Source organism: Suillus bovinus (assembly GCF_016758785.1).
Source record: "Suillus bovinus strain UH-Sbo-P2 chromosome Unknown EDB93scaffold_27, whole genome shotgun sequence".
Taxonomy (NCBI): Eukaryota; Fungi; Basidiomycota; class Agaricomycetes; order Boletales; family Suillaceae; genus Suillus; species Suillus bovinus.
In genome coordinates this window covers 236,165-365,722 of record NW_024542083.1, presented here as the reverse complement: position 1 = coordinate 365,722, position 129,558 = coordinate 236,165, and the positions used below count along the sequence as shown (strand labels likewise).

General features: G+C 46.9%; 46 protein-coding genes across 46 annotated transcripts; 23 read left to right on the top strand and 23 right to left on the bottom strand.

The window, feature by feature from the left end:
* Positions 1-34: 34 nt before the first annotated feature.
* EDB93DRAFT_395336 (uncharacterized protein) lies at positions 35-1,092 on the top strand. The gene is made up of 6 exons (XM_041456256.1): positions 35-83; positions 151-406; positions 466-621; positions 668-772; positions 828-978; positions 1,034-1,092. Exons 2-5 carry the CDS (start codon positions 218-220, stop codon positions 888-890), a joined length of 513 nt encoding a protein of 170 aa, XP_041307806.1. The 5' UTR covers positions 35-83; positions 151-217; the 3' UTR covers positions 891-978; positions 1,034-1,092.
* On the top strand, positions 1,010-1,900 carry EDB93DRAFT_395340 (uncharacterized protein). The gene is made up of 4 exons (XM_041456257.1): positions 1,010-1,196; positions 1,251-1,447; positions 1,551-1,643; positions 1,691-1,900. The coding sequence occupies exons 1-3, from the start codon at positions 1,064-1,066 to the stop codon at positions 1,602-1,604; spliced, it is 384 nt and encodes a 127-aa protein (XP_041307805.1). The 5' UTR covers positions 1,010-1,063; the 3' UTR covers positions 1,605-1,643; positions 1,691-1,900.
* A 35-nt stretch (positions 1,901-1,935) lies between these two features.
* EDB93DRAFT_1146147 (uncharacterized protein) lies at positions 1,936-3,477 on the top strand (the record flags this gene model as incomplete). The annotated part of the gene is made up of 1 exon (XM_041449490.1): positions 1,936-3,477. A coding segment is annotated over exon 1 (1,168 nt), but the record flags the coding sequence as incomplete, so codon positions are not given.
* An 18-nt stretch (positions 3,478-3,495) lies between these two features.
* EDB93DRAFT_1281165 (peptidase S28) lies at positions 3,496-5,721 on the bottom strand (the record flags this gene model as incomplete). Its single annotated transcript, XM_041454448.1, has 10 exons — positions 3,496-4,014; positions 4,065-4,152; positions 4,200-4,286; positions 4,336-4,357; positions 4,408-4,590; positions 4,671-4,855; positions 4,914-4,978; positions 5,025-5,317; positions 5,380-5,424; positions 5,475-5,721. The coding sequence occupies 10 exons, from the start codon at positions 5,719-5,721 to the stop codon at positions 3,682-3,684; spliced, it is 1,548 nt and encodes a 515-aa protein (XP_041307803.1). The 3' UTR covers positions 3,496-3,681.
* Positions 5,722-6,083: 362 nt separating this feature from the next.
* EDB93DRAFT_1103981 (uncharacterized protein) lies at positions 6,084-7,422 on the top strand (the record flags this gene model as incomplete). Its single annotated transcript, XM_041447369.1, has 8 exons — positions 6,084-6,119; positions 6,330-6,561; positions 6,609-6,658; positions 6,683-6,717; positions 6,949-6,958; positions 7,117-7,223; positions 7,264-7,348; positions 7,375-7,422. 8 exons carry the CDS (start codon positions 6,084-6,086, stop codon positions 7,420-7,422), a joined length of 603 nt encoding a protein of 200 aa, XP_041307802.1.
* A 1,027-nt stretch (positions 7,423-8,449) lies between these two features.
* EDB93DRAFT_1146134 (ubiquitin-conjugating enzyme/RWD-like protein) lies at positions 8,450-9,532 on the bottom strand. Its single transcript, XM_041449489.1, has 4 exons — positions 9,442-9,532; positions 9,259-9,398; positions 8,869-9,074; positions 8,450-8,809 (listed from the first exon to the last, which is right to left on the bottom strand). Exons 1-4 carry the CDS (start codon positions 9,452-9,454, stop codon positions 8,749-8,751), a joined length of 420 nt encoding a protein of 139 aa, XP_041307801.1. The 5' UTR covers positions 9,455-9,532; the 3' UTR covers positions 8,450-8,748.
* A 105-nt stretch (positions 9,533-9,637) lies between these two features.
* Positions 9,638-11,532, top strand: EDB93DRAFT_1085243 (uncharacterized protein; the record flags this gene model as incomplete). Its single annotated transcript, XM_041445897.1, has 7 exons — positions 9,638-9,680; positions 9,746-9,833; positions 9,919-10,093; positions 10,183-10,303; positions 10,409-10,917; positions 11,036-11,264; positions 11,318-11,532. The coding sequence occupies 7 exons, from the start codon at positions 9,638-9,640 to the stop codon at positions 11,530-11,532; spliced, it is 1,380 nt and encodes a 459-aa protein (XP_041307800.1).
* Positions 11,533-11,618: 86 nt separating this feature from the next.
* EDB93DRAFT_395074 (uncharacterized protein) lies at positions 11,619-13,066 on the top strand. The gene is made up of 2 exons (XM_041456255.1): positions 11,619-12,582; positions 12,631-13,066. The coding sequence occupies exons 1-2, from the start codon at positions 12,030-12,032 to the stop codon at positions 12,840-12,842; spliced, it is 765 nt and encodes a 254-aa protein (XP_041307799.1). The 5' UTR covers positions 11,619-12,029; the 3' UTR covers positions 12,843-13,066.
* A 303-nt stretch (positions 13,067-13,369) lies between these two features.
* EDB93DRAFT_1146116 (MFS general substrate transporter) lies at positions 13,370-15,738 on the bottom strand. The gene is given in 12 exon segments (XM_041449487.1): positions 13,370-13,504; positions 13,515-13,836; positions 13,886-14,026; positions 14,077-14,193; positions 14,242-14,607; positions 14,666-14,800; positions 14,849-14,935; positions 14,982-14,994; positions 15,046-15,131; positions 15,181-15,288; positions 15,349-15,368; positions 15,419-15,738. The coding sequence occupies 11 exon segments, from the start codon at positions 15,608-15,610 to the stop codon at positions 13,653-13,655; spliced, it is 1,449 nt and encodes a 482-aa protein (XP_041307798.1). The 5' UTR covers positions 15,611-15,738; the 3' UTR covers positions 13,370-13,504; positions 13,515-13,652.
* A 4,294-nt stretch (positions 15,739-20,032) lies between these two features.
* On the top strand, positions 20,033-20,487 carry EDB93DRAFT_1103977 (uncharacterized protein; the record flags this gene model as incomplete). The annotated part of the gene is made up of 3 exons (XM_041447368.1): positions 20,033-20,161; positions 20,207-20,325; positions 20,376-20,487. The coding sequence occupies 3 exons, from the start codon at positions 20,033-20,035 to the stop codon at positions 20,485-20,487; spliced, it is 360 nt and encodes a 119-aa protein (XP_041307797.1).
* A 1,802-nt stretch (positions 20,488-22,289) lies between these two features.
* EDB93DRAFT_1085188 (uncharacterized protein) lies at positions 22,290-22,999 on the bottom strand (the record flags this gene model as incomplete). The annotated part of the gene is made up of 2 exons (XM_041445889.1): positions 22,290-22,419; positions 22,470-22,999. Coding segments are annotated over 2 exons (660 nt in total), but the record flags the coding sequence as incomplete, so codon positions are not given.
* Positions 23,000-25,309: 2,310 nt separating this feature from the next.
* Positions 25,310-25,606, bottom strand: EDB93DRAFT_1085187 (uncharacterized protein; the record flags this gene model as incomplete). The annotated part of the gene is made up of 1 exon (XM_041445888.1): positions 25,310-25,606. The coding sequence occupies one exon, from the start codon at positions 25,604-25,606 to the stop codon at positions 25,310-25,312; it is 297 nt and encodes a 98-aa protein (XP_041307795.1).
* A 1,576-nt stretch (positions 25,607-27,182) lies between these two features.
* On the bottom strand, positions 27,183-29,500 carry EDB93DRAFT_1240576 (uncharacterized protein; the record flags this gene model as incomplete). The annotated part of the gene is made up of 5 exons (XM_041451778.1): positions 27,183-27,236; positions 28,263-28,621; positions 28,670-28,898; positions 29,021-29,237; positions 29,319-29,500. 5 exons carry the CDS (start codon positions 29,498-29,500, stop codon positions 27,183-27,185), a joined length of 1,041 nt encoding a protein of 346 aa, XP_041307794.1.
* An 828-nt stretch (positions 29,501-30,328) lies between these two features.
* EDB93DRAFT_1103974 (uncharacterized protein) lies at positions 30,329-33,969 on the bottom strand (the record flags this gene model as incomplete). The annotated part of the gene is made up of 12 exons (XM_041447367.1): positions 30,329-30,959; positions 30,993-31,150; positions 31,198-31,739; positions 31,794-31,992; positions 32,114-32,129; positions 32,370-32,524; positions 32,589-32,760; positions 32,802-32,837; positions 32,883-32,957; positions 33,198-33,476; positions 33,558-33,907; positions 33,955-33,969. The coding sequence occupies 12 exons, from the start codon at positions 33,967-33,969 to the stop codon at positions 30,329-30,331; spliced, it is 2,628 nt and encodes an 875-aa protein (XP_041307793.1).
* Positions 33,970-37,607: 3,638 nt separating this feature from the next.
* On the top strand, positions 37,608-38,543 carry EDB93DRAFT_1103973 (uncharacterized protein; the record flags this gene model as incomplete). The annotated part of the gene is made up of 6 exons (XM_041447366.1): positions 37,608-37,688; positions 37,792-37,814; positions 37,913-37,927; positions 37,979-38,312; positions 38,360-38,388; positions 38,483-38,543. The coding sequence occupies 6 exons, from the start codon at positions 37,608-37,610 to the stop codon at positions 38,541-38,543; spliced, it is 543 nt and encodes a 180-aa protein (XP_041307792.1).
* A 2,113-nt stretch (positions 38,544-40,656) lies between these two features.
* On the top strand, positions 40,657-40,896 carry EDB93DRAFT_1059891 (uncharacterized protein; the record flags this gene model as incomplete). Its single annotated transcript, XM_041444806.1, has 1 exon — positions 40,657-40,896. A coding segment is annotated over one exon (240 nt), but the record flags the coding sequence as incomplete, so codon positions are not given.
* Positions 40,897-42,703: 1,807 nt separating this feature from the next.
* EDB93DRAFT_1057763 (uncharacterized protein) lies at positions 42,704-44,677 on the top strand (the record flags this gene model as incomplete). Its single annotated transcript, XM_041444773.1, has 5 exons — positions 42,704-42,764; positions 43,221-43,310; positions 44,082-44,165; positions 44,223-44,334; positions 44,386-44,677. Coding segments are annotated over 5 exons (639 nt in total), but the record flags the coding sequence as incomplete, so codon positions are not given.
* Positions 44,678-46,478: 1,801 nt separating this feature from the next.
* On the bottom strand, positions 46,479-46,923 carry EDB93DRAFT_1059045 (uncharacterized protein; the record flags this gene model as incomplete). Its single annotated transcript, XM_041444794.1, has 2 exons — positions 46,479-46,643; positions 46,669-46,923. Coding segments are annotated over 2 exons (420 nt in total), but the record flags the coding sequence as incomplete, so codon positions are not given.
* Positions 46,924-48,414: 1,491 nt separating this feature from the next.
* EDB93DRAFT_1103970 (uncharacterized protein) lies at positions 48,415-49,083 on the top strand (the record flags this gene model as incomplete). Its single annotated transcript, XM_041447365.1, has 3 exons — positions 48,415-48,558; positions 48,613-48,738; positions 48,820-49,083. The coding sequence occupies 3 exons, from the start codon at positions 48,415-48,417 to the stop codon at positions 49,081-49,083; spliced, it is 534 nt and encodes a 177-aa protein (XP_041307788.1).
* A 2,008-nt stretch (positions 49,084-51,091) lies between these two features.
* EDB93DRAFT_1085241 (uncharacterized protein) lies at positions 51,092-51,620 on the bottom strand (the record flags this gene model as incomplete). The annotated part of the gene is made up of 4 exons (XM_041445896.1): positions 51,092-51,269; positions 51,325-51,404; positions 51,454-51,504; positions 51,552-51,620. The coding sequence occupies 4 exons, from the start codon at positions 51,618-51,620 to the stop codon at positions 51,092-51,094; spliced, it is 378 nt and encodes a 125-aa protein (XP_041307787.1).
* Positions 51,621-51,631: 11 nt separating this feature from the next.
* EDB93DRAFT_1146091 (cyclophilin-like domain-containing protein) lies at positions 51,632-53,985 on the top strand. Its single transcript, XM_041449486.1, has 13 exons — positions 51,632-51,824; positions 51,877-51,922; positions 51,977-52,004; positions 52,062-52,135; positions 52,188-52,301; positions 52,359-52,424; positions 52,477-52,500; positions 52,556-52,583; positions 52,648-52,800; positions 52,848-52,936; positions 52,992-53,104; positions 53,150-53,250; positions 53,305-53,985. Exons 1-13 carry the CDS (start codon positions 51,750-51,752, stop codon positions 53,837-53,839), a joined length of 1,446 nt encoding a protein of 481 aa, XP_041307786.1. The 5' UTR covers positions 51,632-51,749; the 3' UTR covers positions 53,840-53,985.
* A 463-nt stretch (positions 53,986-54,448) lies between these two features.
* Positions 54,449-55,386, top strand: EDB93DRAFT_1146090 (uncharacterized protein). The gene is made up of 6 exons (XM_041449485.1): positions 54,449-54,529; positions 54,580-54,600; positions 54,652-54,864; positions 54,925-55,067; positions 55,120-55,134; positions 55,188-55,386. Exons 1-4 carry the CDS (start codon positions 54,527-54,529, stop codon positions 54,970-54,972), a joined length of 285 nt encoding a protein of 94 aa, XP_041307785.1. The 5' UTR covers positions 54,449-54,526; the 3' UTR covers positions 54,973-55,067; positions 55,120-55,134; positions 55,188-55,386.
* A 450-nt stretch (positions 55,387-55,836) lies between these two features.
* Positions 55,837-59,726, bottom strand: EDB93DRAFT_394463 (CHAT domain-containing protein). The gene is made up of 6 exons (XM_041456254.1): positions 59,299-59,726; positions 59,232-59,246; positions 59,100-59,176; positions 58,900-59,050; positions 58,709-58,848; positions 55,837-58,654 (listed from the first exon to the last, which is right to left on the bottom strand). Exons 1-6 carry the CDS (start codon positions 59,376-59,378, stop codon positions 55,860-55,862), a joined length of 3,258 nt encoding a protein of 1,085 aa, XP_041307784.1. The 5' UTR covers positions 59,379-59,726; the 3' UTR covers positions 55,837-55,859.
* A 150-nt stretch (positions 59,727-59,876) lies between these two features.
* EDB93DRAFT_1085216 (thymidylate kinase-domain-containing protein) lies at positions 59,877-60,673 on the top strand (the record flags this gene model as incomplete). The annotated part of the gene is made up of 3 exons (XM_041445892.1): positions 59,877-60,021; positions 60,074-60,182; positions 60,244-60,673. The coding sequence occupies 3 exons, from the start codon at positions 59,877-59,879 to the stop codon at positions 60,671-60,673; spliced, it is 684 nt and encodes a 227-aa protein (XP_041307783.1).
* Positions 60,674-60,933: 260 nt separating this feature from the next.
* Positions 60,934-62,467, bottom strand: EDB93DRAFT_1281153 (UBC-like protein; the record flags this gene model as incomplete). Its single annotated transcript, XM_041454447.1, has 8 exons — positions 62,333-62,467; positions 62,200-62,281; positions 62,133-62,146; positions 61,983-62,075; positions 61,853-61,927; positions 61,776-61,804; positions 61,470-61,614; positions 60,934-61,302 (listed from the first exon to the last, which is right to left on the bottom strand). The coding sequence occupies exons 1-8, from the start codon at positions 62,357-62,359 to the stop codon at positions 60,934-60,936; spliced, it is 834 nt and encodes a 277-aa protein (XP_041307782.1). The 5' UTR covers positions 62,360-62,467.
* A 16-nt stretch (positions 62,468-62,483) lies between these two features.
* On the top strand, positions 62,484-63,465 carry EDB93DRAFT_1146027 (uncharacterized protein). The gene is made up of 3 exons (XM_041449484.1): positions 62,484-63,234; positions 63,287-63,348; positions 63,399-63,465. Exon 1 carries the CDS (start codon positions 62,546-62,548, stop codon positions 63,182-63,184), a length of 639 nt encoding a protein of 212 aa, XP_041307781.1. The 5' UTR covers positions 62,484-62,545; the 3' UTR covers positions 63,185-63,234; positions 63,287-63,348; positions 63,399-63,465.
* A 1,211-nt stretch (positions 63,466-64,676) lies between these two features.
* Positions 64,677-67,016, bottom strand: EDB93DRAFT_1250391 (uncharacterized protein; the record flags this gene model as incomplete). Its single annotated transcript, XM_041453010.1, has 8 exons — positions 64,677-65,099; positions 65,149-65,187; positions 65,237-65,526; positions 65,577-65,705; positions 65,753-66,058; positions 66,109-66,240; positions 66,306-66,936; positions 66,990-67,016. The coding sequence occupies 8 exons, from the start codon at positions 67,014-67,016 to the stop codon at positions 64,677-64,679; spliced, it is 1,977 nt and encodes a 658-aa protein (XP_041307780.1).
* Positions 67,017-68,826: 1,810 nt separating this feature from the next.
* EDB93DRAFT_1085231 (uncharacterized protein) lies at positions 68,827-69,252 on the bottom strand (the record flags this gene model as incomplete). The annotated part of the gene is made up of 1 exon (XM_041445894.1): positions 68,827-69,252. The coding sequence occupies one exon, from the start codon at positions 69,250-69,252 to the stop codon at positions 68,827-68,829; it is 426 nt and encodes a 141-aa protein (XP_041307779.1).
* A 1,916-nt stretch (positions 69,253-71,168) lies between these two features.
* EDB93DRAFT_394003 (Rho family DH domain-containing guanine nucleotide exchange factor) lies at positions 71,169-72,751 on the bottom strand. Its single transcript, XM_041456253.1, has 2 exons — positions 72,075-72,751; positions 71,169-72,018 (listed from the first exon to the last, which is right to left on the bottom strand). The coding sequence occupies exons 1-2, from the start codon at positions 72,408-72,410 to the stop codon at positions 71,491-71,493; spliced, it is 864 nt and encodes a 287-aa protein (XP_041307778.1). The 5' UTR covers positions 72,411-72,751; the 3' UTR covers positions 71,169-71,490.
* Positions 72,752-73,058: 307 nt separating this feature from the next.
* On the top strand, positions 73,059-74,069 carry EDB93DRAFT_1250389 (glycoside hydrolase family 12 protein; the record flags this gene model as incomplete). The annotated part of the gene is made up of 5 exons (XM_041453009.1): positions 73,059-73,400; positions 73,457-73,665; positions 73,723-73,831; positions 73,893-73,987; positions 74,042-74,069. The coding sequence occupies 5 exons, from the start codon at positions 73,059-73,061 to the stop codon at positions 74,067-74,069; spliced, it is 783 nt and encodes a 260-aa protein (XP_041307777.1).
* Positions 74,070-74,562: 493 nt separating this feature from the next.
* Positions 74,563-75,825, bottom strand: EDB93DRAFT_393940 (uncharacterized protein). The gene is made up of 2 exons (XM_041456252.1): positions 75,470-75,825; positions 74,563-75,412 (listed from the first exon to the last, which is right to left on the bottom strand). Exons 1-2 carry the CDS (start codon positions 75,547-75,549, stop codon positions 74,725-74,727), a joined length of 768 nt encoding a protein of 255 aa, XP_041307776.1. The 5' UTR covers positions 75,550-75,825; the 3' UTR covers positions 74,563-74,724.
* Positions 75,826-76,360: 535 nt separating this feature from the next.
* EDB93DRAFT_1145970 (uncharacterized protein) lies at positions 76,361-77,095 on the bottom strand (the record flags this gene model as incomplete). Its single annotated transcript, XM_041449483.1, has 2 exons — positions 76,361-76,653; positions 76,708-77,095. The coding sequence occupies 2 exons, from the start codon at positions 77,090-77,092 to the stop codon at positions 76,487-76,489; spliced, it is 552 nt and encodes a 183-aa protein (XP_041307775.1). The 3' UTR covers positions 76,361-76,486.
* Positions 77,096-79,670: 2,575 nt separating this feature from the next.
* EDB93DRAFT_1240570 (glycoside hydrolase family 12 protein) lies at positions 79,671-80,663 on the top strand (the record flags this gene model as incomplete). Its single annotated transcript, XM_041451777.1, has 5 exons — positions 79,671-80,003; positions 80,055-80,266; positions 80,317-80,419; positions 80,485-80,579; positions 80,636-80,663. The coding sequence occupies 5 exons, from the start codon at positions 79,671-79,673 to the stop codon at positions 80,661-80,663; spliced, it is 771 nt and encodes a 256-aa protein (XP_041307774.1).
* Positions 80,664-81,340: 677 nt separating this feature from the next.
* Positions 81,341-83,338, bottom strand: EDB93DRAFT_393397 (uncharacterized protein). The gene is made up of 13 exons (XM_041456251.1): positions 83,152-83,338; positions 83,052-83,084; positions 82,982-83,001; positions 82,915-82,929; positions 82,825-82,863; positions 82,747-82,775; positions 82,675-82,688; positions 82,584-82,619; positions 82,351-82,410; positions 82,158-82,292; positions 81,870-82,101; positions 81,756-81,813; positions 81,341-81,702 (listed from the first exon to the last, which is right to left on the bottom strand). Exons 1-13 carry the CDS (start codon positions 83,222-83,224, stop codon positions 81,499-81,501), a joined length of 948 nt encoding a protein of 315 aa, XP_041307773.1. The 5' UTR covers positions 83,225-83,338; the 3' UTR covers positions 81,341-81,498.
* A 1,760-nt stretch (positions 83,339-85,098) lies between these two features.
* On the bottom strand, positions 85,099-87,277 carry EDB93DRAFT_393137 (uncharacterized protein). The gene is made up of 14 exons (XM_041456249.1): positions 87,056-87,277; positions 86,863-86,997; positions 86,765-86,797; positions 86,691-86,710; positions 86,624-86,638; positions 86,532-86,570; positions 86,448-86,476; positions 86,370-86,389; positions 86,271-86,306; positions 86,038-86,097; positions 85,845-85,979; positions 85,561-85,792; positions 85,447-85,504; positions 85,099-85,392 (listed from the first exon to the last, which is right to left on the bottom strand). Coding segments are annotated over exons 1-14 (1,017 nt in total). The 5' UTR covers positions 87,057-87,277; the 3' UTR covers positions 85,099-85,188.
* A 1-nt stretch (position 87,278) lies between these two features.
* EDB93DRAFT_393223 (WD40-repeat-containing domain protein) lies at positions 87,279-89,518 on the top strand. Its single transcript, XM_041456250.1, has 10 exons — positions 87,279-87,551; positions 87,601-87,823; positions 87,881-88,181; positions 88,234-88,441; positions 88,494-88,620; positions 88,681-88,941; positions 89,006-89,127; positions 89,181-89,302; positions 89,357-89,379; positions 89,431-89,518. Exons 1-9 carry the CDS (start codon positions 87,345-87,347, stop codon positions 89,367-89,369), a joined length of 1,584 nt encoding a protein of 527 aa, XP_041307771.1. The 5' UTR covers positions 87,279-87,344; the 3' UTR covers positions 89,370-89,379; positions 89,431-89,518.
* A 987-nt stretch (positions 89,519-90,505) lies between these two features.
* Positions 90,506-90,762, top strand: EDB93DRAFT_1250382 (uncharacterized protein; the record flags this gene model as incomplete). Its single annotated transcript, XM_041453008.1, has 2 exons — positions 90,506-90,566; positions 90,623-90,762. 2 exons carry the CDS (start codon positions 90,506-90,508, stop codon positions 90,760-90,762), a joined length of 201 nt encoding a protein of 66 aa, XP_041307770.1.
* A 533-nt stretch (positions 90,763-91,295) lies between these two features.
* Positions 91,296-92,056, top strand: EDB93DRAFT_1145931 (uncharacterized protein). The gene is made up of 2 exons (XM_041449482.1): positions 91,296-91,835; positions 91,894-92,056. Exon 1 carries the CDS (start codon positions 91,389-91,391, stop codon positions 91,815-91,817), a length of 429 nt encoding a protein of 142 aa, XP_041307769.1. The 5' UTR covers positions 91,296-91,388; the 3' UTR covers positions 91,818-91,835; positions 91,894-92,056.
* A 154-nt stretch (positions 92,057-92,210) lies between these two features.
* EDB93DRAFT_392848 (WD40-repeat-containing domain protein) lies at positions 92,211-94,691 on the bottom strand. The gene is made up of 7 exons (XM_041456248.1): positions 94,557-94,691; positions 93,547-94,485; positions 93,470-93,493; positions 93,311-93,421; positions 93,006-93,254; positions 92,638-92,946; positions 92,211-92,582 (listed from the first exon to the last, which is right to left on the bottom strand). Exons 2-7 carry the CDS (start codon positions 94,453-94,455, stop codon positions 92,550-92,552), a joined length of 1,635 nt encoding a protein of 544 aa, XP_041307768.1. The 5' UTR covers positions 94,456-94,485; positions 94,557-94,691; the 3' UTR covers positions 92,211-92,549.
* Positions 94,692-96,949: 2,258 nt separating this feature from the next.
* On the top strand, positions 96,950-97,797 carry EDB93DRAFT_1145917 (uncharacterized protein; the record flags this gene model as incomplete). The annotated part of the gene is made up of 3 exons (XM_041449481.1): positions 96,950-97,131; positions 97,439-97,682; positions 97,738-97,797. Coding segments are annotated over 2 exons (351 nt in total), but the record flags the coding sequence as incomplete, so codon positions are not given.
* A 453-nt stretch (positions 97,798-98,250) lies between these two features.
* EDB93DRAFT_1250379 (CHAT domain-containing protein) lies at positions 98,251-104,090 on the bottom strand (the record flags this gene model as incomplete). Its single annotated transcript, XM_041453007.1, has 9 exons — positions 98,251-100,445; positions 100,500-101,883; positions 102,171-103,082; positions 103,135-103,253; positions 103,305-103,444; positions 103,495-103,645; positions 103,695-103,771; positions 103,827-103,841; positions 103,894-104,090. The coding sequence occupies 9 exons, from the start codon at positions 104,088-104,090 to the stop codon at positions 98,251-98,253; spliced, it is 5,190 nt and encodes a 1,729-aa protein (XP_041307766.1).
* A 567-nt stretch (positions 104,091-104,657) lies between these two features.
* Positions 104,658-105,946, bottom strand: EDB93DRAFT_1226391 (uncharacterized protein; the record flags this gene model as incomplete). Its single annotated transcript, XM_041451221.1, has 4 exons — positions 105,697-105,946; positions 105,557-105,648; positions 105,352-105,489; positions 104,658-105,297 (listed from the first exon to the last, which is right to left on the bottom strand). Exons 1-4 carry the CDS (start codon positions 105,883-105,885, stop codon positions 104,658-104,660), a joined length of 1,059 nt encoding a protein of 352 aa, XP_041307765.1. The 5' UTR covers positions 105,886-105,946.
* A 2,433-nt stretch (positions 105,947-108,379) lies between these two features.
* On the bottom strand, positions 108,380-109,277 carry EDB93DRAFT_1145841 (uncharacterized protein). The gene is made up of 5 exons (XM_041449480.1): positions 108,945-109,277; positions 108,866-108,894; positions 108,766-108,815; positions 108,684-108,709; positions 108,380-108,627 (listed from the first exon to the last, which is right to left on the bottom strand). Exons 1-5 carry the CDS (start codon positions 109,247-109,249, stop codon positions 108,423-108,425), a joined length of 615 nt encoding a protein of 204 aa, XP_041307764.1. The 5' UTR covers positions 109,250-109,277; the 3' UTR covers positions 108,380-108,422.
* A 2,165-nt stretch (positions 109,278-111,442) lies between these two features.
* Positions 111,443-113,502, bottom strand: EDB93DRAFT_1281071 (MFS general substrate transporter; the record flags this gene model as incomplete). Its single annotated transcript, XM_041454446.1, has 11 exons — positions 111,443-111,725; positions 111,775-111,915; positions 111,967-112,083; positions 112,132-112,500; positions 112,559-112,693; positions 112,742-112,828; positions 112,875-112,887; positions 112,939-113,024; positions 113,073-113,180; positions 113,248-113,267; positions 113,317-113,502. The coding sequence occupies 11 exons, from the start codon at positions 113,500-113,502 to the stop codon at positions 111,542-111,544; spliced, it is 1,446 nt and encodes a 481-aa protein (XP_041307763.1). The 3' UTR covers positions 111,443-111,541.
* Positions 113,503-116,148: 2,646 nt separating this feature from the next.
* Positions 116,149-117,894, top strand: EDB93DRAFT_1240565 (uncharacterized protein; the record flags this gene model as incomplete). The annotated part of the gene is made up of 2 exons (XM_041451776.1): positions 116,149-116,164; positions 116,318-117,894. The coding sequence occupies 2 exons, from the start codon at positions 116,149-116,151 to the stop codon at positions 117,892-117,894; spliced, it is 1,593 nt and encodes a 530-aa protein (XP_041307762.1).
* Positions 117,895-121,632: 3,738 nt separating this feature from the next.
* On the top strand, positions 121,633-122,436 carry EDB93DRAFT_1337269 (uncharacterized protein; the record flags this gene model as incomplete). The annotated part of the gene is made up of 5 exons (XM_041455358.1): positions 121,633-121,680; positions 121,843-121,870; positions 121,928-122,053; positions 122,164-122,297; positions 122,401-122,436. The coding sequence occupies 5 exons, from the start codon at positions 121,633-121,635 to the stop codon at positions 122,434-122,436; spliced, it is 372 nt and encodes a 123-aa protein (XP_041307761.1).
* Between the last annotated feature and the right edge of the window lie 7,122 nt (positions 122,437-129,558).

The following is a 129,558-nucleotide window of genomic DNA, read 5'->3' as shown; positions in this document are numbered from 1 at the left end:
ACATCCTCGATGATGATATTGATACGATGACAATACCCAAGGATGCTTTACCAGAGGAAGCTATCAATCCACCGACATCAAAGGTATTTATTTTCCTGATGTTTGCTCGTCCATGCCCTATCTCATATCTCGTCTTTTTTTAATTCGAAGGTTCAAGACTCCAATTCAAGGGCACGTCTAAGTGTTTTACTCTGAAAACGCAATTTGAGCATGATTCATGCCGCAGATTCTCGCCATCGACACGCCCGCCCGCAATGCATGCATCGCGGGGGACTTGTCTACTGCTGAAAAAATCCTCACACAAGAGATCAATGCTGATACCAACAAGTACGCCCCGTATGCTAATCGCTCATTTGTTATGGCACGTAAGCACCACTGGGACCGCGCACTCCAGGATGCGATCAAGGTAAGATATATTGACCCACCACAGACCATTATGAGAAGCTAACTCTCATCATGATATAGTCCATCAGCATTCAGCCCTCCTTGACAGGTTGTATCTCCAAGGGCATCGCCCTCAGCGGAAAAGGGAACTTTCGGGATTCAATGCAAGCATTTGATCTCGCATTCACGTTCGCAAACGAAGATTCAAAGATCATTGTTTTCCTTCTCTTGATCAAGGCACGTTGAATTTTTTCTGACATGCTCCTTTCTTCATCGTGTTCAGGCTATCGCCATCTTCAATGCCGGTCGGCATGAGGAAGCAATTATACGTGTGCAAGAGCTCGCTGCCACTTGCCAGAATGATATCCTTACATGTCGTGTCGTAGAAGTGAGACTCGATAATGCCTAGGCTCATGTATTGATACTGATTTTCTGCACTCCGGATTTTAGGCATACTTACGGGTCTAACTGGTAATCATTGCCTTAGATGGAGGGCGCCACAATGAAGCTGCTGACCACTTCACCGCAGCTGTCGAGATGAACATTTTATCATCTCGATCAGCCATTCATTCTAGATACGACGACTTTGTAGTGGTACGTTGTATGTAACCGAAAATATTTTCATGCTCAACTGGGTGTTTCATTGCAGCTGTTCGGGTGGGACCTTGCATCGTTGTGGATGACTGCAAACCAGAAACGTTGTCATGCACTCATTCGGGGAGGAACACTTTGGGAAGCTATCAAATCGTACCAGCATATGATGGATGTAGATGACATAACTACGAAGACTAACTCCCTTGGTTGGTCTAACAGCAAGTCTTCAGTCATGTCACCCATATTACAATCCTGACCTGTATTTTATCCAGTTTTCAAGCAAGAATGCAGCGCGCTCTGTACTGCCAACGGAGATGCTGCCTTTGTTGCAAACAATTATGAGAGGGCTATCGACCTGTACTCAGCAGCGATTGAGTTGTGTTCTGCATCTGATGTCATCTTTGCAAAGCGCTGTAAGGCCAAGTTGGGAAAAATGTTATGGATCGAAGCACTTCATGATGCGCAAAAGGTGTGATGATATTTTATCATGTCGTAATCAATGCTTATTTGGTGGTACTAGGTCATCGAACTCAATCCTTCATCATATCTTGGTTATAATTTGAAGCACACAGCGCTTCATGGTGCACAACGTTATGATGAAGCAATCCAGGTCTTCCAAATTATGATGACCAAATTGGACGATGCCACTGACGTTCCGACTCAAAGTAAGCTCCCAATAATGCAAGTGTTGACATGCTCAACTCTTTTGCAGAGCTGCGCCAGCAGTATCTTAGTCCATCCGAAGCAACATATGACATTCAAAAGGTCACTGATGCTCAATTAGAAGACGCTCCATTTCGTGTACTCGACACCACCACCGGGCTTTTATGCGACCGAGAGGCGCAGATAAGCGCCTTCGAAACGAGTGTAGAGTACAAGGAGCTTGTGTCATCAACAATCGCGCATCCAGACTCCAGAATGAAACCTATCAAAGAAATCGTCGCGACGTACTTTGGTTATGCCATGCTGTCACACAGGTGGGAAGGGAAGGAGCCATCGCTGCAGGATATCCAAGACAAGGTCTTGTACGAGCTGGATCCAGTTGGCGGCATGGTGAAGTTTGCAATCATTCTGCAAAATTGCTCGCCGCGCGGGGTATCGCTGGGCGTGGAGCGATACATGCTGCATCGACAAGAGCGACAGTGTCGAGCACCAAAAAACAATCAACTCCATGTTTGCTTTATATCAACACTCAGCGCTCACCATCATCTACCTTTCAGATGTCCCACCCTCATCAAAGTCCGGCGCATTGGCAAATAGCGCTTGGAATACACGCGGATGGACAGCTCAAGAACTCCTCGCTTCTAAAGTCATTCTCTTTTTTCAGAAGGATTGGAGTCTATACCTCGACGATCATTCTCCCAACCACAAGGAGTCCATTGCGGTCATGCAGGAGTTGGAGTATGCGACGGGCATAGACCGACAGGCCATTTTAGCCTTCCGTCCCGGGATGAAATGTGCCAGAGAGATATTCCAATGGGCTTCGATACGTGTCACAACATTGCAGGAAGACACCGCTTACTCACTATCCGGCGTCTTCGGCGTCCGCCTACGTGTGGATTATGGTGAAAAGAAGCAGTGCGCGCTTGGGCGGCTTCTGCGGAAGGTCATAACTCAGTCGGGCGATATCACCGCCCTAGACTGGGTTGGGAAACCATCAGAGTTCAATAGCTGTCTACCAGCCGATATCCTTTCGTACAAAGCTCCTCCATGCAAGCTGCCATTTCTATCAGAAGAAGACATTCAGTCATCGGTCTCTTCACTGCGGGGTGCAGTGTCTCTAGAGTCGGCTTCGAGGTTGTATCATACACTTGACTGCCTGAGCGCTCCACGATTCGTGCACCGCCGGTTGAATCTGCCTTACATTGTGTTCCCTGTCACAGAAGTCAGGTGTAAGCCTGGCCAAAACAAGGAGATTCATTTCACGTACGCAGTCAAGGCAGATGAGCTTCATGACCTGGACATAATCACGGAAAACAAGCTGCCTCAATTCTCCCGAGCAACGCCGCTGCCAGCTTGGCGGACGTTCTTGCTTGTGCGCACATGGACCCGTCATCTCCTTGAGCTTCCTGACCCCGCGGACGATACAGAGAGCGTGGAAGATTGGTCCGTGTCCGAATCTACGCTACTTCCTTCGGAAAATGAGCCCGTTGATTCGGAGTCTCACTCCCGAGCATTGCGATTGATGGTTCGCCTTGGACAGCCGTTTGGTGCATTTTTGCTTGCGCGGCAGCGCGACAGAGCATACAAGAGAATCGCGTCAGATCGTAATATAATCGCTCACGTCAAAGACATGGCGGCCGTTGACGGTATGATGGACATCAAGACGCTAGAGATAATGTAACTGCACGTATTAATTTTAATTTGACAGAAATCTTCGAGAAACAGTACCTGTATACATAAATCCTTCATACTATTTGCATTGCACATTAACTCACAACAGAACCACCCAAAATCTGTATCCCCTAACCGATAAATTTTAGTTTGTTTTGCGACATACGGAGCAGTCTGTTCGTTCACCGCGTTCGCGTCGCTGCCATTCACCGTCGAATCCAAACTCAAGTCAGCAGATATCTCTGCAGTTGGGCGCAGAACTCAGGCCTCCCAGTCGCTCCCACTTCTCTCTAGAGGCGCATATATATGTTGCACAGAAAATAAATACTGAACCAATTAATTGAAGCTCTTCGATGTAAAAGTGATCCATCAAGCAGAAGGCTTCCACTCAGCAAGCCACTCCTTCATGTACATCAATCCTGCTTCCTGCACGGCCGCAACTGTCGCGTCTACAATGCCGTTCTGTACCACCAAGTCTGTGCAGTGGAATCCATCGCCCACGTGGATCGGCATGCTGGGAGTACTGGGCTTATTCAGCCCATCAGCAGAGACAGTTGCCTCGCGCCAAGGGTCACGCAGGCCATTTGCGAAGAAGAGCCGCGGGATGCTCACGTCCCAACCATCGTAATTTGCGTTCGTTTCTTCCGTAGTAGGCTCAGGTGGATAGGCGAATGCTTCAGGGAACATGTTGACGCATTGACGCTGAAGATGATATCGATGAATGGTCATCTTTGAAATCATATTCTACATACCTGTTGATAAAGGGGTTGAAGGATGCGGCTCACGATGGCAGGCTCGCAATCCGGAGGGCCAACCTGATACCATCCGACTTGGTTACACCTAGAATGATGGTCAGCATGGACACTGAAGCGAATGAAAACACCTACACGATCCAAAACCATGACCTGTTTGCATTATTCACGGTGGCATTAGTCCAGTAGGGCTGACTCGTATCATACGTCCCAAGACAGGTTCTATCTTGACAGTCAGCCAATCCGAACGACTACGCCCAAGGATACGTACTCGGCATCCTCAGATCCACAAACTTTACTATCAAATTTAGCCACGTCAATCAGAATCAAGGGGACTGCCTACCATAGTTGTAGTATGTGGTATTCCAGAAGTTTCCCCAAGAATAGATGGCGTTTTCAAGTCCCCATCCTTCAGGTCCGGCACTGACACCGTTCTTGACCTCGAGTGCATCACAGAACTGGAAGAACATTGCTCCTGGACCGACAGTAGGCTGCAGAGATTGCCAATCGAATAGGTTATCTTGAACTGTTGATCCGAACAGGGTCAGTAAGGACAACAAAGTGATAAACCCGTATTCTCTGACATAGACAACGAGGACAACTCACGTGCGGTGGCGAAATCTCCTATGTGTACAACGTCGCCGAGGCCAAATGCCTCCTTGAGCGTCTGGATTCCAGCAGTGTCACCAACTGTGTACATGTAATCCAGGTAGTTGATCACTGCTTCTACGTCAGCAGAACAGTTCTGTGGCATATATTCGCGAATCGGGGTGAAATAGTCATAATAGTCACTGAATTGGTCAGAGTCATCAACAAGAAATGAGCAGTGATTGCATACAAGCGACGTACGTAATTGCCTCAACAACACCGGAAGATGAATATCCAGCCCAGAAGATTCCCGGTTTGCTTTGTGTCTATCACTATACTGAAATAATAGAGTTACTTCTTAGCTCACTTGACCATCGTCCAACTCGTGAGGGCTCCTGAATAGCTTCCTCCGATCAGTATCCACGGTGCCTGACCTGGTTTGACAGCATCACCCCCAGGCATGGGAAGGTCAGCTGTGGTCGCAAAGTATACGAGATCATCAATGGCCTGTTGGATGGTGAGGAGCGCGAGAGACTGTGACGTGAGGTTGTCGTATGGATTGGAATAACCAAAGAAACGGTGTTCGATGACGATAGCTGCACCACCATTCTGTTGTTGAGCAATGAGACCGTTGACGGTTTCATTTGTAGTGTAGCCTTCGAAGCCTGATGAAAATCGAGTATTTCAGAGAAAGGCGTAAATTGACTTGGAGTAACACGGCACTCACCATCTGCGTTGGATTCTCCGGGTGTCATCAAGATAATGGGGCCACCTTCAATGCATTTCATTAACACCGACTGCACTTCGATCCTTGCCACATACCAGGCTCATAAAACTCCCAGTTCATCCAGTATCGCTGTTTAAAGGTTCCGAGGTCTGGATTGTTGTGGTCTATAAGCTGGTCAAAATGATAAACGGTCGTAATGGGTGGGAGCGCTGTGCCATTCGATGAAGTGAGGAAACGTTCAGGCACCGTGATTTTTGGGAGAGAATGCATGCCACGAAGCATAGCATTAGGGATAGCTGCTCGGGCGACAACTGCAAGTAGGAGCGACGTAAGAGCCCACATGATGTCGAACCTCGATCGCAGGGATGGGATTAAACAACACCGTCGAGCAAAGTCTTTTTATAGTCATGGGAGGATGCATAAGTAGGTGCGTGTGCTGTTCCTCGACGCGTAAGAAAAGCTGGGAAGGATATAATTGGACGCAGCTGCAAGTTTGTCAGTCGGGCTCGGTTAATCCCAAAAGAATCCGATGATGGATTGACACCTAGGCAGCATTTTTTCACAGTCTTTCAGATCAAGTTTCTTTACATGCGCTAACCTGTCTCCCTCCTCAGAGAAGCTCCAGCCCATTTTCTCAAGTTTCTCGTCAGGTTCTTCTCCAGCTACGTGGCCGCCCTTAGTGAGAGTCGAAGAAGAGTTCTGTAATGCTCACTCCTCACCCCACAAGTCCACTGGGAGGAGTAAGTCGCGAGGAACGTTTCGAGATGTTCTGGAAGAAAATTTCGAGGAATGGTCTTCGTAGATCAGTCAAATTATACGAACGTCCGGCGTATGTCACCACGTTGCCTATATACCAAATGTGCATTGTGCCATTCTTTCCTTCGCACGTCAATATCCAAGTGTTTGGACCTAAGGAAAGCGTGACTGCTGTGGAAAGACCTGAAATTTAGCTGGTGGTTGCTGGACAATGTGGTGGTCGGAACGGGAGGGGAAAAGGTGACTCAGTGGGAAAGTATTATCCTGCAGAAGAAGCTAGATATGACGCGCCAGAAACACCATGGGAACAACTCATGCTGCAAAGCCTGGCTCCAACTCTGACAATCCCTTCCCCAAAACCCCCGGTTGTAGCTCTAACACTAGATTTTTTCGGATTAGGCCTAGAAAACCCCGCTTGTGGTCGAAGTGAATACGCTGGTGGATAACTGCTCTATTGGATTAGATTCCGGTAGATCTACAAGAAAGTGAGAAATGGGGTCTATACCGCAGTAAAGTTATGCATGTGAGACTGACCTCCGTAAATTAGGAATTAGGGATTCCGCGTCTACTTGCAACATCCAGGTAAGCCCATTCTTGACCGATATGCTAAACGTTGGGATAGTCTCCACGTCTAATCGTAGAAAGAAGTTGGAGGTTAAAGAGCATGAGCTCGCAGACTGACAATCGGGTAGAAGATGGATGTGGAACAAGTGAATATCCAGGCAGTTCAGCTTTGGAATACCATGAAGTCCAACATACTTGCAAGTAAATGTGACTCACCTCTTAACTATGACGCCCTGATAAATACCGCAGGCACTCGTCAGTGAGCATGTTACTTACTGTATTACATTGGCAATGTTTGGCTCCGTTGAGCAGGGGAAACTACATATCATGTACCCAAAGGATAATATCAATCTCAGAATCTGCCCAAAAAAATGCTGGGGAAAAGCATGAAACGAAACACCATACTTCCACCTGCAGGACCGAGGGAGGCGGAACCAAGCACAGGCCCTGTGCATGAGCATTGTCCATCTGATATCACCCAAATATGCGGTCAGAACATGTATCTTTGAAGTAAAGCAAAGAAAGTAAGTGCATAATCAAAGGTGGCGAGGCACGTCATAACAGCCAACTATCTGTGCAGATGTACCTTGAAGTCTCTCGGAATGCAGTGACGGCAGCTACTAGGGCCACTATCCATGACCATGCCTCGGTGAGTAACGAAATGATGGATGACAGGGGAAGGACAAGGCTAGTGCACCTGCCCAGCAGAATCCCGTTATTTAAGTAGGCCTGCTCAAAACCTTACGATGCGAAAGGCAGCGGCCCATGAAGGAGTTGTCAAAAAGGGTTGTAATCCGTGCGGCTCGTAACTGCTTTGCAAATGTCAATGAGTCTGGACCTGGTGATGTTCAACATAATAGTCAGACTCAAGTGGCGTGCCAGCAGGTGAAGAGAGGAGTTTAAAATTGGGGCTGTGTTGGCCGCCAATTTTCAACCTGCATTTCGTTCGTCTATGGTACTGGTACTGAGGAATATAAAAATATCAAGATATCGACCGTCGCGATATACCGAGCAAGTAAGTACCTCCCGCATGGGTCACCGGCACCTGCTAAATTAAATTTGATAGTCCAGCAACCAGAAACGGATTCCTTCCTCCACCCAGTGCACAGCAAAAATTTGGTTTCTCTGGGCTCGTCATCGTGATCTACCCAGCTTCGGTCGACTATTTCTTGGAACCTCGTTTTTTCTCGCTCACGGACGAGCATTTGCACGCTCGCTTCTCTGCCAATTGACTTGAATTCAAATGTCCTGCTGCAACACCGCTTGGCGCACTTACGCCTAAAGTCCAAGTCCTCAATTCTTTCTCTGTGTTCAATGTTGGGAGGCGTATGGAATGGACTAATTCTGATTGGTCCTGCTTTGACGCTCTGCCACCACTGACGGTGGTAAGCAGAGTTGGTCCGTGCCGGAGTTTTCACGCGATCCGCTCAGCGTCTCCCGGAAAAACAGAGTCAGTCGATTCCAACTCACACGATACATCGTTCGCCTTGGACATGTCCATATAGAATACAAGATAATTGCGTCAGATTGGAATGTCGATGCGCAAGGGCTCCTGATGCAAGAGTTCAATTTGATGGCAGAGGTCACTCACGATACACTGCAGCTAACGTTTTTGTTGGGGGAAGAACGGATATATCTAAGGGTGGTTCGTGACGTATTTGACAGGGTATTTCCAACACCCTCCTGTATTCGGTGAACCCTGGTAGACCAGCATGTACGCAGACTGAAATCTATCTCATTGCTTTTTGCCTGAATAGTGAGAATACTAGCAACTTTTGCGTACTCTTTCTTGACATCCTATGAGTGGGAACGGGTGAACTTTAAATTGAAGATAAATACCTATACTTTCATAGCAACCAGTGAAGGCACTGGCAGCGGCGTATGAAAGTGTGAGAGGGTTCGACAAATTTAGATCTGATAAATCATATATCGCCCCGTCAGTAGATATCAATGCCTCGTCATTGAGGTCCACTGCATTCGTCTTGTATAATTCGTGTTGTACATTGCAAGCCACCAGTCGATAGTCCATCTTCTAATTATAAAATGACTCTAGAAGGTGCTCCCCTCTGGAGGCTGGGGAAGCTTCCTATTATTGGCTGTCGCCATCTCCCTGCGCAGGCAGGACATCAGTAACATGACCACAAGTTCTCGATAAGGGTTCATCCATACCTTCTGATACCAACGAGGATAGTCTCGATACTACTATCCCGTCCCCACTGAGAGAGCACATTGAGCCTCAAAGGATCAATCTTGCCGTCGATCGGAGATACAAAAGGAAGGTTTACACGAGAGAGGAAGTGAACGGTGGGTGGCTTTTCGGGGTAATCGTCACCACAATGGATCTTCAAACTGTAGATACGATTTTCGTGAACAGTCTGTGACGTGTTATGCAGATAAATCAACGTATTTTGCAAGGGAGGATGTTAAAGGCAGGAGAGCGTCCCACAAGTGATCCAAAGAAGCGTTAAGAGAAGACACGCGATACAGTGTGCAGATCGAAGGATCCAGTATCATGTGTATCGATCAGCAAGCGATATGATATTCATTGAAAGCACATACGTGTCCTGGACCAAGAATTGTTCCATTCCAGTTGCTCATCATTATGTCGTCGCTATCCATAAGACCATACGAACAACTGCCATCACCTATGCCTTTCTCTCCTTTCTCCAGCTCTTCCAGAAGACGGAAGTTGCGGGGAACTATAGGAAATCAGTTAAAGTAAACTTATATTATCAGACTTACCTCTGGCCGCCATTCTCCTTTGTAAAATGGAAAATGAGTGATTGTACACGATAAGTATGACTTTGGACTAAGATAGCGTTTGGGAGTAACGGGTATTTGCGGCACTGCACTGCCTCAGCGGCGCAGCATAACACTCACCGCTAGCAATCAATCACATTCATCATCTTGTTCAACGACCAGGTAGCTTAAAGTAGCCATGTTCAGAGCAAATCAAGCAAACCCTTATGATGATGTAGTAGGTGCGTACGCGCGATGTTCACCGTCTCAACCATTGTATCCTGATACAATGTCTTGAATCCCTCAGCCAAGGCTACCGATGAGAATTTGACAGGCGAGAATTGGGAAGTCATTCTCAATTTATGTGATAAAGTGCAGGAAGAGGGTGAACAAGGGTGAGCGTTTTACTGTATTACGATCTTAAACCAGTCATGTTATTGGTACTCAATAACCGATTTTGACGGGAATTGCGTTTGGTAGTGCCCGTAACGTGATCGCATCACTCTTGAAGCGTCTGGCTCATCGTAGCCCCAATGTGCAACTCTACGCACTTTCTCTGGGAGAGTCTCTCTCAAAAAACTGTGGTATCGACCTTCATCGCGAGCTTGCGAGCCGAGCATTTACTGGGGCATTGGAGAAGCTTATCGTTGATCGGGTGCGTGCATCCTCCTGCTTTTAGATCGAGTCCCATTTGTCACTACGTCATGTTATGCTCCTGACTCAACTGACTTGAATGCATGACAGACAACACATGAAAAAGTTCGTCGGAGGGCACTCGGCCTCATCGCGATGTGGACAGCAGAGTTTGAACACGACCCTACTCTAGGAATCATGGAGGACTGCTACAATAGTCTGAAAGCAAAGAGTACGTTCGCCCTGACCCGTCCCCTTCTAAACCAACCCTGATTCCCATTGTTCTCTCCTTTTACGCATCACCCTATGGTACCCCTACTCACCAATTGGCTCACAGACTATCAATTTGAAGCCCCATTTGAGCCAGCCCCTCCTAGCGTAGACGACGAGGCACGGCGACGTGAGGAGGAGGAACTACAGCGGGCCCTCGAAATCAGCATGCGTGACAAAGGCGGGCGATCTACTTATGCACCTGCTGGTTCAGCTGGTTCCTCTGGTGCAGTTGCAAAGCATGCATCTGGGTATGTCCCAGCGCAGTCGCCGAGTCCAAAGGATCCCGCGTATGCAACAAATAGTCAACATCCAAATGCCAGGACAACGTCGGGAAATTCTGCCGCAAGTGGTGGAGTTTCAGCCATGGCCGCCTCTTCGACATCGTCGTTGCCATCCCAAGTCTCTATACCAGTAGTCACTCGTGTTCGCGCTCTGCACACCTTTGAGCCTACGGAACCGGGCGAACTCGCCTTTGAAAAAGGTGACGTGATCAAGGTTGTGGATCGAGGCTACAAAGACTGGTGGCGAGGGCAATTAAAGGGACGCACGGGAATATTCCCTGTGAATTATGTTGTACGTCTCTTTCCTCCCACTTAGTCATGGCCGTCGGCTCACATGTTCTCAAACATTGCTGTTTCGCCCGTTCTGGTCCATGCGTTTGTCATTCCATTATTGATTCTGCCATGTCTAGGAACCTCTTCCTGAGCCAACTGCTGCTGAGATTGCGCGTGAGGCAGAGCAAGAAGCAGCTGTCTTCGCTCAAGCTGTGAATGTTGATCGACTATTGACAATGCTGAGGAATCTGGATGCTTCAAGAGAGAACCTAGCGGATAACGAGGAGATTCAGGAATTATACCGCTCATGCATGGCCCTCCGTCCCAAGATTGTCAAGCTCATTGACAAGTACAACCAGAAGCGGGGTGCGGTTTCTTTCCCTTGTCTGTTACTCAGATTGTGTTGATAAACCACACAGCTGATTTGGTATCGATGAACGAGTCCTTTGTGAAAGCACGCACAATATTCGATCGCATAATGGAAGACAGCCTTGCGCGTCACACCGCAAGTAAGCAAGACAGCTCTCTATTATTACCAGATCTCCTCAGCCTCTGCAGTGTACGATTCAGGTCCACAACCCTATGGATACGGTTACGACCAATCCCAGCCATATGGGTATGGAGGTCCCAATAATGCTTATCAGCATCAGCTCGAGCATCAGCCCCAATCCCAGCCTCATCCTGGACCATTGCAACAAGCCGACCCTGCATATGCATACCAACAAGGACAAGCTTACAGTGCCCACGTTGGCGGAGCACCGTACCCTCAGCCTGCACAGATACCGTACTCACAGACTTCGCAAGCGCATTATCCTCAGCAGCAGCCTCAACAGCAACTCCAACAGCAACTTCATCCCCAACAACAACAGACACAGACACAGACACAACAACCTGCTGAGTATTCCCCAGGAGTACATGCTCAACAGCCGCAGCCGCAGTCACAGCCGCAGCCGCAGCCACAGCCACAGCTGCAAAGCCAGCAACATCCACCTCAAAGTACTGGCCCGCCTTACGTTTTCGATCCAAATGCAACATACCCAGATCCAAATGCTCAAGCATGGGCGCAATACTATGCGCAGGGTGGGATGGATCCCGCTGGGGCTGTATACTTTATTTCAGTACCAGGCATAAATGATACATCGTCACCGCCAGAGCAAAACCCTCAATCGCTGCAATCATCACTGGATCCATACCAAGCGCAGGCTCAGCAACCACCTGCACATCAGGAAGCCACGCACCAACCGTCGACCTCCCAGCACGCAACGTATACGGACCCCGACCCCCAGCAAAACCAATACCCCTCGCAGCCATACTACCAAGACCCTGCACCTGCCCCGCGGGTATCACCAACCAGTGCAACTGGTGGCATATCTTCCCTGCAACGGGCGTCATCTGCGACTGCAGGTATCCCAAACCCGTACAGCTATCATTCTCCCTCACATCAGCAACAGCTCTCTCCAACTGGACAGAGTGGATACGCTGGACCAGGGTCTGAGGGACATGGGTATGCGCAGCCTGCGAGCCCCGCACCAGGTGGCTACGTTCAGGGTCCGCCGTCTGGGGCAGGGTATGGGAGTTCGCCGTCGGGTGAGTACCCACAAGGTCCCGGGGCGCGTGGCAGTGTGCATGCTTTACAAAATCAGTTTTTGGACATGTCAATTGGGGGTCCAGAGGCTGCGACGTCGTGAGTGAAAAGATGCATGAATGAATGGACATTGGTAAACATTTCTAGGTGACCCTAAATTATTGTCTCAAATTTGTGATATGCGAATTATTCTGGTATTATTCCGTGAGGGTATGAACATTCTTGTAGGATCTAATCATCGCATGTCCTTGAGACCTTTGGGCCATCTACAGCTGTGGCTGGTCACATTGTGCCTACGACTCGACAAACGAGCAATCTCGGCAGACGCATTTGCATTTCCTTTGATATCCTTCGTTTAGAGGACATTGAAAGCGTGTTAGCAGAACCACCTTTGTAAATCACCCACGCACATCATCATACTCGTCCTTGCTTTGTAGAACCAACTAGTGGTGGAGAGATTGCCATTGGTGGATGTGAAGTCCTCCAGAACATTCAAGCTCAATTCAACGCGGAGCGAAGAAAGAAGTATGGAAAAAATGTTGTCCGCTTTTCCAGCGTCGCTCTAGAAAAAAGTGCTTACACCAAACGAGCAATCAGTTTCTTGAAGAGTTTAGCGAAGGCCTGCCATCATGGACTCGTCTTTGCAATTAACATCACCGTTGGGGTACCTGATCTTTTCTACCTCTTTAACTCTGTTGGAGCACCAACAAACCCATCCCGTACTGTGGCCTCATCGCCTCAAATTTCGCACCTCTATGTCAAAGTCGATGAAATGCGAAGATAGGGAGCAGAGACGGTAAGCACGGTCAATCAGGTTGTTTCGTAGGCTCGTTACCAGCCTGGCAGTTTAGTTGTAACCCATTGTAGCAGATAGTGTCAGGAAAAAAACATTCAGCTGACCATCGGCTTCCGCTATCTGATTCCCTTGCTTATATATAAATAAGTAGGTGCGTTTCAGTTTTGTATATGTCACTCTCATACGTACTCCTTACCGCGCACAATACCGCTCGTATAATGATGGGTGTAACATCCATTCAAATACAGGACGAGTGGTTGCAGACATTCTTCCTTATGTACGACGTGGTTATTTACTATTTTACTACTACAGCTTTATACAATATTAGTACAATCTTAACCGAACACTGCTAGTGGACCTTGATCAACGACTGCTATAAGAGATATCTAAAGCCTTTGAGCAGCCCCATAGCCTTCTCTTCAGCTTCGGCAGCTTCATTGCACCGTGAAAGGTGCCTCCTAAATACCCAAAGCATCACAATAGACATGGCGCTTGTCAAGATACATAGGGCACATGAATTTGCGTATGAAGGCCCCCAACGGGACGGCCAAAAGTACCTGCGATGCATCAGCGACACCGCAGAGTAAGAGTATGTTATGAACTGACGATGAACTGATGTAGCCAAGTGATGACATGGCATTGATTAATGCAATAGCGGCAGCGCATTTCGACCGCGATTGGGAAAGTGTGTTCATGACCCAGGTTAAAAATACCATATGTGCAACTGGGGCCTGAGCCATCAAGAATCTTGCAGAAAACGTCAAGGCTGTGAAACTACAGGATGAGAAGGTTCGTACAAGGACAGATATCGAACGCCCGCATTCATAGTAGAAATTGCCACCATGAACCCCACAATGGCGATAAATAGAGGACCAGCGGTATGCCAGAAACGATCACCAGTAGCATCGGAGTGCCTTAGTCATTGTTAACTCACCAATTGAGACTATTAAGTAGATCCTGACCTAGCCACAAGGAACAACGTTGCAGTTCCCAAAATCCACGGAGGTGCACAAAGCAAGAGCGTGATAGTCGAGTTGTAACCCATTGTAGCAGATAGTGTCGGGAAAAAAATGCGGAACGATAAAGACGCCTCCATCAAAATATTAGCAGCACCAAGCCACCATACCCTCCAATCTGTAAGTGCTTCATAAAGGCCAGACCAACCTTTGTGCTCATTTCTGACTGCAACTTCCTCCATGCGTCCTTCGGCCACGGTCAGTTCATCAGGTGAAAGCCAATCACTCGGCGATGACGGAAAGTCTGGCAAAATCCAAATTGCAGACACTGCAACCACAATTGTCAAAGCCCCCTCGACAAAGAAGAGCCATCTGCAGCAGTACAGTCAGAGAAGTTTCGCATTGAGAGCATGCATATTTCGCCTCTGACCTCCAACCCGTAAAACCTAGTGTGCCATCTAGGTTTACCAAAATTCCCGACGCTGTAAGAGCACTGAAAGCATTACTGATCGAACTACCACAAGCAAGAACTGCTGTGCGAAACCCTAGTTCATTGCGCTTGTACCTAAAAAAGTTTCAGGATATGTTGTTCAAAGGTATTGAGCAACTATACCATCGTGAAAGAAGGAAAATAGCTCCAGGAAAGAACGTCGCCTCAACAAATCCAAGCATGAAGCGCGAGATAAGAATGGCATGATACCTAAGGTGGCGTCAACTCAAGAGCAGCAAAAGTGATAGATACTAACGTTTGCGCTATGCCTTTTCATGACCCTCGTTAGGCGATATCAATTCAGTGACTGGTGTACGTACCAATAAACAGCGTGATAGCACCGCATATTGCCATACAGTTTGAGAGGTATAGTGATGGCCTTGTCATGCAACTCAAGAACATGTTGCTTTTGAATTCTCAGATGGGCCACAGAAGGATGATGTGCTGGTACATACGAAGGAGTTTGCGTCAACAAATACCCCACGTAAAATATGCTCATGACGGTGTTAAACTGATTCCCCGTCATACCAAGGTCCTCCTCAAAACCACGCAGCCTTGCAGCACTATCGTGATCGAGAGGCAATTGAGTCACACTACAATCGTGAGTTCGAAAGGCTACGTACGCTGCATTAAAGCGGTCCATCTACGGAAGAAATTAATGCAATAGCGAAAACACTGGATACACCAACTCACACAGCTCATAATGTACATCAGAATTAGGAAGGCGACTCGAAGGTCTAACTTGCGGAGAAGCCTCTTCTCCACTATCTGTCTGTTGTGTTCACCGTATTCCTGAGGAAGCGCCGGACTATCACTGCTTCTGTCAGAGGCGCCATAGTGGGACTCGGAACTGTTGCCTGCACCGAGCAAGGGGCGGTCTGACATTCCTATGGAGTATGGACGAAAGAGATAACAAACAGCAGCCCGTCAGTGCACCGGAATCCGGATGACGGGTTCCGATCCATACTGCTTTGGAGCCTGAGCTAAGTACTAAGTACAGTTGCGGACACAAAGTCGACAACTTACGTAACGGACGAGGAGATTTTTTTGGTACCAAATGGCCTTCAAAAGGCATCGAAAAATAGCCTCAATTGAATTTTTCCACGCATTTTTTGTCGGGCCAAATTTTGGGCAATTTCGAACGACGTTGTGTACCCCTTTGGGCCTAGAATCGTATCATAATAGTTGCCCAAGCCGCAGCTTCCCCATTCAAATTTCAAACCCTTTCAGTACGCACTCAATAAAACGCCACGAGCGATTGATGAAACGACGCAACACATCCAGTGGGCCATCAAGAAATCGTATAGCTGCCTCTTTAGCCTCAGAAAAGTTCTTTTTAGGTCCTTCTCGATACCAGTATTTGCAGCATTCCCCCAGGCCCACCCGTCACCCCAGTGGCGCACCGAAACTCGGATACGACCGCAAAGCTGGCCGGTGCTATCATCGAAGTTCACTTCACACTTGTGCACCACTCCGTTCTCAACGCAGTACTTCGTGAGCTTATAGTACTGCGCTGTGTGCAAACCCTCGAGCGGTCCTCGCAGCCCCATCAAAAGTATTCAAATGTGCCTACCGGCTTAGCTTGGCCCTCTTTCAGGTGCGATATTGCGGGTCATATCAACAGATTCTAGAGTGCATCTAGTATACAGGATAATCATTCATGTGATACCGCCCGCCCTTGCACCTCATCTGAGTAACACGAGTCACGGGATGACAAGAATCACTCCCGAGCTCCCTACACTACACGAACTCGAGCCTCAAGTAGGGTATAGCACGGGTATGGGGGTCACGGGTATGGCGGGTACGGGTACGGTGTCGAGATGTGGTACCCGTGGTCATACCGTACCCGTTAGCACGGTATACGGGTATGGTCACGGGTATGTGGCTGCACTATCTCCGAACTTCTCCGCAGTGCTATATATTGGACATCATGACTCTGATTCACTAACTACTAGCCTTATTTTTCGGAGGTCGTTGACTGCAACAGCTCCCCGTGATCCGTTGGTTAATCAGTCTACTGCCAGTGACACGGCCTCGCTCGCTGAGTCTATCCTATAGACTATCACATTTAGAAACCATCGTCCCTGCAGTCCATTGGCATATCTAGTAGATGATCTTGAGGACTATTTGCGGCAACCTGTGGAGAATATTAAAGTCACACTGCAATGGTAGGTCCATAATCAAAAGACGTATCCAAATTTGCACCGGATGGCACTTGTATTCCTAGTAGGTCATGCACCATTGCTCTCGCTAGCATCACAACTTATGTGTTACACACCATAGCTACCTCGTCGAACATTTCACAAGGCTGGCACCTTCTATGCGGAGCGGCTTTACTCGAAACCGCTTGTCTCCATCATCAACCCGTGCATTCCTCTGTCTTGGCTCATGGCTCCATTGTGGTCTGGTAGCACCCGAAGACCTTACTAAGGTCTCTGAGGAAGAGAAAACGAGCGTTGGGTGAGGTTATCCTACATAGTGTTACAATTTCTTGTTTGTGTACCCGCGGGTAAATGCAACACCACGGGTAAGCCTGCTATACCGCGGGTTAGCACGGGTAATACCGTACCCGTACGGGCACGGTGTTGACGGGTACGGGTGCGGTGTTGATCTTCCGACCCGCGGGTATACCCGTGCTATACCCTAGCCTCAAGACTGGACAACATTGTTCGATCACTTTTAAATAAATTCAAATTTTCTGCCACATTGCTCGAGCAGTATGAAAATTTGTGCAAAAGGAATTGTACTGATTAGCTGCGAACCAGGTATCGCACTATTATTTTCTTTGCTGGCTTTCCATATATTTCCATTTTCAATTGCTGTCAGTGCTTGTGGCAGAGCCAATCTGGATGCTAAGGCACGCAGGTCAGTAATGTGGTTAGATTCTGGTTGCACAGCGACTACTCACGGCCACGCCATAATTCGCACAATACACATCAGAGTCGCAGCAATCAATATCTCTGATGCAAGATCCCAACAGTGGGGAACATGCACTGACAAACATAGATGCTGTCAAAGCAACAACAACGGCGAAGAGGGAGAAACGCATTTTCTGTGCGAGGTTGATATGGGATATTCTGCGGGGGATCTCAGAATGATGTCTCTGAAGATGATGGAACACTGTAGGATGATGACCAGCTTTTATATCCTGTATATGCTCGGGAGCACGATATGGCAGAATCGTTATTGCTGTTATATGTGGCACAAGTTTCAGCAGAATCTGCAGGGGCGTATTTAACCTGCTGGCAGGCATCGATAATTTCCTTGAGATTGGTGCACGTCATCCTTAGGGTATAGCACGGGTATACTTAGTGCTGGGGGCAGAATTGTTTGCAAGTAATTGTGCCGGCATAACCGGCAGAAGCGGCAGAACCACCACTTCTGCCGCTCGGCAGAATTTTCAAAGCGCTACAAGGCTATGTTACCGCCGAAAACCTCGGGTAGATCCAAAAAAGTGTTAGGGTTTGGTAAGCCTTACAGCAGTATTGATTATATAGTTTTCGCACTATATATTTCGAAGCAATTTAGTAATTGTCTGAGCAACCAAGTGGGTGCAGGATTTACGAGACCAGCATCCGGTAACCTGAGCATATACTATCATTCCTGGGAATCTGCAACTGGATGTAATATGCAAATTGTTCAAAACACCTCAATGCGCTGCTTGAATCACCTCGAAAAAATTTAGATGCATGTAGGCTACATAGAGATGATGTACTGTCCAAGTAGAATAAAAATTTCTTGAGTGTTGCAGCTGTGAGAGACAGAATAGTGCATCACCAAAAGTTCGAAAACCAGATATGGGAAGCTAAGGTGATAGCATTGCACAACACCCATCAACAGCTACATCAGGCCCACCAAGCGCCGCCAGCACAAGGCATCCTGGGATTGCTAGATCAAGGAACTCAATTTAAGCTCATTGTCCGTCATATGCTGGGTGGTTCGTCATATGCTGACACTTCTAATGCCTGCTGAATCATTCTAATTGCTTATCAAACTAGTATCATATCAAAAAATGTTTTATTGTTTTGCAGTAAATACACGATAGATTACAAAATTGAGAGTAAGGTGCGAGCTCGAGAGAATGGCAGAGGTAAGAAGTAACATGACTGGTAGAAATACTGCAGATATGTGACATATTGCAGTAGTAAATGTGCAGGTAGGCAAACCTATACAAGAAAATGTTGTCAGGAAGATAACCAGAAAAGAAATTGTGCACGCACCAGACCACCAGATTACTTCGAAGTCCCATGCACTGTGCCCCTTGATCCTGAATTCTATATTGGATCCTATAAGTGGATATATGCACCATTAATAGAATACTACATTACTGCTAATAACTTACTTTGTTGTTTTGAGAGTTGGATATTAGGCTACATGGTGCCATGCGCAGTAATTCATATGATGAATGATGGGAGAGAGATGTAGATGAGAGACGACGAAGGAGGCAGAATTTGCGAAGTCCGTTGTTTAGACTTGTTGATGTCGGAGCTTCAAATGCTTCAACGGTCGTCGATCGAACACTTCAAGGGTGTTTATAAATTTATTGAACAACAAAGGAATACCATGGAGCTTAGTAATTTTGCATTAGAACTACTACTAAGATACTGGGGGTGTATCCAGGCTGAGAGAAAGAGTAGCATATCCATATCAGAGTACTATCATAATGACAGGAGTATATCATTGAATATCAGATACATGCAACAATGGTATGCTACTAGCTACTTGACATCATAATGATCAAGTCCTTCTTTGACCTTCACAATCGCCATCATCCATGATCATAAATATTTGTCAGCATCAGCCCAATCAGGGAATACCTGAATTTTGAAGTTTTGGTGATGTGGTAATTTGCAACCTTGTATAATCATAAACGATCCAGATCCCATAGATCCTAGAGAGATATTCAAAAAATTACACCCAGGTTATATCAAACACCTTGTCAGGGTGTCAGAACACAATTTCGATAGAGGTCATTCTCTTGTTTTAAGATGCTATAGACGGAGGATTGTGGACATGTATGAAAGCGTGACAACAGATAGGAGAGTGTGTAAGAAATTCAATCTCCTCTACGGCACACTTGGCTTGATACACGGCACTGTCCAGTCAGTCGCATTCACATTGCATTAGGAACACTCAAAGTAGCCGCCTAACTTCGCCTATGCCTAAGTCTGCCTAACTTTTTGTATTAGATAAGCTGCTGAATTGGTCAGTGCTCAGTGTCTGTACTTCAGCACGCTGCGCTACATACCAGTGTATACACTCCTTGTAACCATCACACTCGTTACCCTACACTCTTTATATATAATAATGCCACATAAAACAAATACCAGCATCCCACCTATCACATGGACATCTGACCTCGTATGGAAACTCATTGCTGAGGTCAAGAGGCTAGTCAACCTCAAAGTCTTATTTGGCATCAAAGAAGACAATGATGTGCGTGAACCATTGTCATTCGAAGCACATATTGATATTTCCCAGTCTAAAACAGGTGACCAAAAGATTTCCGCTTATAAAACTATAGCAAACACCATTTTACCTGAGGTGTTTGCTTTGGATCCAAGGACAGCGATAGATCGGACTCAGAAAAAGGTTGAATCGTGAGTTTCATTTATTTTATTGTCTTCGTTGACTTTATGTAAGTATTCAGGCTTCGGGTTACATACGTGAAGCATGCTGCAGCCTTGAAACAGACTGGTGGAGGTTTGAAAGATGGCGAGAACCCTTCAGATAAAAATTCTCTCATGAATATCCTCAAGTGATACTCCATTTCCGTACCTTCCCATTCGGTACAGTGTAGTTGCTAGCTGAACATGTACTGGCTTCTGGGGCACATTAGAATTGTTTGAAAAGACAGGATGATCTTTGATAAGGTGCAGAAGCACCTCAAAAACAGTTGGGGAGATACGAAGCATGTTCGCAAAGTGCTCATGATCAGATGGATTTTGAGCAAATGACCAAGCAAGGTGAAGATTGCCTGCCTTGATCACAGGAGGACGAGATTGTAGATAACAAGTCTTCTTGATGCCCTCCAGCACTTTGAGATCAATGTCCAACTGCTTGGCTTTTCTGATGATATTCATGGCTACTTCTGGTGGAAGAGTAGAGTCCCGAAGGACCGTAAAGATTAAGTATGCTCGCAGGACTTTTGCTCGATGAGAGGGGAGAGGCATCATTATCACTCAACAGCAGGACCTGATGTCAGGTGTACTACTGCATGGTAGCTTATCTAATACAAAAAGTTAGGCAGACTTAGGCATAGGCGAAGTTAGGCGGCTACTTTGAGCGTCCCCTATTGTCTCATTCTTGTATCCTCGTAATGCCTCCAAACCGCTGGTGAATTGTTACAGCGAAATTTGCAGCACTTCAACGACCACCCAGAACTCAAGAAAAATCAATGCTATGATGGTTTATTTAATCCCCCCTGTTCTCGCAGGCGCTGTCTCAAAAGTGACTATAGTGTGGTGCATGAATTCCCGCAAGATACAATTCCCCCAAATTTGATTCAACAACCATCCAGGTATCAACCGTGGCTGCCCGTGCCTGTCACTCATTCCTCAATGTCAGCCATGGATCTGCCCCCACCCAGCTATGCACCTCCATATTATTCAATGCACCATTCTGTACCTCGGTCTCCACCTGTTCTTCACCCTCCCTTTGCACCGGTTGGTAGACCTCTTGCTAGTATGTTTCAGGATTTTCGGGTTGGTGGAGTGCAGATGTATGACATTGGGGGCTCTGGTGATGCAGGCCGTCAGCTGTATGAGTCAGGACTCTATCAACAGTACCATTATAATCACAATTATTAGTATATAGACCATGATCCTCAATAATATTCATTTTCAAAGCAATGCGCAATGATGAGCTTCAGAGTCTTTGGAGAGTGAAAGTTGACAGGTGCCGCTGCTGTGCCAATGTGTGACATGATGTGACATGTTTTGCAGAATACCAGTCAGACCCTGAATTTTCTCAGCCTTCATCCGACACTCCACCAAAAAATCCTTAAAATCAGAAAAAATCATATTCATATAGAGTAGCTACGAATATATAATGGTGCAAATCAGTAGAAGATAATATGATGCAGTTGAGGAGTTACAAAAGATTTATTGAAAATGTTGCAGAACCCCAGGAGTGATAGTAATAGAGAGACTGAGGGTACATTGACGACCAGGGCCATTGTCCACATCATGTTGCCATGTTCTTATAATACTTCAAACATACATCCCAGAAACATCTCATGCCATGGCTTGAACAGATATCAAGTTCAGTATGTTCAGTGTAGGTTTAATTGATACCTCGGCCAGATATCACACTTCATAGGTTTAGAGCACCTGCTCGATAGGTAGGTGTCATACCATCATCACATACCACAATCATGTTGTTAATATGTAATTGGACGGCGAAAGCATGAAATGAAGCCATGAAATGTTTGTATTGCTGGTGTACTATTAGATACAAGCAAAATTAATGCGTACTAAATGAGCAATACTAAATGAGCAATATGTGTCCAGTAAGCACTACCAGAAAGAGAGAACAAATGAAAACAAGTGAGCCATTGAAAAATTTAAATTTCCCATAAGAGCTTGTTCTGGATGGTAGTCTGCCACTGGGGACTAGTGGTGCTGAGGAGCTTCGGAACAACTCTCTTTCTGGGAAATTCAGCGAGGTCTAGTTGAAAATATTCCACAAGGATGCTTTGTAACAATCAGTGAGGAGGAGGAAGGAAAATTAATGGGAAACATACTCACAAAATGCGTGTTCGTATGTCAGAGAACCGTTTGGTCCCTGCTCACTGACCTGGGTCTTTGCTAGCTTGTGAATGCCATTGAGAGAGTCATCTACGAATTTCCAGAACTTGGACGAAGAGTAAATGGCACAGTGTTCTTTGCCTTTGAATCCTGAGCTTCCCTCACTGACAGCTGGTAGATCTTCTTTGTCCTGGTACTCATCCTCTGCTCCTTCGTCCCTGGCATTCTCGTCCTCGTCATCTTGATGGCTGCTACCATTGCCACTATTGTCAGTATTCTCTGTATCATGCATTGGCTGATCTTCATCTAAGTAGCCTTCGATGTCAGCAGCAGGAGCATCAGGCTCAATGTCTTGATTGATGTCGCCATGCATCCTGTGTTCGATAGCGTCAATATCAATTCCGAGTTTCTGGTTGATTTTGACACAGAGGTCTTTGTGAAGTGACAGAATGAGTGAGTTGGAAAAAAGAGCATTGAGGGGTACAGTCTTGTAGTTGTCCATACCGATAAGGAAAATGTGCAAGCAGCGCTGCTAGACTACATGGTATGAACCTCCTGTTGTCAAATAGAGCAAGGGCATACCAAAAATGTGAACCTATTCCAGTGCATGGAATTGACCTCAATGCGACAGTGATGAGTGAGAGATTTTGCAGTCTCCATGATGCTCAATCATTTGAAAATTGACGTTGTCAGCTAAGCAAGTGTATATCATAAAGTGTTTGCATAGCAGTAGCAAAACTTGACAAACCTTAGCCTTTATGTTGCCATGGATTGAGCAAAGCAAGTCACTGACCAGTTTTGACAGTTGCGCATTAAGTTCTGCATCTTCCAACATTGCTGCAGGGATTTTGAATACATTGTGGTGCTCCCTAACGAAGTCCTGTTGAGTTTCAGCATTCAACTAACACAGTGATCGACTTAGAGAATACCATGATGTGACAATGTGCATCAGTGACATATGCAGTGATATTGGTGACAGCATGCACGCAGTGAGATGGTTCTGGATTCCAGACTGTGTTTTGTTTGATCAGTGTATACTGCCAAACTTTGGAGATAGATACAGTATACCTTGAAGTCCTTAGAATCTAGCAGTTCTTTCAATTGAGTGAGCTCCACATTCCGGGTATCATCATTCTGCCTCAACAAGGTGGCCTTGATGTCAATGAGCATGTAGTATATCCCTCCGGTCTGCAGGCAGGTAGCTGTATCAAAGAGTTGTGAAGCACTAAAGGAAAACTTATGTCAATAAATTCATGAAGTTTGTCCTCCGAGATACCTAAGTCTCCAGCGACCTTCAATGCATAAACTTTTACTCTCTTTGTGCGCACAGGTGTAAGGACAGTTGGGTCGCCACGACTAGGACTTGAATCAGCTCGGTGGCGGCGTACAGCTGCAATATTAGGTTCATCGAGCAATTCATCAGATATTGCAGATTGTAAATTGTCGTGAGGGCGAGATGCGCTAACAGCAGTCTGTGACTGAGAACCTGTACCATTTCTGGGTGATCTAGACATGTGGGCAAGTCCTAAGGGTGAGCGTGCACATCCTATACTGCCCGCTCTTGCAGCAGGAGGTTGAGATCCACTACGAGCACTTTGAATGGAAGCCAAATGATTCCTGCCTCCGAGACCTCTGGCAGCATCTGGCATTAATAGACCAAGACTTGTTGAGCCTTTGGTCTGTGGAGTGCCTTGAGTGTGCACAGGAAAGCACTGGAGTAGCATCCTGAAAGCTGAGTAAAGGGCAAATGCGAGAGAATCAGTCCAGCTCTGAGACCTGAGTGGGTGTTCTGCATGAATGCCAACAGAAAATAAGGACACACTTAAGCGATAAGCATTTGTGTGTTTCACATGAGGCTTGATTTGGATCACAAAAATGCATTGAATGGGAGCATGTAAATTAAAGACTGTAAGCTATATGTAAAGTAGAGGTCTTATTTGAACATGTCATCGCAAAGCGTGATTCATGTCAGAACTGCGCATATACAGTCAGACTGATACATAGCGCACCCTGAAAAACAGGTGAGCAGTGGGTTTCTGGAATAATGGTAGCTTGACCCCAGCGAGATTTCTTAGGTGTCTCACCGGCAGCTGCACTTTGACTAAAGTCGCATTCCAGCAGGAACAAGAGCCTGAGCGACAGAGTAGAGCATTATGTAGCATAAGGTGCAGGCGAGAAGGGGGCAATAGAGGACAGATGGGAGTAATGCTGGGGTGGTTGAGGCCTGGAGTGACTAGGTCCAGCTAGTGGGAATGTATTAGACGGTAATGTATGGTGAAAATGAGGTATGGGCAGTGGATGTGAAAATGTTTGATGGCCTGAATGCCAGGTAATTAGAGCTGATGGGAATGAAGGAACATGTAATTGGGGTGGATGCAAGTGTGATTGAGCGGCAGGAAGGTGCAGTTGAAGTGGAAGGTAATATGACATCTGTGGAGAAATGCGTGGTTGGTCTGAGCATGAAACTTGAATCAATGAGTGAGGTGGTGGGATGTATGATTGAGGCACAGGACAGTGCGAAAACTGAGGAGGAATATACATTGGCTGGGCTGAGGAAGGTCCCGCTTGTGGTGCAAAATGTTGCTGATTCACAGCAGCAGCATATGGTGCATTTCCCTGCAGAGGTGATGCTGGTCCAGGGGGGAGCAACTGCTTGACTAGTGCATGACGGGGCAGTCTTCTTTTTTCCTCGCATGCTGGAACTGCTGACCTTCACCTTTGGTTTGGCACCAGTCTTCACGGTGGGAGCACGATCAAAGACTGCATAGGGCGCTGGGACATTGTCAATGTGACCAACCTCTCCTTGTTGAGGTACATCTCCGGACTTTTTGGCTGCTCACTTCTCCCGCATTTGCTGTACTGCCAATGCTCGAACTTCAGCCACATTGGTGACTCTCAGCGGCGTCTCGTGAAGGGTATCAGGCATAACAAGACATATGTAGTCATAGTTATGAATAGAGTACACATTAAGGATGTAGTGTGGTGTCGGCTTGTGTTGAACAATGCACCTTGAGCGAGATGTTAGGGTCTGTTCTTGATATACAGGTTGCTGACCAGTGTTGGTGCAACCCAAATCAATGCAGTTATGCTGGATATTGACGGAACACACAATATCCTGCAAGATGACACCCATAAGATGTGAAGCTGACTTGGAAGACAATGATAACTTATGGCGGCAGACAAAACTACTTCATCATTAATAAGATCTAGACATGGAAGATGAAGAGACGGGTGCAATGTCTCTGTAAAGGAAAAGCACTGGAGAGCGACATGTTCTACCTTTAGGTGGTTGCTGGACAATATGAGAATTTCCTGGATACATCCAATGTACATCTGAAAATATTGTCAGATATCTATCTTGAAAGTCCAAGAAAACAACCTGGCTTTCCATCCACTGTCTTCTTAGATAGATGATCTATAGATGAACACCTACAAAATCAAATATCTCCATGGTCAGTGATTCAGACAAATACCAATGACTGATAACGTGGTCGTTCGTGGGTGGCCTGTCAGTATATCCAAGCTATGGTCAGACAAAGGTACTCTATGGAATCAGTATAGAAACACTAGTCAACCCAGCAGTATGGTGTTGACAAAAAGAAACAAGAAACAGAAACAAAACTAAGACTAAGCACAATCACTGGTGCCAAACAAAAAAATGAGAACTAAGACTAGGCACAATCAATGGTGCTATATTCTAAACTTACTATGAAATGGTCGTGCAAAGCTGTATTAGTCACTCCCACAGCGCAAACAGGTAGGATCAAAGGTCAAGACTTGTCAAAAGCTTCCGTAGAACTCTTAGCCTAATATTGAATCTGCTGCCAAGGAACTCACAATGAGTATTAAACAGAATCAGAAACGGACGTCCTTGGATTTCAATACCAAGTCCCCTATTCAATAGCTAAAGCCTATCTGACAAATAACAATCCTGGCTCAGTATACTACTCAGATGTATGAGGTCAAGTGGACAATAATCAACTTCTGAAGTCTCCCCACTAAGCTACTCTGAGCCTTTAGCGGACGTAGAGACAACACGAAGAATTCAAAGGTAAGGCTCAAATGTATTCGCTACAATCAAGAGTACGTTAGTATCAGCAGCAAGAAACAAACACTCAGAATATATTTGCTAAAATCTATAACACGTTAGTGATACGACAATAAACGAGCACTCAGACTGTTAGCCTTCAATGGGTAGAGAGAGTGAAACAGATCCCGAGCTAAAGAAATAGATAGAGTGAAACAGAACCCAGACTAGTGAAACAGAGATAAGGAAATAGATCCCAAACTAAAAGAAATAGATCCCAATCAAAAAGAAATAGATCCCAATCCTAGAGAAACAGATAGAGAGATAGAGACAGAGACATGTGCACACAAACACAAACACTCAGAAAAACAAGAGATTTCTCAAAACAAATAAGCCAGGCCTTGCAGGTTGTGGAGCACAGTGAGCTCAGTGGCTCCTACTGTCTCATCAATGTACCTGACAATGTCGAAAAACTCTTTGTGGTTGTTGCTGATACTGATCACACACAAACCTCACTCACAATTTTATTAAGGGTGACTCTGGGAGTCGGATTGATTACATTTCAGGCCAAAACAGAGGTCCTTATATAGACAAATCTACGTGGCTATGCTAATTTACTCCCGCGTACCTAGGTATATTCAATTTTCGTTTTCTCACATATCTAGATATACTGTATTATTTGTCATAGATCATAATACCCATGTAAATTGTACATAGGTGAACATGATTTGTCAGGCTTAGTCATAGATCAGCTGACTGTGGTAAGAGAACATGGTTTACATAATGTGTTGAAACTTGTTTGTATTTGGTGTTATTTAGAGATGTAGCATATGTCATAAAGCAAAACCGGGTAACACATGTATTTAAAGTTTCCTGGAAGTTCCCGCAAACAAACATATGCAGGAAATATTTTTCATGGAAGCTTCAGATGCATGAGAATCTAGCTGAGTCATCTTCGAGCCAAATAACACAAAATTCGTTCCATGCAAAATTCCCGAAAAATATTTCCTAACACTGCACGGTCATGCACCAGACCAGTTTGGTGCAGGTCACCGCTGGCTGTCGAACAATAGCTTCATTGTTGAGGTACACATTTTCTCCTGTACTCATCACAACACATTTACCTTGGTAGTACTCAATGCATGGGTTGTATGGAGCAGTTTCGGGAATATTCGTGCAACGCGTATCCTTCCAGGGAACTGTGTCCTTCCAGACTGTCTTTCTGGACTTTCCAGTCACTGTTTCAACTGTTCCTGACCCTATATGCAAATGAGTCATGAAACAATGAAATGTATGGCATTGCTTACCTGATATTGGAACACTGTGACCGAAGTTCGATAACCCCAGTAGCCATGCTTGTTCGGGGTGCTCATCAAGATAACTTAGGACTTGGATGCCTGCGCGAACCCATTTCTTGATCTTGCCATCATACCAGTAGCCACCTGTCGCAACATGCTTGATAACGTCCTGGTGAGCAAACACTTTGCAGGTGTCTCGGCTCAGTGCTTGGTGATTGCTATACATGCAAGATAGGCGGAAAACATGGTTAAAAGACTTGTATCGCTCCATCAAGAAGATGATTGCTGGCCCAAAATGTTGAATGTAGGCCAGGAGATGGACGAGAAAATGGAATTTAGGTTTGCTAATTAGGATGCTCAGCACACACTGTGCCATCACATTCAGAAAGTCCTGAATTGTTTGTGTTAACTTTGCCTATCACAAAGATGATTAGAAAGAGCAGGTACATGATATAAGGACTCACGAGATAAGTTTCACTGTTTTCTATCTTCATGTGCCAGATGAGGACAATGAGTTCACCCATAACTGTCCAACCATCGAGGACCATTGGTGGGACAAGGTCATAAATGAGGAATGGCATTACTTGCGCCAGACTCTTGAAATGCTTGCCAATCAAGCTGCCTTTGTAGTGGCAGATGTAGTCGGCGTTGAGGCAAGGAGCATTTAGCGCATCCTTGTTGACGGTCTTGAGGCGGTTCTGGAAGAGATGCAGGAGCTTAGATTTCTCGAGGAGAAACACTGTCTGCCCCCAGAAGTATTTAACAATGCCGAGCAGTACTGTATGGAGAATTTCAGTTGGCATATCCATGTGAACATTGAATGCTGTTGTGAACATGAATGCAAGATCTCGTCATTTTCAAAAAGACTTACCATGCATTCCCAGTAAGGGATTGATAGCATCATCGAGCCTTCTGCCTTGCAAGAGCTGCTCAAACTCTTTCTTGAGCACGATCCTGACTTCATTTTCAGGTAGTGCCGGAGAACCTGCTATGCATTTCCTGAGTTTTTTGCCAAGCTCCAGCAGTGTGTTGAGAATGAAGGCTAAAGCCATATCATGAATACCAGTCGATGACATAGAATTCTTCACCTTCTGAGACACCTGAAAGTATTGCAGTCTTGAATTGCTGTCGGATTACATTCAAAGTCTCCTCCAGTGTTTAGATATTGCCTGACTACAAATGCAAAATCAGCAATTGTAAAACGCAAAACAGACTTACAAACATTGAAGATGCTGTTATATCCAGCCTCGGATTCTTTATATTCCTTCATGCCACCAACCTCGCATGTCCTGCAATAATAATTACAATTCAGCCCCGCATGGCTGCACTCTTTGGCCTGCATGGGATTGTCACCAGCAATGAACAATGCATATGGAATAAGCATGACTTCTTGATTGTCCTTGCAGTCCCATGCAACAATGCCAGATTTGGCTGCGACACTACAAATCACAACCACTGACTGAGTATAAGCTAGACGACAAAAAGGATGCATGTACCAGATAGACTCTTTCATTCCTCACATGAGCTCCATTGGTGCAGCATGAGGTGATGATGTGACAAATCGTACAAAAAACTCTTTCTCGAGCATCTCGTGTGGCAATTTGGCATTGGACATATAAATGGTGTGATGCTTATTCCACTGCTTCGACACATTGCCCGACATGTCGTCCATGAAAATAATGAGCAGGACGGCATATACCATTCAACCATTAAACTTCTCATGCAATGGATTGGGTGTAAGCAATGCAAATTTAGCTGAAGAAGCTGTTTTGTGATTAAGTCCTGCAGTCACCACCAGTACAGTTGAGATAGAACATACCTGTGAGGCCACATTCAAGCTCACCGGATGTTGCAGCAATATCTTTGAATGATCGCACAAACACCAAAGTAGGTAGAATCTCTTGTTCGTCGTTGACAATGAATCCAGCCTAATTTATGTGCCAGTGATCAGCACAAAGTCATAAGTTTAGTATCAAATAACATACGTCGATCCATTGAACAGCTCGACCAAGGGTGTACTGAATTCACATAGTTCAGTCAAAGCCCAACATAGAACCTGTACCCCAGGACATGCCAAAAGGTTGTAGAAGCTGTGCAGCCAGAGGCTGGCTGGCTGTACTAAATTCACGTATATGTGGTACTGGCCAGCACGTAGAGGCATGTACAGTAATATGTGACTAGCTATATACTAGGTATCAGCTATGGACATAGGACCAGTGCTAGCCCGTAGACCCTGTCCGGCCAGAGGGGTAGGACCTGTACTGGCCAGACATCAAATGAGAGGGAGCTGGCCCGTAGACCCTGTCCAGCCAGAGGGGTAGGACCTGTACTGGCCAGACATTAAATTAGAGGGAGCTGGCCCGTAGACCCTGTCTGGCCAGAGGTGTAGGACCTGTACTGTCTAGATATCAAACATCTCTAAGATGTATCTCCAGTTAGACAGAGCAAAATATCATTATATTTGATATACATTGATACCAACAAGGTGATATAGGTGTGAGCAATATAACATGAGCCATGTGATAAAATGCTAAAGTTTCATGGCTTTCTTAGTGGGCTGCCTAGATCTGGAGGATCGACAGATATCAACCTTGACCTTCTTGGATGGCTTTCGAGAACCACTGGACTTGGCTCTTTTTTTCCCTTTCACCTCCACCTCCACCTCCACATCCTCGCCCTCCTTGCCCTCCTCATCTTGCTTCACCTCCTCAACTCTCTGTTCTTCAGCTAACCGCCTCTTGTCCTCCTCCTCCTGGTTTTCTAGGAGCCTACTGGTGTCCTGCAGCTCCTTCATGGCGGCCTCAAGCATCCGATTCTCCTCCTTCAACTTCTCATTCCTGGCAGTATTCTCCTGAAGCATCTGCAACTTATCTGCTAGCTTCTGCCTCATCTCTGCCTCGACAACTCCCTTCACACTATCTTCGTGATCATGAGCATCATCTTCAGCTCCAAGTCTGCCTCCACCAGCAGTGTTATCGAGTATAGAACTTTCCTGCTGAACATCCTTTGACTTCAGTAGATGCATAAGTCTGCCTCTGACCTTGTTAACCAACTCTACAACCAGGTCAAGCACCTTGATATCCAAGATCGAGGCGCTAATGTAACTGGGAGTCTGGAAGGTGACCTCATCAGCCTCATATTCAATGGCTCGCTTACACTCCCTAAGCAGCAATCCAAGACCGAGTGTAACTCACATTGCGGATGGCAAGCCAGAGATCTTGATAGATGCAGCTGTCTCTAAAAACTTCTGCACCTCACCACCCACACAGTGCACATCATTCAGAAGGTAAGACTCTTCCCAGGACCAAGTTGCCCAGGCAGGCCATTCTTTTTGCTGGTTAAAATTTGGTTCCTGGACTCAGTCAGTATGAAGTATCACTCGGTCAATTGACAGCATACCTTGCCCAAGTCTCTGATGCCCTCAACTAAAAGAAGGTATTCATTGTTACTGCTCAGAGACTTCAAGAATGGGATTTGATCCTTCATAGGCACCGTTGCAGGAGCACTCTCCTGAGCACCTGAAGGTCGGCTGGCCATTGCTGTCATATGACCCGTAGAAGCTGCTGCGGCTGACTCATTTGCACCCTTGACTAGGTTTGCCCTACGTGATGTAGATGGTGTTCCACCCGACTCGCTTTCAGAGGAACTGACTGGCTCAATTTCGACATACATCTTCTTTGTTTTCTCCTGGTGGAGAACCGCATCCCTAAGGAGCTCCTTGCTCATATCACCTATTTTACCCACAATGAATATCACCAGCTTCTTATTTTCCTCCTTCCTAGCCTGCCAGTGAGCCCAGAGCTCATTGATATTTTCAGCCCTCATATGAGATGGGTCTCTCAAGATGAAGCCTTCTGGGATCAAATTGAGGTCCAGGTAGAGAGAGGGCTTTGCCACCACCTCGCGCCAAGGCACTGGTTTGTTAGTGTCGGTAAAGACCTCTGTATAATGCATCGTAAGTTCCACAAAAACCAGTGAAGCAGACAAATACTCACTGTATGATGCACGGAATATCTGATGCACCAATTCTTGTTGCCCTCTGGTGCTAACTCCAGCTCGGGAGGGAAGCTTCGGGTACTTTTTTTTGTCCAAAATGACTTCAGGTGGGCTGACCTTGCCATCATCCTCCTCATCATCAGTTGACTGGTCATCATTTTTGTCTGGGTCCCAATTTTCCTTAAATACAGTGAAATTCTTAGAACAATAGACACTCACAAAATTCTAACTTAGATCATTCTGCAAATTTTTCAAACCCTTCAGAGATCTATTCCTTATTCCCTCGTGAACTCTGAGTAAAGGGTTTTTTACTGTTGACCGGCTTCGACTCATGACTAAATAATAATAGCAAAGTGTCATTATACCATAATACCAAAGTGCTAAAAATACACTCACACAATAACATTTAGAGTCTGGTCAGCAGATTTCTTGTGACTAGCTAGGATCATAACCCGACATCCCATAGTACAATACATTTGTTTAGCGAAGTCATCGAGAATTCTTTTGAGGTGCCTCTTTCAATACCTGCCAAGGCAGTTAATCCGAGCATTAGAATAGTTATTTTAGATACTCACATTGTCTGGGATTCCAGAGGAGCACTGTCCCTATTCCACTTTTCCCTTGCATTCTCAACCTCCTTCCGTTGTGCAGGGGTCATGTTTTTGAACCAATCTCTAGCATGACCAGTTCTATACTTGATTTCATTCTTCACCCCTAACTTCACTTGTTCCTTCTTGTCATACTCAGTCAATCTCCTGCTTAAATAGCTTCTGGGAAACATCCCAGTCAGTAACTGCCTTCTTGTAGAAGGCTGCATCCTTAGGACAGGCTGCTGCCTCCCTTTCCTTGGGGGACAAGGTAGATATCTCATCCTCCGGCTCATCTCCCAAAAGCTTTTCTTCCAGCCATAAGTCATCCTCGTCAGTCAAAAATTGGAGGTAGTATCGCCTGATAGCCTTCGTATTACTGTAAAATTAGTTATTAAATACACAAAAATTTGATCACACCTTTTTCCATGCCTTTGGTAACTCAACCAATTCATCCTGCGATTTGTTTTTGGCAATAATATGGTCCCAGACTGTCCTCACAATACCTCGATGTGCATCCTGAGATGCAGCCAAAAATTTGGTCTGATGGAGAGCAAGTATGCCCTCAAAAGATACCTGCCATTCAGCCATGATGAGTTTAGTGATTAGCGCGAGAAAAGGGTCAATGGTATGAAAGGTATGCGTGACATAGCAAAGAGTCGGCCGTTGATGACTCTAACATAAATTTTGCAAACATGATCATGTGACTCTGGAACCACGTTGTAGGCACACAAAATCAAGTCAAATTATTGCAGACAAACATCTACCAAACTAACTATTTGTGAGATAAATCAAATCCTCATCCTCTTAGCAGACCCTTCCCCATCCATACTCCTCTGACGCTTGCCCTGTGTGCTCAACTCAACCGGAAAAATTGTGGAAGGAGACTGGAACCATCCAGTAGTCTTTGTCTTAGCAGCATTGACAACAAAACCAGGTGGTTTGTCGATGTGGAACTTGTAGCAAGGCTTGTGCTGAGCCTTACCACACTCAGGATAGGTGCAGGAATATAGGTACCTGGATACAGGAGCCTCGGCTGGAGTATCAGGGTCAAGAGGCTCATAAGACACCTTGACAGCGACCCTCTCTGACCAACTATTGGTGGACCCACAGAGAGGGCACTGTGAAGGGACTGGGATACCCCAAGGTTGGGTCTGCATGTGGGCTTGCGCATACCTGGTGACAATGAGCTTGTGCATACCGCCAGCGTTATCCCTTGTCATCAAAATGATGTCCGTGTGTTGTCCAAGGTGACTGGAGAGGGAGAGAAGACCAGGGAACGCAGTGCAGATGTCAAGGTCCTTGATTATCACTTGCTCCGCTAGAGAGAGCAAAAAGTGGGTGGCAACCAGAGGCTGAAAGTGTTTGGCGGAGAATATGATGGAGGATGCGACACCGTAGTTGAGTAGAGCTTCCTGGAGCTCACTAAAGGTGTCACCATGGGCCACAACCGAGCCGCACACTAGGAACATCATGATGGCACCACCAAGAACGCCGCAATAGGGGCCTAGGACGGTAGATAGTACCTAATATCACATAAGTCAGGAAAAATGCAAAATAACAGAGACCTTACCTGAGAGACACTCATAGCGACAAATTTACCTTTCTCTCTCCCAGCAAAAAGCCACCCGCTATCTTCCTCGGAGTGATCGGAGAAGAAGGCCAAGACACGTCCACTATGCACAAGGTGAGACTTGAGCTGGGTGATGCGGGCGTTGTAGAAAGCTGATTCCCGCTGGGCTCAGCAGAAATTGTACTACCTAGACAACAAATATTCAGGTAGATCTTAGCACAACCTATGCTGCTATACTTGCAGAGCAAGTGCATTCAATCCTAAAGGGATTGCTAATTGGTATCAGTAGTAAAAATGTGTCAGTAATGCAAATAACAGAATGTCTGATGGTGCGAAACGATGTCTGAAGGTACTTATCCAATGTCCGAAGCCAAAGTGCGATGTCCGAGATTTTGGACTTTTGGACTTCATGATAATAGGTTGGAAACTTTATAACGAGTGTCGGATTGCGAGCGGTATGTGCGAGTATAATGAGTGACGGAGTATGACGGTGAACAAATGGTAATATATCGCAATGCAACTAAGAACTACAAGAATATTCTGGGTGATCCGCAGAGTCGGGAAACAGCTCCTAACTACTGGATCATGATAGCTACGGGTCACTATAGAGTATTCAAGTAAGTACGTAGAAATTTGGAGTACTACAGGCAAAGATAGTAGTGATATATTTCGGGTCTGATGTCCTATGTAATAAGACACGAGGTGCTGCAGACATGTAATAACGTGGTCCGAATGTCAGAAAACGTGCACAGGAATAACTACACACCTAATGAGGCTAGTTCAGATGGACAAGACATGGGATGGACAAGTGCGCGTGAAGTGCAATCAGCTGATGCGATGTCCGAAGGTCCGATGTGCCGGATCCGATACGGAGTGGCTCGGACATGTGCGAAAGTGCGTCGGACATGTGTGCATATGTTTCGGGTGTTGACGTGAGTATGAAAATACGTGGTTTCGAGCCCAACACCACGACCATTGCTACAGCGTCCTGGGTGCACATGTAATCACGAACGCTCTTGTGTGTGGTGATGTTGAATGGGACCTCGATATAAATGTACCCACCATTGGGAAAGTAGTGCTCCAAATAGTGAGAGAGCAGAGGAACGGGCGTCACAACCTCATTACTGCCACCCAGAATGAAGTGGATGACAGCAATGGGTGCAGCAGCCAATGCTGCAGATGATGCAGTCTCGAACCTGCTGTTCAATTGAAGGTAACCCTGCAGAGCAGGTTCTCCTCCTTGAGCCGGCAGGCTCCCTCTGTAGAATCCCTGTAGTCATTAGTTAGCTTTATTCAAATTGAAAATGAAATAAAACAAAGGACTCACATAGTAAGGCGCGGGCACCTTATGGGTGCGCCCAGTAGGACAGCTACATAGGATCCTTCTACAGAAACAAAAACATAGAGAATCGCATTTTTCACACTTTTGATGTTTTTAACTGCCTTACTCTTGCACAAATAATACAACCTGTTCATATATCATTATAATAGCATATATACTCGCTTTTTATCACAAGGATCAGGTCAAAATAGGCTGGAGTCTTGAGCTAGTGTGGATGCTTGCTAGTTTTACTGATAAGGAGCCTATATTTTCAAAACATCGAAATTGAATAATCAGACACCTGGAGTAGATTTAAAATATATTCAGTATCATGGGTCTAAATTTACAAAACAATCCAACAAGAATTTAGTGCTGAGGAAGTGAAACAGATAAGAAATTGAGCGTGGGAAAGTTCAAAGACTCAAAACATCGAAAATGGTCAGTTGGGCAGTGGTGGGACTTTAATGCTGGGTCAACTGAGATACACACCACATCCCTTCCACCACCCTCCAGCCTCAGGGCAGTATGTAGTATAGATTCCTTTAGTAATCTACCATGTATCCTGCATATCTTTAATGAAATATTTGACCTGTATCATATATAAATGTGACTTTGTGTAAAAAGATGGCAATTGTCACTTCTCACACATATGTCATTTTACTTGTCATTCAGTCAGTCCTTCATGGATCTGTCTAAAGTCTCAGAGTCATTATCAGGGACATATATGGGAGGTATTCCAGGTCTTTGATTGCTTGTCACAGGCTTGATTACTATGTAGGCTTCTTATCAGTAGAAATGCCCCCTGTACATCAGATATCAAATTTGCGCCCTATGTAGGGCTGATACTTGGCTTAGAAAATATGTGGGAATGTTCTACTGATTATATATGAGCAGGACTGGTCATTTATGCAAGAGTAAGGCAGTTAAAAACATCAAAAGTGTGAAAAATGCGATTCTCTATGTTTTTGTTTCTGTAGAAGGATCCTATGTGTGTCCTGGGCCAGCTATATGATAGATTTACTCCAAATATACATAGGGATAGACCCCTTACCTCAATTGAGGTCCGGTCCTATAGGAAAAATTTTCACAGGGGGTAAACCACCAGGAGAGGGGGGGCACACCATGCAACAGGGTATTCTCCTATGGTCTTGGGCTCTTGATACATTGTTCCTATTGTTGAATAGATGCTGGGAATCATTTGTTTAAGTCTGTCCACCTAGAAATAATCAAATGAGAACATATTCTGTGTTTTCTTGCATATGCACTATATCTATTGATGTAGGACGCTTCAGGGGTTCAAATAAAGACGGGAATATACTCATATATGCTCATAGACATGTTCTAAATATCATAGAACACTTCCCCACCAAATGGGCAAAAATGCGAAAGTGTTTTGTACCCTACCCTATGTTGAATTGCCCCTGGAGGAGGAGCAGTCACACAAACAAACAAAAAAAGCAGTCTATTATATTTTATCATATATATATATACTAAACTACTACTTATATATAAAGGGGGAGCTATTGTGGTGTGGTGGTGAAGCTGCAATGATGTGGGGAGGGTGTGGAAATAATTATAATTGTGTGGTGTACCATATTGGGTGATGTTTTGGGTGTTGTGGGGTAATTCCCACAGCATGTGGCTAAAAATGCGAAAATGCGGAGTGTGGGAATAATGTGGAGAGGCCTGATAACATATCAAAACATCTGACAAATGTGGAGAACACATTTGTGACTGAAAACATAGCTGAGTTTCAAAATGCGGCTGTGAAAGCCCCCAAATAGGGACCTGGCAAGTGCCATGCAATAGGTCAAAAGAGTGAACTGGTAGTTGCCCATGAAAGTGTCTATGGTAAAAATGGTAGTTGCCAAAATACTAGGTCTAATTTTACAGCCAAGGGTGAAAAAAGGATGTCCGGTTGAGCCACCAGGCTGCGAGAGTCGGACGGCACATCAAGGCACCTGCTACACATGACCCGAGGGCAAGCGCTGCACTCATAGAGCACAACGTCCCCCTCAGCACCATCACGGCAAATAAGACACCACTAACAAATATTAGCAACAGTAAATGCATGAAGAAAGGACTTACTGAGCTGTGGGCGTCTGGTTGTACTACCTCAACCTCCCCCTCACTACTTGGGCTTGCTGGAGGAGGAGAGGCAACCGGCGATCCCAGAGGTCCACTGAGTCGCCTAGCAACACCACCGGCAGCTTGCTTTTTGGCAGTATTCTTAGTCATAGTGCTGAAACGAAGGACTTAGTAGAAAGAAGGAAGGTGTGAGGTGCAGAAACTGAACCGGCCGGTTGAACCAACAGTCATGTGACCATGGACAATGAGTGGCGCAGTAAACAACAACACATCAGGTGGCCGCAAAAGTCATGTGCTTGAATTGTTGAGCTGGCACTGTGCGAATGTAAACAAAGGCAAATATGCTGTGGCCTAAAGGCGCCACCACCCATTCACACGGTTGACTTTCTTGTTTCTCTCCACTCAACACTGCCGCCTTATCCCATTAGGCACTTACACAGGCTGCAGCTGTGTAAGTGCCTAATGGTCAATGAGGAGCATCTATTTAACTTAAGTATATCTCTTTTTATCTCAAAATCCTTACTGAATAGCGCTTCAGTTCTTTTATAGGTCTTCTTTTGTAAGGTGAGTACTATCTTGAGAACTCTTATGCTCACCCCTTTTCTTCCTCTCTAGCGGCCTCAATCTTGAGCTCAGAGGTCTAGTGCGTGCGCTGGCACGCCTAGCCTCTATGCTTGGTCACTTTGGGGGCTTGGAGGGTGGTTTAGTGTGCACACTGGTGTGCCTATCCACCCTCACCATCAACCTTGGGCAGGGAGGTCTAGTGTGCACGCCAGTGCACCTAGCCTCTATGCTTGAGCATTCTGGGGACTTGGAGGGTGGTTTAGTGTGCACACTGGTGCGCCTATCCACCCTCACCATCAACCTTGGGCAGGGAGGTCTAGTGTGCGCGCTGGCGTGCCTAGCCTCTGCACTGTCCAATACTTGGGTAATCTGGCGGTTTATCAAGGTATCTCTCTCATTATTGACAGAATGCACTCTGACTGCCGCTTACAGTTGTTTTTTTTTGGTAAATTCACTCTCAGGTAATTTTGATTTACATTCACACCCCAAGTGCTAACACAACGCTTGCAGACCATCCTTGACTTATTTATATATACATTCAATTGTTTCTTGTAGTAGTGTGCTGTACAATGCCAAGGCAGGGAGGGCCCCTCCGCTGCAGCTTTGTATTAGCTAGTTTAGTTTTTTCTGTACATCTTAGTATTTTTGTTGTTTTCTTTACTTTATACTAGCTTCGTCATGTAATACCTTACAACAAAGCTTACAAAAGAAAGGCTGAGCACGCCACCCTTCGCCCAAGTAACAAGTCATGTGACTGATCACCCATGATGGGACATGTGACTGTGCCAGTGCGCCCACAATAAGTAACTGGCCAGCCGGTACTTCTTGCCCAACTAGAATTCTGAGTAGTGTCTGTGGCAAGTCTAAATATAACACTAGAATAGTGAAACTAATCTTCTACTGGGCGTATTTGTGAGGTGGTGTATGCAATGGCTTCCTGAGCAGCTTTGCCAAGCTCATTCGTTCAGTACAAGAATAGTCGGACTGTCTGACTGTTCTTGTACTAGACGGATTTGTGAAGTGGTGCAGCTGGTGGCTTCTTGAGCAGCTTTGCCAAGCTAGCTCACTCAGTACAAGAATAGTTGGACTATCCGACTATTCTTGTACTGGATACGAATATCATCTTATCTTCCTCATAGTACAAGAATAGTCAGACTATTCTTCTATTCTTGTACTGGATACAAATATCATCTTATCTTTCTTATAGTACAAGAACAGAGGAATAGTCTCACTAGTCTTGTACTGGACGGATTTGTGAGGTGGTGCAGCTGGTGGCTTCTTGAGCAGCTTTGCCAAGCTAGCTTGCTCAGTACAAGAATAGTTGGACTATCCGACTATTCTTGTACTAGATACGAATATCATCTTATCTTCCTTACAGTACAAGAACAGTCTCACTATTCCTGTACTGCACGTGTTTGCGAGGTGGTGTATGCAATGGCTTCTGAGCAGGCTAGTATTACAATTCTTGTACCAGATAATGCCATCAGCAGTCTCCTACAATCCTACCAGTTCTGGTCATCATGAGGTTAACAGCCTATCAAATCCATCTAAGGCATTATGGTAGCCATTACATACATCGCCTCACATTATCTCAATTTGGTAATTCTCCATATAGACTAGCTCGAAACTACTGGAAAAGTTTTCCTGTTGCCACCTGACGCCATTAATCTTCTGTTCTTCTTTTGCTTCTGCCATGGAAGATCCTGTGACAAAACTGTCTAAAAACCTCTCTAGCCGCGTAGATGAGCTACTCCGGAACTCATCACCTTTTGAATTATTCTCATATACTAAGATAGATGATAGGTTACTAGAAAAAGCAAAGTAAGCAGGTTTTAAGTTAAGACTCAGTTGTGCTGAACTGCTCCAAATTTCAGGATGAGACTGTGGAACGAGTGGCAGAAGGTTCAACTTTCCAGTTCTGCCACACAAGTCAAGACCGGGGAGATTGCCGAGATTGAACTCTCCAGGGCTGCGGTCACCATAGCTTATGCTGCCATTAATAGCTGTAAGATTTTATTTGAATTTGACCGGGATCTATTTGTGATTGTTTGACCCCAGTAAGGATGGATTGGGATGTCCACCGTTTTGCAGACCAAGCTAAGGTGTCAACAAAGAGAAAAACTTGCAAAATATTTCAAAACTCCTTCTTTCGGCCACATCTCGGAGCTGACCACGTTTGTTGACAAGCACGGAAGGATACTCGCTTGGTATTTGCCAGAGATCTTGGTGCCTGATTGAATGGTGCGCCCAACTTTCAGACATGCAGTCAAATCATTTGTAACTGTTTATATTTAGGAACAGGCCAATAGCTTGATCAAGTTGCTCAGACCTGTCCTAGACCGGTCTTTGGCCAAGGCAACTAAAGAGAAAAACAGCCCTTGGCGTTCACAAGGTTTTGTCGTGCCTCCAGGGGGGGGGGGAGTTTGGAGCAGGGCGGGTGACTTTATGCCCTGGTGGATTCATGCAGTGCCAAGAGGTAAGTAAATCTTTCTAGGCTTGTTTAAGTACAAAACTAACTTAACAGAGCTAGCATCTCCAAGATGATTTGTACCAATCACCCCAGCTCGGTTTGCCTGTTGTTCGGCGTTGGTTATCTGAAATTACTGTGCCTGAACAACTCTGGTCGGCTATTACTAGTATTATTGCGCCGGATCAGTATCTTGCTGGTATTGAATCCGTGTCTAGACTGAAGAATATGGTTTGTACCTCAAAACCAGTTGTTTGGCCCTGTCTTTTCTGGAATTGAGGTAATTGTCAACCGAGAGACACCGCATCACCGAGATCCAGGAGCATCACCACCATTCTACGACCTTCTAGTTAGCCTTGGCCAAGCCAACCAGGCTATACTAGATCTTCCAGACTTGGGCACCCAACTAGGTTATCCCCCTAGGACTATGGTATATATTGCAGGCAAGGTGCTGGAACATGGAGTCCCAGGTTGGGGTGATGGCGAGAGGATCGTGATCGCCCATTTTATCAAGGATAAGGTCCATGATAAGCAAGGCATTCCAAGGCCAAGCTTTCCGATCCAGCATGATCTTCTCAAGTGGGTGGGGGCTGGTAGAGGTCTGAAACCTGTTTGTAAGAAGAAGGTGGGAAAAATTGATGGGGTTGGAAGGGTAGCAGCTAGGCGGTAATAGAGTTAATTAATCTATCAAGAGAAGATATGACCAGATTTGATGGGGATGGTTTTTTTTATTGCATTACTCGCCTTACTTTGTAATGTTCATTCTCATTCCTTGGTCCAAGTATTATGTCTGGCCAGAAAAAAAACCGACTCAAGTCTGTTTCATATTCTTTCAAAGACAGGGGTAGTTTGTCACAACGAAAAGACCTGGATGTCAACTATATTGCCTACAAACCTACAATTGGAAGGAGGGGAAAGCCATCATGGCTCGAATCTCGTGCTGATTCACTGTATGAAATATCGGGGAAATGTTCCTCCTCCTCGAGCCCCAGGAAACGAGCAAAGGAGGTCTTGATGGATTTGTCAGACATCAAGACATTCACTGACTTTGGTTTGGAAGGAGAGGCTGCTCAGGATGCAAGAAAAACCAAGGTACAACTCGCATTTTCTAGCTTACAGATAACTCTCTTCTCATAATACATAATATAGACCCAAAATAACTTCATAGCAGAGTATTTGGCCTACCGGAATCTATATCTAGACATCATCCTGGAATCGGAACAATTTACCTGTGCTGGCATCTGTGAGACTTGCCAAAGTGCTGAGGGCATATTCAGTTGTTTAACTTGCACTGGAGATCATGGCTGGTGTCGCCCTTGCATGGTCAAGTTGCATCAGTCATCACCATTTCACAAAATTCGTTTGTGGACCAGGAAGTGCTTCGAGGATGTCAAGCTAGCTGACCAGGGTTTAATATGGTACTTAGGCCATAGTGGAGAATCTTGCCCTTGGTATGAAGCTTCACAACTGTGTGACTCCAAGGTTGAAGCCTTGGCCCACAATACCACCAGTCACTATTGTACATTCTTCTGGGGTGTTCATGCATAACGTAGCATGGTGTCATTGCCTGGGATCCGATTCCCAGCATGTACAACTCCTAAAAGCAGGACTATTTCCTGCCAGCTTCACCCATCCAAAGACCGTGTTTACCTTTGAGGTGTTGGATCATTTTCTCAATGATGCCTTGGAATGCAAGACTTCTGCAAGGAGCTTCTATGAGAAACTCACAAGGCTGACTAATAACACATTCCAAGATACTGTCCTGGTGAGTTTAAGTGTACTTGATACAGTAGCTCTTTCTGAATATCCGGCATGTATTGGCAGGATCGATACCGTGAACTCATGAGAGTATCCCGGCTTTGGCAGGACTTAAAGAACTGAAAAATGGTTTGGATTTGGCCATGATGTTAAATCAGAGCCTGGCCCTGGTGATCTTGCTCTTTTTTGCCCTTCTTGTCCGCAGCCAGGAATCAATATGTCTTTGCTTTGGGAGCAGAAGTATGAAAGGCAAGTTGTTTAATTATTAAATGGTCTGGCTGGTACAGCTACTACAGCTGCCAGCTAGCATCCTGGCCAGCCAGTCTAGCTGGGAAAGGAAGCTGGCCAGCCTTAGTTCTACCTAGGGTAGACATAATGCTGCCCCAGAGCAAACTGGATGCAAGCCCAGACTCTAAGGTTAAACAAGGCTAATTGTGCATTGCAGGTGGCTGATTATGAGGAGATTGGTCGTCGATGGGAACTTCACTGCTCAGCATATGAACATGCATCAGCCTGAACTAGACATCTTCCTCTCAGATGGAACAGGTTATATGGTGGCTGATGCTCGTTATCAAGCTCACTTGGCCTCAGCAATGGAAAGCAAAGAGGTGAGTCAGCTAATTCATTTTTCATTTTCAGTGTCTCAATGTGTGAGAAGAGCTCCACATGTAGCAACCTTCGAGCCACTGGGGTGGGTGCCACAGCTTGTGCTAGGCATGGATGTTTTGTACCTCACTCAGTAGTAGACTTCCAGAAGGGTGAATGGCAAGTCTTCTTTGATTTATTGTGTCATGACATAATATGCTGACAAAATTATGTTAAGCCAAATGAATGTTGATTACTCCATATGTGAGGGTATTAAATACGCTGCCAACCGAATTGATACCTCCTTGGTGATTTACGATGTGGGGTGTCAGTGGAACCTTCACTTTGCAGATCGTGTTGACAACTGCCCTGGCCTAAGACTACCTGAAAATGCAGAGATTGTGGCTGCTGTGGGGAAATTTCATCTTAGTGCTCATAACCTGGCTTGTTTCGCTAGATACAGCCTGAACTTCATTATTGGAGCTGCCCAGGTTGATGGGGAAATTCTGGAGACACTCTGGGCTCCCTTCAACAAGATATCCCCAACAGCTCGTTCCGTGAGCCAAGCCCACCGTCAAGAAATCCTTGATGACCACATGCTGTTACGACTGGGATAGTTCTTCTGTCAAAGGTCAAAGATAGACCGGTCGAGTTGACAGTTCGTCGGCCTTCCTAGCACAAGGAAGGTTTCTGGATCAAGGGTTCTCACTAGACGAGCCGCAGCTTCTGTCTAGGATCAGTGGTGAGTGGTTTTAGCACTTCTACCGCAATCAAGGGTTCAGGCTAAGACAGTGAGTGACTGTCTTAGAATCAGAGTTCAGGCTACAAGGGTGGAGACCTTGTAGATCAGGATTCAAGGGGAAAACCCAGTAGATTAAGTTAAGGGATACATCTATGGTACATGGGGTTTATATAGGTAAAAGGGAGCGGCGCAGCCACGACAAGAATGGTAACAAAGATAGGAAAAGAGTACAACCTATCAAGATAGCAAAGATAGGTGAAACCGCCATGCGGCGCAAGATAGTATCTATGTTACAATCAAGAAGAAGAGAAGTGCGGACAGCCCGCTTGATAAGAGAATAGCCGGGTCTAGATGAGTCTAGAGTCGGCGGCGTGGTTGCAAAGGAAAAATGAAATAGGAGTAAATGTTATTGTAACACATGTGGAATTCAAATTGGAAAAAACTTGTTCATATTGGTGAGTCATATATTTGGTGTCAATAAGACTTTGATTAAATATTATCAGTCAAGACCCTGTTGCAAAAGTACAAAAGAGCAAATAAGGGCATTGATGACACAAAGATTCCATTTGATGATCTTACAAAATCCTTGGATGTCAACAAAGTCATCATGTGGGAAAGTGACGAGAGACAAGCCGTGGAACAGTGGGGGGCTCATCTTGATATATACAATCTAAAAATAGATAAAGGTGAGCGTTTGAGAGCTTCTACTGGCTTCAGTGTACATTCTGATGGAGGATTTGAAGCACCAACAATGGCAGACATAAGGCTTAAATTAACCGAAACAGAATATGCTGATACCGGCAAATTGGGTCTGGTATCTTGGCTTATTGAAGGTATCAATTTGGAAGATGTGCAGTGAGTCATTTCATTAGCCTCACAATCAACAGCATTTTAATTCAGCCCTAGGGATGCATTACAAGTAGATATTTGGCGGCTTCCCAGAGATGCATCTGCTACTCAAAAGGTTGTGGTCGCAGAGAAACAGCAAAAATTAGCTGCACATATATCAAAATATCACAAAAAAACTGATGCCATGACACAGGGCATTGAATTAAACTCAGGTACAGTGCCCGTGGATGACACCAGATTTTGCACTGCAGATACTGAGGAGCTAGGGGAAGAAGTTGTAGATGTCGAGTTTACCTCAGAAGAGATCGTCGATGAAGTTCCTGCAGAAGTGATGGGTATTTGGATGCCATCATCAGTGCCCCACAAGGATGCTGTAGCCCTTGGCTTGGGTGCTCTACAGATCAAAGAACTCCAGTTACGGCAGGGTCAGGTAAATGATTGCCTAGAAAGATTACGACAGGCTCTTGGTCATAAAGCCATCATTTATCGTCAATACTTCCGAAGTGCAGATTCCACCTGGATGGGTACCAGGTCAAAGCAAGATGCTTTTCAGTGCCAGATAAAAATAGATAAGTGTGTTCGAAGTTACCAAAGGGCAAGGGATGCCATGCAGAGACTAGGAGTGGATGAAGAAACTCTCAGGGATGTTTATCAACAAATCCAGCCCAGCCAGCTCACCGTGAACCAGGAAGTGACTGAAGAGAATAGATATGGTCAGGGATCAGACAGACTAGCATGGTTTTGGAGGATCAACAATGGTGGTGATCTTCGTGAGGATGCATGGATAAATGAATGTGAGTGGTGCTTTATATTTCATATGTATTCTTACTACAAGAATCAGTCTACAGTGTCAATTGGTTAAAAGCAAAGGCTGGAAAGAAGAATTAAGTTTGATTCGGCATGAGATGGGTTGGACAGTTGGCTGGTTTAGGCATAAGATGGGTGAATGGGAGAGAAGGTATAAAGAAGCTACAAAGCTTGGGCATAAAGCTTATGCACAATGGCAGGTGCTTTTGTGGGAACAGTTTGTGCTGGATGTAGAGAATTCATTCAAAGACAAGATGATTGTGGTATCTTAACTATATTGTCACCAGTATACAGCTCTCATTACTCTTCTGCTCAAAGTGAAGTCTGCCCAAAATATGCCCAAGCAACAAGAGGTTTTGGCACAGGCCAGTTTCCCTCTAATTTGATGTCTGGCCAGACAGGGTCTAAGGGCCAGCTCCCTCTAATTTGATGTCTGGCCAGTACAGGTCCTATGTGTCTGGCCCGACAGGGTCTACGGGCCAGCTCTCTCTCATTTGATGTCTGGCCAGTACAGGTCCTACCTGTCTGGCTGGACTGGGTCTACAGGCCAGCTCCCTCTCATTTGATGTCTGGCCAGTACAGGTCCTACCTGTCTGGCCGGACAGGGTCTACGGGCCAGCTCTCTCTCATTTGATGTCTGGCCAGTACAAGTCCTACCTGTCTGACCGGACAGGTTCTACGGTCCAGCTCCCTCTCATTTGATGTCTGGCCAGTATAAGTCCTACCCCTCTGGCCGGACAGGGTCCAAGGGCCAGCTCCCTCTAATTTGATGTCTGGTCAGTACAGGTCCTACCTGTCTGGCCGGACAGGGTCTATGATCCAGCTCCCTCTAATTTGATGTCTGGCCAGTACAGGTCCTACCCCTCTGGCCGGACAGGGTCTACAGGCCAGCTCCCTCTTATTTGATATCTGGCCAGTACAGGTCCCACCTGTCTGGCTGGACAGGTTCTAGGGTCCATCTCCCTCTCATTTGATGTCTGACCAGTACAGGTCCTACATCTCTGGCTGGTCAGGGTCTATGGACCAGCTCTCTCTCATTTGATATCTGGCTAGCACTGGTCCTACGTCCATAGCTGATACCTAGTATATAGCTAGTCACATATTACTGTACATGCCTCTACGTGCTGGCCAGTACCACATATACGTGAATTTAGTACAGCCGGCCAGCCTCTGGCTGCACAGCTTCTACAACCTTTTGGCATGTCCGGGGTACAGGTTCTATGTTGGGTTTTGACTGAATGGTCTGCTGAATTTTCACATTTGACTGAGCTCCAGGTTCAACTTCATTAGCAGAAGGACACAATCCAAGAAAGAAGCGCTCTGGGATAAAGTATGCCTTGGACTTGCAGTAGCTCATTGACAAAATATATCGTGCCATCAACCCAAACTGCTGGCGGTGATGGAAGATCAAGTAGCATCTTCATGCCATTAAACACCTGTGACATTCCATCGCCTCCATCTTTAGGGTAATCTTGTATCGCGAACCGTGTGAGCGGGTTCGCATAGTCCTGAGATATTGTCAGTATCATATACACCTAGGTAACATAGCAGACAAATTCTAGCAATTGATTCTGCAATATTGTTGATGTAAAAGATGTCCCCCGAGCGAGCCGAGACCTTCTCGGTTGGATCACCAATGAGACAGTCGATGTGTTTCTGGACTTTCTTGATGGCGCCAAATGAGGGAACATCCCGAGCACCGAGCTCTCTAGCCCAATTGATGATGGCCTTTTTCTGTCCATCAGAAAATGGGTGGCAGGGAGAACTAAAAAGAAGTGACATTATAAAGTTCTTGATGCTATGAGCATCGAGTTTGCAACTTGTATGGAGAAAAAACTCACTGCTTTGGATGTCCATGGGTATGTTGGACTATCTCAAGAGGAAATAACATTGGAGCCTGTTGTATCGTACTTGCCATCATCTGTGAACTTTGTTAAGTGCATTGTTATAGAGCACGGATCAAATATCACACTCACCGGGAACTTCAATGCCAAAATCAGGCGTACAATCATCGAAGAGCTCATGCTCGTCATTTACGGGGGCGAGAGGCATTGAGGAAGGAATTTCCCCACAGGTAAGACTTGCTTGGAGCTCGGAGAATAGGTCCAGATGCACTCTGTCGAACTCAGGTGTCCGATCACCTGTGGTATGATTCAAAAGCTCAGATAGTGGGACCTCCATGTCTACATCAGGCATGTCTGCATCCATGTATGGGTTGTTAGAATCGTGGGGAGACACAGTGGGTTTGGTGTTTGTTGTGGCGAAGACGGGGGCCCCAGCTTTCTTAGGTCGCAAATTCTCAAGTTGCGGTATGGGAGTAGTGTCCTGTCGTTTCTTGACAAACCTTTCAGAGAACCATTGATGCCTGCTCTGGGCGATGTGCTTTTCGATGTGTTGGATGGCCATTGTGCGCAAGACACCTGCTTTGCGAGGGCACACTGTGCAAACAACATGCTTGCCCCCATCTTCGCAATATTGTATGACTGTAAATAAAAAGCAGTGAAATATAAACAACCATTTAAATAACAGAGCAATGAAAACATACTATCACCGTCAACAAATTTATTGTTCATGATGGGATGTGCAGGGCAAGTCGATTGAGTGGCTGGAGGGTTGATTGAGGCTTTGGCAGTAGTACCTATCAAGCACTATAAAAAACAATGATACTGTGAGCGCTTCTATAGTAGGAGTGAGGAAAGATGGAGGAAAATGAAGTTTTTCATACGAGGCGGCAAATTGATCGTAAGATGAGTCATTTGCAGCGAAAAGAAAGGATAAAATGGGAGGGAAGTGAAATGACTCACCAGTTATCAGTAATGTCATACACAACAATGATACCATGAGTCACCTCTATAGTATGAGGACATTATGGTGTGGAAGGATAAAGTTTTTCATACAAGGCTGTGAATTTTTCGTCAGATGAGTTGTTCATAGGGAAAGGAGGGTGAAGATGGGAGGAAAGTGAAATGACTTGCCTGTTATCAGTCACGTCGTACACAACAATGATACTGTGAGCGTCTCTATAACAGGAGGACGTTATGGTGCAGAACCGCCCCTGGTTGTGATCTGTAAATTAGCTCTGCTTCAACAACAAAAACTATGGGACTCACAAATGGGATGAGTCAATGGCTTGCAGGAGTCTGAGGACGATGATATCACAGAATGACTTGAAGTTGTTGAGCTGACTTGGTCATGTGCTTTGCAATATTGATTCTGAACGACAAGTCCAAAGTCTCACAACGGCTCACTTTCTCAGACTTCAGGCTCCAATGTTTCACCATGGATCCGGGAACACTCACTAACAGTTCTATTGTCTATCCCGACATACAACATGAAGAGACTGGCTGCATATCACTGCAACCACTAATTCTCACAATCTGTTTTTCAGGCATGCTACCAGAGGGTCTTCTACAAGAAAACATCGTGAGTCGTTGTTTGATTGAAAACAAACTCAATCTTCACAATTATCTGTTGCAGCCCATTCAAATATCAGTATCTATTGACGAGGAGTATGGGGTATTTACCACTCCAGTCATAAACACTGTCTCAATGGATGTGAGGGATTCTGATAGTTGGCAAGTGGATTTGCTACCCTCGAGTGATGTGAGTCCACGTTCTGTCGCAAACACAAAGTACTTACATCGTGATGCAGCTGTATTTATTTCAAGATATAGCTGATCACAGTGTTGCTCCCCCTCCGATGATAGCATTCCATTTCTCCCACTTCCACCAGCATTCGACTCCTGCAATCGAGAAAATTGGGCATCATTGTCGAAGGAGATTGAGACATGGCTGGTATTGGAAGTGGATCCAGAGTCACCATTATGGACTTGGGGACATGATGCCTTTTGGTTAGCATTTATTGGTGCATATCCATACTTCCCAAGAGACAGATGGCCAATGTGGGATTCTCAAGTACCATTGCAAGGTACATTCATTGAAGCATGATTAGATCAGTCAAGCGGCGCCAAGGTGAATTGGATTGGAGTACGAGGCATCAATGAAGTACTTGATCATGTTTGGACTGAGTTCTGCATGCATGCAGCCCTCTTCTATCCCAGTCCCCTTATTTCTTCTGACTGCCTTCAGGACGATCAAGCTTGCACTTCACATGTTTCAGTATGTTAAAATACCTATACCACAAAACTTGTCATTTTCGTTAGTGTCTATCATTGTATATAGGTGTACTAATATTATGTGCTTGGACTGTTACCATGAACCAGCAAACCACTGGAAGGCCTGCAGTGATATCCAGATCACTAATAGTTGAGAGTCGATGACATGCAGATTAGCGGCGGTCAGTAGACTGTCATAGGAGTAAACAGATAGGTCGGAGTCAGTGCCCAGCATCAGTGTCATATACATACAACCTCTCTCAGATGTCTCCGCTTCTGATCTTTACCACAGGTTTCCATCTGATATAGCAAAAATATTATTCATGTGGCCTCACGTCGAGCCCCGATGCAGGCCCAGGTGACCTATTTCCTATTTTTGCCAGACATCAGGTCAAATGCACTGACACAACCTCTTTTTGTTAGCTTTACTCTATAAATGTGCTATTTACCTACAAAAGCTTTATTATAGTCAAGATCCAGCTCGTAGTTAGGTCGCTAAATAGTTTTCGCACTATATCTGTTCGGCCAAAAGCGGCAGTTGGTGTGTAGGTATACTAGACTCGTGACCAGTCTGGACTATGCTGGTCGATCTCGGAGAAATTTGCGAGCGAGGAGTTTGAAATTTGACAGATGCCGGTCACGCCGGTTTAGGTAATCGTTGTAATTGTACAAGAGGTGTGCATTCGGCGAATGCCGAACACGAGGTCCTATTACAGGCACCTAGTACCAAACTGGTGCCAGGTGTCCACATTTCAGCCACTTTGGAGAAAACAACAGGTTTGCATGAGTTTTTGCACAGTGGTCGCAGAACCCATCGAAATCATACCGTTTCTTGACAAAGTTGCATTATATTAGTCTATAGAACAGTTCTGCACACACCATTCTTTGATTTCAAGCTTCGAAACATGAAATGTGCCAGAACATTTGAAGAACATTGCAGATTTCCTAATTGATACATGACGCAAACGATCGACCGACGTGTTCTTACAGTCGCAAAGACGTGTTTCTCCTTGCCAGATACCATCACTGTACACTACAACACACTTGGGTTGTGCGAGAAGGCCTCGAGAACTTGCTGGTGTTGTGGCATTGAAAGGGCACTCGTAAAGTCCGTCGGGAGATCTTCAATTGCATCTCGAGCAGCGAGTGATAAAGGTCGTACTGGTATGGAACACATGGTGAACACTTAACATATTATAGAGTCTCAACGTTCAACGACGATAGCCACACTACATACCCTTGAGAAGCGGCGGCGGCGCAGCAGCTAATGGCCTCAATTTGTGCTCTAGTGACCTCTGCAGCGCTTTCTGCGGGACATGCCTATTTAGAATCCACCTGCGGTTAACTGCTTCTAAGAACAGATAATTAAGTACCGGGAGACCCTTGAGAACACCATCCTCTGCTTGGCGAACCAGGCTCGACTCTCTTTGATCAGAAACCGAACACGAACATGGTCAAGGGAAAAAGATACTGTCGCCCAGCAGCTATCTGCTTTACGATGTACACAGGATGCACAGTTCCTTGGTCAATCAGTCTGATATTCTTAAGCGGTTTATCGTAGGAATGACCGCTTGAGTGATGTTAAGCAAACAAGGACTAGAGAACGATTATATATTCTTGACTTGATGCTGGTCATCCGCGCCCAGTTATCATACCGGGCCTACGCACTTGATGACAGCACCAATGTCTGACTCGAGGCACGATAGCCCAAGGAGCTGTCACGTGTGGCCAGGAGTTCTCGACCGATGAGATGAAGACGGACGACCATTCTTAGGTCACAATGTTGGACGCTACGGGGCATGTGTGAGCGCTGAAGAAAAAACTCGATATGATAGTCGCACCTAAGTATCTATCGGCATGGCTTGTGCAGAAATTGGCGTTCTTTTCCCTTCTCGCCCAAGTCCGGCAGCTCTTTCTGCTTCTTCTATCGTATATGCAGGTTGCTTCAAAACTTTGCATCGTCGTTTATGTACTTTCCCCCTCCAATGTGACAGGAGCGCAGAATCAGTCTCGAAGTATCTTTTTAATGACATGATCAAGTTGACTGAAAAAGTATGGTAACAGTTCGACTTACTTTGCACATTCGACGCAGTAATGCTGGGCAAGACCAGGTTTCTCGAGATCAATGGGCTGTGCTTCAAGAGCAGCTCGGTTCTATATAAGAATTTAGATGGAGCGCATGAGCTGAAGAAAGTTTCAGTACCTTCGGGTCTAGATCGATGAGCTGAATTTGATCGAGATCTTTTGTGCGAGCCTATTGGGAGTCAATAAAGAAACAGAGACCAGAAAGTGAGTGCATACCCTTGTGCGGGATGCTCGATGCACGTCACGTTGTGCATGATGTGTACGAGATCTCCGTACCCGACCCATGGTGTGTGCAAAAAAACCCGTCTAACAAATTCACTGGCAATTGATACTGTCCTGTAATTCCCTTTTTAGGGTTGTCCACTTAGCACGCGCACAACCTCAGCTTCACTTGAACCTCACTCGTAAACGGCAATGGCGCTCCCAACAAACGGACGAGTGGTAATTGACACAACTGCAGGAGAGATTGAAATTGAGCTATGGTCAAAGGTGTGCACTGTATCTGTGGAGTATGTGACTTGGTTGCTGAGTGTGCACCCAGGAAACGCCAAAAACATGCCGGAATTTCATCGCACTCGCGCTAGAAGGTTAGGAATTGATTTTGGTTTGAAACCAAGGCGCCCAGCTCATTCAGAGGTCAGGTTATTATGACGGTGTTATATTTCATAGGTTAGAACCTTATTCCGAGTCAGGGTGTTCAGAACGGGTCTCTAAATTTCCTTGCAGAATCGTACCGGGTTTCCTAGTCCAAACCGGTGACAAAACAGGGACAGGTGGAGGAGGGGAGTCATTCTATGGAGGTGTGTCTTTATCGTGGTTTACCTTGATGCATGGTCACAATACTTGCCAAAGAACCATTCGAGGATGAAATTCACCCGCGATTGCGGTATGCTCACCGTGGGCTTGTCGCTATGGCCAACAATGGGACGAAGAATTCTAATGATTCCCAGTTCTTTATCACTCTTGGTGAGAAAGATCTCAGTGACACTTGGTAATCGACGATATTGACTTCACTCCTGGTAGACAGAGCGGATGAATTGCACGGCAAACACACGCTTTTCGGGAGGGTAATGGGGGACACCGTGTATAGTACGTTTGGAGGTTAGACATGGTGTCATATTTCTCACTCATTTTGACTTAGACGTCATGAAAATCGGGGAGATGGGTAGGTGACTCTATGCTAGGGGCTTAGTCAACCAACATCAATTCACCCCTTCCAGAGATTGGCGAAAATGAACGACCCGTGTAGTAGGTTTGACACCAACTTGTGGCTGCCTTTTCCTTTCAAAGCTCACTAGCCTTCATGACCCAGTCCACCCAAAATCAAGTCGATAACAATAGTCGACAATCCATTCCCAGACATTATACCCCGAATCACTGCTGCCGAGAAGCGTGCTCAGCAGCGAGCTCGAGAAGCTGGTCAGCGTGAACGAGAAGAGGCCGAACGTCGGAGGGGTGCTAAAAAGTGAGTCAACAATTGTAATTTACGCTTGTACTGCTGACTCCACGAAGAGATGTAAAGCTTTTGAGCTTTGGGGGAGAGCAGGATGACGAAACCGAACCCGTGGCGTTCAAGAAGAAAAATATTGCACGACCCGACCGTGAGTTCACTCGTCAACGATCACGCAAAAAATACAGCTGAGCAGAAGGTTGCAGTGGTCGACAATCATGACGCAATAGGCATTCCAATGCCAGAAGCTCTGCTTGGTCCTCCGAAGAAATCTAATGAACCACCTCGAGAACGTGCATCTGAGAAGGAATCATCCAAGGTACGTACTTTATAGCTACGCCGAATAACGAATAACACAGATCAGTATCAGCACGAGAAACCTTCAAAAAGTAGCAAATCCGAGGGTGCAGATAAGGACATCAAGAAAATCCGTGAAACACACGCAAAAGAGAAGGCTTCTGGAAGGTTTCTAATATTTTATAACCTCTTGGACTGCAAGTTGACGCATGACATCAATAGTGATGCCCGACGCACTGAAATTGAGCAGATGGAGAACGAGATTCGCAGACTGACGCGTAAGCGAGAAGGTGGCGATGATAGCGACGAGGAAGCTGCACGGAAGAAGACAAAACCGACGAAGTCCTATCTCGAGGAAGAACTCGCCAAGTACTCCAAGGGGCGGGGATTACAGAAGAAAGGGAAGGGAAAGAAGGATGAGGGCGATGTCCTAGCTGCTTTGAACAGCTTCAGGGGATTGTTGCAGTCGAACGCGAACTTGGAGATGGAGGACATTGCAGAAGAGGGCGATCGTGTGGACGACAGTGGAGGCGGAACTATTCCTAGTGGAGAGGATCCGGGTATTGAAGTGGATGACGATCGCGGATTCATTGGTCATGCTTTGCACTTCCCGAAGGACGATGGGGAAGAAACGAGGAAGGCTGAGAAAGATTATGAGGTTATTGATCCTCGTCAGCGTGGCGCGAGGGCACGGGAAGAGGAGCGGGAGAGGAAACGAACTGCAATGAAGGGAAAGAACGGGCGCGGCCGTCGGTGATGTCCCGTCCTTTGCAGCTTCCTTTGCACTTGAAAGCACTGGCGCTCCTGAACCATCTTTATGTACAGGCTAGGGATATCATCTTTTCACCGATCTCAACGCATCTGACTGTCTCGGTGAGGTGGGCCCTTGTCGAACACCCAAACACTTCCGTGCAGATAATATTGGCAGGCATTTCCCCATAACGCTAAGTACCGCTCGTGTATTCACGTGAAAGATAGTCAGAGACTGTGAGACCATTCGTCACTTTCTCCTCGATGGCAAGAAAGACCCCGAAGCACGTAAATGGACAATACTCGGGCAAATTTTCGGTGGCTTCTAGTGTACCGCAACCTACCTTTAATTTTACAGTAATGGCCTAAGAGGTCTTCATCGCTGGCCACCCATGGTCGACTCTCCCGACCCAGTTTATGAAGCCCTCGTTGACAGGCGCCTAACCGTCTGCCCTCATTTCAACTGACAGTTTGTCTAGTGAAGGTGGAAGAACGAAACAAGGTTTACTATGCACAGTATCCCCAAGATGTTCGAAATGTTCGAAATTCAGACAAGTCTACCTCCACCAAGTTATTGATCTACCACAGGTCCGTCGGATCTTAGGTTTCCTAGAGGGCAATAATGTAGTCATTCCGAACGGCGGGAATTTGACGGTCTCACGGTGGCAACAACTCGGCCTGCAATTTGGATCGCATGGTAGGTTTCGATTTACTGTGAAAGGATGGCTTCTCATATTATATGCTTAGGCCGCATCGATCGGGTTCATCGTATGTAATTTTGCTTCAATTTCGCCAACGAGGGCTCATTCATATGCGCAGAGCTCGTGTTCCGAGCGATCACAGAATTGGACACGTTTGGGAAGCTCTCATGTGTCATGTGGGCTTATCGACAGTACACAGAGAATACAGAACTTTGACACCAACCCGATTTACGCAGTGCTTCACGAGTCTATCTACTGCACAGCGCGTCATTCAGAAGAAAAAGTGAGGCTCATGTCCGATGATGTCCCCATTTACTTCACGGGGGAGATGGTACGTCCATAGTCATTCAAGCTTCTTTCAGATGTTGAGATTGGATCCATGCATCGACAGATATTCCCCGACATGTTCGAAGACTATCATCATCTACGTCCCCTGTGAGGCGCGACCGAACTGTTGGCTAACGATGAAGATTGGCCCATGTTGTAAGACAAAGAGGCCCTGAAAAAGAACCAAGTAAAAGTAAACGCTACAACGTGAGTAAAGGTTGTGATCGTTAATGAGCTAGGCTTAACACCGACCCCATAGCTATTATGACGACATGTGAGTAACGTCCCTTTGACTACTTTGTTGTCGCTTATATGAGCACTTTCAAGGTATGTCGATTTTGGTCTTGTGCAACAGGCAACATCCGTCATCGGCAACGTGGAACAACTCATCCCCAATCAGAGTTTCCATGACGGTATACGCAAGCACATGGAAAGCATCTTTTCGAGCTGTTTGAACGGGAGCGCGATTAGAACCAATTTCCCTGAAGCAGCGAGTAGCCTATGATGTGGCATTTTGGGATCGAGATAGTATAGAGATGACCTTTGCTACAGGATTGATAGTATCTACAGCCATCGCGCAAAAGCTTTCTTTACTCGTACTGAACGACAGTTCAGGAATCTGTGTCAGAAATCAATGGAAGTCTTCAAAAATCAGGTCATGAACGGAAATGTCGACTCCCTCGCGAGCTTCAACACTGATAGTATCAATTCCGAAAATATAACGAACGACTACTTACTCTATGATGTTCCTATCCTGCCAGGGCCGAGCTTTTCATAAGCACTGGGTTTCGGTGCTGCATGATGAGTAGGAGTGCATTCAACGCCCATAGGCAATTCAGACACTCGATTATCACGTTCATCGCAAAGTGTGTCTTACCACATGAGATGTTATGCCAGATCGGTGTTGTGCAACTTCATTCTTACCCACAAACCATCAGGATTTGCACCTTAGAAGCGATCACCCCCGGCTCCGAGGCAACAAACTGGAAAATACGAGATTCAATTGGGTGTACAAATTGTGTAGCTATACAGTCTCAAAGTCCCGATGACACTCCTAACCCCAGCAAATTGCAGGCCGGCCGCTAGGTGTATCGCTTCGTCGGGCGTATTGAAGTCACCGACCGCGGTTTCACAGGCAGAAAGAAAGGCAAAATGATGCCGAGACAGATCCGTTTGTGCAATATCAAGGAGCGAAAGAGGCTGGTCGCGCATAAGAAAGGCCGACTGAAAGGGTTCGTCAAATCCCTGCGTCCCATGACACGCGAGATGGAACCAAGTATTCTCTCGCAATGCGCACAGTGCTCTCGATTTCGTGGCATCAACGCTGGTTATCTTGGAGAAGGAGACAGTCGGGGGAGGAGGCAAAAGTTTCCGCACCAATTCCAGCTCAGGCTCTACAGCATCCAAAGTGAAAGAGGCACCGGCTGGGCAATTCTGACCGATGGCGACGAAGGGCACCGACGTGGGTCTGTCACGACTTGCGCGAGCCTTGATCAGCGCGGTGAGAGATGGGGTGTATGAAGATATATACAGCTGCGAAAGAGACTTTCCCCCATTTCTGTACTCGCGAGCAGCATGCAACGGTAAGAAATTGAAGAGGAATGTAGGGCACCACCATATTCGGGAACCTAGTCGTACCAATCCGCCCAATTTCTCGACCACTGGGCCAACGACATTGTTCCACAACTCGTTCAAAGCTTTCATTAGTGCTTGTTGTTGCCCGGTCTCTTTTTCAACTGCCTCTGGAAATGTGTTTATCAATTTGACGAGTTTCTGAATATCGATAGGGAGTTGAATGCTGGTGGGAGGTTGCTTGTGCGGGATAATAATGGCATCGCAAGACGATTCACTTGCGATGAGTATGATGATGGGCCCATCACGAGCTGCAGCTTGAAGATCAGAGAACAAAGGGGGAAGCAGGAAGCTAGAGAAGCCCTCGATCTTCCTGATCTCTTCTACAGTTCCATTCCAGTCCTCCACTAGACGTCTGTACCGGGTGGCTTCTGCTTCCACATCGATTCTTTGGGTCCCTTCTGGATGGCTTGGAGATTTATCGAGGAGGGAGCTAAGGTCTGCGAATTTCTTCATCAGAGTCACTGCATGATCGCCGCAAGTCTGGAGCCTGTCAAGAGGCGTGCGGAGTCGAGTCATCTGGGTCCAGATGATGGTCCTGCCTTGCTCCAACAACTCAATAGCGCGACCTATGTCACCGCTACGAAGAGCACACGATGCAGCATCCACGGCGAGTGTATTTGGGAATTCCTTCATGGTATTATGACGAGATGATACTGAGGCTGTCGCAGACATATAAGCGTCCAGAAGTAGCATAGAAGTCGCATAAGCCTCCAGTTGAGTACCATGTGAATGTTGACTAGCATGGCGCACCCAACTTAGACTTGCCCGCAGGCGGGAGAGGAAGCCTGCAGAGACAATATTTGTTGCTGCCTTAAAATGATGCATGGCAGCATTCAGACTATCTGTATTTTCGCCAGGGCCGGTGTCGTGAAGCTCTGAACGATGGAATGATAGATAGACGTTAGATATAGATTGATGGACTATCAGTCGACGAGGATCATGCTGCGTCAACAACGTCAATGCGCAGAGTAGGTTCTCTCGCGACTCATCTAGGTCTTCTCTGTCGTGTTGTTGGTCAAAACGGGAAGAGAGTCCATTCGCGAGGTTGTTTAATGACATGGACCGATATGTGTGACCGACCGGGCACAAAGCCAGCGCTTCCCTATTAAGTGCGATAGCCTGATCCAAGTCTTCACCGTTGCCTCGGTGGTGAAAGCGGGAGGAAAGTTGATTCGCGAGGTTATTTAATGACATGGACCGACCTGTGTGACCGACCGGGCACAAAGCCAGCGCTTCCTTGTGAAGTGCGATAGCCTGATCCAGGTCTGCGCCGTTGCCTCGGTGGTCAAAGCGGGAGGAGAGTTGATTCGCGAGGTTGTTTAATGACCCAGACCGATTTGTGTAACCGACTGGGCGGAAAGCCAGCGCTTCCATGTTAAGTGCGATAGCCTGATCCAAGTCTTCGCCGTTGCCTCGGTGGTCAAAGCGGGAGGAGAGTCGATTTGCGAGGTTATTTAATAGAATGGACCGATCTGTGTGACCGACCGGGCACAAATCCAGCGCTTCCTTGTTAAGTGTGATAGCCAGATCCAAGTCTTCGCCATTGCCTCGGTGGCCAAAGCGGGAGGAGAGTTGAGTCGCGAGGTTGTTTAATGTCATGGACCGATTTGTGTGACCGACCGGGCGCAAAGCCAGTGCTTCCCTGTGAAGTGCGATAGCCTGATCCAAGTCTTCGCCGTTGCCTCGGTGGTCAAAGCGGGAGAAGAGTTGATTCGCGAGGTTGTTTAATGAGATGGACCTATCTGTGTGACCGACCAGGTGCAAAGCCAGCGCTTCCTGCTGAAGTGCGATAGCTTGATCCAAGTCTCTGTCATTGCCTCGACGCTCGAAGCGAGTTTGTAGCACTACAGCTAGATTACCAAGCAATTGCCCTCGGCAATCATGCCCGGCGTTGTAGTATCCCAGTGCATCATAATGAAGAGATATCACTTCATCTAAGGCACTAGGTTCATCTCTCTCCAAACACCACTGTGCTTGAACAACAAGTTGATTCAGCGATAACGGAAGCATGGATGAGGCGTCCCACTCCTGCCCGAGATCATTTGCATCAATGCTTCTAGCAGAATGTAGAGCGCATATTTCCATTGCAATCGCAGCCGGTCTGTGAATGTGGCTGTTGGCGTGGCAGACATTGATGACTTCGCTCAGTAACTCTTTGGCTGCATCAGCTCGTTAGCGTTTGTCAGGCATTGTGTGCAATGGACGATACTGACAATTCGATTTTTCGCTGAGATACAGTAATTCTCCGACCGAGATCTCGAACGTGAGGAGGAGTTCATCGTGACAGAGCATGGGACCCAATTCGAATGAGGCATACACGCTGACCCGGACTTTAGAACATGGCTCGCGCGGCCTAGAGTCTTTCTCAATACCTGCAGAACAGACGGGTTGAAGGATGACTTACAGAGGAATGCGCTCGTGCCATTCGACGACAGCCTGGTCTACGTTTACAGATATATTGCTTGTCTGGTATTCAACGCCGTCGGCCTTGATCACTGCGTGGAAGCCAGCGGGTATCCGTCGGAGGCCAAGAGTGAGATCAGTCGCGCGAATGGCTTGAAGGAAATGGTCAATACGAGCTGAGCGGAGATGGATATCGCATACCAGTGATGATTGGTTGCACTCCACTGGGGTGCATCTCTGCCGGGTCCTGCCAGTGGTCTGGGTGGTTCGGCTCCTCACTAAATAACAAGCACATTGTCAGGCGTTTAGATGAACAGTGCTTGATATACTTACTTGTCTTGTTTTTGCCTGAAAATGCGAACTTAAGTCCACACATGTGTTATACAACGCAGCGACTTACGATGGGGAAGTTCTAAGCGACGACGCTGGAGAAAAGTCTGATTCTGATGAGGTTGAAGAGACACGTTGACAATGAGCCATTATGAAAATGATGGCTGAGGGATGTATTCAAACGAACACTGGTCATGAAGCACCTGCTGTACCTGTAAAGCTTTGAAGGATTGATAGAGGGAAGCACAGCATGCACATAGCATCAACCCCGTGCAGCACGGGATATAAGTGGCTTGCCAAATATCGGGCCTTCCATAACTTCAGTAACAATATTAACGTTGTTAGATTTGTACAGCAGTCTGATGGTACGATGAACTAGGCTTTTGAAAGCGGCCGAGTCGAGAAGGCTACGAGGCTGAAGAGGAGTGCATTCCACAATTTCGTAAGAATTCGCATATGATTGCGACTTGTAGTGTTGGACAATCTGTCACGCGAGGACAAGTTGAAGGCACAGAACTGACTGTACATTTATTTGCAAGGAGTGCCGCACTGATGTACTGTACGTGCTAATTAGGCAGAAGGACTCAGAATAATCAAAGTACTAATCAAGGATGCGAACACTTGGGAATTACTATCACCGCCGCACTCATGTCGAGCTCAAAGCGCGGTGCATTCATTGTCATCGAGGGACTAGACAGATCCGGAAAAAGTACCCAAGTCTCTCTCCTCCACGACCGTCTGCAGAACGCGCAAGATGGAGGGCCTACAAAGGTAGCCATGCTACACTTCCCCAGTACATTTCCAATACAATTCCCCACTCAAACTGAATACAAATGCATTCCCAGTCCGCACGACAGCCATCGGGAAGATGATCGACGCGTACCTCCATTCCGAGTCTGAGCTAGACGACCGCACCATTCACCTCCTCTTCTCTGCTAACCGCTGGGAACTTGCGTGAGCACAACCACACTGCTTTTGCCATCCCTTCGCGTTCAATGACACCGTCTATACATAGATCTACGATTACAGCTCATCTTGCACAGGGGACGACCGTCCTCGCTGACCGATACGCGTTCTCTGGTATCGCGTTTTCAGCTCGGAAGGGACTACCGTACGAATGGTGTCGTGCTCCCGACGTTGGACTGCCTGCGCCAGACCTTACGCTATTCCTCAATATCAGCCCAGAGGTCGCAGCTACGAGGGCTGGATATGGGCTAGAGAGATACGAGAAAGAAGAAGTGCAGAAAGGCGTGAAGCAGGTATTCGATAAAATTGGGCGGGAGATGCAGGAAGACGGTGGGGGTGAGGGAAAGTGGGTGGAGATTGATGCAGGGAAGACAAAGGAAGAAGTTGCGGAAGAAATTTGGAAGGCGGTTGAACCGCTTGCCAGTGGCGTCCAAGGATCTATCAGTACGCTATGGGAAAATATTCAATCCCATGCCTAGGTTGATCGCACAGCGCACTGCCTTGTAAAATAGTCGAGAGTAAACAGTACATGTCACGAAAGAGACGGTAAGCTCCGTGTGGTGAAAAGTTGTGTTGATTATTTCAATGATGGTAATTGAAACACAAACTCGTGATAACTAAGTATGTATCCTCCATACATACATGATACAATTGGTCCATATCTTTATTGTTATCCAATCATGAAAAAAAATGAGAAGAGAAAGAAATTATGGCACAGGGTAGTCCCGCCCTAAATGTGTCAAGGACTCGATGACAGCCGCGACACAATGACGGCGAAAGCAATCAGCACACCCCATCTCCATTTCTCCCACAAGACCTGGCGCAGCTGCCCTGTCCACCCTTGCGGTGTCGTAGTTGGCTTGTTTGTAGATGCCAAACTAGTGGTATTCACGACATCGCTTGCGTGCGACGTCGTCGTGGTAGCGGGAGCCTGTACTGCCGGCTGTTTATCACACACCTGTAGCTGGTGCGTCGCTGTGGTAGATCTTGAGATAGAGGGAGAAAACGGACTAGGGCTCATAGGTGAAGTGGGTGTGGCTGCAGTATCTGGTTTCCCCCTCTCCCGCTCGCCCATATTTGGTAGATCTCGGAGAGTATCTGTACAGTACTGCGGAAAGCGTGGCATTGATCAGTTAACCAGGCACAAGTTGACAACGGTGGAAACAAGGAACCCTCAGGAGCTTGGGTATAACACCCTGATCCGAATGAAACGGAACTCCTACCCCTCTCGGGCTTTTCGTGTCGTGAAGAATGAATTCAACGTATGACACTCACGTCTGGGAAGGCTTCTCTGAATCTTGATTGTGTCAAATTATGAGAGTGACTTCGAGCGGCATATGCTCGTTTGTGACCGTCTGAGGATGTCACGGAGCCGGTGGTCATCTCGTCAGAGAGCATGAACGATAGCAAGCCTGTCAGTCTAAATGTAGCTTGATGAGTAAGCGCTCAGGCGGGTATGACGGGGAAGTCGGTGAACAGAAAAGACGACGATCGTAGCATCAAATACCACTATCAATCAATTATGTCGGGGTCCGGAGAAGAAAAAGAAACCGGGTCATTAAAATAAAGTGGACCACTCACATCGTGGCGACACTCCAGGCGGGATTCCACTAATAATGACTCAGTGAAGACCTTTGGGATGGTTGAACAGAACGCACGGTACCAGGATGGAAATCGGACATGGAGAAGCAAATCTTCTTGTCAGGTTGGAATCGACCAGAAGGGGTAAACATCTGTTGAATCATAAGTCGTCGAAGATAACGATCATGGGAGTCTAGAGGAGCACACCTTGATGCCCGGTGGTTTGAAGGGGTATTCGGCGGGGAAAATGAGTACACCGTGATACTCCCCACCAGCAAAAGGCGAATCGGGAGGACCGCGCTGTATAACGGAAATTGTTAAACAACAGCAAAGGCCCTATCCACTCAAAGAACGCACGATAAGGTAATTCCCTGGATGTAATGCTTCAAAAGCAAGCTTCCGCATGGAAGATATTGAAACTTACAAGTCAAGATGTTCTTCTCATCGGGTGTTGCCCAAACAAATGGGGGCGGCTCTTTCTGCATGCTCACATACTCTTTGGCGAGCTGAATTTTGACCTATCAGCGACATCTTAAGAGTTAAATATGGGTTCTTACACGTTTGTGGGCTGCTTTACTTGCCATGATTGCGGGGTCGATGGGGGCTGTGGAGAGGGGAGGAGTCGTGGATGAGAGCTTGCGGGCGACTTGATGCTGGCCAAACCACGCAACAAACAAGTGCAAATATTAATATCTCTCACTTTGCCATGGCGGCCAAGGTTCCACGCTTCCTTTAGGGGACTTTTAACGGGCTTGTTTTTTAGAATTCACATGCATGTACCATCGTGCCAGCTGGCATTGGGTATCAACAGCCCGTCTATGGGGCATTTATCCCTACTTTGCAAAAATATGGGAAATGATCTGAGCTCGGTACGTGGCCATGTTAACGTTCTTACACGTGCCTGGCGACCTTGGCGGCCTGTGGCGATTCCTATGTACATGACACTTGCGAGAGCCATGAAAATAGTACCACGAATGTCGTTAGTTTGTTTTTATGCGTTCAGAGGTTTCTATGGTACGTCGGTGCACAGATTCTATTGTGAAGCGACTTCTGACATGATCTCCGTCAAGAGCGCTGGTGAAATATCTTCACTATCGAACTGCTATGCACATTCTCTAGCAGGCTCTCTGCTTCTATTTGTAGCCGATGTTTCGTGCAACCTGACACGCCGCTCCGCTCGGGCATCGCCTAGCCAACTCGTGAAACGCAAGCCTGCCATACTTTTCGAGTATCACTTGACCACCGCATCGGTATGCACGTTGAACTCGCACGAGGCTGCTTCGCTAGTAGGCTGCTTGAAACTTTACACCATGACATTTATACAGAATTCGATCTTTACAACTCTCCTCCATCTCATTGGTACATACATCAAGGTATACGTGGATTCCGAACGATCACTGCTCAATTGATGCATTGCTCAGGTGCTCAGCACTTGCATTCTCCCGGCTTGCAGGCGCACCTGGATATTCTAAATCAGTCACTGCACAATAACAAAGGACGGTGTCACTCACGAGCTACCGCAACTACAGGTAGTACATGCCGAGTCATTGTAAGAAACAGGGACTTCAGTGACCTGCGAAGGAAAATTAGACAAAAAAATGCCTGCCAAGAAGTCGTGCGTACAGTGAACATATTGGATGGATTACTGCTGATATCACGTTGTTGTCAAAAGTCTTTTGGGCTTGTGATGAATTACGAACAACGCGAGGAGGATCCTTTATGTGCCCATTGTGTGTGGCCTTGTTGTCGAGTTCTTGAAGGGATGTTCCATTCGGTTCGTTGTCTTTCCCGAGGTGGATAATCGTTGATCGACCCCCCACCGTCATCATCCATCCAATCGTGGACTTGCCGCACTGACCCGATGATCAATCCATCAAATACCTCAGAAGCCACTCTTTTCAAATACCTCATGATCATGCACTGATGATCTGGAATGTATGGTCCGTGTACCAAAGGACGACTGATGTGACAAGGAAGACTTCGGACCATCTCCGCACCCTTGCTGTCATGGATCCTCTGACAATTTTAAACTGCTATAATCGGGCAATGTGCCGCACCAATCAATCAAGTGCCTCAGGAGCTACTTTTGTGTTACCCTTGCCGGGAGCGGAGCGGTTCAGTGCATGCTGTGCTGTTCCACTTAAGGAACTCGAGACTCGTTATCGATTTGATGCTTTACTTGAATTGCTCTCTTCACGTGAGTAGGCCCGGGAGCACCCAGTTGTCGCCGCTACCGCAATTGGTCAAAGAGCCTTGTTTTGAGACGGTACTAACCTAACTAACAAAGGTTTCTGATCAGAATCGCCATCGAGCGTGTATCACACACAGAACATCCGATCGGAGCAGTATTGTGACCACACGTCGATGCGATGCGATCAATATCGCTCCTCATGGGTTAGGGTACCGCGTTTCGAGTTTCCTTCTTTAAGGGTACAATGAAACCTATAGGACATTCATATAACTTTGAATCAACTTTCACTGCGGACCCCATGATGCGTGATGCCTCGTGCAGAGCATGGAGATCAAATGATGTAATTACTTATACTCGAGATAGCGAAGTGAAAGACGCAGATGAATGACAAAATCACTCTCAGGGTCGTACTAAGCGGTGCTATTCAGTCAAAGTACCGGCGGTATGAACGTTCGTTTAGTACTTATTATATGTACTTGAACGCATCGGTTCATAGGAAGCACTAGCCCAAAGAGAGAGAAAGAGAGCGTCTGATCAAAGCGTTTAGATTAGAACAATAGACTGGTGACCTCGACTTGCGCCCTAACACCTCCGCCGAAGGTAGAAGTATGAAAACAATTTGTATTAATGGACAGCAATTGAAAAAGAACTACGATCACCGCTTCATTATCAGGTACAACAGATCCAGTAACTCGGTCACCAAAACAATATCAAGCGCTCGTAGGCTGTGGGGAATCCGGGGGCACAGTGACCAGTCTCTTGCTGATCCTCCTCCCCATCTTGTCACGCACATCTTCAAACCGAATGGCGATGTCCTCGTTATGCTCATCTTGGCCTTTCTCCTCGTCATCGTCGCGAAGCTGTGATTCAAATCTTCCGCCGGATGCCGCGATGATGAGATCAACGGGATCAGAAAAGTCGAAAGATGCATCGGTGGCTGTGATTTTTTCTTGGACGAGGCTGTACCCGGCGGCCGATACGGTGGCCAGCCAAATCATGCTGATCACCACAAGTAAAAAGATATACGTATGGGCTCGGCTGCGCCAGCCGTACGTCGTGATATACATCGTGCCGCTCGTCGACCTTGTCATATTCGACGGAGCTCCCGAAGCAGAGTATCCGGCGCGAAGTTGCTAGATGTAGTCTTCAATAATATCTACGGAATGCATGGAGGTCACTTACACTAGAGGAAAACTCCGCAATACCACGCCAGTAATCCTCCTGCAAAGTAATCAGTCGTGTTGGTGCCAGAGGAAGGGAGGGAAATCACCAGTTCGCTGTACATCACTGATACATTATTCGTACCGTACGCGGTCAAAAAGTCACCAATTGTATTCTTGACTAGGCCTTGGTTTGACCCCGCTTGATAATTCATCACAGTCGCGATGTATTGAGATACAGGAATGTTCGAACTGCTTGTCGAACCAGAAGATTCACCAACCCGATCGACAGATATGATGCCTCCATTATAAGTGACATTAACGGTGGTCAGGTAAGGAACGACCTCGCAAACGACCGTTGGCAGGAAGTCGTACTTGTACAAGCCAGCCATGAAGATATCTGCAAGGAGTTTACTCGCAAGACGCCGAGGAATATAACAAAAGTCGTACCAAACTTATATGGGTTGAACGACGTCGAACCTGGGTCGGGACACACAAGGGTGGGGAGAAATCCCTCCGTTACATTGTCCGGCTGACCGCTCGGGGGGCCAACGGTGAAGTAGGTAATTGAATTTAAATCTGGAGCTGATTAGCTGTGGACGAGTTCATGACAGAGATGAACGCACTTCCTGAACAATTCGCAACAATTTCCCACGTCAGAAACGTGATGTTCGAGCCTGACACCGTGGAGTTAAGGGCAGTAAACTCATTATGACTGCGGTCGATCGGCTGGCATGTAACATTTGCTGTGAGACCCTGCTGTGTGACAGTGTAGTTCTTGGAAATGCCTTGAGTGCCTGCATCGCGTCCGAGGTGTCCCCAGTCAAAACTGGTATTAACTGGTACTTGTCCCCCAGTGAACGCTAGGCCAACATTAGAACCCGGTGGGGCCGATGATCCAGAGTACTCCTCTATTGCAGGAAGAACTCCACCTTTTTAAGTTTTAAGTGAGTCCATCATCTTGAAGTGCCTAAGTCCTCACCAGTCGACTGATTGTACGAAACTCCGTTGAAGCTGAAAATACTACTCGTCTCCACACCTCCTTGAGTGTCAACCGCAGAAAAACCACTGAGGAGAGTCAAGACATTGATGGTTTGAAACCCAGGTGCTTGTACTGGAACGAACCATCTTGAGCACCCCAGCTGTCGTTGGCCATTGGAATTGAAAGGAGTGACATACCGGCGTTCGGATTCAAAGTCGTAAGGTCTGCACTCAATTGACTTACGAAGGCAGCAGATCCCAAGTCTATTTCCGTTCCAAACGTTCTCACAGGCCATTGGACAGGGGTGGGTAGGAGCAAAGTGCTCCAACTGTACAAACGAGCGTCAAACATATCTCCATCGAGTTCATTGGGAATAGCGCAGACCTCGTGTTCAGAAATGTGACCATCGCATAAACCACCAACGTGAGGAGCGACAGCTTGAGAAATCTCCGTCGCAATACCCAGGTCGGCCTGCTCAGCGCAATTGCAGTGCGAAGCTTGAACAGTGTGATCGACGGCCCTGAGAGGTGGTGCCGAAGCGCTTCTTTGACGGCAAATGTGAAGAACCTGTGCAATAGCAGAAGGGTAATATTTCGGACTGGATGTATAGAGGAAGACGTACATCGAAGTAGTGATCGCCAAAGCAGTTGCTATCACCGTGACTATCAAAGTCAGTTCGGTCGGATACTTTACGATCAGACGAACGACATGATCAGGCAGTGCGAGAACTTCTGTGTACAATATTGCTCCTGTGAAGCCCCATGCAAAACCCATGATCAGGGTCTGGCCGAAGATAGTGAGGAGGAGCAGAGTAGCCGGACTAAGGCGCTGCGGGAGAGTTTTATCAACGAGGTCCTGGAGAGTAATGGGGGTTGGCTTACGATCTGGACAAAGTCTGCGAAGTGCATTTTGAAGACAGGCGTGCAGAGCGGAGGTGAGGACAACTGACCAACATCTTAAATATTACTGCAGGGCGCTAATAGCTGCAGGCGAGAAGCGAGCAAGCGAATTAGGTCTAAGTACCATGCTGTCACCTGTGTAAGGAGGCACTATTAAGAAGCAACGAATGCATCGGACTTCCTTGCAGGATCGAAGAGGCATGCTTACCATCTGTTTGCCGCGCGCCGTACATACCCCGTGGGTGTCGCCTTCGTAATTCATGACAAACTTACCTGTGAGACGATTGGCGTGCCTAGTATGCTGAAGAGCAAAGAGGAAAAGAAGCCCTAGAAAGTTCAAGCAACTTAATCGGATATGAAAGGAATAAAACCTACGTAAAGATGGAACGTTAACAAGTTGCTAGCCTATATTGGCGCTTGATGCGCCTTAAGTTAAAGAACTTACTTGAGTAATGATACCAGAGCATGCCTCGCACTAGTCATGATTGGCAGCCGCGTCGTTCTATTCTAGTGATCCCACCGAGTTGGAGCAGCCGCCTGCACTGCAGAAAGCGCTTTGATGTGGCTTTGCATGGACCCAACTTCAGTTGTAAAGTTATACGTCCCACTAGATTCCTGGGCAACATGATAGGGAGACTGTAGTACCACCAGTGTGAGTAACTTTGTCAGTCGACTAGGGAGCGCTTGATGTATGGTCAATAGCAAGTGACGAACGTTTATCAACCCAGCGGCCATTCCATAGTCATATGGTGAACCTTTAACCGCTTGTACTATTTTGGCCCTGACGAAAGAAATGCCACTGATCACATTCTTATCGCTTGCAAACAACAGGGTCCTGCCTCGCTGTTCGGGTGCGCCTGCTTCTGCGGAACAAACAAGATTCATCCTTGGCGTCAGTCTCTCCAGGTTTAGCAAGTACTGCCAGTGGGAGATTATCTAGGGAACCATCGGACTCACATGCTAATGTGCGGCGTGGGCCAGAAAGTCTTCGAATTACACGGGACCGTCGATCAAGCGGAGTTCATAAATGGAGTTCCTCAGTGTTGTCAAATTCCGGATGCATTTCAAAATCTGGGTGACCCCTCCACTCCCTTGATCTCCAATGCATATGAACTGAGATCGCCGTATGACCCATGCACGTTACCATAAGATCGATGATTGAGCGCTGAGTTTTCGACTTCGAATATTGCTTTCAACTTTAAAGCCTTTTGTGATCTTTGGGGAGGGACTGTTCAGCTTTCGAGCTCTGATCTGAGAGCACTCTGGTAGTGTATGAATGCGGAGATAATTAAGGTGGGAAGCGTCGTGAATTGTTTAATCCATCAGAGTTTCTTACCTCTCGCAGACTCAAAATCATAATATGGCGGCGTTTCTGGCGAAACCTTATGTACAAGGAGGTTCGTCAGACTCACTTTCAAAGAGCCAGACCGCATCTCTTACCCGCCTTAGAAGATCACTGTTACTTTAGTAACCTCAAGAGTTAAGTCCACCAGTGGTTGTTGATTTTACGTGACAACGTATCATGTCTCATAGCGATGTGATTGTGCCGCAATTCGGTCGCGCTGTGCATTTACGCTTGTCTACAATTTTGCTTGCTGGCTACAACTTGGGGTCCATCCATACTTGATCGTGAATACCAAGTATCATAGAGCCTTTCATATCAGCAAGGATGACAAGCATTTTTGTATGTTGTCCACAATCCTCAATACACGAAAGAGTTCCTAACAGAATATGTATGATGTACAGATAGCATGATATGCAAATGTCAAAAAAATTATAGATGCGCGCGTCCTTGATCGTCAACTACCCCCTTTGCCAGCTACGCCTTCCCTTTCCCCCGCCTCCCTCTCAACACATCCATCAGCGCCTTCGCCGCAGAGCTATCTCTACCAGCCTTTCCAACCTTATCCCCCCGAGATGGCGAATGCATACTTTGATCATCCCGAGAAGACGACAAAGAAGAACGCGTACTCCCCTCCCTCTCACTCCCACTCTCCCTTTCTCCATTCCTTCCCCATGCCCGCGCACCAAGCACAACCGAAACTCGCTTCCCCCAGCCACCATGCGAATTCCTAACAGGAGCGGAGCGCGCTAGGATAGGCACCGTCTGCACCGCCACTGCAGGCAACGAGAACCGTTTCTTCTTCCTGGCTGTATCTTCTTTCTTTTCGTGCGCATACCTGGGTTCGCAAGGTTGTCTAGGCTGTACTCCGTCGTGAACCTCCTCTCGAGGTCCGTCGTACATCTCCCCTTCTCCCCCACAGTGCACATTCGCTCCCTCGTAGACACCATGCGCCTCATGGTACCCCCGGTCATCAATCTTCGATGCTCGTTCCTCAGCTACAGCCCCCAAAGAAGTTGCCACGGAACTAGCCACGCTCCCAGCCCTCGCATGAACCTCGAAATCATCCAATATATCGTGGTAACTCCGTGGGCGCGGGCGCGTGGAGGGGCGGATGCGGATGGGGCGGGATATAGGAGCGCGAAGGGTTGATGGGGTTTCTTGGTATCGAGAATCTTGGTCTAGAGTAGGAGCAGCACAAGAGTCCCGTGTTGACGGATCACGCACGCGCACAGTGGGCGCGTCTGTGTCTTCGTCTTCGTATATACTGTCTTGAGCTGTAAATCGAGAGGAAGAAGGAGAGAGCGTGGTAGGAGACAACGAGGGAGGATCACCATCCGCTAATGTGATCCGCGGAAGACGACGGGCAGGACTAGGTGTGAACCTGCGCTCGCTTGAGCTTGAGCTGAGTTCGCGTTTGGACGGTCCCGGACTTGTGTTTTTTTCAGATGCGTGGCCAGCACTGGCACTTGCACCAATATGTCCATCCATCTCCTGCTTACTCGCACTAGAACTCAATCTCCTCCTCGACGGACTCGTACCCAATGCAATCCGACTCCTACTGGGGCTCAGCGTCATCGCCATCAACGCATGAGCACCATTACTCCCTTCAGTGGGAATAGGCGTAGAGAGCCAGGCTGGGATACCAAGGAAGGTTGGGGATGGACCGGTGTGTTGTGAAGATTGATTTGCTGATAAAGTGGACGGAGTGCTAGAACCACCGGTGATTGACTGGACGAGAGGAAAGGCAGCTTCATAGCACTCATTGCATGCCCGTGCAGGTTTCGCTTTGGTGTTTTTGCCAGAAGGGGATTGGGAGGATGGGTCGGTGATATAGAATGTCTGAGTTTGGGAGTGTTAGTTTGCGGTAGGAGAAGTTGAGCAACCAAAGGGTAGCGAAAATAACGAACTGAAGACAGAGAACAGCGAAACGAGGTTGAATGAAATGCAAGACTTACCCGTCCAGAACACTCGGCGCACACAACCCTCCCACAAAGCCTACAATGATGCCGTCTTCTCCACATCCCTTCACCACTCCCAGCTCTTCCTTCTCCTCCACCACTCACACGTTGTGCACTTCCCTCGATGCCCTCGCCCAATTCTTCTTCGTTCGTAGTTTTACCCACTTGATCTTGACTTACACTCCTCCCCCATTCAAACGAGGCAAACGATGGCAAAGAGAAAGACACCGACATCGATAGAGGTACTGTGAACCCCACAAGCCCAAACGGGCGTGCACACCGCATACATGCGTCCGTTTTTGCATCTGGGACCCAGACTGGGGGTAGGAAAGGCAAGGGTGCACGTTGAGGTCTGGCGGAGGCAGGGAGCCCTTCTATGTGATTTGGAGTTGAAATATTTGGTGTTTGCGGAGATGCCGAATCGGAGAACTTCTGCTGTCGAGTGTCTGGAGTGGGTTCTTTGGGGTCTTGGATCTGAGACACGCGTTCATCCCTCTCCTCAGGTTCATATGCCTCCGCCCACAACACCCCACGCATCCTGACACCCCGCAGTGCAATTGACGGATCGCGGGCCAGAAGCGCAGATCGGGTCTGGCGCAAAAGATGGAGAAAGGTATGTAGAGTAGTATCGTTCGATGTCGAGGTTAAGGGAGTTGTACGACGAGTGGCTAATGCAGATTCCGAAGCAGAGGAAGAAAGACGCTTCGGCGATGTGGGTTGTGACGGGACCGCGTATACTGCGAACGAGCCTCCAGGACTCAACACCTCTAGTCGGGGCGGGTGATGCGACGGATCGAGCACCGCCTCGATATCGACGAGGGAGAGGTGATTCCTGTATGTGTATGTATGCCGCTCGTCGCTAGCGGTAGCATGTGCAGCGAGAGTGAACCAGTGGGAATCGCGCAGAGTGGACGGGTCGAAGTCTAGCCATACCAATACGTCGTCGAATAGGAGAAATTCACATATGCGATCTCGTCTACCTCTTCCTATAGCTGGGCCTTCTAAGGCTACACCGCCAGAATCTATCACGAGAGGAGCGCGGAAAATTAAGGTTCGGCCTGGCTGGACGAAGTGTAGGGTAGGTGGGAGGCTGAGGGTAGCACGTTGTAATGCGAGGAGTGAGAGTGTATGTGCGTGCGCGTGAAGAGATGTATTGAGAGATGATGTCACTGGTGGTCGTTTAATTTAGGGACACGGATAGATAAACAGACTCGCCTTTCTCAACGAGGGCAAGGACCTTTCCCAGTCTATCCCACTCTCCCTCTCCTTCCTTTTCTCTTTTTTCTACTTTCATCAACTCTTTGAGTAATAATACATACCTTGGACATCTTTGTACGATGCTCAAGAGCCAATCCGCAAGTTTAAGCTGCCCGCAGCGTGGATCGCGCTCTTGGGTTCGTAGAAATGTAGCGAATGGTGCGGGTGGACGGGAAAGGAAGGATATAGAACTCGGGAACGCGGTTATAAATGGGGTGTAAAGAGAGAGGTAAGGAAAATGCGAGAGAAGGAGTGCTGAAAGGGGTGGTGGGTTAGGATTTGGGACATCGAGGTCAGCCAGAGATGGATGTAGCAGCGCAGTCAGCGCACTGAAAAATGCATGATGAAAGTTCCAAATGTCAATAAAATTTGAGAAAATGGTAGGCAAGTCCGTGCGCGTAAGGATCGGACGGGGACTGTCGAGCGACGCTATGATCGGTGTCAAAAAGTGCTGCGCATAAAATCAGCTCATTTAATTCATTCCAATCAAGGGCCATCAATACTCACATCATGTACGAGATCCAGTCCCTGCACATAACTTCTTTCTGTATCCCAAAACTCTCTTATTACCTTTGTTCGTTTTGCCTCTCGTGCTATATCTTCTGGTGCGGGTGTCCTGGATTGTTTACGGTTAAGCGAACGACGTTTAGGGCGCCTGACGATTGGCTCCTCGGGAAGAGAATCAAATGATGCAAAACTGGCGACAGATTGACGGTATTGGGCAGATAAGAGGCTCGAGCTCGGTACGCTTGGTAATGAGATTCGTCGGAATGGAAGGTGAGTAATTGGGGCAGCTGGAAGATTAGTAGAATCAGTGCTTGGAAACGAAACTCTTGGTGTCATGGCCGTCGCATCGGAGAAGGAGCTGCGAACCAGGCCAGAATAGACTGCGACACACACGCCTTGGGACACTGACCGCGCCTGACCGTCTGCTATGAAATCACCGAAACCTAAACTTGGTTTGTTCCCGCGGCTTCAAATATCTTGATATCAATCATTCATTGCATGTACGCACGGGACCAGAACCCTAAAACCCACACGGTGGTATATATCTACACTCGTAGTAATGCTTAATAGCATATACCGTCCGCTAGGGACGGACCGGACGGTCGTTTTACTTACCACGGAAACGGTAGCCAAGCACGAATTCGCCAGGATCACTTTGAATTTTGGGCGTACCAGGTGCTTCGAAATCAAGTCCAAGTTCTACTTACTCATCGTCTATCAGGTTATTCAAACATAACTGCAATGTGTACGATTCAGATGACTCTTGGATCGCAGGCCACCTGCAGGTGGAGTCCATGCATGACTACAGATATGACCATCAACCGGGTAGTGATATTATAACGACAGCGACATGTCTTCAAGTTGTTTCTCGCGTCGTTATGCAAGAGAGATTAATGGTAGTCACCAATTTGCTGGCGTGTTCAAACAGCCTATAAAGTGTGTGGCCTTCTCTACTACTCTCAATCAACACACCCCGTTTTCAATATGTTTTTTCTCTCCTTCCTTCTTTTGTTGCTTCCTCTCGTCTCTAGTGCATCACGCCACAGCTCACGCATGCGCAGGATGCATGCTAGATTTGACGATACAGTGATTACCGGCCAATGGTCCTCTGTTCAGACGGGACCGTACTCGCTATCCAATGATCTATGGAACGAGAACAATGCTCTCACGGGCTCCCAAACGTCCCAGCTCACGTCGTCGAGCGGTAGTGGAATTGGTTGGACGACCTCATACACATGGACTGGTGGATACCAAGTCAAGAGCTTCGCCAACGTTCAGCTCAATACCGGTATCAATCAACAGTTGAGTGCTATTTCCAGCATGAATGTAAGTTTGTCAAAACCGTAGATCGCACGAGGCTAATTTTTTTTCTGACGCCATAGACTAGTTGGCAATGGAGTCAGTCGAGCGACGACGTTATGGCTGATGTGGCTTATGACCTGTTCACATCTTGGAGCTCTGGAGGCTCGAATGCAAACGAAATAATGATCTGGCTTGCAAACATCAACTCTGGACCGATCTCCTACAACTACGACGCTGAGGGCAATGCTGTTCCTATTGCGACCGGTATCTCGTTGGAAAATTACACATGGTAAGCTTCGCGAATGCACAAGTATCTGCGCAGCATTAATTTTTTTTTTGATTGCAGGAACTTGTACTCTGGATTCAACGGAGTCAACCAAGTTTACTCGTTCCTCCTGCCCAAAGGCAGTGGTAACATCAACTCGTTCAGCGGTGACGTGTATTCATTCCTATCGGTATGACTCACAGTCACTGTATCTAGATGAACGCGCGTAAACTGATTTTTTCTGTTTTTAGTACCTGATCGACAACGAGGGCATATCCTCATCGCAGTATTTGACCTGTGCTCAGGCAGGCACAGAGGTCATAACTGGAACAGCGCAATTTACTACGTAAGTGACATACATTGGCGCTCTGTGAAGGGACTGAATGTGTTTTGTTTGCAGGTATGCTTACAACTTGACTATCAACTAAAATGATTCGATGTGCCCGTTGTACGGATTTCGGTGTACACGGTTCAAGCATATCCTTATCGCTAGTGTATAAGAGCCTGGCCTCTTACATTTAACGCGTCGGCATCGAAAACACCTTTTAATTCTTCTGATTTTGTCGTCTCATCTCGTACTGTGCACGAGTACTACCACAATCCTTGGTCTACATACCCACTCTTTTCACTTACCGTTCACTTAAATATCCCATTCGTTTCCTACTCGCTCGCTTTGAAAGCCGGTTTCAACATACAAGAAGAACGGTATCTATGCATGTATCTATTTTAAAGTGTCGTACACCGCTAGCGCTCCCTTTGGGCCAGAATTTCGTTTACACATTGAGCCCACGCGTTCACTTTGATACCTGTTTCCTGCACATATATTTTACAGATCCTGTCATGTGCAATGCGGAATTTACTCTGTTTCAAAAATTCAAGCCTAAATCTGGATAGGGAAACTAGATTCGAGTACCAGGCTTTTAAGTCCATAAATCATCATTATTCCTGATTATTAGTTTTCAATGTTCAACACTTCATGGCTTTTATTAATGCTTCCCAGTGGAGCTCCTAAAGTTGTCGAACCGTAGCAGACCTATAATCGAAAGGGAGCTAAGAAACGTTTGTTATCGACTGACAGGCTACTTATACTACAGCCGTCCATTCCTCCAAGACAGCCATGTAACGTTTCCATTTCCCATCATTCCAAGCTAAGACTTTAATCCAGGCTTCGTCCGGGCTGACGTAGCGGCAAGCTAACAAAATACCTCCTAGTGTACAATCTGCTAGAGATAGATTCGGTCCCGTGAATAACTCTCCTGCAGTGCTCCCGGCCTGCATGAACGTTGCAAGGAGGTCAAACGCGCCTTCAATCTTCTTCCAGTGTTCCTCGCGCTCCTTGCCCCTGAGTTCTATATCCTCGAGTTTCTTCCCAAATGCCGCTTCGATGCGTTCACGGAAGTGAACGCGATCTCGTGGGGTCTTCTTGTCGTACATGTGCATGACCATGACAGGTAGTAACTGTTCTAATATGGAATGCGTGGCGTGGTATTCGAAGAGAGCGTGGAGGGCGCGACTGGCAGGTGGGCAGAGTGCGCGGGAGGGATCGCGGTCCGGGTATGTGCGTTCTAAGTACTCAATTATGGGCGTCGAATCCGAAAGAAGGGCAGGAGGGGATGTGGTGTTATCTATTAACGCGGGAAGTGTGTATTTTGGTGTTCCATCTGGTAACGTGCTCGTAGGCGGTATTCCGAGCGATTTGCACACAGACGCGATATCAGTCGTCTCGACCCATCTTGTGATATAGGTCAGTTTCTTGTAGTTCAGTACGAGTCTGTGGGAAGCAAAGATGAGGTAGCAGTGAGAGGTGTTGATTGCTGTCAATACTGACCTGACTTTCCATGTATTTGCTGAGAAAGGCACTGGGAGGACAGTTGGGATGTCCAGGAATGTGATGTTCGATGTTGTCATGGGTAAAATCCTTACAAAGAGCGCTGTGGGTGGCTAGTTATATTGATTTAAATGGTGTCATCATGCACTCGTTAAATCCATAGAGGCCCACGGACATAGTATTACTAAAATTATAACTTGACCGCCGGTTCAACTACTATAAGCGATTCAGCTGAGCTCACTCGAGTTACCAGAAGTTAAACATATCAAGCTGATTTATATCTTTCCTCTATCTCAACTCACGATAATAATGATTATATACTGGAGGAGGGCATGGGTAATATTGTGCAGGTAAGAAGGAAAAGAGAAAGATGGGTGGTTGCTAGGGCAGGAAAGTGAGCAGTGTCAGTTTTCAGGCTCTGCGGCAGGGAAGGCCGCCTTCCCAGGGTTTGGCCAGGGACAAGTTTAAATAGGGATTGGCCTGACCTAGCCGCGGTGCGTGCCGAAGAGGAAGAATCCGACCTCAAGGGACAACAAATGACGCCTGCGAGCGAGGCATCCCCGCACCAATCCCACGCGACCTCGGGACTCGGAGGGTTTCAATTTTCTCGTGTAACAGATTATCTAGCCGCTTTAAAAAACATCCGCTGCTTCTTCCGTTGCTGATGTAAGCCTTGCGCTGATACTGTCCTTCAGACCTATTAGCCAAGGCTCGCATTCAGTGTCACATTCCTCACTGAAACTCCGCTTCGGAAGATCCAAGCAGATCCTTCGTGCATCTAAGACCATGCGTTGAGCACCGTGTCTTGCTATATAGAAATATAGAAATTATCTCACAAAACTCTGCGGCAAGCGCCTGTCCGGACCCTTCCGCTATTCTCGTGCCGAGTTGCTCGAAGATGAAACTCATAACGTATATTTGGAGTTTAAACGCTGTATGATAGTAATGAGCCGCAGCGGGCGCATTCTCTTCTATCAGGTATATAATACTATGTTACTGTAAGGAAAGATAGTGACGTCAATAATTAGTAGGCGAAATATAGTAATTATGCACAGCATCCATGTTTTGTCTATCATAAGTGCTGTATGCGATATTTGACGATCCAGGAGACGGCATGTGCGGATGCATCGGCGTCGTTTGTACGCCATGGTTCACTGACCAACTATCAGCTGGAAATTGTGATACTGGGCCTGGTTATCAGCAACATCTTCTGAGATTTTGATAGGCGACAAACTCACCTGCAGGATGGAAAGCAAAATGTTGCATAGAGGAGCCAGAGGGATAAGTAGAGGTCAAAGCCGCAACATGCTCTGCAAGAAGAGCACGATACTCTCTATCAAGATGCCTGATGATCCCGATAGCTACACTAAAATCAGTATATTCGTCAATCCCGAGCTTTTGAACATACAAACCTTTGATCAGAACATCGTGTCTTGTGAGGGGATTCTCTTTAGTTAGCTCTTGGATGATCTGACGCAGTTGTTCAAAATCTTCTGCCTCGGTTGAACGATAGAGTCTTTGTGAGAGCTTCTTGCGACTCTTGCTGCCCCCATTGTCCAGGGTAGACATGCTTGGCAGGGTACTGGATGGAGCGCTGCTCGGCGCTGTGACTGGTAGTCCCATACTTATACTATGTGGCCATCTAGAGACGCCGTCAACCTATTTTAGTCACCTGCAGCATCTATTCCCCTCTAATCCGCAAGGTTGAGGGTCACCGGTCAGCCGGTAAGCGGGGTAGTGGGCGTAATGTGGCCCATAGAACCTATGGGAGCCTATTAGAAGACGAAGTTCATTCCATGAAAACCGACTAATTTGATAACCTCACAGCCAGCCACTAGTCAGCTGATTGGCATGCAACAAGCCAATCATTAGTAGCCTCATCAGAAGCCAGATTGGTCGATGAGCGCCAGTATAATCGAAATACTGCACAGCTTTCGATGGAGTCCAAGTTATGACGTTAGGCGCGCACCGCAAGGGCTAGCACAGGCACCGCCGATCCGAGCATCACAGATCAGAGACAAACACGATTGATCTGATCCTTAGAGCATCACAACGATGGACATTAACACTGATCTATGCTCAACGGATGAGAGAATCAGTATTTTGAGAGAAACAAAAATACTTCGCCGGCGGGAGCTAGCTGAAACTGCTTCACGGTGATTCGGTCACGCGATATAATTGTTCTGGACCATGATGAGTGATTTTCCGCAGCAGAATGCAATCCACAGCATACCATGGGATCTACACGATAAGAAACAAGACATTGCCTTGCGCGCACATGCTGTGTGAAATTCCGGTCGGAAGCGCGTATGTCGTGTCCCGTATGCACTGCCACACAGCCCTCCCGCCAACTATAGCTTCAAAGCTCACCGGCAACTACGGTATACTGCACACCGTCCATTTGGCAGTGCTTGGAGTGAGCTTCTGCTGCGCAGGAAGGTTGGTGGTTCTGGGCATTCATATACATGAATGCACTGCAAAAAGGGCACCGACAGCGCAACAAGAATAAAATTCACTGTGCATCACGCAAACACCCCGTACCGCACGGCGGCACATACCAAGACCCGCGATTTATCAGGTACTCTCAGTGATGGTGTAAGGATCAATGTACTGCATTTATGGTAGCAGGTAGCAGTGGCGATACTGTTGGTCTGATACATGAAGAATTCAACAGGGCGATAGAAACCTAACAATACATTGAGACACAGCTGTCCATGACTGAACGCAACTTACCGATTTCGTGGCCACTAAACGCCATATCTGTTATCAGGGATTTAGATCAGTACATGTTTTATTTACGCATTCTCCGATCTTCGAGGCCTGCGTCTTCGGTATATTGTTCTCACAAATAAGCTCGTATGGTATGCTCAGGCTATGCACGCCACCCTTGATTATTCCATTTGAATTGCATGACTTCTATGAGTCTAACTAAGCGCCCATGTTGTTGGTGTAAGCTGAAAACATAAACATAGAAATTAGCGTGCCTCAGCCTGCCTGACGTTTCGGAAATCGAACCTTGTTGTCAAAAATGGGCCTCATGGAGTGACAGCGAGTAAGGTCTGAGCGTCAGGTTAGCACTGGTTGCTACAGCACATCCGAGTGGTTTTCGTTTCCTAAGACAATTTATGGGTGAGAGGAGCGACGACTCCGAGCCAGTGACGGTTTAGTTTAGGAGCATGTTACAACTGGCGATGAATGTTGTCTTTTGTGCCAGATTTTTTTCTTTCCAGTCGAACCAAAATGTATTCCTTGCTTAGGCTGCAGAGCAAACCAAGTCGAGCTCATTTTGACGCAAAACACGTGAACTCGCCGGCGAACAGCTATGGTTCTAAGTGTCTATCGAGTCTTGCGTGTTAAAATCAGCCTTAGTATGTCGTCCATCGGCATACGCATCTCTAGACAGTGGTGGGTCCCGGGACTAGGAGGAGCTGGATGTGAAAATAGATGATTCTGGGCGATCACTGATGATCCCCGACCCCAGCACTTTAAAGTTCTCCTCCTAGGGCTAGCTGCTAGAGCGGAGACGTGCAGGAACAGGAACATACAACTCAATAAGCTGCGGTTTAATAGAATTGACTCAGCAGCCGACGTGGAAATGAAATTTGTGACTAGCTAGTTCTTGTTGCGTTACAGCCCTGTCACAATTTCCATTTTAAGCTTCGCGCTATATCGTTGTCAACCTAAAACTTTGGTGTGCCTAGCTGGTATTTCTGCAAGGTCCACAACAGATGAGCGCCTTGCATATACCGTTGCATACTAAAGTATGCAGCTCGATCGATGGACAGTTGCCACGTCGACCAAATAACTGGCTACTAGGGAACGATAGGGAAGCTCGTTAGTAAATGTCAAGGAATATTATCTGAACCACGGGAGGGTGGTGGCAGTCACCCCAATATCTACAAGGGTAAGCTCTCTCCAACGGTCAACCTAGCTCAATTATAAGCTCGAAATTTAAATATCTGCAGTGTATTTAGCCATATGAACGCACCTGCACACCCGCTTTTCGCTTCTGGCAGCATAACTACTGGAGTATAAAACAAAAATGATCCTTGAGATAGGCATCACATACGCGTGTTCGATCGTGTCAATATACATTGCCGAATGGCGAGGAAACCATGATTAATCATTTGCTGGCATTTGGGCAACGAGCAGCATAAAAATTGCTGAATGCTCTGGTAGACTCGATTCAATTTTTATCGACATGTTCTTTCTCTCTCTGCTCCTCCTATGCGTGCCTCTCGTTTCCAGCATGCCTCGCATGCACAAGCATCACCAGAGAGCCATCGACACTAAGCCGTTTAGCGGGCAATTCGATTCTATTGATGTTGGACGGTACTCGGTACTTAACAATCTTTGGGGCGAGCATGATGCTACCTCTGGCTCTCAATCCACTCAGATTACGTCGCTGAAAGGCAGTACTATTGCTTGGAAGACGAACTGGACTTGGACTGGCGGATATCAGGTTAAGAGCTTTGCCAATGTCCAACTCAACACCGGCATCAATCAACAACTGAGTGCTATTTCCAGCATGCCTGTGAGTTTTTCGAGACCTCAGACCGCATGGGACTAATTTTCTGGCATCAAGTCTATTTGGAACTGGTCTCAGTCGAACACTGGAGCTGTAGTAGCTGATGTCGCCTATGACTTGTTCACATCTGACAAAGCTGGTGGCTCTAATGTGAACGAAATAATGATCTGGCTTGCCAACTTCAACTCTGGACCAATCGCTGGGCAATACAATGCTGCGGGTGATGCCATCCCGCTTTCGAAAAACATCTCGATCGAAGGTCATACCTGGTGCTGATTTTTATCTGCGTAATTGTCTGCTCCGTATTAATAAAAATTAGGAACTTGTACTCTGGATCCAACGGATACAACAACGTTTACTCCTTTCTCCTGACAAATGGTACGGTCAAGTCGTTCAAGGGTGACATTTACCCATTCTTTTCGGTAAGCCTCGCTAGTCCTTATATGTTTGTGAAGACATGTGAATAGTAATTTTCTTCCGTTTCTAGCACTTAATTCATAACGAGGGCATGAGCTCGTCACAGTACCTCGTCACTGCTCAGGCGGGCACAGAAGCTACGTCTGGAAAGGCGAAATTCACAACGTAAGTGATACTTGGACCGGCACGCTCTGAATGGGCTGAATGTGTATGATCTGCAGGTCCGCCTACAGCTTGACCATCAACTAACGTGCGGCAGACCGACCACCATCTAAAACATTAGCATTCGTTACTGGTGTAAGAGCTTCTCCTCTTCCACTCAGTACATCGCTAGGACTCAGATATATCCACCTTTTAAAAATTCTACCTTCATCACCTCACTACATCGCTCCGTTTCAGCTTGTGCAGGCACGAGCATTAGCATAGCACTTACAATTATTCTCACTTCATTTAAATATTGCCTCTCACTTACACATTCCACTCATTCCATACCCGTTCGTTTTTGGTATATAAGATGGCATGCGAGCCTCGTTGCAGCACCAGGATCAACCTATAATAAAGAAGAAATGACTGTCTTCTTTCCATGATGGGAGAATACATTTTTGTTCCGTAAGTGAGTCCTTTGTAGATGAGCGTGAGCCTGTGCCAGTCGGAAGTGCTATAGATGAAGCAGTGGTGAGACTGTCATGACTGACCTAACTTTCCATGAATTTGGTGAAGTAGGCACTGGAAGAACGGTTAGAATGTCCAGGAAATCAATGATAAACATAATGTAACCAGACAATAGCTAGCTAATGTAAATTGATCGTTCGAGATCAAATCCGGAGGCGGGTTAAGCATTGTGTTCCCCGGGGGTTAAATAACTTCCCTAGTACCCATACTATGAATGCTACTAGTGATAAACGTTCTCGACGTCAACACCTATAGTAAATGATTCGAACACATCCTACGACAAAAGATCCATGTCTCCTTCAATCCTACTTCGAGACACCTTGATCACCGCAACGAGGCTTGGGATGGAGACGGACAAAACAAAATTTCCTGCTTCTTGCAGAACACCAGACGGCCATTAATGTCTCGTGCATTATACACCACTGCCAGTCGATATATGCACGCGCTCCTGGAAAGCGATCGAGGCCATATCAGTTGCTGCATTGGAATTGGCCACGCGCTTGGCGTAATACTCTCGAACGTTAAGGATCAGGCGTGGTCCCAGCACAGTCCTTTGGATGACCTCCGAAATCTGAAACAAGCCATTAAAAGTGTAAGTTGCTAGGAACTTTTGGACCTATAAAATGATGAATCATGGTCGCATGCAGAGGTAGTGAAGGATTGACATACCGGTGGGAGTATTGGACATAAATAAACAACAAGGATGAAGCAAGAGACAGCAACAAAGCTACCACGTGTGACCCTTCAGTGGCAAAAAAGAAATAGTAATCACAATGAGCTTACCTCGCAAAGTAAAGCACGTGAGTTTTCATTAACACCATCAAACAGTCCCCGATCATCCCTCTCGCCGAAAATTGTCGCAATTCACGGAGATGTTTGAGTGCAATCCAGACTGCGAAACACAGTACGAGGACCTCCCACACAACGGAGAGTATCCAACCAACAGAAAACAGAAGTATGATATTTCCTGTGTAGCTAAATGCGCACTGATAGGTGCCGGAGAGAATGAGCTCCTCTGGTATTCATCAGTGAGCCCTATGCGCGTTTGTTTTCATCCACAATTAAACGTACCCCCTGAAACACGTGAGATTGCTAGTAGGGCCGCTACTCCGATGTAACCGTTGACAGCCGTGCAGATGATAATGAGAAATATCAGAATCTTTTTGGATCCTTGATACATAGCATGTAGCCGAGCGATGATGATGACTTGCAGCATGTATTCAGTCAAGTCATTATTACTGAGGGTCGCAGGTACCGAGCTCACCACACAGAATTGAAAATACCAAAATACCCGTCCACGTCTGTACAAAGTATATAATCAAACCTGACGAATTCAGTCAGTAACCAGCCTCGGGTAGCACACACACCAAACAGACTCACATCTATGATGGTATAGCATGGAAGACATTAGTGAAACAAGAGGCCAACGAAAAACCACACCCACTGCTACAGGAAACCACGATTAATTGGAGGGGCATCTGAGTCTGTGCGGACGACTCACTGTATCTGTCAGTGAGATGATCGGACCATAGCCTGCATGCTGTTGTTTAGAAGAAGCGAAGACAGTGAATGCACTAAAGAGACATACACAGCATGTACAGGCTGATTATAAGAGATAGACGGTCAGCATAAAACCACTTGTTTACCCTTCCGAACGTACGTAGCATATGAGATTCCAAGGTAGCGCAGCTAGGACACTGTCGAGTTAGTACATCATGGCGGCAAACAAGCTACATACACTGAGATATAGAACTGTCATTGGGGACCAACGTTGCTTCTGTAATTAAGTGTATTTCCATGTGTTCTTCTGACATGAGATTCTACTCACCCAAATCAGTTCGACCTAAGAAAGGATTCTTAGCGAGATGGCTGCTCCGGTCATAGCATTGACATACCTCCAGTTCGAACGTAAGTGCTAAAAATACTTGTAAGTTGTCAGCAGTACTTTAATATTATCGTGTTCACCCCAATCATATGTCACTATAACAAAGGCGGCAACTGCGAAACCGCAGGCAAGGCTAGATTGAGACTCATCAGCTTCAGAATCCGAGTACTCCTTACGAACCTGCACAGTAGTTGAAAGAACGAGATGCATGAATGACCGGCCACCAAGCGGGAGAATTTGAGACTATGGTCATATCGGTAGAGAATGGGAGTGGATGAGAGGCGAACTTTGTAGATTCATGACATTCGCGCTGATGTATCTACACATAAAGCTATACTGTGCTTAATACGTACTTACTAGATGACCGGAATATTGCAGGACCTGAGGACCTGAAACTTGACAGGATACTGCCAGTGGGATGACTTGAAACACCGATCATCCCCGACTTTTTTATACCTGAAACTAGTACTAATCCGGTGTTTCTACAACGTAAAGTAGGAGAAACAACTAAAGGAATCTGCCGAGGCTACAGTGCCAAAGAGAAGCCGTTGCGAAACAGTACGCGAGCCTCACGTTCAGGTTGTCAGGTCACGCTGCCGTTTTAACTCTCATTTGTACAGCGATTTGCAACTCCGGAGTCCGGACTTACAACGCCTATGTCTCTCTCTGTTGGAAGGTTCTCGAGTCCCAAAGTAGAGGACTTGAGATGTGTTGTTGCATGAGCTATAGGACTACTTTTACTATCAAGGGTTGCGGAGAAATGCGATAATGATGTCCTGATAGGATCCTCCACCGATACATCAAGGCATCAGGATGGTAGTATTTGTGGGCCATAGGAATACATGTATCACAGGAAGGGTGTGGTTGACCGAAGTTGTAATAATCGATAGTACCCCATCGGCTTGATTTCTCGTTCCCGCAGCAAAATCAGGACGTAACCCGCTCCCTTGTGGTCACGGTAGTAGAAATAACTTGTTCCAAGAACCAATTACAGAATGGGAGTTGCTCGGCGTCCAGTATTAGCGCACAGGCCTCATAGCGTTCATTACTCAAAGTTGGATAATTTAAAACATTTTATTGAATGTGCATGTGCATTACTATGAACCGGTAAAATTTTTATGAGGGGCTGTAGGAACTATGTAGATGACTAGGACAGTGTGATATAAAAGAAGGTGAGTGGTGCCGCTGATCAGTGACGGTAAGATCCATGGGACATGATATTAATCAGAAGTAGCAATTAACGGTAAACATAGTATAACCAGACAATAGCGTAAATCGACCGTTCGAGATCAAATCATGAGGCGATATATGCCGGGTTTGGACTCCCCCCCCTCGCACCCAATCAAATATGAATACTAGTGATGTGAGTCTGCTCTTCATCTGGATATTCGAGGGAGGTGTGAAGTGTCAGGACCCATAATATATGATTCAAATACGTACTACAACGAAAAAAAATGTTTAAATCTACTCCGGTGTAAGGATCACATATCCTTTGTGCCCCGACCAGCGCTTCAAAACCAAGCGTTCGGACGAAAGTCCAAACCAACCACGTGACTCACGGATGCGAACAAGCGTCACATTCGCATCCGAGTTACGAGGTTACATCCTTCGTCTCTTACTATCATTATCTCACTGTCGTCGACAACCAGCTCGCTCTCCCGCCTTCCTTACACGATACCCAGACATCTATAAACCTTCTTTCGTCACTATTCTCATAATCCCTCCCTTGACACACCGAAAACAGCCAAAACCAATACGAAATTCTCGTCATTCAGGTGCTCAACGTACTACACCATTACCACCAACCATTCAAAAACTTCTCGTACTCCATTTTATTATCGATGTTTCACCCTGTTAGGCTCAACGCCACCACTCTCCGTCTCACCAAATCATTCTTTTCGTTACAGCAAGGACCCTTACCCTATTTTCACAACTTAAATACACGCATGTACGCTCATTATGATCAGTCTTTGCTCCCCCGCTAGATTCACGCGCGCATTCCGTCCGAAACGTCCTCTCGTCAGAAGCCTCAGCACTCTCATTAGAAAAGTCTTTCATTATATTCGATCCCTTCTACTATCGGTTACTTCGACGATCCCCGTCGAACTCGCAGATAGCCTTACACCGGGACACTTTAATTTCCGCAAGAAGGCTTGGAATGGAAACAAATTTTTCTGCTTCCTGCAGAGCACCAGACGACCATTCACGTCTCGTGCGTTATACACCACTGCCAGTCGATATATGCACGCGCTCCTGGAAAGCGATCGAGGCCGTACCAGTCGCTGCGTCGGGACCGGCCACAAGCTTAGCGTGGTACTCTCGAACGCTAAGGATCAGGCGTGGTCCCAGCACAAACCTCTGCACGACGCCCGAAATCTGAAACCAGCCACTAAGAGTGCAAGTTTCTAGGGAATCTCGTTCCTACGAAAATGATGAATCATGGTCGCGTGCAGAGGTAGTGAAGGATTGACATACCGCTGAGAGTGTTGGAGATAGATAAATTGCGAGGACGAAGCAAGAAACAGCAACAAAGCTATCACGTCCCACCCTTCAGTGCCAAAGAGGAATAGTATCACAATATGAGCTTACCTCGCAAAGTAAAGCACGTGAGTTTTCATTAACACCGTGAAACAGTCCTCGATAATTCCTCTTGTCGAATATTGTCGCAGTTCACGTAAGTGTTTTACCGCAATCCAGACTGCGAGACATAGTACAAGGACCTCCCACACAATGATGAGCATCCAACAAACAGAATACAGAAGTGAGACATCTTCTGTATAGCCAAATGCGCACTGATAGGTGCTGACGATAGTGAGTTCCACTGGTATTTATCAGTGAGTCCTATGCACGTTTTCATCCATAATTAAGCGTACCCCGTGAAATATATAAGGTTCCCAATACAGTTACCACTACGACAAAAATGTTGACAGCCAGGCAGGTGACAACGAGAAATATCAGGATCTTTCTGGAACCTTGATACATGGCATGTAACCGAGCGATGATGATGACTTGCAGCATGTTTAAGTCAAGTCAATGTCGCTGAGGTCTCGCAAGTACCAAGCTCACCGCATAGAATTTGAAATACCAAACTACTCGTCCAGTTCTGTACAAGGTATATAATCAAGCCTGACGAAATCAGTCAGTGACCAGCCTCGGATAGCACACACACCAAACAGACTCACATCTATGATGGTATAGCGTAGCAAACATCAGTGAACCAAGAGGCCAACGAAGAACCACACCCACTGCTACAGGGAACCACGATTAATTGGAGGGGCATCCAAGTCTATGCAGAAGACTCACTATATCTGTCAGCGAGATGATCGGGCCTTGACCTGTATGCCATTGGTCAGAAGAAGCGAAGACACAGTAAATATACTACTAGCAAGCAGACATACACAGCATGATGATGTACAGGCTGATAATGAGAGATAGACGATCAGCATAACACCACCTGCTGAGCCTTCCGAACATACGCAGCATATGAGATTCCAAGGTAGCGCAGCTAGGACACTGTCAAGTTAGCACAACATGGCAGCCGTGACAAACAAGCTACATACAGTTAGATGCAGAACTGTCATTAGGGACCAACGTTGCCTCTGTAATTAAGTGTATTTTCACGTGTGTTCTTCTGACATGAGACTCCACTCACCCAGATCAATTCGACCTGTAAAAGGACTCTTAGCGAGATAGCTGCTCCGGTCATAGCATTGACATACCTCCAGTCCGAATGTAAGTGCTGAAAATACTTGTAAGTTAGCAGCAGTCCTTTGATATATATCATCATGCTCACCCCAATCATACGACATTATAACAAAGGTGGCAACTGCGAAATCACAGGCAAGGTTAGATTGAGACATCAGCTCCAGAATCCGACTGTTCCCTACGAACCTGTCCAATAGCTGAAAGAACTCGGATATGCATGGATAATCAGCCACCAAGCAGGATTATTTGAAACGATGGTCATATCGGTAGAGAATGGGTGTGGATGAGAGGCGAAGACGCATGTTATATGTACGCATACCACTATACTTACTGGGTAACAGGAATCCTCAGAATGAAACTATACTAGTAGTATACGTACTAGTACTTGTCAGGGATGTTGAAACACATCATCCCTGACTTTTTGTTGTTTGAGCACATTTCGTACAGCGATGTGCCACAAACCCCGAACTCCTCCATTTTTGTCTCTCAATTATTTTTCGTAGAACAAAAAAATGCATAGAGCAACTGAGTAAAGGAAATGAGTGGAAGATGAGTGTGCTACTAATGCTGAGCTATTTAAAGGATAGTATAATAGGATCCGAGATATTCCCGCGATTGATCTCTAAATTTTCGTATACATAGACCATCTATCATAGTCTGATATAATAATGGCGACACTTCTTCCTCCTCCAAAAAGAACAAAACTATATCACGGCGTCGCAAAGCCTGAACCAGAGCCTCTGAAAGCATCGCCCAATGTTGTGGTTCAATTTGTGAACGAGCATGACGGCACACCGATAGCACCTGCTGTGAACCTCCCAGCCAATGTTGCGCGTGAAGGCCTTGAAGTGCTCGTCAATCAGTTGCGCACAAAGGTTAGACGATTGTGCTCTGTCTTGAGTTTAATGATCTTTTGTCATCTAGGACGATGATGAGCACGTACCATTTGCTTTTCATGTTGCTCTGCCTGAGGAGGCGACAAAACCAAATGCTCCTACGCGAATCGTGATATCTAAATCAATAGAAGTGGATGTTCTAGCACACGCATCTTATGCATTCTCAGAAGAAGACGTCCTGGTAGTACGCTGCGCCCCACAGTCTGTATTCAAAGTTCGCCCAGCTACTCGATGTTCTGCCACACTTACAGGTCTGTTGATCGTTCATCGAGTCGCATTAATAATCGTTAATGTAGTTGTGGAATCAGGTCATTCCTCACCGATATTATGCGCTTCATTCTCCCCTACCGGCAATTTACTTGCAACTGGTTCAGGTGACACGCATGTGCGCCTATGGGACCTTTATACTGAAACACCGTCCCACACGTTAACCGGTCACACTGGTTGGGTTTTATGCGTGGAGTGGGATCCACTAGAACGCAAACTGGCAAGTGGTGGCCACGATGGCCATGTAAGGCTATGGGATCCCAAGACTGGAAAACCGCTGGGCGATGCGATGAAGGGCCATTCAAAATGGGTGACATCCTTGGCATGGGAACCCCTACACTTGTGCGTTATTGTCTATGATATCTCTCAAAGTTATTCACTCCTGACCTACCAGAAACGCATCTGCCCCACGGTTGGCATCTTCGTCTAAGGACGGAACTGTGCGAGTATGGTCAACGGCCACACGAAAGCTAGAATACGCACTCGGTGGTCACACTGCAAGCGTAAATGTTGTCAAATGGGGAGGCGGCGGTTTGGATGGTCATGGAGTACTCTATACGGCCAGTAGTGACCGGACAGTCAGAGTATGGGATGCACGAGGGGTAGGCATATCCTTACATCTTTATCGCGCAACTATTTGATGCTTTTTTATAGGGTAAACAACTTCATATTCTGAAAGACCATGCACATTGGGTCACCACTCTTGCCCTTAATACGGATTTCGTACTTCGTACTGGACCATTCGATCATACCGGAAAGCATCCATCATCGGACGAGGAAGGTAAATTCTCGATTGCACTGGTCATCTTCCGTCAGATTCTCAATTAATACGAAACATCAGCTCAAGCACTTGCTCTCAAAAAATACACCACACTGGTATCACGAACACCAGAGCTACTGATCTCAGGTTCAGACGACCACACACTCTTCCTTTGGTCTTTATTTGCATCGTCGAACGCGGAACCGGGAGGGGGTAAAACTAAGCCCTTGACTCGTTTGACTGGTCACCAACGGCAAGTATCTCACGTCGCTTTCTCCCCCGATGGTCGGTGGGCAGCTAGTGCTGGGTGGGATAGTGCAGTGCGACTATGGGATTGCTCAGGTATGTTAGATGAATGTCGCATGTCTGATAGTGACTTGATCCAAAATTTTTTGTCTCCTCGCAGGTGCTGGGCAGCTGGGCAAATTTGTAGCTACACTGCGCGGACATGTTGGCCCCGTTTACAGACTTGCATGGAGTGCAGATTCGCGAATGCTGGTAAGCGCCAGCAAGGATGCAACGGTCAAAGTAAGTTTAGTATGCACGCGAGTAAGGGATTCGTTTATTGGATGATGCATCAGATTTGGGACCTCAAAACGTACAAAATCAAGACAGACCTTCCTGGTCATACAGACGAGGTCTATTGCGTAGATTTCGTTGCTGATAAAGTTGTCAGCGGGGGCCGCGATCGGACTGTGAAGATGTGAGTTGTTGATGCACCGCTTTTATGCTTTTCTGTATTGATGTTGCTTTTCAGATGGAAGAATTAGCTACGAGCCTGTAATTTGAGGATTGCCCTCACTTCTCACTGTTGAACTCATACATGGCAAGCAATAAGCAGCTCCTATCAGGGCAACTTATAAATACTTTGGTGCTCTGCGGCGCCCGGTTAGGGGCCGATTTACTCCGGCTCTGAATTTACCACTTTTCTGATGCGAAAGCACCTCAGAGCTTAGCGCTTAGGCTCTTCCCTTCCATTGGCAAAGTCGCGGAGAGCTGAGGTTTGATATTACATCATGTATGCTAGCTCTCCTTCTCAACCTCCCGTCAGGTCTGTGTTTTTAGCATGCACAGTGGTGGCCCATGGAAGGGACGAACACCTACTGGTCAGTTCACCTACTAGTGCTAGAAGTGCACATCAAACACTTTCCAGAGTCATTCATGTGATGACGCATTAACTCATGATATGTGACTCATCTTGCAATTATTACAAGTATTTTCACGTTGGATGAAACATAGCCGACACTAAGACTCTTACTTCAAGCGCTTCATTATTTGCTATTTGTTCTGGATACTACAAAACCGCCTTCGATGACGAGAGTCGCAGTCTCCACTTAATTGCGACCTAGAAGCTGAATTATTCAACCAGAGCTCCCGGAAGTTGGTGAGGAATCATGCCTTCTATTAGGACATACACTCCATTGAGATGGTCCTTGGATTCTAACATGATCTCATGTAGGGATGTCTTGCGATCGAGCTGTGTTGGGGCATGACGGCCCTTCGTAACAGATGTCGCTATAGTCATGGTCTACTTGCTAGACATCCTTGATGAGTTCCGATTAAGTCGAGTTGTCGCATGAAGATATAGTAAGTAGAAGTAGTTGTTACAGCACGAGAAGGAACTTCAAGTTCGTACCAGCCGTTATACATGTACCCGAAATCATGGCATGAAAGGCACTTGTAATCACTAGGAGCCATGATTCATGGCTCCAGATGTACTGTTTTACTAAAGTTCTTATGATACGTCCGTATTATCTTCTCTCAATTAAACTGCGCTGACCCCATTATTTCATCAGGTGGTTCGAGGGCCGCGCAAGTATAAAAACCTTCGTGATTTTGACACATCGACAGGTGGTCACCCCCCTTGATTACGATCATGCAGCTCTCGTTTATTTTAACGACCCTTATGTCCTTTGTCGCTATTTCTACGGCATATCCCACACCGAACTTCAGGACGGAACGTACTTGTGAGGACTCATGCGTCAATATATCAAGCGAGAGTTGTTGCTGATGTACTTTGCAGCTTTGGTTAAACATGATGGGCTTGACTTTGACCTTACTCGTTATTTAAACGCTAGGGCGCCTGACGATATTAGTCAACCTCCCAAGTTCAAAGGACCTGATGATCCCGACGACCCTGACGAACCTAATTACTTTGACTGATGAGTGGCGAGGAGCAGCGTGAGGACCTTTAATTGAGAAGTGTAGGAGTAACAATTGCGTACAAGAAAGGTACTGTGTCTCTTTCTACCTGTTTCTGATACGTGACTTATTACTTTTCAACTGTACAATAAAGCCTGAGGTCGAACGTGGGGTGTTCTACAGCTTTTGTTTACAAAATATTTTCTTTGCACTTCGCTACCTCCTATCCTGTTTCTCAAAGCAATTCATCGGAACGTTCAACCAAGCTTGGCCATGTTTGGAGAGCTAGAGGAGCTTTTGCTCTGGGTCTTAGAGATTAGTACTTGATTGTGGCCTGTGATGTCCCCCTGCGGCAGGATAGTAGACTGTCGGATGATGTTATTGGTCGTATTCAACATCGCCTGAAACTTGCAACAACATCGCTGTTGTCCGCGAACAGTTCGTAAACCTTTCCATTGCATAATTCAAGAATGAAGCTTAATGAAGCATTGACTGGGACCCATCATACTGCAAGATTGAACAGCAGTTTTACGTAATTTGACTGCTGCGCGAAATGAAAGTGATGTCATCATGGAATTCGAGATTGGGCCTAGCAGCTAACTTCATAACCGCAACGCCAACTTTACGACGGAACCATCAATAATTAAATGCTCAGAACAATGCAATCACTGCGCCTCAGAAAGATATCTTGCTACCCCTTCAAGTTACATTCTCTTCATACATCTACCCGTGTCTTGTATCCTTCATCGGACGCACCCAAGCCCCATAGCGCAGAGAGTTACTTCAAAGATGTAGACGAAACAGCTCCACAAGACCCTACAATACACCGCGTCGATGCCGCATCAGAGGCAGTACAGCGTCCTTACGAGGCACCTTCAGGGCAGTGGAGTCAGGCGGGTGTCAGGACCAGCGAGTATGAGCACGTTAGCAAAGACGAGCCGTATGACGTGCCTAGTAGCGGACAAGAAAATGAGAAAAAACTGAGGTACGGTGGCACCGAGAAACCAGGTACTGAGACCAGTCATTCCTGGGAGGGTCCAGAGGGTCAATCGAGGGGAGGACGTAAACCAGAATGAAGTCACTGAACCTCCAAGGTATTGTCGGCCGTTCTTCAGTTCCTTGTTCTGCATATGGGTTTTGAACGACTTATAGGATATGCCATAGCTTCGATGAATCATGGGTGTGTAACATTAGTGGGATGTATGTATTACGATCAAAGCGTTGGCGTAGTAGTAGCTTGTGTTAGACTCATGAGATATGGATGGAACGTCGCTCGACAACGATAACGAACCTATGGGATGCTTGATATTAATGATTCGTCGAGTGTTCTAACACAAAGTGAGGTAAAAGTTCGCAATTCAAGTCAGAAACAAGTGTTGTGTGTCAGACAAAGACAGCTATTGGACTGCCAGCTTTGGAGGTGGGGATTTTGGTTGCGACGAAGGTAATTCAATACTAAGAACTGACTGTCTTCCCTCTGATCGTGTCCGAGGAGAAGCGGTAGGCCAACATTAGGATATTCCAAAGGTCTACCGGCCTTCCAGCAAGTAGTGTTCGTTTTGTTGTTGAAAATATATTGTCCTTTGGGGTCAGTGGACCCAAAGTGGACCCGGGGATATTATTCCAGGCCCTCTATCGTAGCTCTTTATGTAATCGCCACAATCATGATTCATGGGGCGACTGGCAGCTTCATCACAACAATTGACATGTCAAACCATACAAGATATGTAGCATTGATAAGACCTGCACAGCAAGCCACAGGAAAAAAGTTTGCATATTAACATACCCATGTCATGCATGTGTAGAACTTAGTCAACCAGGAGACAAGCGATATCACAACGCTGATGTCAATCCATGGATTAACTACGTCCACTTCCCAGATGTGAAGAAACTCACCTTTGTAGCACAACCAATTCCAAAAAACATTCCAGCATCCATGCGCTTTGACACTGTGGGTATCACGCTCCGCGTAAACGATCCCTGAACCAAGGCTCTCCCGGTTCCTTCTATCGTCGTGGCCTTGTGGATGTCCTGGTTGACTGGCTTGCCTAGATGACTGCGCCAAGTCGTGCTGAGACGTAACTGTCTGGCGCAAAGGTGAGGCTGTGGCTTCTTTGTGATTATCCCTAATGTCACTAGATGCCTGAGCCGAGCCTTCAGTCGACATCGACTGCGATCGGGTATTTTTCCGATGTCGACGTGAAACTACAATCCTCTAGAAATTTTCTGAGATGGGTTATTGAGAACGAATAATCTGAACGTACCCTTTTCGCTTGTGCGGTCGGTACCTCAAGAATTGGAATCGACGCCGCCCTGTGGGATGGACGGTGACGAATACGCGTCCAAAGGTTGGCAAGAGGTGCGGTAGCCCGTTCCCGACTGGCAGGTCTTGGGGGCATCTGTTGAGGTTCCCTTACCTTGGACTTCGCCTCAGAAGATCGAGGATGACGAATCCGTTGCCATATTTTTGGAAGAGGTAGGATACCCTTGGCGTTAGTCCTTGGGGAGGCCTGCTGACGAACAGAGCTTGATGAAGGTTTAAATCCAGGTCGAATCTAGGATGACTTACGGGGCGACCATTTGTATTTATAGAAGCAGGTGGCGGTTGATCGAAGAACGCCGGGTTGAGTCCCAGCGAACGTTGTTTTCCTTTGGCTTTCAGGGTAATCGTCGCAGGCAGCTGTTGTATACGATGAGTTTAGTGTTCTACCATAAACGTAGGTCTCACATCAAGGGGACTGCCACCAAGAATCTAGTTCACTTCATTAGTACTCGGGATTGAACGTGTGGTGTAAGTTTCCTTGCCTCTTCCACTGAACGGACAATTAGCTTATGAGAGCCATCCTTCGAATCCGAGGGTATGCTCGAGGCTGCAAACAACTTGCCATCTGGTGAAAATGCAAATGGATGGGTACATCTCAAGTTGGAGGTAGTGAGTTTGTGGCCGTTCATATCATAGAAATGCGTGGGGTGATCGATGTCGCTCTCAATTTCCAGCGCCAAAAGCTTGCCATCTGGAGAAACCGCCATAGCCAAGGGGATATCACCTTTATCGAGGCCTTCAAAGCGCACATCTTCATGCTTCCCTGTATTTGCGTCCCATATCCAGACAGACCTGTCGCCAAATCCAAGCACCACTCGAGGACGACCATTCGGAATAATAATAGCGGCTTGAAGTAATGGTACATCTGGAAGTGCAATCTCCGCTATTCGAGCGCACTTCGGTATCTCCCAGGCAACGCCCTGCTTTGTATCGGTGGTAACGAGGAGGCCACTATCTGCAGATAGAGCCGCCACAAAAGTTGTTTGAGCAGCATTTGACACTGTTACTTGTTGAGTGACTACCCCGCTCCCTGTGTCCCATACGAGCAACTCTCCATCCCTTGAAAAGCTTATTGCGTGAGATGAGTCGGGAAGAAAACCCGCGGTGAATATCAAGTCATTGTGCCCTTTGAATGGTTGTCCTATAGGGAGTGTTGAAGTAGTATTCCAGCAACGTATCGTGTGGTCCGGTAAGGCGCTTATTATTTTTTCTCCGTCAGGGGACCATGCTATAGCAGTGACATATGTATGGGCATCTGCAAGGGTTCCTAGTTGGTGCTTGCTCTCTAACGATATGGTGGTGATGGTCACCCCCGAACGAGCAGTACCGCTGGCAATTTTCTGGCTGTCAGGCGAAAATGCCAGACATGTCAGAGCGTCCGCGGTGCTCATTCGGCGGGACTGATGCTAAATGTAATATGCCTTTGACAATGAGTGACGTGTCATAATATAAGTTGAATCTCGAGCATATGCAAAATACGCAGTATACACACTTGGCAGGCGTGGATTTGTGATCTACCGAGTTGTTGTCCCAGACGAGGTTGAGAATTGTCAGTTGGTAGTTTCGTATAGACTGTTAGCTCATAAGGCCCTAGAGAAATGGGTTTGAAGGATTATAAACGCCGGTCACTCCCGGTATAATGACTACATGACTCTGACACATGCCATTAGCACAGCCAACTAGTGGAGTAAAACGTTTGCTACTCGTTATGAAGGCTATATATGCAAGTTTCGAAACGTCAACCATGTGTCGAATTGCAGCACAAAACGTGAACCATGTGGAGTCACGAAGCACGGTAAGTACGTAGGCTATTATAACAATGATTCACAGTCACACCACCAAAGTTGATGTTTCTTAATATATGATCGAATCACTGGCGCGCTACAAGCGCTCTCACTAGCGCCTTTGTGGGACGACTCGGAGTACGGTAGGCTAACGGCGGTGCCGAGTACGACTGCTCCCCTGGTCGATTTCCCTGGAAAGTCAAAGCTTCAGCGACTCCAAGAACTCCCGAATACCGCTTATCCGACACTCCCTCCTTCTCGGCGAATCGTTTGTGTTCGTCCTCCCTCTAGAAGATTCCAGAATTGTATGGAGTTATCCGATCCACCAGTTGCTGTGCTATGAAAACGGATATGGTATCGATTCAGGTATGGATATCGCACCAAGCATCTCCTAGAGACACGCGTTCCTGACATCTTATCGCCTCGTGTTTTCGACAAACAGCGGTCATTACAACTTTGAGCCTTCGATATCTAGTTTTACCAAATTTGGCCGCCCAGGCGTCATTTATGCTCAAGGTTCACAGGAAAACCTCCAAGAATTAGTCACCAACGTCAAATCTGTCTGGGTGTTAAGAGTTTGATTTGTGGAAACAAATATGGTCAACGACGAGCACCACCAGGGTTGGACTGAGTCCCAGAAGATCGGAAAAGGTCGTGGAAGAGGTGATAAGATGCACGGGAGAGACACAGAGATGGATCTTGGAAGCTCAGCGCTCAGCTTTGAGATGAACTAGCATGCTGGGCATGGGTGAAGGGTATCTCCGTCACGATGCATCCTTCATTCAGCAGGCTATGCAAATTGTCATAGGCGAGGCAAGATGCATCCGTGGCCGGTTCAGGTATATTTAGTAAGTTATTACTTGTCCTATTGTATGTGACCGTCGTTTACATGTCTTCAGCCATGTCGCAATGATGCAACATATGATAGGGCTTCATGTAATTGATAGCTGAGCAGATCCGCAAACGACACTCTATCCGCTCGCTGTTGCTGGATTGTGATCACTAGCTAACACCGGTTACACGCATGCCCATGGTTGTGAAGTTTTGATCATTCTGGTACGATGGTTTTGCTGCACGATACTCCAGGACACTCGGCATTCACATCAACGTACAGCTTGTTTTTTTCGCCAAGCCTTTCCGCAAAGATTTGGGCATTTCCCCTTAGCACTAAGTATCGCTGGTGTTCACGAGAAAGATAGTCAGAGACTGTGAAACCATTCGACACTTTCCCCTCGATGGCAAGAAAGATCCTGAAGCATGTAGATGGACAATACTTGGACAAAGTTTCGGAGGCTTCTGTCCCGCAACCTACCCTTCATTTCACAGTGATGGCCTAAAGGAGGTCTTCATCACTGGTGGTATCCCACCCATGGTCGACTCTCCCGACCCAGTTTACGAGGCCCTCGTTGGTAAGCGCCTAGCCGTTTACCCTCATTTTAACTGACAGTTTGTCTAGTGAAGGTGGAAGAACGAAACAGGGTTTACTATGAAAAGTATCCCCAAGATGTTCGAAATTTTCGAAATTTAGACAAGTCTACCTCCACCAAGTTGTTGATCTACTACAGGTCCGTCGGATCTTGGGTTTCCTAGAGGACAACGACGTAGTCATTCCGAACGGCGGGAATCTGACAGTCACACTTTCGCAGTAAATCGAAACCTACCATGCGATCCAAATTGCAGGCCGAGTTGTAGCCACCGTGAGACTCTTCATATTTTATGCTCAGGCGGCATCGATCGGGTTCATCGTATGTAATTTTGCTTCAATTTCGCCAACGAGGGCTCATTCATATGCGCAGATCTCGTGTTCCGAGCGATCACAGACTTGGACATGTTTGGGAAGCTCTCATATGGGCTTATTGACAGTATACAGAGAACATAGCTTTGACGCCAACCCGATTTACGCAGTGCTTCACGAGCCTATCTACTGCCAAGGGTGAGTTCCCACATTCGCGAGGCATATATCAACCAATCATCTCTCTATCAGGCGGAAGGCAGGCTGGTCTGCACAGCGCGTCATCCAGGAGAACGACAGGTTTGTGTGGGAAAACTTGATGTCCCCATTTACTTCACGGGGGAGATGGTACGTCTATGGTCATTCAAGTTTCATTCAGATGCTGAGATTGGATCCATGCATCGACAGATATTCCTCGACATGTTCGAAGACTGTCATCATCTACGTCCCCTGCGAGGCGCGGCCGAATTACTGGCTTATGATCAAGATTGGCCCATGTTGTATGACAAGGAGACCCTGAAGAAGAATCAAGTAAAGGTAAACGCTGCAACGTGAGTGGAGGTTGCGATGACGACATGTGAGTAATGTAAGGTGGCTGTTGAGTACTAAGGGGAACTGATCGAGACCCGAACGAAGGACGCGACTGATAGAATGAGTGAAGGGGAGTTGTTCACTTCAGCTGTAGAAAGTAGGGACCGACTATTTGTATGTAAGTGAGCACAAAGGGAGTTCCATAAGTAGTACTTCGAACCGGTACAAAGGGAATTCCATAGCTGGTGTCCGTGGCTAGCAGAGTGACATTCCTTACAGTAATGTCCCTTTGACCACTTTGTTGTCGCTCATATGAATACTTTCCAGGTATGTCGATTTCGGTCTTGTGCAACAGGCAACATCTGTCATCGGCAACGTGGAACAACTTATCACCAATCAGAGTTTCCATGACGGCATACGCAAGAACATGGAAAACCTTTTAACGACCTTTTTCGAGCTGTCTAAACGGGGGCGCGATCAGAACGAGTTTCCCTGAAGCAGCGAGTAGCCTGTGATGTGGCGTTTTGGGATCGAGATAGTATAGAGATGATCTACGCTACAGGATTGATGGTGTCTACAGCCATTGCGTAAAAGCTTTCTTTACTCGTACTGAACAGCAGTTCAATAATCTGTGTCAGAAATCAATGGAAGTCTTCAAAATCAGGTCATGAACGGAAATGTCAACTCTCGCGAACTTCAACACTTTCAGTATCAATTCCAACGGACGACTACTTGTCTTCATTTGGGTCCATAACCTGCCAACTGGATTTTGGTGCTGCATGATGAGTGGGAATGCATCCAACACGCTCACGCAATTCAAACACTCGATTATCATCACGTTCATCGTAAAGTGTGTCTTGCCACATGAGATGTTATGCCAGATCAGTGTTGTACAACTTCATTCTTACGCACAACCCGTCAGGATTTGCACCCTAGAAGCGATCACCCCCAGCTCCGATGCAACAAACTGGAAAATACGAGACTCAATTGGGTGTACAAATCGTGTAGCTATACAGTCTCAAAGTCCGGAATATCGAAGTCCTTGGGAATAGATTGCGCACAGCCATGACTAGATGCCAAGTCGTCAGATTGTCTCAAGAATACTTTCATCAACAAGGTGAGAGGACGCACGAAATTGATCATATGCCAAAATGCACGAACACTATGCGCTGGGCCAAGGGTATGTCTACGTCACTAGCCAACGACTGGACCGCTCGGTACAGCGCTTGGGCAGCTCGTTTGGGATTCATTGTGCCACCCTCGCAAAAATTTTCGTAGAATGCCTTGACTAAGAGGTGCACAGTATGATCGTCGACCTTCCACAACGTCCCGATGACACTCCTAACCCCAGCAAATTGCAGGCCGGCCGCTAGGTGTATCGCTTCGTCGGGCGTATTGAAGTCACCGACCGCGGTTTCACAGGCAGAAAGAAAGGCAAAATGATGCCGAGACAGATCCGTTTGTGCAATATCAAGGAGCGAAAGAGGCTGGTCGCGCATAAGAAAGGCCGACTGGAAGGGTTCGTCAAATCTCTGCGTCCCATGACACGCGAGATGGAACCAAGTATTCTCTCGCAATGCGCACAGTGCTCTTGATTTCGTGGCATTAACGCTGGCTATCTTGGAGAAGGAGACAGTTGGGGGAGGAGGCAAAAGTTTCCGCACCAATTCCAGCTCAGGCTCTACAGCATCTAAAGTGAAAAAGGCACCGGCTGGGTAATTCTGACCGATGGCGACGAAGGGCACCGACGTGGGTCTGTCACGACTTGCGCGAGCCTTGATAAGCGCGGTGAGAGATGGTGTGTATGAAGAGATATACAGCTGCGAAAGAGACTTTCCCCCATTTCTGTGCTCGCGAGCAGCATGCAACGGTAAGAAATTGAAGAGGAATGTCGGGCACCACCATATTCGGGAACCTAGTCGTACCAATCTGCCCAATTTCTCGACCACTGGGCCGACGACATTGTTCCACAACTCGTTCAAAGCTTTCATTAGCGCTTGTTGTTGCCCAGTCTCTTTTTCAACTGCCTCTGGAAATGTGTTTACCAATTTGACGAGTTTCTGAATATCGATAGGGAGTTGAATGCTGGTGGGAGGTTGCTTGTGCGGGATAATAATGGCATCGCAAGACGATCCACTTGCGATGAGCATGATGATGGGCCCATCACGAGCTGCATCTTGGAGATCAGAGAACAAAGGGGGAAGCAGGAAGCGAGAGAAGCCCTCGATCTTCCTGATCTCTTCTACAGTTCCATTCCAGTCCTCCACTAGACGTCTGTACCGGGTGGCTTCTGCTTCCACATCGATTCTTTGGGTCCCTTCTGGATGGCTTGGAGATTTATCGAGGAGGGAGCTAAGGTCTGCGAATTTCTTCATCAGAGTCACTGCATGATCGCCGCAAGTCTGGAGCCTGTCAAGAGGCGTGCGGAGTCGAGTCATCTGGGTCCAGATGATGGTCCTGCCTTGTTCCAACAACTCAACAGCGCGACCCACGTCACCACTACGAAGAGCACAAGATGCAGCATCCACGGCAGGTGTATTTGGGAATTCCTTCATGGCATCATGACGAGATGGTATGGAGGCTGTTACAGACATGTAAGCGTCCAGTAGTTGCATAGAAGTCGCATAAGCCTCTAGTTGAGTACCATGTGAATATTGATGAGCACAGTGCACCCAAGTTAGACTTGCCCGCAGGCGGGAGAGCAAGCCCGCAGAGACAACATGTGTCGCTGCCTTAAAATGGTGCATGGTAGCATTCAGACTATCTGGATTTTCGCCAGGGCCGGTGCCGTCAAGCTCTGAATGATGGAATGATAGATATACATTAGCTATAGATTCATGGACTTTCAGTTGACGAGGATCATGCTGCGTCAACAACGTCAATGCGCAGAGTAGGTTCTCTCGTGACTCGTTCAGGTCTTCGCCGTTGCCTCGGTGGTCAAAGCGGGAGCAGAGTTGATTTGCGAGGTTGATTAATGACATGGACCGATCTGTGTGACCGACCGGGCGCAAAGCCAGCGCTTCTCTATGAAGTGCGATAGCCTCATTTAAATCTTCGCCGTTGCCTTGGTGGTGAAAGCGGGAGGAGAGTGTAATCGCGCGGTTGTTTAATGACTTGGACCGATCTGTGTGACCGACTGGGCACAAAGCCAGCGCTTCCCTGTGAAGTGCGATAGCTTCATCCAAGTCTTCGCCGTCGCCTCGGTGGTGAAAGCGGGAGGAGAGTTGAGTCGCGAGGTTGTTTAATGACATGGACCGATCTGTGTGACCGACCGGGCGCAAAGCCAGCGCTTCTCTGTGAAGTGCGATAGCCTCATCCAAATCTTCGCTGTTGCCTCGGTGGTCAAAGCGAGGAGAGTGAAGTCGCGAGGTTGTTTAATGACATGAACCGATCTGTGTGACCGACCGGGCGCAAAGCCAGTGCTTCCCTGTGAAGTGTGATAGCCTGATCCAATCTTCGCGGTTGCCTCGGTGTGAAAGCGGGAGGAGAGTGTAGTCGCGAGGTTGTGTAATGACCCAGATCGATGTGTGTGACCGACCGGGCGCAAAGCCAGCGCTTCCCTGTTCAGTGCGATAACCTGATCCAAGTCTTCGCCGTTGCCTCGGTGGGAAAGCGGGAAAGAGTTGATTCGCGAGGTTGTTTAATGACATGAACCGATCTGTGTGACCGACCGGGCACAAAGCCAGCGCTTCCTGCTGAAGTGCGATAGCTTGATCCAAGTCTTCGCCATTGCCTCGGCGGTCAAAGCGGGAGGAGAGTTGAGTCGTGAGGTTGTTTAATGACTTGGACCGATCTGTGTGACCGACTGGGCACAAAGCCAGCGCTTCCCTGTGAAGTGCGATAGCCTGATCCAAGTCTTCGCCGTTGCCTCGGTGGTGAAAGCGGGAGGAGAGTGCACCCGCGAGGTTGTTTAATGACATGAGCCGATCTGTGTGACCGACCGGGCACAAAGCTAGCGCTTCCCTCTGAAATGCGATAGCCTGATCCAAATCTTCGCCATTGCCTCGGCGTTCAAAGCGGGAGGAGAGTTGAGTCGCGAGGTTGTTTAATGACATGGACCGATCTGTGTGACCGACCGGGCACAAAGCTAGTCCTTCCCTCTGAAGTGTGATAGCCTCATCCAAGTCTTCGCCATTGCCTCGGTGGTTAAAGCGGGAGGAGAGTCGAGTGCCGAGGATGTTTAATGACATGGACCGATCTGTGTGGCCGACCGGGCACAAAGCCAGTGCTTCCCTCTGAAGTGCGATAGCCTGATCCAAGTCTTCGCCGTTGCCTTGGCGGTCAAAGCGGGAGGAGAGTTGAGTCGCGAGGTTGTTTAATGACATGGACCGATCTGTGTGACCGACCGGGCACAAAGCCAGTGCTTCCCTCTGAAGTGCGATAGCCTCATCCAAATCTTCGCGGTTGCCTCGGTGGTGAAAGCGGGAGGAGAGTGTAGTCGCGAGGTTGTTTAATGACATTGACCGACCTGTGTGACCGACCGGGCACAAAGCCAGCGCTTCCTGCTGAAGTGCGATAGCATGATCCAAGTCTTCGCCGTTGCCTCGGTGGTGAAAGCGAGAGGAGAGTTGAGTCGCAAGGTTGTTTAATGACATGGACCGACCTGTGTGACCGACTGGGCACAAAGCCAGCGCTTCCTTCTGAAGTGCGATAGCCTGATCCAAGTCTTGCCGTTGCCCGGTGTTAAAGCGGGAAGAGTGTGCGCGAGTGTTAATGACATGACCATCCTGTGGACGACGGGCACAAAGCCGCGCTTCCTCTGAATCGATAGCCTATCCAAGTCTTCGCCTGCCTCGGTGGTGAAACGAGATGAGATGTATCGGGATGTTTAAGAGAATGATCTGTATGACCCGACACAAGAGCCACGCTCCCTGTTAGCCTCATCCAGTCATAAGGGACTTCGTATGTTTTTAATGACCTGCCCGACTGACCGGGCGCAAAGCCAGTCTTCCTCTGAGTGTGATGCTCATCCAAATTTCGCTTTGCCTCGGTGGTAAAGCGGAGGAGAGTGTAGTCACGAGGTTGTTTAATGTCATGGACCCGAATCTGTGTGACCGACCGGGCACAAAGCCAGCGCTTCCATGTGAAGTGCGATAGCCTCATCCAAGTCTTCGCCGTTGCCTCGGCGGTCAAAGCGGGAGAAGAGTTGATTCGCGAGGATGTTTAATGACTTAGACCGATCTGTGTGACCGACCGGGAACAAAGCCAGCGCTTCCTGCTGAAGTGCGATAGCTTGATCCAAGTCTTTGTCATTGCCTCGGCGCTCAAAGCGAGTCACTAGCATTATAGTTAGATTGCATAGTAATTGCCCTTGGCAATCATGCTCGGCGTTGTAGTATTCCAGTGCGTCATAATGAAGGGATATCACTTCATCTAAGGCACCAGGTTCATCTCTCTCCAAACACCACCGTGCTAAATCAGCAAGTTGATCCGGCGATAACGGAAGCATGGATAGGGCGGGCCCCTCCTGCCTAAGATCATTTGCATCAATGCCTCTCGCAGAATGTAGAGCGCATGTTTCCATTGCAATCACAGCCGCTCTGTGAATGTGGCTGTTGGCGTGGCAGACATTGACGACTTCGCTCAGTAACTCTTTGGCTGCATCAGCATCCGTTTGAAATCCCCGTTTTGCGAAGCGCGAGAGCAGAGCAACGGCAAGATGCAGCTGCGTGACCGTTCGGTCCGGATGATTGGCGGGACGCAAGTCGAGGGCGCCTTGAAACAGGGAGACAGGGACGTCGAGGTCGAGGTATCTTCCGTCAGCTTGGCAACTAACAAACGTTGCGATGGCAAGATTAAACAGCGCTGCAGGGCGGTAGGGATGATTCACGGGACATAGATGCAAGGCCCGTTCAAAGTGATCTATGCATTGTTCGAGATCGCTACTGTTCTGCGTCCTGCGGTATCGTGCGAGAAGACAATGTCCGGCATCTGTCCTCAACGCTAATGCGTCCATATCGCTGGATGTAGGCTACATGTTACGGCTTTCAGTATCAGAATGCCAGACTGCATTGAACACTCACAGTGATAGGGGGGCAAATAATTCCGGCATCGTTTTGATCAGAAAGTTGCTGCTCCACTGTGAAGAAAAGTGAAGTGCAAGCAGATATGACTTGCTCCTGCTTCGGCTGAAATATTATGGCTGTGATGCTTGTTAGCGTCTGTCAGGCATTGTGTAATGGACAATACTGACAATGCGATTTTTCGCTGCGATCCAGTAATTCTCCGACGGAAATCTTGAACGTGCGAAGTATCTCTCCATGACAGAGCATGGGACCCAATTCGAATGAGGCATACACGCTGACCTTAACTTTAGAATATGGCTCGCGAGGCCTAGAGTCTTTCTCAATACCTGCAGAGCTGACGGGTTGAACATCACTTACAAAAGAATGCGCTCGTGCCATTCGAGGACAGCCTGGTCTACGTTTACAGATATATTGCTTGTCTGGTATTCAACGCCGTCGGCCTTGATCACTACATGGAAGCCAGCGGGGATCCGTCGGAGGCCAAGAGTGAGATCAGTCGCGCGAATGGCTTGAGGGAGATGGTCAATACGAGCTGAGCGGAAATGGATATCGCGTACTAGTGATGATTGGTTGCACTCCACTGGGGTGCATCTCTGCCGGGTCCTGGGTGTGGTCTGGGTCGTTCGGTTCCTCACTAGATAACAAGCACATTGTCAGGCGTTTAGATGAACAGTACTTGATATACTTACTTATCTTGCTTTTGCCTGAATATGCGACATCAAGTCTATACATGTGGTATAAAACGCAGCGACTTACGATCGGCCTAGACCTTTTGAACTCTTGTCATCATCGCTGCCTGACGACTCATGATTACGTTTTACCCCTTTCAAGGGCTCCGAGTCGGTACTGGAAGCGGATGTCTCTACTGGAGGAGTTTGGGAAGTCCTAAGCGACGACGCTGAAGAAAAGTCTGATTCTGATGAGGTTGAAGAGACACATCGACGATGAGCCATTATGAAAATGATGACTGAGTGATGTATCCAAACGAACACTGGTCATGAAACACTGCAGTACTTGTAAAGGTCTGAAGGATTATAAAGAAGGAAACTACAGCATGCACATGACATCCATCCTGTGCAGCGCTGATGAGTTAACAGGTCATGATAAGCGGCTTGCCAAATATCGGGCCTTTCATAGCCTCAGTGACAATATGAATGTCGTCAGATTTGTACAGCAGTCTGATGGCACGGTGAACTAGGTTTAAAGCGGCCGAGACAAGAGAGCTGCGAGGGGCGTTCCACACTTCTGCATATGATTGCGACTTATACAGCCTGTTGGACAATATGTTGGGCGGGAACTTGAAGGCACTGAACTGACTGTACCTGTCTTGTAAGAAGTGCCGTAACCAGTAGCAAGAATCGCGTGAAGGTATGTACTTCCGATATAGTGTAATAAGTGCTGGTTGGAAATAATTAATTAAACTCTGATGATTGCTTGGATGCAAGAGAGCGTACCACAGGAGATTAACGATTTAGGTCATGCATTCTCTGAGAGTCTATGGACGAAGTCGTCAAAAATTATCATAATTCAACATGTGCGTCTCCTGAGCCACTATGCAGTCCGGTAGTCCATGGCTCCGTAGCCGATATTGTGAAACTAGGGGATTCAAACACGTCCATGCTGGGTTCTATCAACTGCCCAGCTCCGCCATCCTGTCCACCTATCGACGACGCCAGCACAGATGACGCAGCAGCAGTGGCGGCCGATGCAGTAGCCACAACCTCCCCAGCCTTCTGTACCACCGAGCGCGTACTCGAGCCTGAGCTTGGCAACAATCTCGTCCAGAAAAAGGCGATACGTAACCCGCGGTCGATGATGCGCTGCTTCAGGATGAAGAGGACCACGAGGCTGAAAAACACGAGGCCGGAAATAATAAGGATGCGGTCGAGCCAGTCTGTCTTTTCGAGTGCAGTAATAAGCTGTTTAGAGGTGCCGAGGATGAGATCGAGCTTGTCATGCGTTGTGGATGCGGATTGGAGAGTTGCAGTAGATGATTCTGCGTGAAACAGACGGTAAGTATTAAAGAAAAATGGTACCGTGACGAACTTGCCTAATAGTTGAGTCGACAAGACACTGCGCTCGAGCTCTTTCTGCATGAGTCCAAGTGTTCTTTGTAGTGCTTCTGTGACATCATGGTTGGCTTTCATGAGTGCGTCTTCGCTGTAGTTCACGGGTCAGCCGTATCGGAGGGTACGATGCATGCCGCGTACGAACATGACTTTCTCGCCCGAAGAGCTTGTACTTTTCTCTCGAATGGCAGGGGACCTCAACAACTCCTCCCGCTGTGACCGACTTTGGGAGTCAATTGCATGTTTCGACGCTAGCAATGCCGCTCGAGAGTCTTTGCGTAGACTAACATAAAGAGAGAAAGACCGGTCAGAGACTGGAAACAATACTGGACGGTCAAACGGCTGCATACATGACTAATGAATCACGAAAAACTTCAGCTCTTCTCCTCAGTTCTCTCCTAGCCCGTTCAGTCCTTTGATCATCAACTAGGACATCCAGCTCCTACGGTGGGTGAATGAAGGTTGAACCTCGATGCGCGAACTAACAAACCTCGATTTGCCTCGCCAGACCTTCAATGTCCTCCCTTACCCCCGCAGCCCATGCTTGTTGCGTGGTCAAAGGACCTGCGCAATCTCTCAAACGAGGAATCTGAAAAGTTGAAAGGTCATTATGGTGTCGTTCTATGGATTCGATTAGAGAGAGAGCTTCAGCATCTAGCGTTGTTGGGATAGGTGGCATGTCTGAACGGTGGACAATACAAATACAAATATAGAGAAAAGGGCTAATGCCGTCACAAGTCACAGGCCCTCCTGACCGCCACGTCGTGCACCATAACAACTCAAGGGTCAGTACTCAGTGTTTATGAGTGTGTCAGTACCAGGGCGTGGCGCTGACATAGGCACCTCAATTTTTGCTCTTGATATTGCATGACCATTGACCTCCCTGCGGACCGTGACCATGGACAATCTCCAAATTACGCAATAAGATATACGAAAACCAAACCGCAGGTCAACGAAATAGCATGGATGATCATATCCATATATCAGTATCAAGCACTGTAAAATGATATAGAGATGGAAGTAATTGACGAAGAAGGATCTATCACTCATTGTTGCAGTTGCGTCCATCGGCAATCAAGCTGACTCGAACGCTGATCAATAGACCAGATGATGGTTCCTTTGCGGCACGTAGCCAGGCATTCCAAATTCACGGATACTGTCATTGGTTACTGTCCAACGAGTTGGTACAAACACAGACGGTATGAAGATTCTTTGAGGGGACTTTCGCATCGGACGCCGGGATGGGGACCCGGGAACTGTCGCACGTCGATGTTGAAACATGACTTAAGAGTTATACCGCTGTCCCTGTGGCGAGCATTAGCGTCAGGTTCAGATATTCGACTCATCACAAAGCATCCAAACCAGTGCATACAAAAACGAAGCAATAAGGCGGGAGCGGCAATATCGAACGAAGCTGGATGACGTCTCAGATTCTCAACCACCACACACTGGTATAGTAAGTAAGATTATGTTGATATTCTCGTTTAATTCACTGAATTTGAGGGGAGAAGTCAACTCCAGATTTATGTAAAGTTTATCGGTAGACCCATTAGTAAGTCAATTTTACAGAATTATATATTTATATAGTTATCGTGTCTACAATATCACGAACTCATGGTTTGCGTGCCCCTGCAGTGCCCCACGATAACAAAGCAAAGCAATATTGTGTGCACCGTTACAGTGGCTCATACTTACCGCTCCGCGTGGAGAACGCCATACATAATTATGGACGCCTAATCTATAACTCATCACCTTACAGGATGACATGCACCAATCTCAAGAAAATTGTCGATGCCCGCCGGCATGTTAAATGCGCTCCTGCAGATTCTGCTGAAACTTGTGCCACATATAACAGCAATAACGATTCTGCCATATCGTGCTCCCGAGCATATACAGGATATAAAAGCTGGTCATCATCCTACAGTGTTCCTCCATCTTCAGAGACATCATTCTGAAATCCCCCTCAGAATATCCCATATCAACCTCGCACAGAAAATGCGTTTCTCCCTCCTCGCCGTTGTTGTTGCTTTGACAGCATCTATGCTCGTCAGTGCATCATGTGCCCAGCCGAATGAACCTTGCAACGACACTGCCGATTGCTGCGGCAATGCTTTGTTTGGTGCAGATCACAAAGTGAGTATGAGCAGTCGCTGTGCAACCAGGACCCACCACTGACCTGCGTGCCTTAGGGTGGAGATCATCTCTGCCACAGGCGCTGAAAGCGATTGAAAATGGAAACATATGGAAAGCCAGCAAAGAGAACAATAGCGCAATACCTAGTTCGCTGCCAATCAGTACAATTCCCTTTGAACAAATTCTCATGCTGCTCGAGCAATGTGGCAGAAACTTTGAATTTATCTAAAAATGATCGAACGTGTCCAGTCTTGCTCGAGTTCGTGTAGTGTAGGGAGCTCGGGAGTGATTCTTGAAAGAGGGCCGAGCTGTGCTGGTAGGCACCTTGTTTACCAGTGATATTTCATTGCATGACTAGAAATTTTCAATGTATCGAATATAAACATCGGACATTCAGTACATGTACATAATATACATGATAAACAATTGCTCGGAGGCGGCTGTGAGTTAACCAGCGAGAGGATTCTTCAATGGATGTGAACTTTCTATTCGATACGAATTTTCTTGCTGGGGCTACCGTCGGTCCGCGACGACGACGACGGACCGTCTGCCAGACAACTTGAACACTTTTGATGGGGCTGCTCGAGGGTTTGCGCACAGCGCAGTACTACAAACTCACGAAGTATTACTGCGTTGAAGACGAAGTGCCAGTGGTGCACAAGAATCTCACAAAAATTGTCGATGCCTGCCGGCAGATTAAATACGCTCCTGTCGTAGATCTGCCGAAACTTATGCCATATAACAGCAATAACAATTCTGGAAGATAGATGAGAATCGTGCTCCTGGGCAGATGCAGTCTATAAAAGGTCAACGGTAAAGACATTTGCATTGCGGCACACCTTCGAAGTCATCCATTCTGATTTACATAAATTTGTGATGCCTTTCCCTGGCTTGGTCACGGCCCTTGATTCCCTGTTCCTCCAGCACACTTCCAAGCATGTGTAATAGGGACTCATCAACTAATAATTATTGCTCCCCGTCAGTCACGGTCAGTGTCCCTGGCGGTTAATTGACCATGTTCCTTAACCTGTCATCAGAGGTGATATCTAATTAGTCTTTTAATTTATTATGTCACAGCTAACATCATACTTTGTGTACTACTGGTTCACGTGTGTCCATATCGACTACTATGCTGCGGCCATAATCATCAGAGACAGCCCACCACCTGATCCTGCTAAGCTCAGACGGGTTGAATAACCAATCTTGATTAATTCTCAACTTCCCAGCGAGAGAGCGTATGCTGAGCATAAGCCGAGACACTGCGACTGCGCTGATTGCTAATTGTGAGCTAAATAATTACGCTGCTTAGCAAACATTGACGAAACATGCAAATGGAAAATTCACTTCGACCAAGTTGCTGGCCCGTTGATCTGTAATTTCCGAGAATTAGGCGCCACGCATCCGAAGAGAAAGATGGGTAACATACCATAGGATCTGTGGTTAAACGAGCACCGACCACGGAGAATGTGGCCGAAGCTACATATTAATTAGCGCGCTGACAGGTGCATGAAACACGTATCATTCACCCATCGAAACGAAGAAGACAAGACTTCCACTGAATAATGGTAAATGGGCTGAGAATACTATTCACATAATAGAACTCACTCTCGTGCTAGACGTTGCATCAACATATCCATCCGGAAGTCACGAGAGATCCTCGTAACTCGTACGATCGTGAATCCAAACAAGATTATGTGGATGATGGTACTTGGAACGAAGACTGCCCATATCATCGACGGGGCAGGCGCAGAACATCCTGGGATGGTTGTTATCTGCCGCTGAATCTGCAGAGATTCCGCGCTTGACTTCAGTAACGGAAGACTTGAGCCCATCATCGCGAGGGACGATATAGTGCATGCTGCGTAGCTGAAGCATGCAACCGCTCGCGCAATGGCACTATGAGAGTACATGTACCACACACGGAGTAAGAGAATTCCTGTTATGATGATGCTTTAGCCAGTCTACGGTAACTTGTATGAGATTACTGAGACCTTGATTGATGCAGATTGCAATGATGGAAAGCTCAAATGCAGCGCGGATCCAACGAGTGCACCTTGAACAATGATTAGTTCATGTGCTATTGAGAAGGAAATTCAGCCTTACGACTAAAAGCATTGATTGGGATATGACTTAGTGCATTTAACAGTGAAAAAGAAAGTGTAAAAACCTGAGCTGATATCTCGGCCCCAAACAGCGCTAAGACACACGATCGCTTCATTGAACGATTGAAGCCAAGAATAACAATACTCACCAGCATTCGTTGGTCTTGCATATCCGGGACCAAGTAAATGTCAGAAAAACCCCTCGAAAGGCAATTGGTTGAACATACATCATGGCGATCAATGGAAGATATCGGTTCTAAAGTAGCTCTGTCAGATAAGAGCTCACTAGAGAAAAAATACAGCCGCGCCTACCAAGAAGAATAAAACACGCGATAAGCTCCATGGACCCGACCAGAAGTATTCAACCTGAGATGCGCATGATGAAGGAAAATCGTGACCATGTTATGGGCCACCACACACCTCTTCTCCGAAGGTAGTCAGTAGATCGTAAACCAGAAGTGTGAAGCATGCTGTTTCTAGGTAATGAGCACTCTGGAATGAAAACAGTGCAACTATGTCATCCTCAGTAAGAGGATACGGTGCACTAGCTGGGTTGCTCATCATAGCCGTGGGCATCGAGAAGCTGTCTTGCCTACCTTATGAGCATGATTACATGACCCTTAGACGCCAAGAATTGATGCCGTTGACATGCCAATGCATCATTGGCACATTGCATAGGGAATACGAGAAGGGAAACAAAGTTTATTGATAGACCAGTCACACCGCCGATGATGATCAAACCGAACCTGTGCGTTCTTCAGGACCTCGTGAGATGAAAATGGCGCTTATTATGAGACGATCAGGGAACTGGTGAGGAGAAGATATCATCATATACTGTCATTTAATAATATAAGAAGAAATTTCATTACATACGAATGTGACCACGCAAAGGCACCGCGATCATAATTGCAAGCAAGAACAAGAACTCACCTGTTCGCCGATCGGCACCTACATGGAAACTGACACGTTCCAATGGGCATCTACTGGAAGCTTGTCCACGCCTTCAGGATAGCCACCATGACCCCGAGGATCCAGTGGAAACGAACTCGGCGTAATGCTAATGATAGCTCTCCAGGGAAGGGATCCCTTGCGGTCTCGTATTGCACTACTCTAAGTTTAAAAACACAGCGTTAGTTGACAGCTCCCATCTGCTACTTAGTAAGTGCGGCACACACCCACATGGGGTAGTACTTACCAAGTTGGCATGGGCAGTGCAGCACGCGATACCGACTTTCCCTTGAACTACAGCAGGTTCTAGGCTTCTACTAAGTTCTGTTTCTCGGTGTAGAGGACTAGTTCATGGATGGGATCTATGAGCTACAGAGCCACAGATGGCCGCCATCACCGTCAGCACCAGCGTCAAGTATCACAGTGACTGTCGGTGTTTGAAAATTACTGGTCCCGCCGGAGCATATTGATCAGAACATGCACATCATATTGCTATCCACATGTTCCGATCATCAGTGACCACCAGCAAAAATATTAAGTTAACGCCTCATCAAAGTTTCGTTGCGAAGCTAACCGCATCTGGAGCAGACTTTGTGATATTGGATTCATCTCAGAACGTATCAGAACGTATCGTGATCTAACTAACGAGGTATGGCTCACAGGCAATGTACTTCCCGTTCCAATCCTTTATAGGCATTTGTCAGAACGGGGTCATCGAAGCTGTCACTGAGACTCTCAAATAACAATCCACCAGGATACCTGCGGATGTGGAAGTAAATATAAGTTGAACCTTAATTGACACAGCTCTTCGTTCATCTCTGTGCTTCCCAGGCTGCATTCATGGTGCGTGATGAATGGTATTATAAAAGAATTGACCTTCCTGGAGACATGAACATTCAGCTGACCATCGGCTTCCGCTATCTGATTCCCTTGCTTATATATAAGTAGGCGCGTTTATATAAAGATATGTCACTCTCACACGTACTCCGCGCACAATACCGCTCGTACAATGATGGCATTCAAATACAGGACGAGTGGTTGCAGACATTCTTCATTATGTACGACGTGGTTATTTACTATTTACTACCACAGCTCTATACAGTATAAAACAATCTTAACCGAACACTGCTAGTGGACCTTAATCAACGAATGCTATAAGAGATATCTAAAGCCTTTGAGCAGCCCCAGAGCCTTCTCTTCAGCTTCGGCAGCTTCATTGCACCGTGAAAGGTGCTTCCGAAATACCCAAAGCATCACAATAGACATGGCGCTTGTCAAGATACATAGGGCACATGAGTTCGCGTATGAAGGCCCCCAACGGGACGGCCAAAAGTACCTGCAACGCATCAGCGACACCACAGAGTAAGAGTATGTCATGAACTGACGATGAACTCATGTAGCCAAGCGATGACATGGCATTGATTAATGCGATAGCGGCAGCGCATTTCGACCGCGATTGGGAAAATGTGTTCATGACCCAGGTTAAAGATACAACATGTGCAACTGGGGCCTGGGCCATCAAGAATCTTCGCAGAAAACGTTAAGGCTGTGAAACTACAGGATGAGAAGGCTCGTACAGGGACAGATATCGAACGCCCGCATTCATAGTACAAATTGCCATCATGAACCCCACGATGGCGATAAATAGAGGACCAGCGGTATGCCAGAAACGATCGCCAGTAGCATCGGAGTGCCTTGACTATTGTTAACTCACCGATCGAGACTATTATGTAGATACTGACCTAGTCACAAGGAACAATGTCGCAGTTCCAAAAATCCACGGAGGTGCACAGAGCAAGAGGGTGGTAGTCGAGTTGTAACCCATTGTAGCAGATAGTGTCGGAAAAAAAATGCGGAACGATAAAGAAGCATCGATCATAATATGAGCAGCACCAAGCCACCATACCCTCCAATCTGTAAGTGCTTCATAAAGGCCAGACCAACCTTTGTGCTCATTTTTGACTGCAACTTCCTCCTCCATCCGTCCTTTGGCCACGGTCAGTTCATCAGGTGAAAGCCAATCACTCGGCGATGACGGAAAATCTGGCAAAATCCAAATTGCAGACACCGCAACCACAATTGTCAAAGCCCCTTCAACAAAGAAGAGCCATCTGCAGCAGTACGGTCAGAGCAGTTCTACTTCGAGAGCATGCATATTTCGCCTCTGACCTCCAACCCGTAAAACCTAGTGTGCCATCCAGGCTTACCAAGATTCCCGACGCTGTAAGAGCACTGAAAGCATTACTGATTGAACTACCGCAAGAAAGAACTGCTGTGCGGAACCCTAGTTCATTGGGCTTGTACCTAGAAAAGTTTCAGGATGTGTTGTTCAAAGATATCGAGCAACTATACCATCGTGAAAGAAGGAAAATAGCTCCAGGAAAGAACGCGGCCTCAACAAATCCAAGCATGAAGCGTAAGACAAGAATGGCATGATACCTAAGGTGGCGTTAACTCAAGAGCAGCAAAAGTGATAGATACTAACGTTTGTGCTCCACCTTTCCATGACCCTCGTTAGGCAATATCGATTCGGTGAATGATGTACGTACCAATGAACAGCGTGATAGCACCACATATTGCCATGCAGTTTGAGAGGTATAGTGATGGCTTTGTCATGCGACTCAAGAACATGTTACTTTGAATTGTCAGATGGGCCACAGAAGGATAACGTGCTGGTACATACGAAGGAGTTTGCGTCAACAGATACCCCACATAAAATATGCTCATGACTGTGTTAAACTGATTCCCCGTCATACCAAGCTCCTCCTCAAAACCACGCAGCCTTGCAGCACTATCGTGATTGAGAGGCAATTAAGTCAGTCACGCTACTCCAATCGTGAGTTCGAAAGGCTACGTACGCTGCATTAGCGCGGTCCATCTATGAAAGAAATTAATGCAATAGCGAAAACACTAGATACAAGACTCACATTGCTCATAATGCACATCAGAATTAGGAAGGCAACTCGAAGGTCTAACTTGCGGAGAAGCCTCTTCTCCACTACTTGTCTGTTCTGTTCATCGTATTCCTGAGGAAGTGTCGGACTATCACTGCTTCTGTCAGAGGCGCCATAGTGGGAACTGTTGCCTGCACCGAGCAAGGGGAGGTCTGACATTCCTATGGAGTATGGACGAAAGAGATAAGAAACAGCAGCCCGTCAGTGTACCGGAATTCGGATAACCTCAGGTTCCGACCCATACTACTTCGGAGCCTGAGCGAAGTACTTACCACATACTTACATATGCGGTGTCAGCCCATTAAATATAATGATATTGAGATTGATCAATGACGGTGGACATTGATGGTTCCGGAAGCGAATAGTCGGTCATATGTGCGAAATCAGGTTCATGTAGTGAGCTTTGGTTGTATTCTCGAGGTTTAGCCTAGAGTGTTTTTGGCGCTGCACGCTGTTAGGCTTAGTTCGAAGCAAGTTCGAAGTCCGCTGGTAGCTGACCTTTGTTTACATCTGTTATATTCCAGCCAGACGTGCTGGGTTTGAACTCGTCATGTGATTTCGGATGGTGCCGCAGCCCTAGTAATTCGCCCTCACTCGAAGCAGTGGCTGGGAAGGTACCAAATGGCCTTCAAAAGGCATCGAAAAACAACCTCAATTGAATTGTTCCACGCGTTCTTTGTTGCCCAAGCCGCAGCTTTCCAATTAATTCAAACCCTTTCAGTACGCACTCAATAAAACGCCACGAGCGATTGATGAAACGACGCAACACATCCACGGTGGGCCATCAAGAAATCGTATAGCTGCCTCTTTAGCCTCAGAAAAGTTGTTTTTGGGTTGTTTTTAGGTCCTTCTCGATACCAGTATTTGCAGCATTCCCCCAGGCCCACCCGTCACCCAGTGGCGCACCGAAACTCGGATACGACCGCAAAGCTGGCCGGTGCTATCATCGAAGTTCACTTCACGCTTGTGCACCATTCCGTTCTCAACGCAGTACTTCGTGAGCTTATAGTACTGCGCTGTGCACAAACCTTCGAGCGGTCCTCGCAGCCCCATCAAAAGTATTCAAATGGACCTACCGGCGCAGCTTGGCCCTTTTTCAGGTGCGATATTGCGGGTAATATCAATAGATTCTAGAGTGCATCTAGTATACAGGATAATCATTCATGTCATACCGCCCGCCCTTGCACCTCATCCGAGTAACACGAGTCACGGGATGACAAGAATCACTCCCGAGCTCCCTACACTACACGAACTCGAGCAAGACTGGACATGTTCGATCATTTTTAAATAAATTCAAAGTTTCTGCCACATTGCTCGAGCAGTATAAAAATTTGTTCAAAAGGAATTGTACTGATTGGCTGCGAACTAGGTATTGCACTATTGTTCTCTTTGCTGGCTTTCCATATGTTTCCATTTTCAATCGCTTTCAGCGCCTGTGGCAGAGATAATCTCCACCCTAAGGCACGCAGGTCAGTGGTGGGTCCTGGTTGCACAGCGACTGCTCATACTCACGCCATAATTTGCACAATACACATCAGGGCCGCAGCAATCGGAACTTTTGTTGCAAGGTCCATGCGGGCGGGAACATGCATTGACAAACATAGATGCTGTCAAAGCAACAACAACGGCGAGGAGGGAGAAACGCATGTGCGAGGCTGATATGGGATATTCTAAGGGGGATCTCAGAATGATGTCTCTGAAGATGGAGGAACACTGTAGGATGATGACCAGCTTTTGTATCCTGCATATGCTCGGGAGCACGATATGGTAGAATTTTTATTGCTGTTATATGTGGCACAAGTTTCAGCAGAATCTGCAGGAGCGTATTTAATCTGCCAGCAGGCATCGACAATTTCTTGAGATTGGTGCACGTCATCCTGTAAGGTGATGGCATTCTTCACGCGGAGTGGTAAGTATGAGCCACTGTTACGGTGCGCACAACATCGCATTGCTTTGTTGACGGTCGTGAGGCCCCGTGCGTAGGACGCAGACTTGGCGCCGACCCCAAGGGCTGCACAATTCATTTACCAACAGTCATGTAAATGCATTCCATCTTCCCGTCTTTAGTAATACCTCCGTTCTCGACGCAACAGCAAAGCGCACAGGTGCAATCCTTCACGACCACCATCATAATGTGGTCTTCCAAACAGTAAAACAGAAACGGATTGCCGTTGTTATAACCCGCGAGGTTTCCGTGAACGTACTGTTCTGCAAGCACCCGTACCTAGTATGTACGCGCCGGTCTGAGGTCAAAACACGTATGCTCAAGGTATTCACCATTCTTGGCGCATGACTCGCCGTTGAGGTTTACTTGTGCTATAACTGTGCCACACAGTACTAGCATTACGGCAGACATAATCATGATGGTGAGTGAGATGAACTTCATTGTTGTACTTCGAAGGACAGGGTCGGATGATATTTTTTTGTTATTGAAATGACAGTGATTACTTCGCTCTTTCATACACAAACGGCGGGAAACTTCTTCAAATGTTTTACAGACAAATTTTTTTCCTGTGAATCCTCAGGTCTCATGCATTAGCCAATACAGATGAAAATTCTTGTTAATCCTCAGCCTCATGCCTTAGCCTAAATTCGATACGCAAATTGCTTTTTAACCTACTTGACACTTTTTTCGAGCTTTATATTTCTCGGATTAAGTTACTGCACAATGTTATCTCTTTTTATCCCTTTTTCGTTTTACCTGGCTGGATCACCATTTTCAAAATGTGTCCGACTTTTGGAAGAGCAACTTTGATTCACTTGCATAGTAGAAAGCCGCCAAAAGTGACAATAAGCTAAGTAGTGATGGCTGGACTGGCCGGTTCCATAACTAAACAAAAGCGGCGAATGAACAAAAATAGATCCTAGCCTATCGATGATTCGATATATCATATGAAGTAGCTGGGACATTCAAGGCCTTTAAATTCAACAAGCACAAACAACACGTCGTTTGCAACAACCCTCATGTCTACAGCATACACCTTCCAGTCTCCGTCTGTCACGCTCGAAAAAGGCGCGTACCGGATGCGTGCGCCACACAGCACGCGACCAGGTTCTTCCCTCGGCCAAAGCCTAATGACCTCCAAACAATCGCCAACCCACCCTCAAAAAAGAAAACTTGCGATCCTAGTCGCAATATTAGCTTTCGCATCAGTAACATGCTTTTTCTTCGCGTATCATTTATTCACCACCAGGTTCGCTCCCTATGCACAACCGCACCCCCACCCCGCTGACGCCCTCCCAAAAGCAAACCCACCCGCTGCTGACACTAAATACCTCTCCTACTTGCCCCATAGCGGATTACACAACCAACGCATCGCACTCGAGAATGCCCTCGTGCTCGCTAAAACACTTAATCGCACGCTTCTTGTTCCATTCCTAAGGCTCGGAAAACCAATTCGATATGTTTCGTTCGAGAAACTAAGACGCTTCCTCGTGCTTGGGTCTAAAACTGGGCTTGAACACTGCCCGCTCGTCCCCGTCGGCATACCAGCACCTGACGAATGTTCAGGGTACGAAGAATGGACTTCTATCCCATGGGATCACCTCGTCGATCTACAAGCAATAGGAGAGAAAATCGGAGTAAAGATGATCCAATGGGACGGAAGCCCAGCAGCAGAATATATGAAAAAGTTTCATATCAATATATTCGACGCAGATACCTTGACGCTACAAGACTCCGGACCTTACGATTTTCGGTTCTTGGACACGCTTGATGATGTATCGCCTACGCGGGACAAGTATCTCTATTCCATCTACATCCCAACACTTGCTCAGGCAACCGAGAGGTTGGTGCAGATCGGAACGTTGTTCGGCTCGTCGAGGCTTAGGCTGAAACAGGGTGTGAGTAAGAGTGTGCGCCAAGATGTAAGGAGAGGAATGGCATTTACGAATCCACACCTGTCTCATGTGGCCGATACGATATATGAAGCGTTAGGCGCTGTCTACATTGGTGCCCATCTTCGTATTGGGGACGGTCAATTCGAACAACGAAGCACCGATAATGCAAGAACAATCTGGTGGAAACTCGTGCACCTTGTTTGTGGACTAGATATCGAAGAGACTTTGGTGCTTGAACACCAGCTCAGTACTTTCGATGAGGATCTCGATCTGCCGCTTATTCAACCGGATACACCGAGTCTCAGGGTACCTCATCCGCCTTTGCCTTATCTGCCGCATACGTTCAAACCCAGGATCCGATGTCGTGCACCTCTGCATAACTCAGCACCATTACAAAGACTGAACGTCCCTCTTTACATCGCTACTGATTCCCCGAATCCTGCAGCAGACCCACTGTTTTCTATATATCTTCAAACTTTCCCGTGCATATTCTTCTTGTCTGATTTTACATCCCACCTGACTCCCCTCGATGCATTGGTCAATCCGTACGACTACATCCCATTGAGGGGGTTCTTAATGCCGGTGTTGGATGCGATGGTATTAGCCAGAGCGAGAGAGGTCGTTGTCACGGATGGGAGCACTTTTGGAGCGTTTGTGCAAGATGTGCTGTGGAGGCGGCATTGGGGATTTGAGATTGTGCAGAGGGGATGAGTGCTAAACTGCATGTCGGACAAGACTGATCACTTCTTATGTAGCCATTATCCAGTCACGCATTCAGGTGCACATCTCAGATTCTGATATATCTCATACTGGCCACTAGACAAAGAGAGATAGAAATAAATGAACTAGTGTTTGTTGCCAAGACAGTTGAGGGGCGGGCAGAATTCAGGCAGAGCAGTATCCCAATGGGTGCGTTGGAACTTGGCGGTGTGGCCACTCCTAATTAACTTCGAGCGCTGTGATTTCAGTGACTCCCAATAACATTGTCACTAAAAACTTGACTACCATTTCCGAATCGCTGAAAATTTCCGCGACCAGTGACAGATAGTGGAATCAATTGATGATACTCTCCAGTGACTAGTTTCACTGAGGGGCTCTCTCTATTGGCTTTCAAATCTTTGTCCTACTTGAATTCATGATAACGCAGGGCAATGTGTCTCAACTATGAACTGGTCGGTGGTGATTGCTATTTATGCTGACATGTGCTCGTATACAACTGCTCGTCTTGGCTGACTAAGCCTTCGGAATCATTCGTGAGGAACCTTTCTGCTTCGCCTCTACCTTAGAACCCCCTACTTTAATGGGCTTTTTTTTCGACAGTGACCCGCGGGTGTTGCCCGGGCGCATACTCGGGAGAACACTTGTGTCATACCCTAGAACAGTAGCGGCTTTCGACGCGCATGATCTACCGCAATAATCAAGTTTATTGAACTTCGGCTTTTGTCCACAGTACTGGAATGAAATATGTTTCATGACTGTCGGATCATCATGATTCTGTACTCACGTCACAGGGGCCGCGCTGTACCGGCTTTTGGGCTGGTGGAGGAACTTTAGCCTTTGAGGATTGTCCTAGTTTCGCGCGAGGCGCAGATTGGTGCGCAGTGACCGCCAGAGCGGCGCACATCACGCTGCAGTATTTATGAGTGCCGATTGTCGGCACCTTATAACAGTTCTACACAGGAAAATTCAAGGGTGAATTACTAGAACCAGCAGGGACAGGGTAAGCAAGTACTCACCTCGCAAATTCCAGTAGCCATTGAAGTTATCTGAGTGGCTGCCCAGTTCAGAATTGCATCTTCTTTTATAGAGGTGGTGGCCATTGGCATGAGGCTGCAGGGCGTTGGGGTGGATGATACTCAAAAGGTATCACTTCTACGTCCTGTCCGCATGTTAGTGCATGAGGCTGTTTATCACAATGCATCTAGCCAAAAGTGAGCAAAAAAGGGTACACACTCATTGATTCTGAAGCCTTCTGTTTGCCTCCTGTACTCCTCCGATCCAGGGAAGGCATCACACGCGGTTGGATCATCATGACCCACAAGGAGATCGAAATAGTTTTGGAAAAAGTTGGTTTGCGTTCTCTCAAGAGATTGAGATACATAAACACATCATGATGACTGTCCAAACCAACGAGAGCGAGGTTCGAGTCTGCTTCGTGTATATCTATATCACGATGAATCCGGACACAAGCGCGTCTGACACTCAAACAGCTAGCCTCTCGCCAGTCGCAACCTACAGGTGTGACGTCAATGAGAGCTCTAATTTCAAGTTCAAGTCATTTACGGAAGTACTTTTTCGATGTGTTGGGGCAAAACGTTTGAAAACTACTGCATATTCACGGAAACTAGGTTTCGAGAAGAGTACAGCTTCCTGCCTTGCCTTGACTAAATAACGACAAAGATGAAAAATGCGTTAGACGAAGATGGCTGCAAACGACGACAACTTGAAGTTCCTTACACAATTCAACTTATTGTCACACTCAATAAGGTGAAATAAGCTAAAATAAGTGTCTTCGAAGTGGAAAAAGGCCACTCGTCGTCTGAATTCTCACTTATTTCCGACTTGCTTTACTTTTCGCATCACAAGTAAAGGAGAAAAGGGTATTGTCCATTCAGATTGAAGAATTGTTGGAGGACGAGAGACTTGATGATGTTTGGATCCGGATGGTGATGGCGAGTCGACAAACAAGGTAAAGCCATGTTCTCCATCATCTTGGTATCTGGGGGAAGATGCACCCTTCAGATGTTTAAGCCATGCAGAATTTGATTTACTGTAAGAATATTACCAGTAGTGCGCTTGTTTCCTCGTCAAAACCTAGCGGGATCACAATCATACGAGTGAGCTTGAAGCGATTCTCCAGCGCCTCCATACCGAACACCGAGCTGCAACATGAAGCTCATTGAAATCTTGCTAGAATGAACCGCGCTAGAAGAAAAGCCCTTGTGTGATAAAATTGGTGACGAATATGAGACGCCAGACGAGAGAACTTCGCCTGCATCCGGTGCACAAACAGGCCTTGAGAGTCAGTGGGATGAATGGGTGATATTGCAACAAGCTATATGCATAGATTTGAAGGAGTGATGTGGTGATGTGCTAGAGTAGCTATGTATTCGACGCAGAAAAAAGACACTGCAGGACAGATAGTACTGAGGGTGCAAGAACTTAAGTGAGAGCTCAGAGCAACTCATCACCTGACAGTGGCACTGCGGGAGAGACCCGCCGGAGCGGAATAAATTCTAAAGTGCATCTAGTATACAGGATAATCATTTATGTCTTGCGCCTTATTCAACATTCGCTTGATCAATGAAGAGATTCACTCCCCGGAGTCCCGAGTTCTCTACGCTACACAAACTCGAGCGTAGTGGTCCACCAGCAAGACTGGGCACGTTCAATCATTTTTTGGATAAATTCAAACATCCTCATTGCTCGAGCAGTACGAAAATTTGTTCAAAAGCAACTGTATTAATCGCATCCGAACGGCGAACTAGGTATTACACTATTAAATATGATACTAAAGCAAAAGGAGAAACATGACTCACTGTCGCGACGTGCCCCTCCAGCTGCCGCTTCCATTTTCAACCTTTGTGGCTGTGGTAGCAGAGCCAAGATCCATGCTAAGGCACGCAGGTGAGTGATGTGGTTGAATCTTGGTTGCACAGCTGACTGCTCATACTCACGCCAAAAGTTCCTTGCTAAGGCACGCAGGTGAGTGATGTGGTTGAATCTTGGTTGCACAGCTGACTGCTCATACTCACGTTAAATTTCCACAAGTAAAACCCTTACAGCAATCGTCAGGTTTCGGATGGCAAACTTGGTACTTGGTCCCACAGTCTGCACCGACAAACATAGCTGCTGTCAAAGCAACAACAACGGCGAGGAGGGAGAAACGCATTTTCTGTGCGAGGTTGATATGGACTATCCTAAGGGGGATCTCAAAATGATAGAGGAACACTGTAGGACGACGGCCAGCTTTTATATGTATATGCTAAGGAGCGCGATTCTGATCGATCTGGCAGAATTGTTATTGCTGTTATATGGCACAAATTTTAGCAGAACTGCAGGTGCGTATTTAATCGGCCAACAGGCATCGACGATTTTCTTGAGATTGGTGCATGTCAACCTGTAAGGTGGTGGGTTATAGATTAGCCGTCAATTATTGTTCATGCGGAGCGGCAAGTATGAGCCACTGTAACAGTGCGGACAAAATCGCTTTGTTGTCGTGGGGCCTCGCGGCACGCTGCAGGCTTTGCGCTGACCCCAAGGGCTGCTCAATTTCATTCAGTTCGCGTTCACTTGAACTCAACTCAGCTCGCGCAGCGCCAACACTTCATGTAGTGAAAGGTAAACTCGAGATTTCCTGATGATGTTGTATCAACTAATTACCAATATTGTTTCTGAATCAATCCAGTAGAATCTGATGCGAAAACTGAATTTCACTCTCTCATCACGATGGCAGAATTCGGCATGGTGTCAAACTCTGCCAGTGCACTCACTTCTGTAAGTTTAGTCGCAACTGCACAATAAGAACTTGGTGCAAAATGCAAATTGGAGGCAATAATAGACGAGACGAAAATCAGACAGAGTTGTTTGAGAATGAGACTTCGGGATGAGACAATTGGCTTCTAAATGGAACGTTAGAAAAAATACGACCATGTACAGACTATTGTTACAGCACTGCTTAGCTACCGTAAGTCAGTAACGAGTGGTTCATGTGTTCTAATGATAAGAGAAATGGAACTCCAAGTACAAAGAATGAAAAAGAGTGGTGCTAGTAGAAGGATGTATCCGTGTGTCTCGGATGCGAAGAGTAAAACCCTTCGCATCGATGAAACACGACGACAAGTTCCACCTTGGTCGGAAGTTGTGGTTGGTACGGGAGGATATCATATCCTTACGATGCGCATGTACTATTATTGTACTGCCATGTAGGTGAGTCATATGATTAAATGCAGGAAAACTACTGGATACTCACGCACACAGGCCAAGGGCAGAGACAATCTGCGTCAATCTTGCAAGTGCCCCAGGGACAATCTTGTCTGTCAAAGGGCATAGCAGAGGTTGATGATGCTAAAGCAGCGACAACAACGAGGTCAATTGTAGAGGAAAAACGCACTGTATGTGACTGGTGTGATATCGTTGGTATCAGATAATTCTGAAGAAGATAGTAGGAAGACGGCTGGCTTTTATGTGCTGAATATTCTTTGATTTTTTTTGTAGAGGACCCTAGAAGAGGGGGCTGGTATAACGTTGTAAGGATCATATATCCTCTGCGCCCCGACCATAGCTCCAATAGGAAATGTGTGAACCGTTGTTCGCAAAAGCCAAACAAAGCCACACAACTCACTGATGCGAAAAAGCATCACGCTTCACATCCGAGTCACGCGGATACATTTCTTCTTTTCATTTTACTTTCAGTACCCTCACGCTATCGCAGTCCCTATATTAAAGTATTTTCACTTCGTTATCGACTATTTTCACTTTGACGTCGAGCATTTTCACCTTGCTATCGAGCATTTTCACGCCGCATCTGGCTTAATCAAAGTATTCAAAATGTACTTATACAACAAATGTATGCTAATGTAGAGCAGCGAATTCTATCAAAAGGATCCCCGCTCCAAGTACTTCAGAAAAGCCTTCCTCAACGTGTCCGTCTCCAGAGTCTAACCTTTCGTGTTTCTCTTCTCGCGTCTAAACCACCTTTGCTTACATTCCCCTTCGAACTCTAAGCTATATCGATCTCACCGGGGTCGACGATCGGTCCGAATCTTTTAAAAATAGGTTTTCGTCGTCACTCCACTTGAGTGTTCTGTCAGTCAAATTTGAACGTTCTGTTCGCTCGCCGTCATATAAACGAGAAATACATCACTCAACTGTTGATCGTCGTGTTTGACTTGGCATGACTGCAGCTTCATCGTCTTCTGATCATCTTCGTCTGTGCTCGTGCCTGCCGTTTCGCTGGTGGTGTCGGATCAGGAGCTTCCTTATGACGGGTCGTCTGTTGCTTTTACGCAAGTTCTTTGGACTTTCAAGTTCGACGAGCTGATAGTGATCAGTATTTGGTTGGACGTGTATTGCCTGTCGCTGCCCCTACCTTGCGGCACGTTGTGGAATTGCCCACGCATAGTGAGTCAGACATCCGATCTGAAAAATTACTTATGCGACATGCTACGAGTGCACGCATGTGATGTTGAGTGTGCCATGAACAATCTGATCATGATTGTGTGAGGCTATACTGTCATATTTATTGATACAAAACTAGGCATTGCTTGACGGATACTTACCTATGATCCCCAACCCCCATAGAGTATGCATACAGGTAAGAAGCGTGGCGTTCTTGTCCGTGTATACCGAATCGCTGATGCAAAAATACAATCAGCATGGTGGTTCCGGTGGGTTACCTGGTGACTTTCGCTGAAGACTGATCATGACATCATCTACTTTAAACACAGATTCTTCCCCTAATGCCGGTCGCGGTGATCTCGAAGGCTGGCTCGAAGATCAAGTACAACTGGTAGTAAAAGTTTGAACTTTGAAGCGTTGCCTTCGCCCGAGGTTTTCTGTATCTGTTTGGTGCGACTTTAGCTTGAGAGCGATCGAATATCTCTAGTACTCGTTTGCGAGATCCTCCAGCACATCACTGCATATCTGCATGTCAATGAGCCTGCATTCGTCCCAGACCATTTTCCATCTCGCAAGATACCTTCGGCTCGTGAATCCCTTGCGGCGCTTGCAACGACATGCAAAACTGCAATGGGTGATGGCATTGGAGGCATCAGGAAAGAACTCGAGCTTAGTGGTCCACCAGCAAGACTGGGCACGTTCAATCAATTTTTTTTAGATAAATTCAAACATCCTCATTGCTCGAGCAGTACGAAAATTTGTTCAAAAGCAACTGTATTGATTGCCTCCGAACGGAACTAGGTATTACACTATTAAATATGATACTAAAGCAAAAGGAGAAACATGACTCACTGTCGCGACGTGCCCCTCCAGCTGGCGCTTCCATTTTCAACTGGTAGCAGAGCCAATTTCCATACTAAGTCTCGCAGACCCAATTTCCATACTAAGGCACGCAGGTGAGTGATGTGGTTGAATCTTGGTTGCATAGCTGACTGCTCATACTCACGCCAACATTTCCACAAGTGTGACCCCTGCAGCAATCGGCCAAATGTGGATTGCAAGCTTGGTACTCCTTTATACAGCTTGACGCTGCACTGACAAACATAGCTGCCGTCAAAGCAGCAACAACGGCGAGGAGAGAGAAACGCATTTTATGTGCGAGGTTGATATGGACTATTCTAAGGGGGATCTCAAAATGATGTCTCTGAGGATGGTGGAACACTGTAGCACGACGGCCAGCTTTTATATGTATATGCTCAGGAGCGCGATTCTAATCGATCTGGCAGAATTGTTATTGCTGTTATATGGCACAAATTTCAGCAGAACTGCAGGTGCGTATTTAATCGGCCAACAGGCATCGACGATTTTCTTGAGATTGGTGCATGTCAACCTGTAAGGTGGTGGGTTATAGATTAGGCGTCAATTATTGTTCATGCGGAGCGGTAAGTATGAGCCACTGTAACAGTGCGGACAAAATCGCTTTGTTGCTGTGGGGCCTCGTGGCACGCTGCAGGCTTGGCGCTGACCCGAGGGCTGCTTAATTTCGTTCAGTTCTCGTCACTTGAATTCAACTCAGCTCGCGTAGCGCGAACACTTCATGTAGTAAATTATTTACAAGCAGTCTTGTATCAGGGAAAACCTCTCGTGCAAACTTCGATATAATGAGACTAATTACTGATAAATATGTGTAAAGTGTTTTTAGAATTTTAGAATGACTATTTTACCCACCTAATATCCTGGACATAATTACCAGGCAACCTTTTTGTGAATTATGGGAAACTTAGTGCAAGCGTTGTCAATATTTTTGGTCCTTGCTTTGAATTATATTCCTTACTAGATTCCACTTGTGTACAGGAAAGATTAATTTTCATTAAAAGGAATGTAATTAATGTACATGTAGGATTATGAGTGAGCGTGAATGTGATTATGTACCATATATACAATGTTAGATGGGAGAGAGCAGTAACGAGGTACCATTAGTAGATGCTCAATCCTCATACATCCTGTCAAGGTCAAGAAATGCAAGCACACTAGCTTCTGCATCAGTAATGGGATTATTGACCAGTGCAAGATTACTGGCAAAAGACTCGAAATGAGTTTAAGATGTCAGAGAAACAAAAGCAGACATACTTTATTTCAGCAAACAGGGCAGAAGCAATGCTATTAGTAGACCCTAAATGAAGGTAGGCAGCCACTTGACTGCAAGCCTTGTCCTTCAAATCACCACAAAACAGCAGCACTCTAGCCTTGACCTGCAGACAGTTGTTGGTGAGCATGTACTTATTTTAGTGACTGATTGACTTACTAGGCTAGCAAGAGCTGACACATATGCACTGTCAGCCTGCTTGATAGACATAATGCCACGGTCCCAGGCGGTAGTGTGGAGATTATGAGCGGAGGGCTAGAACAAAAGGTACGATCTCAGTGTTTGGACAAACGACTTGTAATATTAATTAGTACCTAGAACAAAAGGTACACTATTGTTTTGGTTAGCATCTTGCTAACATATATGAAACAGTAAGTACTTACATCTCAGTGTTTGGACAAACGACTGAGATGTTCGCTTGAAGGCTCATTGGCTTTATAGATGGTAAGTAAGGAACACAATAGAGGGGAAAATTTTGACATATATTGGATGGCGCAACCTGACGTCAAGAGGGCGCAGCCTATTGGCTGCGCCTGGACTGCGCTTGGACCAGGTCATACTTTCAGCTTCTCTACCTCCAAGACTTTGGGGTTCCTTCCTTCTGTGTCCTCTCTCTCGTTGGTGACTTCGGACTTCAACACTCCCCCTCGAGCGCAATCCAGGCCCATACAAGTCTGCAGCTTCTGTAGGCGAGGGTGGGGAAGAGGTTTCATGAACGTGTCTGCGATATTGTTGTTGGTAGGGCAATAGAGGAGTTGGAAAGTGCCGTTCTTCACATGGGACCAAACAAAATGAAAATGTAAGTCGATATGTTTCATTCGTGACTGGAACTTCCCGGTGGATGCTAACGCTATCGCAGCTTGATTGTCGCACATGATTGGGGTAGGGAGTGTGGGGGCATGATATAGTTTGCTGAGGAGCAATTGGAGGTACAGTACCTCCCGTGCCACACTTGTCAGTGCAATGTACTCAGCTTCTGCGGTCGACAGTGCAATTATAGGCTGCTTCCTCGCACTCCATGCTACAGGTCTGCCGTGCAGCATCACAATGTATCCACTCATCGAGTGCCTGTGTGGCTGCGAGGCCCAGTCCGCGTCTACGAACACCTCTATACCTCTGTCCGTCGCTCCCAACTTCAACTCGAAATCTGCAGTGCCCTTCAGGTACCTTATCGCCTGCTGGGCCACTTCCCAATGGACTCTTCCTGGGTTTCGCATGAATTGTGATAGTGTTGTGACTGTGAAGGCAATGTTGGGGCGTGTGCTCGTGGCAGCGTACATGAGGGAGCCTATGGCTTGTTGATAGGGTACGTCGTGCATTGCTTGGAGTTCGGCGTGCGTGCCGGGGCATTGCTCTACTGAGAGGGTGGTACCAGGTTCCATAGGCGTTTGAACAGCCTTCGCATCAGCGAGGTGAAAATGGTCGAGTATGGTGTCGACATAGGCCTTTTGGGAGAGCGTTATGGTGCGTCCTATCCTGTCTCTGGTTACCTTTAGTCCTAACAGCCAATTTAGTTCGCCCAGGTCAGAGATCTCGAAATACTGGTGAAGGTGGGACTTAAAACTTTGGATGTGGGAGATGCTGTTCACGGTGATGGCCATGTCGTCCACGGACATGGTAATGACCATGTGCTGCTTCGAGGTGCGTATGAAGTATACGGCTTGATCTACCTTCGACCTGCTGAACCCCATTTTCTGAAACACCTCTGCTAATTCCTCTGCCCACTCGAATCCCGCCTGCTTCAAGCCAGGCAAACTCCTCTTGAGCCTCAGCACCTTCCCTTCCTGCCCGTCCTTCAAATATCCGGGCAGCGCGCGCATGTATATCTCCTCCTGGATGCTGGCATATAGGTAAGTGCTCTTTATATCTACCTGGTAGACTTCCCAGTCCTTATGCGCTGCCATTGTCAGGACTGTGCATATGGTGTTCATATTTGCCATGGGCACGAAGGTTTCGAAGAAATCGACACCGTACTGCTGGCATTGTCCATTCACGACAAGTCAGGCGTGCAACTTCAACTTCTCTCTATCAGGGCCGCGTTTGGTCGCCAGGACAAAATGACAGGGGATTATGTTGATTCCTCTCAGTGCGTCCACTACCTCCCAAGTGCCCAACTTCTCCAGCTGACTTATCTCGTAGTCCACCGCTTCCTGCCACTCAACTCTATCTGGTACCTTCAACGCCTGTTGGAGAGTAGGTTCGGGCTGGGCCGCAGCCAATGCAAGGTGAATGTGTGCCTCTTCATCCAAGAGGTCTAGCTCTGACGCTTCTTGCAGAGTTTCTATCACTAGGGATGCCACATTTCCTTCATGGAGCTTGGCATAGTATCCTGGTGCCGGTCCTGTTTCTGGTGGATCGGAGGGGAGGAGGGGTTTCAGCGTGCTGTGGTGGAGGTTGCGAGAGGGTATGCTAGGACATCTGGTAAGTGATTATTATTACCATTGTCGTTGTGTTCGTCGTCCCGCTTATTATTATTACCGTTGTCATTGTATTCATCATGTCGTATGACGTCGCCAGACTCCCCCTTGTCCTGTATAGCCTCTGCAATAGGTGCAAAGGTGAGATTCCTTTCCACAGATACCTTCCTCTTCCCTGGCCAGTAGACCCTAAAGGCCTTACTCTTGAGGTTGATGCCCACAAAGAGAGCCTCCTCTGCCTTCGCCTCCAACTTCCCTGTCCCTCCCAGATGGACATAGACCTGCACTCCAAACTCATGTGCTTGTGCCAAGTTGGGTTTCGCCTTGGTGATCAGCTCATAGGGGGTGGTACCGGGTGTCACTCTGGAAGGTAGGCGATTCTTCAGCCAGGTCGCGTAACTGATGGCTTCGGCCCACAGGTACTTGGGCAGATCCCTGCTGAGTAGCATAGCCCGGGCGTGCTCCACAAGCATGCGGTTAAGGTGTTCCGCTACACCATTCTGCTGTGGTGAGTCGTGGGTCGTGAGTTGCCGCTCAATACCTTGTTTTCGCAGGTACTCTTCGAACTCTGCACTGAGGTACTCCCCTCCGCGATCTGTACGGACCTTGGTGCCGGGTGCCTGCCTCATCACCCACACCTCATACCCTTGGAATGCGGCAAGGGCTTCGCTCTTGTGCCGAAGGAAGTAGAGCTGGGTCTGGCGGCTGAAGTCGTCGGTGAAGCTGATGTAGTAGAGGCTTCCTGTGATACTGGCAGTCTGCGCAGGCCCCCACAGGTCAGAATGCACCAGCTCTGCATAGCTGCTAGCACACTTTTCGGATCTCGCTGGAAACGGTGCCTGTGCTGACTTTGCCTTCACACAGGCATCGCAAAATCCGGTGGTAGTGCCAGGGTCTAGGTCTATGCCTTCGACAAGGCCCTTTTTGACCGCGTTGTGGAGGGCAGCATGTGAGACATGCCCAAGGGTACGATGGAGCATGTTGATGGTGAGTTTTTTGGCTGTGACATTGGCAAAATGCTTATGGTCTTTCGCGACTGAGTATAGCCCATGGACTTGGGGAATTTTGGCGATAACCTTTCGCTCAGGTGCAGCGGACAAGATTTGGCACATCTTGCCTTCAAAATGCACTGCGAGCCTGGCGGATGCGATACGATTCATCGAGATAAGGGTGAAGGCCATCGCGGGGGCATATAGGGTGTCTTTTAGCATGACAGATGTCCGCTTCGTGCCCAGCGGTAAGTCTATGACAACATCACCTCGCCTTACTGTGCTAAGGGAGTTCCCGTTTGCAGTGTATATGTCCTGCAGGGCGATTTTGACGAAGTTCCGGAAAAATGACTTGTCCAGACAGAAATGGGAACTGGTGCCTGAATCGACGATGGCACCTCGGCGCTCTATGGGTATGTTCATGGACTTAGTGATTACAGCGAGATCTGATGTCATGAATGCGTAGTTCTCCTGGGTCTCACTTTCCTTGGCAGCATTAGCGCTCTGCTTCTGTCCACATGCACCCCTCCTGGGCTTCCTATCTGGCCGCTGACCCTCCTTTCCTCCTCCTTTCCGCTAGCAATCACTCTTGTAATGGTTCTTCCTATCACAGTTAAAGCACACGATGTCGGCATTGCTCTGCGTACCTGAGGCATCTGGGGATCTCGCCTTCTGGTCTGTTGTTTTCACGGATAAGGCTGAA

Bases quoted from the DNA above. Each gene is read 5' to 3' on its own strand.
- EDB93DRAFT_395336 (XM_041456256.1), top strand. From the start codon at position 218: ATGCCGCAGATTCTCGCCATCGACACGCCCGCCCGCAATGCATGCATC. The intron at 622-667 runs GCACGTTGAATT...CATCGTGTTCAG, and splicing joins TTTTCCTTCTCTTGATCAAG to GCTATCGCCATCTTCAATGC. The intron at 773-827 runs GTGAGACTCGAT...TCTGCACTCCGG, and splicing joins TTACATGTCGTGTCGTAGAA to ATTTTAGGCATACTTACGGG.
- EDB93DRAFT_395340 (XM_041456257.1), top strand. From the start codon at position 1,064: ATGACTGCAAACCAGAAACGTTGTCATGCACTCATTCGGGGAGGAACA. The intron at 1,197-1,250 runs GCAAGTCTTCAG...TATTTTATCCAG, and splicing joins CTCCCTTGGTTGGTCTAACA to TTTTCAAGCAAGAATGCAGC. The intron at 1,448-1,550 runs GTGTGATGATAT...TGAAGCACACAG, and splicing joins CACTTCATGATGCGCAAAAG to CGCTTCATGGTGCACAACGT.
- EDB93DRAFT_1146134 (XM_041449489.1), bottom strand. The intron at 9,075-9,258 runs GTATGTGCTTTC...AACACGTCACAG, and splicing joins CAATTCTTGGTCCAGGACAC to ACTGTTCACGAAAATCGTAT. The intron at 8,810-8,868 runs GTATGGATGAAC...CTGCCTGCGCAG, and splicing joins ATCCTCGTTGGTATCAGAAG to GGAGATGGCGACAGCCAATA.
- EDB93DRAFT_395074 (XM_041456255.1), top strand. From the start codon at position 12,030: ATGATACATCGTCACCGCCAGAGCAAAACCCTCAATCGCTGCAATCAT. The intron at 12,583-12,630 runs GTGAGTGAAAAG...AAACATTTCTAG, and splicing joins GGTCCAGAGGCTGCGACGTC to GTGACCCTAAATTATTGTCT.
- EDB93DRAFT_1146116 (XM_041449487.1), bottom strand. From the start codon at position 15,610: ATGTCAGACCGCCCCTTGCTCGGTGCAGGCAACAGTTCCGAGTCCCAC. The intron at 15,369-15,418 runs GTGAGTTGGTGT...TTTCTTCCGTAG, and splicing joins TGATGTACATTATGAGCTGT to ATGGACCGCTTTAATGCAGC. The intron at 14,801-14,848 runs GTATAGTTGCTC...AAACTTTTTTAG, and splicing joins ATTTTCCTTCTTTCACGATG to GTACAAGCGCAATGAACTAG.
- EDB93DRAFT_1146091 (XM_041449486.1), top strand. From the start codon at position 51,750: ATGGCGCTCCCAACAAACGGACGAGTGGTAATTGACACAACTGCAGGA. The intron at 51,923-51,976 runs GTTAGGAATTGA...TTCAGAGGTCAG, and splicing joins CATCGCACTCGCGCTAGAAG to GTTATTATGACGGTGTTATA. The intron at 53,105-53,149 runs GTACGTACTTTA...AACACAGATCAG, and splicing joins CTGAGAAGGAATCATCCAAG to TATCAGCACGAGAAACCTTC.
- EDB93DRAFT_1146090 (XM_041449485.1), top strand. The intron at 54,601-54,651 runs GTATGTAATTTT...TCATATGCGCAG, and splicing joins CCGCATCGATCGGGTTCATC to AGCTCGTGTTCCGAGCGATC. The intron at 54,865-54,924 runs GTACGTCCATAG...ATGCATCGACAG, and splicing joins TTTACTTCACGGGGGAGATG to ATATTCCCCGACATGTTCGA.
- EDB93DRAFT_394463 (XM_041456254.1), bottom strand. From the start codon at position 59,378: ATGGCTCATTGTCAACGTGTCTCTTCAACCTCATCAGAATCAGACTTT. The intron at 59,051-59,099 runs GTATGCGATATC...ATTTCCTTCAAG, and splicing joins AGTGCAACCAATCATCACTG to CCATTCGCGCGACTGATCTC. The intron at 58,849-58,899 runs GTAAGTCATCCT...GAAAGACTCTAG, and splicing joins TGGCACGAGCGCATTCCTCT to GCCGCGCGAGCCATGTTCTA.
- EDB93DRAFT_1146027 (XM_041449484.1), top strand. From the start codon at position 62,546: ATGCATGTACCATCGTGCCAGCTGGCATTGGGTATCAACAGCCCGTCT.
- EDB93DRAFT_394003 (XM_041456253.1), bottom strand. From the start codon at position 72,410: ATGACACCAAGAGTTTCGTTTCCAAGCACTGATTCTACTAATCTTCCA. The intron at 72,019-72,074 runs GTGAGTATTGAT...TTTTATGCGCAG, and splicing joins GACTGGATCTCGTACATGAT to CACTTTTTGACACCGATCAT.
- EDB93DRAFT_393940 (XM_041456252.1), bottom strand. From the start codon at position 75,549: ATGACAACATCGAACATCACATTCCTGGACATCCCAACTGTCCTCCCA. The intron at 75,413-75,469 runs GTCAGTATTGAC...TGCTTCCCACAG, and splicing joins GCAAATACATGGAAAGTCAG to ACTCGTACTGAACTACAAGA.
- EDB93DRAFT_393397 (XM_041456251.1), bottom strand. From the start codon at position 83,224: ATGACCATAGTCTCAAATTCTCCCGCTTGGTGGCCGGTCATTCATGCA. The intron at 83,085-83,151 runs GTTCGTAAGGAG...GCGGTTTCGCAG, and splicing joins TTCTTTCAACTACTGTGCAG to TTGCCGCCTTTGTTATAGTG. The intron at 83,002-83,051 runs GTGAACACGATA...AAGTATTTTTAG, and splicing joins TATAGTGACATATGATTGGG to CACTTACGTTCGAACTGGAG.
- EDB93DRAFT_393137 (XM_041456249.1), bottom strand. The intron at 85,980-86,037 runs GTGAGCTTGGTA...ACATGCTGCAAG, and splicing joins GGTATTTCAAATTCTATGCG to TCATCATCATCGCTCGGTTA. The intron at 85,393-85,446 runs GTATGTCAATCC...TCATTTTCGTAG, and splicing joins TATCTCCAACACTCTCAGCG to GAACGAGATTCCCTAGAAAC.
- EDB93DRAFT_393223 (XM_041456250.1), top strand. From the start codon at position 87,345: ATGGCGACACTTCTTCCTCCTCCAAAAAGAACAAAACTATATCACGGC. The intron at 88,442-88,493 runs GTAGGCATATCC...GCTTTTTTATAG, and splicing joins GAGTATGGGATGCACGAGGG to GGTAAACAACTTCATATTCT. The intron at 88,942-89,005 runs GTATGTTAGATG...GTCTCCTCGCAG, and splicing joins GCGACTATGGGATTGCTCAG to GTGCTGGGCAGCTGGGCAAA.
- EDB93DRAFT_1145931 (XM_041449482.1), top strand. From the start codon at position 91,389: ATGCTCAGAACAATGCAATCACTGCGCCTCAGAAAGATATCTTGCTAC.
- EDB93DRAFT_392848 (XM_041456248.1), bottom strand. From the start codon at position 94,455: ATGAGCACCGCGGACGCTCTGACATGTCTGGCATTTTCGCCTGACAGC. The intron at 93,494-93,546 runs GCAAGGAAACTT...GAAGTGAACTAG, and splicing joins TTGTCCGTTCAGTGGAAGAG to ATTCTTGGTGGCAGTCCCCT. The intron at 93,422-93,469 runs GTGAGACCTACG...CGTATACAACAG, and splicing joins TTGGTGGCAGTCCCCTTGAT to CTGCCTGCGACGATTACCCT.
- EDB93DRAFT_1145841 (XM_041449480.1), bottom strand. From the start codon at position 109,249: ATGTACTCTCATAGTGCCATTGCGCGAGCGGTTGCATGCTTCAGCTAC. The intron at 108,816-108,865 runs GTGAATGATACG...ATTAATATGTAG, and splicing joins TGTCTTCTTCGTTTCGATGG to CTTCGGCCACATTCTCCGTG. The intron at 108,628-108,683 runs GTGAATTTTCCA...GTAATTATTTAG, and splicing joins GGGCCAGCAACTTGGTCGAA to CTCACAATTAGCAATCAGCG.